Below are 144,179 nucleotides of genomic sequence, written 5' to 3' on the forward strand. Positions count from 1 at the left end.
TGGAGACATGCAGGACACATATAACACAATTCATGAAATGGACCTAATCAACATATATAGAACACTGCAACCAACAATTTCAGTCTATCATTTTTTCAGTTGAACATAGAATAATCCTAAAAATTGACCATAATATTGACAAAACAACCAAAATTCATTTGATATGCAAGGATAAAAATTTTATGGAGGCATATTCTCTTACAAGAGCAGGATTAAACAAGAGTAAAAAGGCACTGATATGATTTGGCTGTGTCCCCACCCAAATCTCTTGAATTGTAACTCCCACAATTCCCATGTGTTATGAGAGGGGCCCAGAAGGAGGTAGCTGAATCACAGGGACAGGTCTTTCCCATGTTATTCTCCCAATAGTGATTAAATCTCACAAGACCTAATGGTTTTTTTTTAAAAAATGGGAGTTTCCCTGCCCAAGCTCTCTCTCTTTTCCTGCTGCCTTCCATGTAAGATGTGACTTGCTTCTCCTTGCCTTCTGCCATGATTGTGATGCCTCCCCAACCAGGTGGAACTGTAAGTTCATTAAACCTCCTTTTCTTCCCAGTCCTGGGTATATCTTTATCAGCAGTGTGAAAACGAACTAATACAGGCACTTAATGAATTCTACACATATTTGTTAACTTTTAAATAGCATGTAGATATAGGAAAGAATCAAAATAAAATTTGTGAGATACTTTTAACTAAATAATATGTGATAATAATAAAATGCAACATATTAAGTTTGTAAGATGCAAATAGAGTCATATCTGCAAGGGAAACGCCTATCCTTCAATATATATGCTTGTAAGAAGAAAGGCTTTGGTCTCATTAATCAAAATATCCACCTTAAGAAATTAGAAAATGAATAACAAATTGAATCCAAAGAAAGTGAAAGGAATATGAGGCAAAAGCACAATTGCAAAAGAAAACTCTAAAGCAATATGCAAAAGAAGATACCTAACAGAGCTGTCATTAGTTCATTAAAATCTAATAAGTTGAGAAAATAAAACTCAGATTATTAAATAAAAAGGAGGGAAGGGAATATAAATTACTAATATCAGGATGCAAAAGAGGCTCTGATTAAAGATCCTGCAGTTACTAAAATGGTAACAGGAAAATATTGTTAAAATCTCTATGCCAGTATGTCTGATAATTTACATAAAATAGGTAGGTTCCTAGAAAAATTACATACCAAAACTGACAAAAGAAGAAATAAAAAATATAAATAGACCACTGAAATTAAATTGGTAATTTAAAATCTCCCCCAAAATAACCAATGTAAGCTCAAATAGCTTTACTGGCGAATTCTTCTCAAGATTTAAGAAAGCGATATCATGAATCTTATACTTTTTAAAGACAATAGCAAAAGGAGAGTCCTTCCAATCTCATTTTATGAGATGCTATTTAACTCTCCAGAACATTAACAAATAAGAAAATTACACTTCGATCTCACTAACATAGTTGAAAAGTTCCTAAACAATTATTAGAAACAAATATCCAAAACTAATCTTAGAAATATTCAAAATTGAATTCAGGAATCTATAAATAAAGAAAAATACATCACCATCAAAATGGGAATATAATTTAATGTAAGTTTATAAACACACATCCATGTAATCTACCACATGAACAACGAGAAGAGACAAATTATAGTATATTTTCAATAGATGCAGTGGCTGGAGTGAGAGGAGAAGAGGTTGGGAGAGGGAGAAAGAGAAAGTAAGAGATGGAGAGAGACTGACAGACCATGGAAAGCAAATGAATAACATTCATTGCACATCTAAAATTTAATTTTAAAAAACAAAAAATATGTTTTAGTAAATTGAGGAAGAAAGGTTTCTTAGAATATCTGTATTAATAATAATACCATTTATTAACTTAATAGATGATATTAAGATATATATATAAAGAATAATGTTTGTTTTCTTAATACCATTTATTAACTTAATAAGTATTAAGTTAATGGTATTAAGTTATATTTTTCTTAATACCATTTATTAATACCATAATTTTCTTAACACCATTTATTAACTTAATAAATTCATACCATTAATTTATTAGGTTAATAAATGAAATTAAGAAAACAAACATTATTCTTTATATTGAAATATTAATGGCTTTTCCCAAATTAAATTGGGGAAAAGACAAAAAGGCTCAGAATCAACATTTTTATTCAACATTATTTTGGAGGTTCTATTCAGTGCAATTGACAACAGAAATGTAAAATGTTGAAAAAGTAAAATAAAATTATGAAGTTTTGCAGATGGTATTACTGTGTATGCAGAACAATTTTTCAAATCTGTAACCTATATGACTTTAGTGAATTCAGCAAAGTCAGTGGATACACAGCAAATCTGCAAAACTCAATTACATTTCTCTATTTTAATAAGAAATCAGTTGAAACATTTTTAAGTACTATTTGGAGTATTAGTAAGAAATATGAAATGTCTATGAATACGCTTACCAAAATATAGGCAAGACTGTGCACATAAGTTGAGTCAATATTATAAAGATGTTAATTCTCTCTGTACTCACTTGTTTAATAGTAATCCTAACAAGTGTATTTACAGTAGTTTAATTTTTTTGAACACTTCTAAAGCTGATCCTAACATTTATATGGAAATGCATATGGTCAAAAGTAGTTAAGGCAATCATGAAGATTTCATGAATTTCATCTCCAGATAAAAATAAACAATAATTAAGATAATACTAGCTTAAGTGTATACAAAGAGACAAATGGAATAGATTACGGAGTCCGGACATATATTCCTAAATGTATATGGTCAATTAATTTAAAACAAAATTGACACTGCAATGTAGTGGGCAAAGCCTTGATACTCTTCTCAATGGGTGTTACTAAGTCAATTTGATATTCTTATAGGAAAAATAAATCTTGACCCTGACTTACACCATACATAAAAATTAACTCTGGTTAAATACAAACTTAATTATGAAAGTAAATAATCATAAAACTTCTTGAAAATATAGTAAACGGATCTTCAAATTCTTGAGGATATACAAAAATTTCTTACATAAGCTACACATCCCATTAATCATAATGAAGAGTTTGGTAAACAAGGCTATATTAGAATTAACAAATTCAAATTATCAAAAGGCACCAATAAGAGAATTTTAAAACTACAGAGTGATTAAAAATATTAGCAACACACACACATATAGATAATAAAAATTATTACATCCAGAACATATAACTCTCATTAACTAACAAGAAATAGATATTTTTTTAAAAGAGAAAATACTTAAATTGGCATTTCAGAAAGATGATGTAAAAGTCACTAATAAAGGAATAGCCCACCTCATTCATTGTAGAAAATTACAAATGCAAACCGTAATGAGATATTATTTTATTCCCATGATAATATCTAATGTTAACAAGATGAGCAATACTTACTGTTGGCAAAAATAGTTTAATTATTTCAAATAATTTGGAAATAAGTGCCTTATCTATGGTAGCAGAATTATATCTACCATTATTGATTTAGTATTCAATAGAAATGCATGTATATGTGCACCACAAAACATTACCAAGAATGTTAACAGCAGCAAGGTATGTAAGTGCCAGAAACTGGAAACAACCCAATAGGTTAAGTCAATGGGAAATCTATAAAAATAGATAAACCACTGCAATACTTAACACTGGTAATAAATTTTACAATCATGTTGAGAAAAAGACCAATTCTGCAGTAAAATACATAATCTATAATCATCATGATATAAAGTTCAAAAAGGCAAAATAACTTCATGATGATAGGACAGTCATTATCTGAGGTAGGTTAGTGACTGAAAGTAGGCATGAAAGGGATTCTAGAGGATGAGCAATATTTTGTTTTCTTCTCTAGGTGTTGTTTACACGTGTCTGCTAACTTCATTAGCATTGAGCTAACTTTGTATTGAACTATCCAGTCATAATGTTAAAAACTTTTTAACCTGCATTTGTACAACAATGAAGAAGCTATTTTAAAAACTGACTTTACTGCTGATTGGGTAAGGTATGGTTGAATTATGCAAACTGTAGGCATTTTTAAAGAAATTGGTGTGTTAATTATTTCAAAGTTACTTCACTTGGACTTGATCTCAGATTTTGCATAGAAAAAAAGAGAATAATGTGGCCCAGAGAAGTCTAGAGTTTCTGGCATAGAAGTCACAGAGTGAAGGATGTGGTAAGGGTCTGAACAGGGAGATGCTGGTTTCAACGTACTATACAAAGTCTTTGGTGTTATCGCAGGATCTTCAAATGAAACATACACATGAGTCAGGATACAAAGAAAAGTTTGTATCATTACAAGGGAGAAGTTAACAGTCATGGAGGAGATTGATAACTCAGTCTTTTCTAGGCTCAGTCTTTTCTAGTGAATGTAATCATTGTCTGTCCGTAGCATTTATTACTTTTGTCACTTATTTGACAATTGATTATGTGTACATTGCCTTGTCACTTATTTCAAAATATATTAGGTTGAAGGGTATGAAATTGCCAACGTTCAATCTTTTTTTTTTTTTTACATACAAAAATGGCAATTTCATACGGTCCAACTTAATGTGTGTGCCCTAGCAAGATTCACTTCCATTAGCATTTGTCTGTGGGCCAGCCTGTCTGTAAACTCTCTGGGTCTCATGCATTTTATCCTCCAATGGGCATTCTCAGATCTGTCACAATGATGACATGAAACTTTCATGTGGAAGCGCCTTGTAAACTGTAACGTATATAATGCTCAAGTTGTTAAAGTGAAGACTAATATAAACTATGTCTAGAGAAATCTTGCAGAGGAAAGCATTCACAGATTGCAGTGGATCAGTGGATTTCATGGAATGCATTCAGTGGATCTACCTGGAATCTCTGTAACTAAAGGGAGCAAAGGGCACTTGATAATGTGTAAGCTAGCAAAAATTATAGAGAAAAGGTAGAAAAAAATGGATATGTGTTTTTTGGATTTGACATTGTGGTCATTTTCAACATGTAAGATCTCATGATGTTACTGTTTTTTAAAAGTTTTTCATGGACTTTCTTTCTTTGATGCTTCCATGGATAAAATCAGTAGCAGGGCATGCGAGTTCTTTTACAACTAAGCTTTAGTTTTCATTTCCAGCCTGTTTATGTCCACTCATCTTCTCAAGTAGCTACTATGTGTTAAACACTATGGTAAATTAATGAAAATAACAGTAGTGCTCAATACATCACAGTGCCTCTATTATCTTAAAACATCTAATGTAACAGACAAGGCAAGCAATTTCAATACAGTGAATAAAGGCTAAGGGAATGAGACTGAGATTTTTGAGTAGCTAGCTCAATTCACGGAAGTGAAGATCGCTTCGCAGGATAATTCATATCCAAGTTTAGAGCTGACAATTGAATGGGTGTAGGCAGGGATAGGCAAAGGTCTGAAGAGGGAGCATGGAACACTCAAGTGTGGGGGGCGTAGGGCAGAGTGTAAAGTTAGAAAGAAGCACAAAGTGGGACGGAAACATGAGGAGGTAGGACAGAAACACAGCTGTCTTTTGGGCCACACTGAGGAGCTTGGACTTCATCCTAAAGGAAATGTCACTGAGCTGACTGAAGAAATGAAGCATCAAAATAACATAAAGTTCACATTTCAGCAAGGAAACTTTGGCTGACTGGGGAGCAAGAACAGAGGAAAAAAGTTCCTGGTAGGACAGGAGGCAGGTAGTACAGGAAAGAGATTGTTGTTGCAATACACAGATACAAAATGTAGGATTGACCCAGCATGGTGAGAATGGGAATGGAGGTGTTCTCCCGTTCTTTCAAAGACATAGAATCAACAAGGGGACATGAGTCATTTTCTATGGAAGGAGAGTGGCTCATCAAACAGTATTCCCAGGTTTCTACTCTGTGCAATGAAGTTTGCTTGTATCCATCTCAAAGACTGACTACCTAAAAGAATAGTGGAATCGGCATGCATTGCAGAAGAGAGAATGGAGATAATGATTTAGTTTGGAATATTAAGTTTGAAGAGCTTATCTGTTAAATCAGGAAAAGAGATTTAAGAAGCTGAGCAAATCCAGAACTTGAGACATATTTGAGGTTGGAGGTTTGAATGGGAATGGAAGCCATGAAAATAGATGAGATTGCCCAGAACAGAGAGCAGAGGGAGTCCAACTGAATGTTTTGAGCAGTCACTACTCTGGCATTTGAGGGATGCTAAAAGAAAAGGCGGGTGGTGGTCACAAATTTGAGGAGAAAGAGCCAGAAAAATGAAGACAGCATTTTCGAGGGAAGAATACAAGGCCGTGTTTCTAGAATGTGGAAACACTTTCAGATGTTGCTAAGAGATTTGCATTGATAAAACTGAGAAGTGCCATTAGATTTGCACTATGGTAGGCACTGGTAACCTTAGAAAAGGCAGTTTGAAAATCTCACAAATCACCGCTAAAGAACTTATGTAACCAAACACCACCTGTTCCCCAATAACCCACGGAAAGAAAAAAAAAAAAAGAAAAGAAAAGGCAATATCGGTGCAGAGGACAGCAGCTGAAGATGCTAGCAGAAGATGTAGTGGGGCCTGGGAAAATTTTATATTTATGTTGAAACACTTGAGCATATTTAAATGTCAATAAAAAGTGTGAATGCAAAAAGGAAGACTGAGCATTAAGGAAAGAGAAGGCATTTGTCAAGAGAATGAAGTTCCTGAAAAAGCGTCGGGATAGAATTGAGAGCACAAATGTAGAGATTGGTTTTAAAAAGGAAGAAAGCTTCCCATCTGTTTTAAGAGGAGGTTCAGAGAACAGGGTGTGTGCAAGTGCAAATAATGATGCATTTTTGACGAGTGAGGCTTGAAGACCCTTCTGTCTTATTGCTTGTATCCTCTTTGAGTTAGGAAGTGAAGAAAACCACCGAAAGCGAGGTCCAAGATGGCGTCTGTGTTGTAAAGAATTTAATCTTAGACCCCAAAGAGGTTTGACATTTGCTCTTGGCCTTGGTTGGTAATCTTTAGGCCTTTGGAATCTCATGCCTGGCAGAAATGTCTTTGTTTGCCTGGGTCCTTGACCCACATTAGAGCGTCTAACAATATGATTTAGAGTAGGGGCTGGCAATGCCAGAGACACTGAAAATGTGAGTTAGGGTGGTGGGTTCTTGTGGTCATATGGTGTTAGTCTATCTTGCAGACTGATAGCAAACACATGAACGGTGGAACAATCAGTCACACTGATGTGATAGAGGCCTGATAAAAATTCTGGATTGGAGGCTAAGGTGAGCTTCCTTGGTTGGCAATATCTGTGTGTATTGTGACATGTCGCTACTGGAAAATTACCACGTCTTAATTCCATGGAGAGAGGACACTGGAAGCTCTGTGTTTGTTTTTTTCCCAATTCATGCCCTACTCAATCCTTCTCTTGGCTGATTGCAATGTGTATCCTTTCCCCATGAGAACCATAACCATGAGTGTTAGGTTCTGTAAGTTCTGTGAGTCCCTGGAGTGAATGACTGAAGCTTGGGATTTCTTGGGAGCTCCTTGAACTCGGACTTGGTGTCAGAATTGAGACTAGCCATGTGTGGACTGTGTTTCTTTGGACTGTAGAGTTGGCTAAAACCCTTGCAGCATCATTGAGCTTAGGAGAATAGAGATGATGTGAAACAACTTCTGCCTAGAATGTGAGCGTGAACTGCACAGAAAAATATAAGAGGATTGATGGGCAGGCAGCACTGAGGGTCTGGCCACAGAGAGAGTGCGAGGAGGTAGCTGGGGGACGTGTCTCTGCAGCACCAGTGCAGACCTCTGCTCCCGTCTCTAGTGGATTCCTCCTGCCTACCCATTAACAGGCCCTTGGTTTCCTGACCTGTTCCTACACTTAGAATCCCGTCTTCCGTGCACCACTTTATCCCACTATTTCCCTTCAACTAATTTATTTGAAGACAGCCATAACCCAAAGTGATTTCTATTCCCTGAAAACAAGAGCTCTAAAATGGTTTCTTTTTACAGCCATATCAAATTTCAAAAGTTTAAATTATAATATTTTTCTTCTTATTTGAGTCTAGGCATGAAAGCCTTTACCACATATTTTACCAGAACCTCTGCTGATGGGACTCCCTGGGACACTGTATGGATATTTATCAGTTTGCAATAGGCTCGCTGACTTTCCTCCTACTTTCAAAGTGTGCACTATTACACAAAAGCATTAGAGCATTTATACACTTTATTTCCCCTTACTATTTGTTACAGAACATCTGTGTCTTTCCTCACACCCTTAAACCAAGTATTTGCATTACAGAAATACTGTCTTTGCTGCAGTAACTAGTGAAGGAGTATAGGAAATTTTAGGGCATTAAAATGATAATTATTTTTTAGCTCTAGGTTATGATTTCCAAGTCATCTTAGGATTGCTGTTTTCCATGTGCAGAAGTAACAATTCCTTAAAGTTAAGAAGTAATGGGACTCAAGTCAGGAACAAAGGAACAGGCTGCACTGTTGGCTTATAAAGAACATTTACTGGAATGCGTACTTCAATGTACAAGTATGCAGAACCACTACAGATAGACAGCTGTGTGTCTAAACATTTGTGACAAACAGAACTCAGATGGGAATGTATTTCTTTAAGGAGAAAAAGGCATCAACATACATTCATCACTTGGGCGTGAGAACAATACAAGCTTACAATATAGGTTGAGCAAAAGAGAGTCAGCTTGCAAAAAATGATGAGTTTTTTTTTCTGTCTATAAAATACTTTCTGCAGTTGTCAGCATAGCTTTCTTGCTGCCTTATAATCTTGCAGCCAGTACAACTTTTTGATCATGAAAAAGACTCAGACGACTTTATAGCCAACTTAGTGTTGGACCCAAGATAGATCCTTACTCTGTGAAATCTCATTGTGAACCCTACAGACTAAGGCAGTAAGGAGTTTTAGGGACTGAATGAAAGTCAAATATAGTAACAATGAAAGACAAATGAAGAGAAATATTGAAATGTACTATCTCAGAATTCTTGGGATAACTTTTTTAAAGCAAAGTGAGTCATTAAAAAAATTATGAGACTAGACAAATCCCCACGGGGTGAGGATTTATTTTATGAATATCTACATGAATACAAACACAGATGGGATATAATGAGGCAGAGACAGCATATCAGAGGGCCATAATTTTAAAAGTAGAAATCTTTCCTCCCAATGTCAATACATTAAATTATGTTAGAAATTGTGGTTTGCCTTAAAATTAACAATAAAAACTCTAAAAGAGAACCTTTCCTCTGCCTAGAATGTCTACTACTACCTTTCTTTTCCTACTGAAACACTGCATGTAATGAAGATCCAGTTCAGTGCTTTGATGAATCCATATTTAAGGTGAAGTTGTTATATTGGTCAATCTATATTCCCCTAAAACTATTAATAAATTGGTTACTTCTTAAAAGTAGGCCATATCTTATTTGTCATTTCTCACAGGAGTTTTAGCTTAGCCATCAGAAAGATAGTCCTAGATATTGAGGAAATGTTGAATATTGAATGGAAAACACAGATTACAATTCAATAATTGAGTCTATCCTACATAATTTGAGTATATAAAATTGTGAACGCTTGTTGATATAAAAATATATTAAGTTATGTAGCCAAAAGTACCTATGTGGAATACTTCCTTTCATATACTAAAAATATGTAAGAAAGATTTAATCCTTGTAATATAAAAAGTTATCTCAGATACATAAGTCCAAGCATCTCAATGTAAAAATTTACAACATACATGTATTAGTCTGTTTTCATGCTGCTGATAAAGAGATACCCAAGACTGGGCAATTTATGGAAGAAAGAGGCTTATTTGATTTACAGTTCCATATGGCTGGGGAGGCCTCATAATCATTGAGGAAGGTGTCAGACAAGAGAAGAAAGCTTCTGCAGGGAAACTCCCCTTTTTAAAACCATCAGATCAGATTTCATAAACTTCTTCACTATCATGAGAATAGCACATGAAGGACCTTCCCCCATGATTCAGTTACTTCCCACTGTGTTCCTCTGACAACATTTGGGAATTCAAGATGAGATTTGGTTAGTGATAGAGCCAAACTATATCATTCCACCTTTGGCCCCTCCCAAATCTCATGTCCTCGTATTTCAAAACTAGTCATGCCTTCCCAAGAGTCCCTCAAAGTCTTAACTCATTTCACCATTAACTCAGAAGTCCACAATCCAAAGGCTCATCTGAGATAAGCCAAGACCCCTCTGCCTATGAGCCTGTAAAATCAAAAGCAAGTTAGTTACTTTTTAGATACAATGGGGGTACAAGCATCGGGTAAATACAGCCATTCTAATTGCAAAAAAAATGGCCAAAACAAGAGGCCTACAGGCCCTGTGCAAGTCTGAAATCTAGCAGGGCAGTCCAATCTTAAAGCTCCAAAATGATCTCCTTTGACTTCAGTTCTCACATCCAGGTCACACGGATGTAAAAGGGGGGCTCCCACAGCCTTGGGCGGTGCTGCCCCAGTGGCTTTGCAGGGCATAACCTGTCTCCTGGCTACTTTTACTGTCTGACATTGTCTACAGCTTTTCCAGGTGCATGGTGCAAGCTGTCAGTGGATCAACCATTCTGGAGTCTGGACAATGGTGGCTCTCTTCTCACAGCTCCACTAGGTGGTCATCCAGGAGGGACTTTGTGTAGACATTTCCTTTCTGTGCTGCCCTAGCAGGGGTTCTCCATGAGGACCCTGTCCCTACAGTAACCTTGTGCCTGGGCATCCAGGTGTTTCCATACCTCCTATGAAATCTAGGTGAAGGTTTCCAAATTTCAATTCTTCTGCAGCCTGTGAAAGCTGTCAAAGCCTGGGGCTTCCACCCACTGAAGCAACAGTCTGAGCTATACCTTGGCCCCCTTTAGCCATGGCTGGAGCCACTGGAGCTCACTGTGCTAAGTCCCTAGGCTGCACAGAACAGGGAGGCCCTGAGTCTGGCCCTGTTCATAAAGGTATAGCCAAGTCTCAGCAATTTACAAAAGAAAGAAGTTAATTGGACTTCCGGTTTCACGTGGCTGGGGAGGTCTCTCAGAAGGTGAAAGGCACTCCTCACATGATGGTAGACAAGAGAAGAGAGCTTGTGGAGAGAAACTCCCCTTTTTAAAATCATCAGATCAGGTATCAAGAGACTTATTCACTATCACAAGAACAGCTCAGGAAAGACCTACCCACATGATTCAATTACCTCCCACAGGGTCCCTCCCACAACATGTGAGAATTCAAGATGAGATTTGGGTGGGGACACAGCCAAACCATAACAATATATAAATTTAAAAAAATATAAAAACATAATAAATAATTAGAAATTTGACCCTAATGATATTCAAATGAAGTGAAATATACACACGTATACACACCCAACTTTTCTGCCTTTCAGATGATTTAAGGTTAAATAAAATGATGACAGTAGGAAAAGTGAGGGAAAAACAGCATGCTGAAACTCTGCTGAGGATAGACTTCAGGGCAGTTTGACAATGTTTATGATAAAACATTTAAAGTACTCGACACTTTTACTTCTAGGATATAATTAGAGAAGGCTACAACAATACTCTTGGGACAGGACTAGAATATTAATTGTAAAATTGTATATATGTACTTTTCCAACAATAGCAGATTGATTAATTAATCGTGATAAATGCATATAATACAATATTAAAATATGTGGTTCTACTTTTATAAAAATATAAAGAATACTTAAGTATAACCTCTACAAGGGTGATGGACACATGGACCTCACCACATTGGTGAGATGGTATCAGTACTGGTGAAAATTTTTCATTTTATCAAATTTTGATATAATGAAATTGGGTTACTTTAGCCATCTAAAAATACAGTCTAGCACATATTTTCTCCAGAATATCATGAGAACAAATGAGAAAATAAGTTTATTCATGAAGATATTATTGTAATTAGGTACTGAATCATAGGGAAATAGTCAAATAAATTATGATACTTTCATATGGTGGGATATAAGGTAGCTATTTATTAACAAAGGAAATTTTTAGATTATTATGTTAAATTAAAAAGTCAAGCAACAAAATGGTGTACATTTCATCATCTCAACTATATAAGTGTTTTTTAAAGAAAGAATAAAAAGAATGCTATAAAATTTTTAGTGATTTTTAAAATTTTTAAAATTTAGATAATTATAGATAAGTGCTCTAGAACTTTAGTTGGCATTTTCTTCAAGTTCATGTATATGTAAATTATATGTATATATAACACATATATCATTTTCTACTGTTTCTATATAAACCTTCCATGAAAATCTAGTCAATTCCCTTCGTTTTCTAGATTAAGAAACAAATTTGCAGTCTTGTATTCAAGGAATCTTCTTTGTATGCCTCCACCAACTTTTCCCATTTATTTAATTATTTTTAATTTAATTGACATACAATATTGAGGTGATGCAATAGTAATTGTGGGTTTTGCCATTACTTCTGATGACAAAACCACAATTACTTTTGCACTAATCTAATAACTAAATTAATTAAATGCATCATAACGTATTATGGGGTACAAGGTGATGTTTTGATATGTGTATACTTTTTTAATGATCAAATCAGGGTAGTTTATCATTTCTTTGTAGTCTGAACATTCGAAATCCAATCTTCCAGCTATTTTGAAATATGCAATACATTATTAATTGTAGTCACCCTACCATGGACTATAAGTCACCAGACCTACTGTGCAATGGGTCACCAGCACTTATTCCTCATATCTAATGGTAACTTTGTACACATTGATCAATCTCTCCCCATTCCCCCTATCCTTTCCCATCTCTGGTAACCACTGTTCTAGTTTCTGTTTCTATGAGATCAAATTTAGATTACATATATGAGTTAGATCATGTAATTTTTGTCCTTTTGTGTCTGACTAATTTCAATTAACATGTCTTCCAGGTTCATTCCTGTTGTCATAAATAATGAAATTTCATCCTTTTTCATAGTTGAATAATACTCCATTGTGCATATATGTACTGCATCTTCTTTATCCATTCATCTGTAGATGGACAAATAGGTTGATTTTGTATCTTGGCTAGTGAATGATGCTGCAATAAACATGGGGATGCGTGTGTCTCTCCTACATAATATTTTTGTTTTCTTTGGGTAAATACCCAGTAGTAGGATTGCTGGATCATATAGCAGTTCTATTTTTAATTTTTTTGAGGAATATCCATATCTTTTTTTTTTTTTTGAGACGGAGTTTCGCTCTTGTTACCCAGGCTGGAGTGCATTGGCACGATCTCAGCTCACCGCAACCTCTGCCTCCTGGGTTTAGGCAATTCTCCTGCCTTAGCCTCCTGAGTAGCTGGGATTACAGGCACGTGCCACCATGCACAGTTAATTTTTTGTATTTTCAGTAGAGACAGGATTTCACCATGTTGACCAGGATGGTCTTGATCTCTTGACCTCGTGATCCACCCGCCTCAGCCTCCCAAAGTGCTGGGATTACAGACTTGAGCCACCGCGCCCGGCCATATCATTCCTTTTTAAGGAATATTCACAATGGCTTTACTAATTTAGATTCCCACAATAGTTTCCTTTTCTTCACATTTTTTATCTTTTGACTTTTTATAATAGTCATTTTAACTGAAGTAGGGTGGTATCACATTGGGGTTTTGATTTTCATTTTCCTAATGATAAGTGATTTTGAGTATTTTTTATATACCTGTTGACCATTTGTGTATCTTCGTTTAAGAAATGTCTGACCATTTTACAACCAGATTATTTGTTTTTTCTTATTGAGTTTCTTGAGTTACTTATATATTCTGAATATTAACACCTTGTTAGATGTACAGTTCACAAATATTCCCTTTCGTTCTATAGGTTGTCTCTTCTCTCTGTTGATTCTTTCCTTTGCTTTGAATAAGTTTTTAGTTTGATATAATCACGTTTGTCTATTTGTGCTTTTTTTGCTAGCCCATGAGGAACATTTTTCTTCTGTTTCTTTCAGTAGTTTTATAATTTTGGGTCTTGCATTTAAGTCTTTAATTCATTTTGAGTTGATTTTTATGTATGGTAAAAGATCAGGATGCAATTTTATGCTACTTCATGTAGATACCCAGTTTTCCCAGAATCCTTTATTGAAGATACAGTTCTTTCTCCAATGTGTGTATCTGGCAGATTTGTCAAATCAGTTGACTGTAGATGTATGGATTTATTTCTGGGCTCTAGTCTGTTCCATTCATCTTTATGTGTGTTTTTGTGCCAATACCATGCTATTTTGGTTACTATAGCTTTTTAATATGTTTCCCAGTTTATTTTTTAATAGTCCTCTGGATTCAAACTTCATTTGTTTAATTCTCTAGTTCTACAGCTAAGTAATTATATGGTTTTAGGTAAATGAATTAACTTCTCTGTTCTTTAGGTTTATTTATAAAATGGTTATAATAATAATTATCATCTTATAGGATTATCTTGAGATTAAATGATATAATATGTGGTACATAACAATGACTGCATAAATATTAACTATTATTATTGTCTAGCAGAACTGTGTTACTCATTATTCTCAAATAAGCTCTCTGATTTCTTTCATTTCATCCTGGCTACTACTTGGATTCTTATGCCCTTTCCTTCTGTTATCACATGTTAAAATATTAGCTGTCTTTAATATCTTCCTCAAATAAAACTTTCTCCAAATTCATAACATTTACTATTACATGTATATTCTTTCTGGTATTACAGTTATATGTAGTTTACTTATTTAACTATTGATTTAAATATTTTAAGTGAAATGATTGTTTTACATGTTTTTAATCCCCTCAGAGTCTAGAGCATGAATTTGAAACATAATAAGTTAATAAAATAACAATTTGAAGGTAGTTTCTGAAAGGATTTTAAAATAATTTGTGCTATATGCTGGGCATGGTGGCTTACCCTTGTAATCCCAGCACTTTGGGAAGCCTATGCAGGAGGACTGCTTGAGCCCACGAGTTCGGGACCAGCCTAGGCAACATAGTGAGATCCTGTTTCTACAAAAAGAATTTTAAAAATTAGCCAGAGATGATGATGCATGCCTGTAGTTTTAGCTACTTGGGAGGGTAAGGTGGGAGGATCACTTGAGCCCATGAGGTTAAGACTGCAGTGAGCTGTGACAGTACCACTGCAATCCAGCCTGGGTGACAGAGTGAGAGTCTGCCTTTCAACACATTTTTAAAATAATAATCTTGCTTTCCATGTTTATAAGAATTTCTTTTCCTTCTTTCTTTTTGTGGCTACGACAGGCTCACACTCTGTTGCCCAGACTGGAAAGCAGTGGCATGGCCAGGGCTCACTGCAGCTCAAGTGATCCTCCAGCCTCAGCCTCCTGAATAGCTAGGGGTCCAGGCCTGTGCCACCACACCTGGCCTTTAAAAGCATTTCTAAGCTAGATTAGCTGGGTCTGAGTGCACTTTATTAGATTATGTACAAATTCATTCAATCAACAAACATTTATTGAATTCCTACCCTCATGTTGTAGACTCTGTGAACAGGAAAGTCAAAGTCTCTGCTTTCAGGAAGCTAATATTATAATGAAGAAAGACAGGCAATAACCAGGTCAACAGATAAACGAGGTAATTTTGGTTTAAGAAGAGAATAACTCAGGTAGTATGTTCAGACATAAATAGCACAGGTCCATTTTGATATATGTGGAGATGGCTTCTCCAAGTTTGCATTTGGAAAAGAAGAAGCCAACCAAGCTAATTTCTACAAGTGTTCTGGATCAGGCACAGAAAAGAGCATATGTAGGAAAGGTCCCTAGACAGAAGATGGCCTGTTCTAGAAACAGCAAGAACTTGAAATGCAGCTGTAGGGTCATGAACAACAGGGGTGGAGTATAAGAGGTATGGTTGGAAAGGTAGACACAAACTCATTCATTCAGAGCCTTGACAGATATTTGGACTTATAGATTGTATTTCAAGGAGAGTGGAGAGGCATTCAAGGAGAAACACAATAGGTAGGCTTCAGCCAACAGGCAGCACTGGCAGAAGTCTGGAAAGTGAAGCAGGGAGCAGCTAGGGCACTTTTTCCTGCCCTTCCTACACTTGTTGAGCCAGGCATGATAATGACAGCAGTCTGACTGGACAGCTGTTGCCCAGATACTCTCTTCATCAGGTTAGCTATCTCTGCATTCTAATCACACCGCTCCCTGCCCTTGCACCTCCAGACCTGTGCATGCTACCAGCTCCTATTCCTATTGGTTCCTGGATAATTCACTGCTCCTTCTCTCAGCCTTGTTCATTCCTTTGCAAGCTGGCATTCATAATAATCTAGTTGATACTCTCTTTAAGCTGCCTATTTCCTGCTGGAGCACTGGCTGATACAGTTTTGCAGTGGTGCAAGGTCTATGAACTGAAAGATATCTCATGGGAACATGTCCCATTTGAAGGCTAAGTTCACAAGACCCTTTCTTTGTCTGATATAAAACAAAAATTAAGTCAACAATAGGCACATAAAATCTTTCTACTATTTAATGCTGTTTTTTTGGAGATCATGTCTTTAAAGAGTATGTTAGGAAAGTCTGTTTTCCTTTAGAAAGCATGTTGCTGGCCAGTGCAGTGGCTCACATCTGTAATTCCAGCACTTTGGGAGGCTGAGGCAAGCAGATCACCCAAGATTAGGAGTTCGAGACCACCCTGGCCAACATAGCAAAACTCTGTCTCTACTAAAAACACAAAAATTAGCCAGGCATGGTAGTGAGTGATTGTAATTCCAGCTACTTGGGAGGCTGAAGCAGGAGAATCGCTTGAACCCAGGAGGTGGAGGTTGCAGTGAGCAGAGATCACGCCATTGCACTCTAGCCTGGATGACCGAGTGGGGGGGGGAGGGGGAAGAGGTTAGCACTTTGCTACCTCTCTCAAACCTTGGGGTGTGACTAGTGTGCATTAGCTGATTAAGCCTGACTACATGGAATCACCACTCTATCAGCCCTAGCACAGACAGATCTAAGAGCCCAGAGACTCTTGAAAATAATTCCTACCATATTTAGCTCATGTTGTAAGACTAAAGAAAAGGCCACAGGTTTTACAAATGGCAAACATCATGTATTCCTTTCTGAATTTTGCTAACAATCTCTTGATGGACAACAGGCAGCCATTATTGTTCATTTATTTTAAAATTCTTATTACTTCTATTTTATTAACACACGTTATTTTCTAGGGATGCTCAAAATTTTTGGTAGTTACTCACAAATAATTATGAATTATTGGTGAGAGAGCATTTACTATGTTTATAAATAAGTATTTGCCAATATGAACTTGACTGCTACATCTTGTCACATGCTATAGGAATGAAAGCATGGATTTTGAGACATTTTCTATTGTAAAGTCTGGTGAATAATGTGGCTTCATTTTCGAAACATTGACACTGCTGAGATCACAAAGGTAACCTACAAAAAGTGTAGTCTAAGCAAAGCGGAGCCAATTAAGGCCACAAACAGACCTAAGCATGAAAAAAGATTTGTCCTTCATTAAGACAGAAAATATCCTCTAAGTTCTTCATGAGGACCATATTTCCTCTATTCAGATGGCTAGTCTAAGTATAAGGGTCAAAATTAGTATGCTTCACTTTTTCAGTTTTTGCTAATAGATTTTTTCTTCTCTAAGTCGTTTTTATCTAAAAATATGCTACCAAATTCCCAGCTACTAACAGTGTCTTTTGCTCACAAAGATGCTGCTTTATTTTTATTTTTATTTTTATTTTTGAGACAGGATCTCATTCTGTTGCTCAGGCTGGAGGGCAGTGACGTGATCTCAGCTCACTGCATCCTCCGCCCAGGGTTCAAGCAATTCTCCTGCTTCAGCCTCCTGAGTAGTTGAGATTACAGGTGCCATCATGCCCAGCCAGCTTTTGTATTTTTATTTATTTATTTATTTATTTTTGAGACGGAGTTTCGCTCTTGTTACCCAGGCTGGAATGCAATGGCGCGATCTCGGCTCACCGCAACCTCCGCCTCCTGGGTTCAGGCAATTCTCCTGCCTCAGCCTCCCGAGTAGCTGGGATTACAGGCACGCACCACCACGCCCAGCTAATTTTTTGTATTTTTAGTAGAGACGGGGTTTCACCATGTTGACCAGGTTGGTCTCGATCTCTCGACCTTGTGATCCACCCACCTCGGCCTCCCAAAGTGCTGGGATTACAGGCTTGAACCACCGCGCCCGGCCTAGCTTTTGTATTTTTTATAGAGATGGGGTTTCACCATGTTGTCAAGGCTGGTCCCGAGCTCCTGGCCTCAAGTAATCCACCTGCCTTGGCCTCACAAAGTGCTGGGATTATAGGCGTGAGCTATCGTGCCGACTACAAATCTGATTCTTGAATTTTAAGAATTAATTGTAAGCACAATGATGCTATTTTATAATTCTTATACTTTCTTCTGGGAAAACTATATATTTTCTCTCTCTCTCTCTCTCTCTCTCTCTCTCTCTCTCTCTCCCCACCTCCCTTACTCTCCCTCCCCCTTGCTGGCTTTCTCTCACTGTCTCTGAATGATGCTAGCACCTCATTAATGTTTGGAAATTTTTTTAAATCTCCACGTACTCAAGGAATACTTCCTTTATGGAGTATATAGGCATGTCATTTACATTAAGGACATTTGATCCTTATCATTTTTCAGCCTTGTGATTTACAGTAGAGACACAGGACACTTTTTCTGTTTTAGAAGTTTGTCATTGTTGCATTCATCCTGGCTCTTCACTGTCAACGCAGCATCAGGAAGGATATTAGATTGCATTTGCCACCCTTCCCACTTTGCTTTTTCTTAAACTCTTCGCTTATTTTGCCTTCCATACATGCTAACATTTTTGTTATGAAAATGGCCCCAAAGAGTTTCAAAAACCCTCAAGAAAACACAACTTCATTTAAAAATACTTGTTTTTAATATTTTTAGTAGCATGGTGGTGTGTGCCTGTAATTCCAGCTACTCCAGAGGCTGATGCAGGAGAATTGTTTGAAGCTGGGAGGCAAAGGTTGCAGTGAGCTGATATCACTCCATTGCACTCCAGCCTGGGTAACAAGAGCAAAACTCCATCACAAAAGCACAGAACAAAACAAAACAAAAAACTTATTTTTTATTTTATATTGCCATTCCTTTAGTTATTTTTTTATATACAATTCAACATGTGCCTTTAAAGTTTTTTTCAGACCTCCAAATTGAAAACATTATGCTATAGTGTAAAACAGATTTGTTTCTTGTTTGGAGTATTGTGCTATTTTTAAGTTATATAATGTACTTACATGTATGCTCTAAGAAAGATAAATGGTACACTTTTTTTCAGGAAGTCAAATCCGGTGGAGATTTAGTATACTCACGAGATACATTCTTCAACAATCTTTGGCAAAGTTGTCTTTTGATTCATTTTTTATGTTCTTGAATTTTAGAATATAGCTCTTTGCTTAAACTGTTTATCTGTTTACATATACATGTATGTATATGAAGAGAAACCTAGCTGTATCTTATTCTCCATTTTGTTTGAAGTATGAGTTGAGGTCTTTATGTAAACCATTTTAATTATGCATTCCACTTATTTATTTAGATAATATGGGGAATACCTACTGGATGATAGAAATAATATAAAATTTTATAAAAGAAAAATAGGTTTGTAAAACTTACAAATTCTGTAAAAGAGGTTCTAAAAGTACAGGAGAAATATTTTCTATTCCCTGTGTTCCAGAGTAGAAATCTCTTAGTGCACATTTCCACTGTTTCATAGTTCCTGAGTTTCATATGCTAATATGTCAGTGTCACAACCTTCTACACCGTTTTATTTAAGTCTGGAGCAGCACTACTGAAACATCTTGCAATCTTGTCCCCAAAACAAGGAGAAATTCATTATTACTCATGAAATCTATTCCATGAAAATTTACAAAACATGGTTAGAAGTATTACTAGCCTGGGGATTCATTCAGTATGTTCCCTGGAATACCTTTTGTTTATTGCATGCTGTTTTTACCACAGAATAAAAGTAACTCTCACATTTTGTAGAATTGATGAATGCCATGAAGAGTTATTTTTTCATGGCTGTGGCCAAATTGTATTAATTTGATGCCAGTGGCATAGAACGTGTGGCAACTTTGCCTGCCTTTGTTGTTATCCACCCATCATAGTGTTTGTAGAAACAAAAATGTGAGATAAATTGATGTTATAAATAGAATCCCAAGGACTTGACTGACTTTTTTGAGAAGAGGCAACTTCTGAGAAAAATGACGTATCTGCACCTAGATGTTATTATTTCATCAAATGAATTCAATTTGTTCATAGTGGTTCAATTCATTCTGTGTTCAGGTTCTACCTCTGTACCTCACCTGCCTTTTCTGTCTTCAGAGTCCTCTTCACATTGAGATTCCATTCCAAAACCCTAAAATCCTGTTTACAGTATTTCAAACTGACCTCCAATCTTAAGTATATATAATACGTATTGTATAACATCACCAACTTTTAGTTACCTCAATCTATGATTATTAATAAGGCCTCAGATATCTAGATAAAGTTCTACATTTAAAAAATATCTGCTGTTAAGTTTTTAGGAAGCCTGATAAGGTTGAACTCATGAGTTGCTGCATTTCATCTCATGAGTTCACTGCTGATTGCCAGTAAAAACATGCTAAAGAAGGAGAAGAGAAAACAGAGGGAAAATCTTTCAACTATATACTGTCTATGAATGAGAGAGATATCTTATGTTCACCAAGATAAAATTTTCCTTGAATAAAATGACATGTTTTCATGTAGAACTGAGATTAAAGCACTGAGCCCAAGATTGAAATGGATGTTCTTGGGAGTCGGAAGCATTTCTATGAGAACATTTCAAGTACATGGACACTGAGAAATTACTATTATCCCTCCCCCCCAAAAAAATACACAGGAAATATTGTAGCTGTGGGAGAACTCAGGCTACTGAAACCAGCATTTCAAATATACACCTTCTATTAAATAGATTCTAACCCCATATATTATATGTTCCTAAGTATTACACAATAAAGTTTAACAGTTAAAAATCCAGGCTTCGTAGCATGTATTTGTAAAGATGCTGATTTATCGTATGCATTTTACAAAGGTTTTTCTTCATTTATTTGAATAATAGGCCTAAAAAGCCACAATTACAGAAGTTGAAGATGTTGCTAAAATATTCATCTTGTTATTTGTTGCAAAAGTTTGCCTTACTTTGAGTTTTGGTAGTGTGATGGTGTTTTAAAACTTTCCAGGAATGGGTCCCTTTTTATTATAAACATCCTCATAGTTTTTCTTTATTCTTTCCTTTTCTTATTTTTATTTATTTATTTTTTTTAGATGAGGTTTTGCTCTGTTGCCCAGGCTGGAATGCAATAGCGAGATCTCAGCTCACCACAACCTCTGCCTCCCAGGTTCAAGCGATTCTCCTGCCTCAGCCTCCCAAGTGTCTAGGATTACAGGCATGCACCACCATGCCCTACTAATTTTGCATTTTTAGCAGAGACGGGGTTTCTCTATGTTGATCAGGCTGGTCACAAACTCCCAACCTCAGGGGATCCACCAGCCTCTGCCTCCCAAAGTGCTGGGATTACAGGTGTGAGCCACAGCACCTGGCCCAGTTTTTCTTATATAACAAGAGAATCTCTCCAGCTACTCTATCACCAATCACCATATAATCTGGACAGATAACCATTTATTTCACCAATAAACCATATTTTCTTACTACTCTTCAGGCATAAATGGCCCAAAGTTGCTGAATATGTGATAATATGTGAACAACTAATGAAAAAACAAGAGACATATTTTAATAATAGAACAAACCAAAGTATTTTTTAAAATACACAATCAATAGTTTATATTGGCCAAAATATTCAATATCTGTTTAACTAAAGCTAACATTGACTGTGCTATCTTTTTTTTTTTTTTTTTTTTTTTAGAAATAATTAACTGCTATTGCTTTCTCTTTGGATAAGACTGCTGTGCTTTTGTTTACAGCAGTGAACTCACGAATGGTAGAATCATTATTTTACTTAATTGAACAAGTACATGGTAATTGTCAATTCTGTGCCAGATGCTGTGCTAGGCATTGGACATAGAGAAATTGAGGTAGCACAGAGCTGGGCATGGAAGTAAACCTAGGAGAAGGCCTTGCTCGTGAGGTGAAGCTTAATGAAAGCTAGGGCTTATTTGGGTGGAAAACCTGTGGTGTGGGAAGCTTCCCATGAAAAGAACAACATGAATGTCTCTCATATGAATTTACAGCCTCTCTGCTCATTTCAGCAGTGCTTTTAGCATAATAGGTGACTGCAATTGTTTGCTGAGCAAAATTCAGTAACTATCTACATAACATACTGTTGCTTGATCCTGGGCCTGCCATTTCAGTGAGTTGCCCTAGAAGTTCCCAAATGGGTAATTTTGAAAAGGATATATGCTAGTTAGAGTAATCTTATACCCTTACAATACAAGTCAATTATAATTACATGCCCAAATTAATGATAAGTACAAGAAAACACATTTCTTTACTCAACAAATGATTGATAGAGGCACAGCATAATTCATTCTTTACAAAGATGGCTGATTTTACAGATAAAAACACATTTTTTTTTTTTTTTTGAGATAGAGTCTCACTCTATTGCCTAGGCTAGAGTGCAGTGACATGATCTCAGCTCACTGAAACCTCTGCCTCCAGGGTTCAAGCGATTCTTCTGCCTCAGGTGTGGTAGAGGGCACCTGTAATCCTTCCTGAGTAGCTGGGATTGCAGGTGCCCCCATCCTATCATGTCTGGCTAATTTTTGTATTTTTAGTAGAGACAAGGTTTCACCACATTGGCCAGGCTGCTCTCGTACTCCTGACCTCAAGTGATCTGCTTGCCTTGTACCATGTATGGTTCTGGTTCTTGGCAGAGCTGGGGTAAAGCAGGCCAAAAAAAGAGACAGATCTGGTGTGCAATGCTCATTAAATCAGAAGTGTCAGGCTTTTTATAGGCAACCAGGGATTGAGAGAGAAAGAGGGACTAGGGCAGAGAAGTTCAAGGAGAAAAAAAGTATGAGGAGCATCAGGAAAGAGAAGAGGTCTAGGAAGTTGGCAAGAAACAGGAACCTAAAGGAAACTTGCCACAAGGAAGTCCTTATGTTGGAGAGGCCCAAGACTGTTATGAGTGTTTTACACTTCTGGCTCTGCTGTACTGTCCTACGTGTCAGACTGATTTCCCCTGTTACTGACAAACTTTTAGGAAAAATCTGATGCACAGTGGCGTCCTAAGGGAGCATTGTCCACCCCAGTGAAACAGAGGCCCATGGGAAGAGAAGAGCTGCAGAAACCAGCAGCTACCTTTTGGAGTTAAGAGACACAAGAAAGCAACTTGTTACACAGTCTAATTCAGACTTAGGGGCAAAACACTCTTTCTTCAAATTATACTAAAATTAACTATTGACGAGGGAGCAGAACAGCACCTGACCTCAATCATATAAAGATTCACAAATATTTGAATAAGAGACTAATCAATCAGTACAATAATTATTATCAGATTTCAGAAACAAAGACATTTTTAGGCTGGAGTCATTAGCTTTGGCTAAAAGAAATGACTCCACTGGAGAAGGAAATTGAAGGACAATAAGAATAAAGTGGGAGGAGGGGGTATCACAGATGGAAGTCAAGAAGTGATGCTGGTGTTTATACTGAGCTAGAAGCAACACATTGGTGTTTATGGGCATGAGCATTGGAATCAACAGACCCAGATTGGATCCCCACTCTGATACTACTTAGTTTGGTAATCTACACCATTTTTGCTAACATGTTTGTGTCATGAGGGGGAATTAAGTGATAAAATGTATGCAAAAGGATTCCCTTGTTGCTTAGCACATAATCAGTTCTTATAAGGATAGTTATATAGACTAGACAACTAACAGATGACTAATTACTGTGCCTGAAGAAACTACAGGTGAACTCTGTAGACTAAAATTTGACTGTATGCAAAATTGAGCAAAGAGCCTCACTTTAAGTGAGAATCCATTGAGCAAGAGCAAAGATGAATATAATGTGGAGATATGGGAGACTTGTCCCAAGTAGGGGGCTCATGTTGCTTGCTTGGATAATGATCCAAATAAAATTTCAGTGTGAACTTTGGGCATCACTCAAAACCAGCATATGTGGCTACATAAGCAAATGGGGCCAATTCATTTAGCATTGAAAGACTTTGGAAACAAACTGCAGTTTATGGCCCAGCTACCTAAATGCATCTCAGAGTTGGGGAAGGAACATCTTTTTCCAGTCCATAAAAGACACCCAAAGCTGAAAGGGTTGAAGTGTTCTGTTGGGGAAGGAGGGCAGATCCAAACTTTGGGGCTTCCTTTGTGTCTTCAGAGATTTAATGGAGAAGAATCTGGAATCAAGGAACAGAGGCTATTAGAATGTTCATTGCAAATACCTGTTCTGTAGATTATTAACTTCTTTCCATCTTACTATCTAAAAGAAGGGTCTGTATCATAATGCAATCATTTGGAATTTACCAGTTCACCTTGTCTAAAGAGTCAGCAATTTTATTAAAGGCATATCTTTATCAGTCTGTGTATAAATTTTGAGTAAATTTAAGCTAATGTAAATTATTATTTTTATAGGAAGTGTTGTACATTTTTACTAGGCTAAATAGACTTAGGAGAGGCAGTAACCTTATTGCAGAGAAGAAATCTATCAACAATCTAAATTATAAACAAAACACCCAAAAGTTATGGAAATAAACTGTCATGTTTTCACTAGAACTCATGGATGAAAGAAGGGAACGTAGCTACTCAAAAAATAATCAGTCAACACTTACAAACCAACTGCCTAGACAAGAAGATAAAAATAAATGTAAACATTCAACATTACCATACATATTTTATTTAAGAAATCACAACTTTCTTGTAAAGTGTTATCCCTTAATTTATTTTTTTCCACACATCTCCTTTGGTGATATCATAATACAGTAGCAACTGGTCAGTATCAAAAAAGACTATACTGCATCTACATTGGTAAGAGAGTTTGGTTCCATCTCTGAAGGTTAGAGTTCTTGAGCACATCTCTCAATATGAACCCCAATTAATTCAATCCACAAGCGAGATGGGTCACATCTTAGGGAAGGAAAGGAAAGGAGAAGGGCTCTGAACATGTTGACCTCATCAGGACTCAGCCCAATGTCTGACACCTGTGCCCATGTACACAGGCTGATTAATGGACTGTCACTTCGGTTGTTGACTGGTGAATTATTTATACTTATACACTGCTAAATAATTTAGAGCTGATGTCTTAAATTACAGCTGAGAGTGACTAGAGGAAGGTGGCCTCAAACTTCAACTGGAGATCAATGCCCTTGTTCTCAGGGCACTTTAGAATACAATTTTTGCTGACTGTTCTCAGAAGAAAAAATGGAAAAGAAAACATATGTCAATGGGGTATAACATGTTAGAGAGGGTGAAATGCTTCAGCAATCAAAGAGAAAGTTGCCTTAACACAAACGTGATACAGCTCTGAAAGATACTAAAATTATGTAGGAAATGAAAATCTTTGGCTTCAACATTTAATCATGAAACCTAGACCCACTGTAGGTTTTAAACTTTGCCTCAAAGAAGTTTACCATGCTCTGTGATCACAGAAGATCAGGATACATAGTGATTTTCACCTGCAGCTATTACATTACATTTTGTTTTCTTTTTTAATGCAGCAAAGATGGCTTAGAAATAAAATATTCATCAATATAACACAGGGTGGGATAGGGCAGTGATGTGATCACATCTAGACGTATTAAATTGAGAAGAAATGGGAGGTTGAGAAGAAAAGTAAGAGTCCGAAGATTTTTAGTACCTTACTGACACCACATAGTGTTTCCAGAGTAGTCAAATAGACTGGGGAAAGTTGTCTTAATAAGTGATTATATACTTAATTTAGTAAGACTGAATATGTGTTAAGCAAATAAGAGGTAAGTGTTTTAAGACAACACTGAAATAATATAACTAGGGATTTTCTATTAACTTAAATGGAGTTTTTGGAGTGTGTGTGTGTATCTCTGTGTGTGTGTGTGTGTGTGTGTGTGTTTACAGACAATATATCAAAGAAAAATGGAACTATTATAAGCTTCACTTCCTCAGATCACTGTCTTTGTATACACATTTCATATAAGTTTCCTCTCACATTGGGATTTACAGGTATATTCTTTCTTTAAACACAGGGCAATATTAAATACTTATTTATGGTGATTACTTAATAATTAACTGCAGTGGCTGCATTGAACTGCTCTGACATTACTAATGGCTTGCCTTTCATTATAAGATTCTTATAAAAAGGCCTTAACAACATTGGCCCCAAATCAAATAGGCCCAGATCTCCAAAGGATGTCTTTTCCCTGAAAAATGACAAAAGAACTCATACAAGTTACCTTTTTGCTTTTATGACATATATGCTGGCAAACCAAGAAAGAATGTGAGTGAATTTCAGGGGTAGACAGGGTCTAATCAGTCCTGCCCTTTTATGACTTTGAATAAGATACTCACTTGCGTCATTCTTTGTTTGAACCACAATGCTCAATATCTCCCTCTTGTTTTCAGAAGATATATTCTGCATTTTCTGTCTTCTGCGATAAAATGGTGATTTTGCAAGGCTATTCATGATTTCTCCTTTACTTTTTATAGCATTTTGAACAGATACAGTCATTTTGACCAAGAATAGGGGCAGAATTCCTGAGTGAAAAAGTCCTAAGCAAGTCAATCTCCTCTCCCTGAATTTCACAGAATTACTTAGTGACACAATCACATCCTGTTTCCAAAATTAGATATAATCATCTTCATCTTTGTAAAGGTTAATAAACACTTAAAAACAATAGCAAGTGATTGGATAGGCTTCTACATGTGAGTTTCCAAGATCAAACAACCTGGCTTAGTGCTACTACAAATACCAAAATATTGAAATATTTACTATTTTAATATAGTACTTGCCATGAACATATTCAATAGGAGGATCAGGCAAGGAAACCCCTTTGTGACCATAGACCTGAGACTTCTGTCCCATCCCTAGAAACAACAGAGAGATGGCAACACAACCCGCAGCACTCTCTGCTCCCAATGGGCAGCAGTGGGTACTGCTATCACATGTGTCTACTCAGGGAAGACTCTCTGTTCCCATGAATTTGAGACTTCACTCCCTGACCAGGAAGCTTCAGGGCTGGCAAACACAGCTAAAATAAGCAGTCTGTCTTGAAAACTTCTTTGTCCAGGCAGGCCTGCTGCCTCCCCTACTGAGAGACACTCAAAAACGTGGCAGGAAGCCCCTTCTGCCCCTTTAGAAGGCACCATCAGTGAGCAGTGGGAATCTGAGCAGTATCAGACAAACCAAGCAGACCAAAATAACCCCGAAAAGGCACGAAAAATTATATTGTAACTGGAACACCATCCCACAAATGTGTGCTAAACATGACAGAATAATTAACTGTTAAAAGATGTAAATAGGATCCAGAGCATCATAACATGATAGACAAAATGTACAAAATACAACTGAAAATCACCCATCATACCAAGAAACAATAAAATCATAACTCGAATGAGAAAACTCAATTATTTGATGTCAATTCCATGATGAACTCAATGTTGGAATCATCTAACATGGATCTTAGAGTAGACATCATAAAAATGCCTCAACTAGCAATTTCAAATTCTCTGGAAACAAATTAAAACTAAAAAAAAAATCTACAAAGAAATAAATATTACATAAAAGAGCCAAATGAAAATTAGGGAACTGAAACATAATAACACTGCTACCTCACCCAAATACACACACACACACACACACACACACACACACACACACACACACAGTCTCTCTGATAGGCCCAGTAGAAGGGTGGGCATAACAGAGAATAGGATCAGTTCACTTGAGAACATACCAGTAGAATTCACCCAACTTGAACAACAGGGAGAAAACAGACCAAAATAAAAAAAATAAGAAGACTATTAATGGGCCATTTGGAATCTCATAATGAGAGGAGAAATAGAATGAAGCTGAAAAAATATTTAAAGAAATATTTCCTGAAAGTGTTCCAAATGGAATGAAAAACATAAGTATACAGATTTATGAAGATGACCAAATATTGAAAAGGCTAAACTAAAACAAAAAGAAAAACTCCACACCAAGACACACCATAATGAAACTGCTGAAAATTAAAGTCAAAGAAAAATGGTAGCTAAAGATAAATAACAAGTTACCTATAAAAACATACATTCTCAGGATAGCAAACTTCTCTTCTAAAACAGTGAAAGACAGAAGGAAATGTAGAATGCTCTATTGCAAAAAATACATTACTTTTTTCAAGTGCTCCCAGAATATTTATTAAGATAAACTATGTCCTGGGTCATAAACAAATCTCAACACATTTAAATAAATTGAAATCATAGAGTCTTTTCTCTGACCATAATGGAATCAAACCAGAAATCAGAAACAGAAAGAAATCTCTTTCTAGACACAAAGAAATTAACTTCTAGGTGAAATAATAAATCCCTGAGGAATTAGATACACACAATTGAATGAAAATAAAAATATGTAATATCAAAATATGTAGAATGCTGCTGATGCAGTGAAGAGAGGAAAAATTACACTGTCGTAATGATTAATTTTATGTGTTAATGTGCAAGGTGTTTGGGATAAAATTAATATTTAAATTAATGAACATCACTGAGTAAGATTGCTCTTCATAATGTGGGTGTGTCTTATTCAACCCGCTAAAAGTCTGAATAGAACGAAAAGTCTAGCCTTGACAAGCAAGAGGAAATTTCCCAGCAGGCTGCCTATAGACTTCATGTGTATGCTCAGCTCTTCTGTTCTCAAGCCTGCCAGTCCACCCTGCAAGTTTGATATTCCCAGACTCAATATTTGCATGACCTATTTTAGTTTCTATCTCAAGACTAGGTAAGAAGGACAAGATAAACATAAAGCAACAGGAAGAAAACAATAAAAATCAAAACCAAATCAATAAAACTGAAAACAGGAAAAACTAAAGAAAAACCAATGAAGCAAACTATTCTGTGAAAAATTTCACAAACTTGATAAACCTCTTAAATAAATAGAGAGAAGATAAAAGTCACCAATATCATGAGTGAAATAAGGGATACAATTATTATATATATTTGCCAGTGTGGGGGCTCACACCTGTAATCCAAGCACTTTGGGAGGCTGAGGAGGGTTGATCACCTGAGGTTGGGAATTCGAGACAGCCTAATCAAAATAGAGAAATCCTGTCTCTTCTAAAATTATGAAATTAGCCAGCATGGTGGTGTGTGCCTATAATCCTTGTTACTAGGGAGGCTGAGGCAGGAGAACCACTTGAACCCAGAAGGCGGAGATTGTAGTGAGCTGAGATCATGCCATTGCACTCCAGCCTGGGCAACAAGAGTGAAACTCTGCCTCAGAAAAAAAATTATTATATATATTTAACTAATATATATAGTTATATGTGTGTGTGTACATATCACACAACATATACACACACATACATATTTATACGTACACACACAGAGAGAGAAAGAGAGACAAATGTCATGCTTATTTAAAAATCCCAGCAAAGTTTTATGTAGACATAGACAAGCTTATTCTAAAATTTATATGGGAAAGAACTGGCCCTAGAAGAGCTAAAAATTACTTTGACAAATGAGCATGAAGTACAAGAAATCCTTTTAGCTTCTATCAAGGCTTATTAGGTAGCTATAATAATCAAGTGTATAGCACAGGGATAGACACACAGATTAATATAATCCAACAGACAACTGGAAAATAATCCACACAAATATGTTACTGGTTTTCTGAGAAAACAGTGAAAAAAGGAATTCAGTGGAGGAGGCAAAACTTGATTTCAACAAGTGGTACTGGATCGATTAGATGTCCATAGCAAAAAATAAACTTTGAGCTGAACCTCATATTTGATCTAAAAGTGAACTTAAAATGGAACATGGATTAAAAGTAAATATAAAACTATAAAACTTTTAAGCAAAAACATAGAAGTAAATCTTTGAGATCTCGCACTTGACAAAGCATTTTTGGACTTGACACCGAAAACACAATCCATAAAAGCAGCAATTGATGAATTGGGTCTCATCAAAATAAATCATTTTGCTGTGCCAGAGGCCCTATGAAGAAGGTGGAAAGGCAACCTATAAACTGGGAGAGAATATGTGCACACCACATAGCTGACATAGGACTTGTATCTAGAAAATGCAAAACATTATCAAAAGTCAACAGAAAACAAAAATACAAACAAACAAAAAAACAAACAAAAAATCAAACAATAAAACTTCAAGCAGTCCTAATAGAAAATGGCCAGAGGGCATGAAGAGACATTTCACTAAGGAGGAGGACAAACAGATGACAAGGAAGCACATGAAAAGATGTCCAGTAATTAGCCATCAACAAATGCAAACTAAAATCACCATAGGATATCTCTACAAAACTAATAGAATGACTAAAATACAACTAACATAAGTAGCTACAACATCAAATCTTAGTGAGGATGCAGTGAAACGGGATCCTTCATACATTGTTCATGGGAAAGTAAATGGTACAGCCACTCTGAAAACCATGTTGGAAATTTCTTATAAAACTGAAGATGCAATTACCATATAACCCAGCATTTGCACTCTAGGTCATTTACCCCAGAAAAAAAAATTAAAAATGTATGTTTACGTAAAATACACAATTTTTTTAGCAGCTTTATTTAGAATAGTCCCAAACTAGAAATAGTCCAGATGTCTTTCAACAGATGAAGGATTAAACAAGCTGTGATATATACATATCACCTAATACTGTTCAGTAACGCAACACAAAGGAACAAATGATTTGCAACAATGTGGAAAAATGTCCAGGGTATTATGGTGCATAAATAAACCAATCCCAGAAGCCAACCCCATGCTGTTACACCATTAATATAACAGTTTAAAAATGACAACAGTTTAGTACCCCAAAGTATGAGAGAGTGAAGACATTAACTAGCCCCACACAGTCCTGTTAGGTTTGGCAGCTGGGCATAAGTAGCTGAGGGAAGAGAATGGAATGTTCTGGAACTATCTAGTTGGTACCAACAGAAAATTAAGAGATTCATTAATCACTTACAAGATTATCTCTCTTTTCCCACAAATAACTGTAGTTTAAAAGAAAAGGTAGTGAAGCAGACATTTATGGATGAATTAATTTTTTTTAAAGGTAAATTTTAAAAATCAGTGGGAAAATTTTTATTGCAGGAGGCGGAGAAGCAGAAGTGGACATAATTAATTATGCATGCATTGACTAAATTAATGAACAAATGAAACTAGGCAAGAATTCTTTAGAACCTGCTACCGTTGTACATTTATCTATTTTCATAGTGCAAACTGTGTGAGAAGGGGTGTTCAACATAGTGAATGGTTGTGTAACCTATTTCTTCAAGACTTTTACTTGAAACTTTTGAATATTTGAACTTAAGAGGATTCATAAATAAACCATATTTACCATTTAAAAATAACTGGCTGATTTTAACTCATCTTTAAACAAAAGTATTTCATGAGCTTAAGTCAAAGAGATGCCTCAAGACCAATGGGGCATACAAACCCATGATTAATCATCTGCACAGGGAAAGTTGGTCATGACAGTCTTCAAAGGTTTACTAATATTTGGAATGGCGAAACCGGGTATTATTTTAAACCTTGACAATTCCTTTTGATCACTTGAATGGAATCACAGAATCATAGACATTTAAAACTAGAGAGATGGAGACGGCATTTGAGGGAACCTAACATTGTTGGGTATTTAGAGTGGAGCACGAAGATCCTGTCCCTCCTGGCTTTGCTGGCTGGGGACAGTGCCAGCACAATAGCAGCAGCCTCTTGTTGGAAAGGTTCTTCCAATTCCTACATCCTCCTCACTGAGCCATTTTGCCGATGAAATAAGCAAATAGAACTTTGACATTAGATGTTTTCCTCTGCTAGATCAACTGAAGTCTTCTCGCTTTTTGGGTCTTTTATGCCTCCTCTGACCATGCAAAGTGAAATACAAAGTGAAAGATGCCTTTCCCCATCTATTCTTATTGACGTGTTTTCTGATACAATCTTTTGTACATTTGATCCTATCCTGAGAGATGGGGATCTTGACTCTATTGCTTTTCTACTCTCCGAGTTGGGAACAGGTACTATATAAAAGCTGGTTGAATGAATGCTGGCAGATTAACTTTATGTAAATTCCTTTCTCCACATGTTTTGTTTTGCAACAATGCAGAAGATTTCAGGTCATTTTCTTTAAGAATGAGAAGTTCTTTTGGATTAATGTGTGTTATTGATTATTTAATGGCCTCTTTATAAAATTAATTCAATAATATCTTTTTTTTTTTTTTTTTTTTTTTGAGACGTAGTTTCGCTCTTGTTACCCAGGCTGGAGTGCAATGGCGCGATCTCGGCTCACCGCAACCTCCGCCTCCTGGGTTCAGGCAATTCTCCAGCCTCAGCCTCCTGAGCAGCTGGGATTACAGGCACGTGCCACCATGCCCAGCTAATTTTTTGCACTTTTAGTAGAGACGGGGTTTCACCATGTTGACCAGGATGGTCTCGATCTCTTGACCTTGTGATCCACCCGCCTCGGCCTCCCAAAGTGCTGGGATTACAGGCTTGAGCCACCGCGCCCGGCTAATTCAATAATATCAAGATATGTATTATCTCTCAACACCATGAAGAATGTTGAAATAATAATACACACATCTTTTGGAAGCTCAGGTGCCAGTGATGAAAATGTCACAAAAATAATCATCTGATAAAGTAAGTAAAATTGTAACTTCTCAAAGAAAATAACAGTATATTTTTAGGGTTATTTTTCTAGAGCCATGGACGGTGTGCAGCACATTGTTTGTACTTTAGGACCAATGTTCTAGGGAGGGAAGAGGGCAATTACGTGACTCCTTAAAGGTGGTTACATGCTTAACAAAAGAGTAAGGACAGATACTCCCTATATGTAAATGGAAGGTTTTAATGGGCCCATCCAATCCCATTTTTCTAAGAGAGCATTCTCCGACTCTTAAAGCCATTCGAATTAGACAAATACAGGTATTCACTGCTCATTATGTGTGAGATTTTTCCCTTACTTGAATTTCTGTGTAAATTCAATGGGGAAGACAAGGGCTTGGCAAAACTTTTCTGTAGAGAAGCACATCATAAATATTTCAGACAGTCACTCAACCCTGCTGTTTTAACACAAAAGCAGGCATAGAAAATGTGAAAAGGAATGCATATTGCTATGTTCCAATAAACCTTTATTTACAAAAACAGGCAGTGGGGCAGAATTGGTCTGATGGCTGTAGTTTGCCATTCAGTGATAGATGATTGATGTGAGGCTGTTTCGTTTAATATATGAAATTTGAATTAACCATTTTTCTAAATATTTTGAAAGTATATGTAATATTGCCGTTGTTTTCATAACTAGGTAATGATACTGATTACACATAAAATAGATCATAAATAAATAAAATTGCATATCTGTGTAGTTTGCATCATTCATATATTGTGTTATTCAATAATGTAGGTAGACCGGTTGAGAAGGCTAAAAGTAGTGAGGAGATTTGGGAGCTATGGCTTTTACTACTAGCTCATTTTTTACTTTATTGTCTTTGGCAAATCACAGAATAGTTACACACTGCAGTCTTAAAAACAGATGCAACACTATCCACATGGCCCCTGATCTCATGTTCATATGCTAGGTGCCTTTGCATTGCTTATGACTTTCAGACCAATTTTCAGTGTATAAGGAAGTGCCCAGTAGAGGCCAGGGACGGTGGCTCATGCCTGTAATGCCAGCACTCTGGGAGACTGAGAGAGTTGGATCACGAGGTCAGGAGTTCAAGACTATCCTGGTCAATATGGTGAAACCCCATGTCTACTAAAAATATAAAAATTAGTTAGGCATGGTGGTAGGTTCCTGTAATCCCATCTACTAGGGAGGCTAAGGCAGGAGAATTGCTTGAACCCATGAGGTGGAGGTTTCAGTGAGCTGAGATTGTGCCACTGTATGCCAGCCTGGGTGACAGAGCAAAACTCTGTTTTGAAAAAAAAGAAAGAAAAAAGAAAAGAAAGAAAGGAAGAAAGTGGTGAGTAGAATGCTATAGATTTAAAGGTTCTGTATTCATTAGGATTCTCCAAAGAAAGAGAAACAGTAAGACATACATAGATACATAAAAGGAGATTTATTGTGGGAATTGGTTCATGGGATCATAGAGACCAAGAAATCCCACAATTTTTTGTTTATAAGCTGAAAACTCTGGAAAACTGGTGATGTAATTCTCCCTGAGTCTGAGGGTGTAAGAACTAGGGGAGCTGATTGTGTTAGTTTCAATCTAAAGTTGCAGGCCTGAGAAACTGAAGGACCTCTGGCATAAGTCCTGAAATGTGAAGGCCTGGGAACCAAGAAATCCACTGTTTGAGGGCGGGAGATGAACGTCCCAGTTCCAGAAGAGAGAATAATAATACTCCCTTCCTCCAGGTTTTTGCTCTACTTAGTCCCTCAACGGGTCAGATGATGGCTGCACACATTGATGAGGGAAGATGTTCTTTACTCAGTCTATTGATTAAAATGCCCATCTATTCTGAAAACACCCTCACCGATCCACCCAGAAATGATACTTTATCAGCTGTCAGGGTATCTCTTAGCTCAGTCAAGTTGATACCTAAAATTAACCATCATGGTCCTCTAAACAGGAGGAGGTGCTGTGGGTGCTGGGGCAGAAGGGAACCTCAGTCAATGTCAAGTGGGATCAATCTTGACCAATACAGAGTGTGGCTAAAACATACATTTCAGACTTTTGAGAGAAGAGGGAAAACCAGCAGGAGAACACTTAGGGAGAAACAGGGAAATTATAAAGAAAAATAAAATACACCCAGCTTAGTTATTCAAGACTACAGTGGCTAATTTTCTAGGAGATGCTGTGAAAAACTGGCCAAAAGTTTCAGATACTGGCAAAAAAGGCAAGAGTCTGGATCAAATAGAGACAACCCCAAATCTCTGAGATACAAAAAGAAAAAGAAACAGGCATTGTTCTGTGCTCCACTGCCTACCTCATCTCCCGTGAATGCAGATTTTTCTGACCTCTTCACTTAGTCTCCGGTGCTATCCTTGATCCATTCCATTCTTCATAAAATGTCCTTCATAAAAGTTGCTAATGTACAGCCTTCAGCCATACAAATTGTTCTGCTGTTTTCCTTCTAGCTTTTAATTCTCTTATTGTGATGCCTGCAGACACCGTAGACCACTGTTTATTTTGTATCCTTATCCATAACATCTTGGCTCCAAATTTAGGTCCTTAAGCTATCTAAATTGTTCTGCTAACCAAGCTAAATCCCAGAGCTTAGAGCGGTTACAGGAAAAGTTTCCTATATCTCATCCTGGTGCTGTAATTGAAATTAAAGTAAATGATTCACACAGTGCACATTAATGTTGGCGCGGCTCCCTCTGCCTTCTTCCCAAATGACATTATGAGTTATGCCAAACTAAACTCATTTCCATTTTTGATATGGTTAATGAGTGGTAGATGAGGAGAATGCCATTGACAGAGTATAACTTGATTTCAGTCAGGCATTTAGGGCAAACAATGACTCTCAGACTTTTCTTTTGGACATGACAGATAAATGTTAACAGCATGATATAAGAGTATTTGAATAAAAATTGCCAAGACTTGATTAATTGCTTGGTGAGAAACAGAAAGAATTCTATTTCTAGTTGTTTTCCTCAACATTTCATCTTTGACAGTCTTGACCAATAGTATTATCAACATGGCAACTGAAATTAACATTTGGATATTGACAGTAGTTTAATTTTTAGAGGATAGAATAACCTAAGATAAAGAACTTATATTGGGTAAGAGAACTACATTTTGAAGGCGTCTTAGTGAAATTATTCTCAACAACCAAAAACAAAGTTTTATGTATGTTACAACATAATAAAAGGAAGGTTATGCCTCCATGAAAGCCTACTTTTAAAGATTAGTGCCAAGGCATTTTTTAAAGAAAGATAAAACCGTATGTATACATATTCTGTGTTTATATAAAAATACATAGTCCAGAGGAAAAAAGATTGGATGGAAACATACCTTTCATTTCAAATGCTATCTCTAAATAATGGGATTAAGTTTACTTTTTTTGTTTTACCTTCCAACATTTTCTAAAATTTAGGCAATAATGGTATTACTTTTCCATAATAATTTTTTAAAAGATACCAGTAATGTATACATTTTAAAACCTGGTCAAAACCAACTAGTAAAATAGAGCAAGGATGAACAGAATGTGATGCATTTCCCTTCCAGAATCCATGTTGGCCCACAGGTTGGCCCCTGTCACACAACCCACTTGGACATAGTGTCCCACAGCTCCCCACTTAGCCCACCTTTGGCTCTCACTTCTGGTTCCCATCTAATTGGAACCCCAATAGTGGTTGATGCTGAGCTCCATAAAGTAAGTGCCAAATGTGGTCATGAGTGCATGCCACTGCTTATTTTCCCAAGAACAGAGTGAGTTTTTCAGTATGTAGAACCTTGTGAAATCAGGACTAGCACCTTGTGTTTGTCATGCTCACCACCATCTTATTAAAGTGTCCAGTCTCTCGTTTGTTGTTAAAGTTGGTTGATAATGCTTTTCAAAGCACAGACTTAACATACTGGTTGCAAGATTTTTATATGTCCATTTCTTTCTGTATATCATCATTTAGTGGTAAAATTTCAACATTTTTCCTTAAAACAAGGAGAATCATTAAAATTATGGTAGCATGTTGAAAATAACATAGGTTAACAATTTTAAAAAGTCCCTTTTGTAAAAAGAGAGGTCATAATATTGAATTTTTACTGTTTAATGAGATATTTAGATCACATATCATCAAGAAGAGGCCTATTATTTCAAATGGCTTCAAGGCTCTGATATGAGGGGTGAAATAGAGAATTCTCTGAAGATATTCCTGCAGCCTGCCTATCCTCCAGACTCAGTATCTTAATGTCAGCATTGCTTTCCCACTCTTAACTGGAAAAGAATCTGCAGGGACCAGATAAAAGGAGAAGTAACATCTCTATGTTTGTTTTTGTTGTTGTTGTTGTTGTTTTTCACATGCAGGTGATTCATTGAAGGTCAGCTCCAATTAGGATTTCATTTTTTATTAAGACCCCTCACTCAAATTCTCTGTAGGTAGATTCTAGTCAACAGCAGGTTCTTGGATCTGGTAGAAATGGAGGACAGGGGTATCTTGGACAGCCAATTTTGAGTTTCTTTTTTTTTTTTTTCCCCCTGTTATATCTGGAGTTCATTGAACTGCCCATATGCTGGATAGTATTTTAACCAAGAGTAGAGTGCCTAGGGCAGAGAATTGAGAACTTTCACCAGTCAGTGACATCATATCAGAAATCAAGTGGGTCCTCCTTCTAATTTTTTTTAAGGGAATGTGGTACAGTAAAGAGTATCTCTCTATGTCCGGAGAGAATAATTTTCCAGAGTACAGAATGGAGAGTTGTTTTTATTTAGAGACCAAGTTTTGATATGTACTCTGCTGTCTCGGGTACACCAATGAAAAGGTACTTTTCCCTAAAATTTTGCTTTGTCTTGTATAAATCCTGAGATTTCTGTGCTCGACTGCACTCTAGTTAAAATACTAAAATATTGTGTGTCAAATTAGCACCTTGACTGGGTAGTAAGTCATTTCTAGCTCTTTTGGAACTAGAAATATGAGGACCAAAAGAATTACTCTGGTATATCTAACGAGAGATTTACCAAAAAAAAAAAAAAAAAAAAAAGGCAAATGTTGATGGGAAGTGCTGTACTAAAGTCATCCCAGGAGGATTAGGGTCAAGTCTTATATGCCAGGACTACTTCTTTTTATTTTTTTAAAACATGATTCTTTTATCCAGCAACAGTGAGTATTTTCTTCTCACTTTACTAAATTATAACCCAACCAACCTGATGGTCCTGGGGAACAAAAGAAAAAAACATGTGGTCTGGTAAATTATTTGTACCTGTTTGCCAGACTGCCTTAGTCTAAGGTGTGTTGTATTATTTATTACAGTGTATAAATATTTATTAAGCGTACAGCATATCTTTTCTCCAAAGAAGAAAAAAAAGTCAACAACAAACACACAATACTCTAAACTCTTTTCTGTACACTACCAAACTGAAAATTCCAGGTAGATTACAGTCTGAAGCAGCAGCACACTGTTTTGAATGCTACATGTCCCAGACAAGCTCCCCTCTTGGTTTCACCCAGGGTGACGCTCATTTTTATTTCTGGTACAGGTGTGCTCAACACAGCATATCTCTATGACCCAAGGGAAACTTCCCGGGGTCTCTGAATGGGGAGATATTTAATAGAACTTAAAAAATCATAAGCTTTTCAGCTATTCAGCTCTGCTTATCCTTTGTTTTAGTAACAGAAATTACAAATAATTATCATAGCTAAACCATTTAGAGTAATAAAAATAAATTCATTTTTTTCTATTAATTAAGCATGTATAACAATATATTTTGGTTAAGAAGTCACTTTAAAATATTTATTTCAAGATACTCTTGAAGTAATCTCGTCCACAAAATCCAGTGAAGGAATTCTAGTATTTTTGGTTGACAGATTAAGTATTAAAATATTTGTAGTCATGTCATTGCTCATATTTCTATTTTTCTTCTCATGGATTCTGGAATAGTATCTAAACATTAGGTTCAGTTAAATTTTTATTATTTTTAAGTTTCAGTGTCTGTGAACTGTTAATATGCAGTTCTTTGTTATAGCTGTGTTGCTTGTCTTTGAGAATGTGTCAGATAAACATAAACAGACACACAAATGCACACAAAGACACACACACACATACACACACTCTTTCCTTAACAACATTTAAGTCTCAAGGGCACTACACTAGACAAATAAGGAAAATATTCTCTCACATTATGCTAGATAAAAATTCAAGAGTGGAATTCATAAATTAAATACAGAGTGATGACTACAGAATTCCATAAAACTAGAAAGTGACACCCTAACCAAAGCTCAACCGAAGCTCCATGAGGGTTTGACCAATGCCTGTTTATTTTCAGTGCTGTTTCCCAGCTGCCTGGCACAACAGTTTACATATGCATATTTGAAGAACAAATAAATGGATGACAAAACAAATGAATATATTAATATAGGAATAAATGAATGCTTTGCTAATTTTACCAATAAAATATTGGTAATTTGAAAAATCCTGATGCTAAACTGTAAAGAAAAGATTCTATAATTAACATATGCTTCAAAATCTCAAAGTAACTTAGTTTTTATTACTGAAGCAATTCTACCCCAATTGTTTTAGGACAACCAGAAAATACAGCATGCAAGAAGTAATAATCATCCAAATCTAAGAAATAAATATAGTTGAAATCTCAGAATGTCTCTTTCCACATTTATTTCTGCAAGTCTGTGAAAATCTAGAAAAGTTTTACTCTAATGTACATGCGGGTTTTTACAACGAGTTTTTCCCAAATAAAATATATTATGGGCACATTTCCATGTTCATAGAATTATTGACATCATTTTTAATGGTGCTATGTCAATTGAATTTTTGCTACTATCTTAATTTTTGAATCAGCTTTAAGTTAGTCATTATTATTGTTATTATTTCAGATAATTCTTCACCCCATGACACACATTCTACTTTGGAGAATCATTCTGTTCCAAATTTATCCAAGATTTAGTGTGGATGAAAAAAAGCGAGTTCTAGACCCTTTTTGCCTTGCTTGTGGTGCAATGTACTGCTTGCATCTGTTGCTCTGACTCGAAAATCTCATTAATGCCTGGAGCTTGAAAGGAGCTGGAGAGGAGACTGTGATCTTTGTTTTTCCTAAAATATCTGTTAAAGAGAAAATGTCATTTGTTTAAGTTTATTAAGATGTAAAACGGCTATAAAATGTAATGTGTAAATATACATCATCGACTAGTGGCTTAATTGTCTTTCCTTAAAACATTTACTCAGTGGTCCCATATTAAAATATATTCTTCAGTAATAGTCAGTCTCCTTGGGAATACATGAAACAGCATAGTAGGAAATAAGATATATTTTACATGTTCATAACTATCTTTGTGAAGCAAATTCTCCTTGTAAGTTGAGATATTAACTGAAATAATTACAATAAAAATAACATTATGGATATGTTATGTTTTGTGTAAAAGCTGTAATTATAACCAAAGGGAAAAAAAATCTTTAAGTTAAGTTAAAATTCAGTAGACCAATTTGATTTTGCGTGGATTAATTCTCTTGCTGTTTTTAAGGTGCTTTTATTTTCCAAATAGAAAGTGTGATTTTAACCATAACAGTTATCTTGCAAATAAATATTTTTCAAAAGTAAAGTAAATTCTCCACTCTGCTTGATTACAAAGCTTATTTAGCTCAGAATAGTGTTGCAAATAGTCACTCACCCTTTGGTCCTGGAAAAGTAATGATTTATGCCAAGCACAAGGCAGGAAATATACTTAATTTATTCATTGCACAACCTATACACCACCTCAGGGTGGGGTGGTAGGGAAGGCTGGAAAAACATTGTGAGCTAATAAATTATTTCTCCTTGTTTGGAAGCCTGTCACTATGGTATACTGCTAGTAAAGCTTACAAATGATTTTTATTCTGGAGGTGTTGATAAAAAAAAGGAAAACATTGAGCCGTATGATTAAGCTCTGCCTATTTTTCTTTATAAAATTTCAATAAGAAGATGGATTATTAATTAGGCTTTCACCAGAAAATTGTGAACAATGAATCTACATAAAAGTAAAACAAAATTTCCATGGTTTTTTCTTTTTCTCAAATGTGAAAATTTGTTTTCCTGATTTCTGGACTGTCTTCATGTTAGTATTCTCCGCAAATGTCAACATTTGAATAAACTTCCCAGATCCTACTCCTAGACAGACGTCTACATGGTTGACATAATCCAGATAATTCATGCAAAAATACGCAAATAAAAAACTCTTCTTATTGCCTTTGTAACATTCTTATTTCTTTTTTCTTGACCTGAATTACCCCCATATTAGATCTCTGTAGAGCACCCATTCAAAAATAAATATTAACCCAACACTTTATTTTGTGTTGTGTAGACTTGGCAATGTACAGCCAATAAAAGCTACGTTACAGCATCTGAACACTCAATTTAACCCTGAAAATTTGCATTTATAATTGATGGTTATGTTTAGCTGATTAACAGTATAGAGAAACACTCTGAAGATTACCAGTGAATTCCACTTATTTTGTAAAATAAACCCTAAGTAAGACACTGGTTGAATTTCAATCTACTCGCAATGAGATGGATTATAAGGAATTTCATGTGTAGACTCCTAAATTAATTTTTCTAAAATAAGATAAACACCAAGAGGCAAAAAGTTAAAGAAATAAACTCAGCAAACATAATGACATAGTGAAAAGATTATTTGGTCATATTTAAATAGCTCGAGTCCTATTGCTGAATGTCTTGAAGCTTTCAAAGACAAGTAATTTAACATTACATACATTTAAGTTAAAAAAATAAAATGGGCCCATCGATGCTGATGATGCTGAATGAATCTCAGAATATTAAAGAATAATGTTGATTATGCTGAATGAATCTCAAAATATCACACAAATTTAGCATTAGACAATTTAAGAAAAAACAGAAGAGCCCTCTGAAGAAATATTTTCCCTCAATGTTTGTGTAGTCTTATAATTTTTAAAATAAACTCCCCATGATAAAAGACTTCCTGCAATAAGAGTTAGTGAAATACAGTAATTAATATTTTCATATTTATTTATTGCATTTGATTTCATTTTAGATAGAAACAAAAATTTAAAATCCACTTTCTTCATTGTTACTGAAAACTTTAAATTTTATCATTGAAGTGAGAATGGGAAGACAAAAAAACCTACTCAAACATTCCCTTTAACTGAATAAGTATTTCATTTGATCAAAAGTGATGAATGAAACTTTCATTGCTGTTATTATTGATAACTTTGTGAATTATCGTAGATTTTGAGGGAAGAAATAAGAAAAGAAAGTTTACCTACAGAAGAAGCAGTAGGGTATAGTGACTGGGGTATTGATTACAATCACTTAATTAAGGCCTTTTCTAGACCTTCAACAAGCCACATACAGTGTTTTTCATTTATTCAGCGTACATGTATTAAGCTTATAACAAGTACAATCCTGTGCAGGATGCTGCGGATGATACAAAGGTGACTATGAATTTTATTTCTTTATAGCTCTCCTTCCTTCCAGAAATAATTTTAGGTGGCACAAAGACGTAAAACACAGCCCTTGTGGAAAATAATATGGAGGTTTCAAAAGAAATTAAAAATAATTTCCCTTTTGGGTATATTCCAAAAGGAAACGGAGTCTCCAGCAGTAAACATCTCTACACTCTTGTATTCATTGCAGTATTATTCACAATGGCCAAGATACAAGATCAACCTAAGTGGTCATCATCAGACAAATGGACAAATAAACTGTGGGGGGTGTGTGTGTGTGTGTGAGTGCGTGTGTGTGTGTGTGTGCGTGCACGTGTGTGTGTGTGTTTATAGTATGTGTATGGAATATTATTCAGCCTTAAAAAAGAAGGAGATCTTGTAATTTGCCACAGCATGAGTAACTTGGAGGACATATGTTAAGTGAAATAAACCAGACACAAAAATAAAACTATTGCATGATTTTCTACATGGACTTTTTAAGTCAAATATACAGAGATAGGTAATAAAACGATTGTTTCAAAAGTTGAGAGTGGCTGGAGAAAATGAGAAGATATAGCCTAAAGGAAAGGTAACAGATATGTAGAATTAATATTCTAAAGATCTAACATACCGCATAAAGACCATCATTATTATATATAGTTACAGTGGACTGTATTCAGGACTTTTGCTAAATGAGTAGATTATAGCTGCTTTTGCCGCAGAGGGGCAAATGGGCAACTATGTGAGATGATGAATGTGTTTATTTGCTTCACTATAGTAATCATCTTACTGTATATATGCATCTCAAAACATCATTTTGTATACCTTAAATATACACAATAAAATTTATTAAAACAAATAAAAAAAAAAACCTCCAAGCAAAACAAAACCGACATAATGCTTGAAATACATATGTATATTTTTTGCATCTTTTTCTCACCTTATTCACATAGGATCCCAATTCTCTTTAAAAATATGAGGGTCGGGATTTTCAGCCCCAAGCAAGCAGGGAGAGGGGTGCTTCCCTGGAGGTTGGCCGATGGGTTCTGATGCTCTTAAAACAGCAGCAGGCGCCAGTGGGGCAGCAAGGGCCAAAGTTGCAACAGCAGTGAGGGATGAATGTGCCTGCCCTAAGAGCCCTCACAGATTGGCTCTCAACTCCAGTGACGCTGCCCGATTCCACACCCCAGAAGACTTTTAATCACTGATGTAATGCTTAACTAACAGCAGTCTGGGTTTAGTCAACACACCACATCCTGAATGATTAGATTTTCAGAGCATTTTTTTCCTGTTGCTCTTCACAGCACCCACAACAATCAAGAACTCTTATTGACTCAAAGCGACCTGATTTAAACTGAATAATGATGGAGTCAGTAGTTTTCTAATGGCTAACAGAAATGAAAGAAATTGTTATTTTATTATTATTACTATTATTTCGGCCAGTGCTTTTGTTTCTCTCTTATTTGAAAATAAAGAAAATATAATGGGCATGAAAGAGAGAGAAATAAGGCATTTGAATGTGCCTCCATGTTATAACTTGTCTTTTTGAAAATATAAATTCTTCTCACAAGAGCATGTCTATGACTCATGTTAAACACATTTTTATTTTGCTTTAGCATAATTGAACATCTGAAAGCAGAGCAAAAACATATCACACGTAATGATTAGGTAGCTGTTCACAATTAACAAAAAGGTATGAGTGCAGGTAAGATGGCCTCAAGATGTCTTGAATATGTTTACTTATTTTAACAGTCTGAGCTAGGGCAAACACAAACATGGTGAACTAAGCTGACCCCTCAGTAAGGTCATAGGTTCTCAGGAACATTCTAAATATCTCCATATATGTGCTTGTGCATATATCTAAAGACATTTAGATATATGCACAAGCACATATATGGAAATCATTTTCTAAAATGACTTTCTTTGATTCCCAGAAATAAATAAGCATATACTTCCGATAATTTTTCAAACAAATCCACAGGTCTTCCTTGCTTATATTTGCCCCACTCTAACTTTCTTTTGCCATATTTTCAATATAATTTGTCACTTGCATTCATTTATCTCACTCCTATATTCATATAATTTTATATATGTGCCTTATTGCTAAGAACATTCAACTAATTACACAATGAGGTATTTCCTCATTCCCTTATTGATGTATTTGTTTCACAAAGGTCCACTAATGATATATTTCTTTTGTCTAAAACTAAAGCTAAATCACAACAAAGAACTGAAGATGACTGAAACAAATTCTGTGGTGTTATGTATTCCTAATCTCTGCCCAATACTAGTCCCCGTCTTTCTCCCCCTTTCCCCAGGCTTAGGATATTTGTCAGTTTCTTGACTTGAGATTGCGAGCCTACAGGGCAGATGTGATGTACTGTTCCGTCATTCTGCATGGCTCAGAGCACGATGTTGGTGCTTACAGAAATGTGGAACATAATACCAATAATAATTGCATGCAGTGCATTCAGAAAATGTTCATTAAATAACAGTTATGTAGTAGCCAGCTTTCTGTCTTCCTGTGAATACAGATGAGTGTGTGTGTGTGTGTGTGTGTGTGTGTATGTGTGTGTCTGTATGTGAACGTGTGTGCAGGTATATAAGTGTGTATCCAAATACACCCACCCCTCACCCTATACACATAGATTTAGGAAAAATGCATAAACCATTTCTCCTTTGTTTCTATATGCTTTTTTTACTGTCATACTGAACACAAAGTCTCTAATCATTTCTTATACATTATCAAAATGCTGTATTTCAACTGTGTGTCCAGCTTTGGGTAGACAGTATAGGAAAATGGTTTGGGGATCAGCCCTGAATAGAGCTGGCTTTTTCAACATTAGTAAAAATTATTTGATCTTAATATTTTACTTTTAGGTAACCAGATTTAATTAAAGTAAAAATAATCATGGTCTTATGTAAATCATTTACCAATTAGTGAACAATAGTGAACTATAAAATGTTTCATGATATTTAATTTTTATTTTTCTTGTTAAATTCCTAATGTGAATCACATGAGGCACAAACACAGGTCTTCACGTGGGCCTTTAAACTATCTATGGGTAGTAAAACAAGATTATTATCAATCAGTGTTGTGCCAGTACATGACTTGATAGAATGAAATACAGCTAGTTTACAAAACCTGGAATGAATTTATTAGGCCTTTATGATTTTGTAAGGAAACCCATGCAGGTGGCATTACCCATATTCTTTACAGAATTTCTGTTTTTAAGATGATCTGGGATAGATATTTTTGAGGTTTCTTGCTATCTCTATAACAGTAAAAAGAAAATTGGGGCATTTTTTGTTGTTTTTTTTTAAATCTCTAAAAGGCAGCCCTGCCCTACTTTCACCTGAACATAACTTCACATTTTATTATCACATTCAGAACAAAGGCTGCGCACATGAAGTTTCAATTGCTCCAACGAAAACCCATCTGATGCTGTATGGTTCTGTAATAAACATATCCTAATTTGGTCTGAAAAGAAAATTCAATCCAAGCAAGAATTCAGGAAGAAAAACAAAGAAACTAGGATTTCTTTTATGTCCTTAAGGGAAAAAAAATGTGGGGCATGTAGAATATTACGAAGCATTATGGCACAAAATGTGACCCCATCTTAAAGAAAAGAAACCTTTAATGAGGACTTACTATGTAGAAGACACATTGTTCTTAGCATCCTACATGAATCATTTCACTTAATTATCCCACAGTCCTACAACGCAGGTGTTATATGTTCCAGAGTTACAATGGATCTAAGTATTTAAGACTCAGAGAGGTTATGTGACAAATTTTTCTCACACAGTGACTAAGTAGTATAACAAACATTCAGATTTAGGCAAGTCAAATTTCTTTTCTTTTCTTTTTCTTTTTCTTTTTCTTTTTTTTTTTTTTTTTCCCGAGGTTGAGTCTCACTCTGTCGTTAGACTGGAGTGCAGTGGAGCGATCTCAGATCTCGGCTCACTGCAAGCTCTGCCTACCGGGTTTAAGTGATTCTCCTGCCTCAGCTTCCTGAGTAGCTGGGACTACAGGTGTGCACCACCATGCCTAGCTAATTTTTGTATTTTTAGTTAGGCCCATGGGGTTTCACCATGTAGGCCAGGATGATCTCCATCTCTTGACCTCATTATCTGTCTGCCTGAGCTTCCCAAAGTGCTGGGATTGCAGGAGTGAGCCACGGTGCCTGGCCAACGCAAGTTGAATTTCATCTGCACTTAACTACTTCAACTAATATTTTTCTAACAACTTAGCCAACAAGAGAATCTTAGTATTTATGAATAGACAAAGCAAGATTTCAAGATCCTAAATGATTATTGGATATTTGGGGTAAGATATATGGTCTATTTCTGTTTTGCAATAAAATGCTGGCCAGTAAATCTAGCATAGAGCAAGGTAAGAAAGTTTAAATCCCTTCATTTGGCTTTTTAGCAGCTTTGGTAGAATAGTTCAAATGGCTGACTAAATTAAATTTTGGGAAGAGTAGTGGTTCGGTTGATTGGCAAACCTGTTTTCCATTGATATAGACAATTAAAATCTTATGCAAAAAGATTAAGCTTATTATACAATATTTCAGTTTCTGTTACACTAACCGCTAGTTGATTTTTCCTGTCTTCTTTCCCTTTCATTTATAGATCATGGCCAGCAAGTATTCTTCTGCTTTGCTGGATGTCAACAGTAACTGCAATTAGAAATATATTGTAAGTCTACTACATGATAATAGCATCCAAGACAAATCATAGCTGGGCTGCAGATGGCAGCTTCTCTTCAGAAAGGCATTCTTTCTTTTCTCAATGTAGTAACTGTTGCACTTCCCTAGTAGAAGAACATGTATTGTGGAAATGATGTAAGTTCCACTATGGTTTGAGCACATAAGAGAAAAAAAAAAAAGGTTAGTAAAATTTGAAATGGTTTGAAAAATAATTGTCCGCCAAAATATAATTTGCTTCTCAGAATTAAGAAAAAAAAAAAAAAAACTCCACCCATATTTACCATTCAAGCTCTACCTTAGGACTTTCTTATATCCTTGCTTCACTTTTTGTATTTTAAATCTGATAGACTATCCCTGAGTGCATCCAAGTCATATAAAGTACAGCCAAAGGCACAAATGATAAAAAGTCATACAAAACCAAGATATAACTCGGAATGAAAACAAATTATATGAATGAGAGGGTTGCAATCTGAGCATAATATTTGTTTCATTTGATGTTTGATAAGCCAGTTCTTGTTGGTAGGGGCTTCATTTCATTTCCTTGGCCTCAGTCTTGAACTTATAGAAAATGTATGTCCCAGGCCGGGCATGGTAGCTCATGCCTGTATCCTAGCATTTTGGGAGGCTGAGGCGGGTGGATCACCTGAGATCAGGAATTTGAGAGTAGTGTGATCAATATGGTGAAACCCCATCTCTACTAAACATACAAAAATTAGCCGGGCGTGGTAGTATGTGCCTGTAATCCCAGCTACTTGGGAGGGTGAGACGGGAAACTCACTTGAACCCAGGAGGTGGAGGTTGCAGTGAGCCAAGATTGTGCCACTGCACTCTAGCTTGGGGACAGAGAGACTCCATCTCAAAAAAAATTATATATATATGCATATGTCTCACAAGTTAGTTTGAGATCATTCTCATTCCATGGAAAGACAATATAATGAAAAGCATTTGGGGTCTACCAGATAAAACATAAGCCTTCATTATGACTGATGGTCATTTGGGTACCAGGGTAAGTCAGTAGTTATCAAATGGAGCAACAGAGAGGTGGGGAGCTTCCATCTTCAGAGACAAATCTGGGCATACTTTAAAAATATTTAATTTGTGCTAGGAACCTTTCCACTACTTATTCTGTACCTCAGGTGGTCACCGTCTTTATATTTTCCACAAGTTTACTGCCCCTGAGGGTAGACCATCATCTAAGCATTAACTACCTATCGAAATCTGCCCAGCCTTAAACTTACTAAATAAAAACAATTACATTTGAAATCACGATGATAGCCATAAGAAATATTGACTGAGCGGTTTCTATGGAATATTCACTCTTCTGGAGGCTTCATAACTATTTGCCCACATATTTCTTACCACAATTTTATGAGATACATAGTTTTATTGAATCATTTTATGGATAAGAGAACTAAAGTTTTCCTAGAAAAATTATAAATGAGAAAGAAAATAATCACTAAAACAATTCACATAAAACTTTAAATGGCTGGTAACCTTCAGAAATATCTGGAATGAGAAATACTCTTGTTATCTCTGATGTTTCCTTTTTAATTCAATAAAAGAAACAAATTAGAAAAACATCATGCAGTAGTTAGAGGAAAGGCATTTGAAAAAGTCAGCATGCATATAGGATAAAAATTTGGAGCAATAATAATAAAAAAAAACACAAGGGAACCTCCTCAACTTAATGAAGAACATCTAACAAAACCAGCAGCTAATATCACAATTAATGGTGAAAAACTGGCCACATTCCTCCAAGATCATAACTAAAGCAATGATGTCCTCTCTTACCACTCTTATTCAACAGTGTACGGGAAGTCCTAGTTGACTAAGACAGAAAATAAAATAAATCACACACAAATTGGGAAGGAAAAAATATTATGTTTACTAACAGATGATATAATCATCTCTATAGAAATCTCTAAAGAATAAATAAATAAAAGGTAAAAGCCCCCAAGAATTAATAAGCAAGTGTGGTTAAGTTTCAGGATACAAGGTTAATATGCAAAAGTAAATTGTTTTCTGTATACCAACAATGAACAGTAGGAGCTTTAATTTTTAAAAAAATATCTTTTATAACAGGACAAGAAAGGAAAGAAGGAAGGAAGGAAAGAAGAAAGGAAGGAAGGAAGGAAGGAGGGAAGGAGGGAAGGAAGGAAGGAAGGAAGGGATGGAGGGAGGGAGGGAGGGAGAGATGAAGGGAAGGAGGGAAAGAAAGACCAACATAGGCTTACATCTAACAAAGCAGAAACAGGATCTATCTACAAAATTCTGATAAAGGAAATCAAAGATCTAAATAAATGGTGAGATACTGCATGTTCATGAATTGAAAAACTCAGTAACATATAAAAAAATCAATAATATGGTAATACATCAGTCCCTCCCAACATGATCTGTAGATTCAATACCATTTCAATCAACATCCCAGCAGGTTATTTTATAGATATCAACAAACCAATTGTATGGTTTATATTAAAAGACCAAAGATTGTAATACTGAAGAACAACAAGGTAAGGGGACTCACAATAACCAATCTGAAGACATAATTAAAAGCTACAATAATTAAGACAGTATGGTATTTGTAGAAAAACAGATACATGAACTAATGTGAAAGAATAGAAAGCCCAAAATGGACTCATGCAAATATAACCTCATCTTTGACAATCAGAATAAAACATTTATTTTTAGTAAATCTTGCTGAAACTTTTGGACATTCATATTTTTAAAAAGGCAGACCTTATACCTTTCACAAAGTTAATTCAAAATGGAACATATACATAAAAGGAAAATGAGAAATTATGAAACTTCTGGAAGAAAATATAGAAGAAAATCTCTGTGATCTTGGCTTTAAGAATGGTATTTTATATTCAACACAGAAAACAAAATTCATGAAAGGAAATTTGGTTTGACTTTATTAAAATTAAAAACTTGTATTCTGTGAAAGATACTGTTAAGAGAATCAAGACAAGAAATAATCTCTAAAATAATATTTTCAAAACATGTATCTTATAAAGAACTTGCATGTTCTTTATGTATATAGAAAGTACAAGGAAATGAAGGCTCAACATACAAAATCACTAACTCAATTTTAAAAATGGGTAAGGGATCTGAACAGAGAGCTTACCAAAGAGATTAGATAGTAAATATAAATATGAGATATACTCAATATCAATGAGTATTAGAGAATTGCAAATAGAACAATGAAATAGCAATACTCATTAAAATTACTAAAATCCAAACACTGAAAATATCAAATGACAGCAAGGATGTGGAGATCTTATTCTTTGCTGGTGGAAACGCAAAATGTATAGACACTTTGGAAGATAGTTTGGCAATTTCTTGCAAATCTAAACATAGTCTTTCCATATGATCCAGCAATTGGGTTCCTAGGTATTTATCCAACTGATTTGAAAACATGTCCACACAAAAGCCTGCACATAAATGTTTATATCATCTTTATTCATAATCACCAAAAGCTGGAAGCAACCAATATTTTCTTCCATAGGTGAATGAGTAAACAAACCATGGCACATACATACAACGGAATATTTGTTGTTTAGAAATTTAAAAGTGAGCTTTCAATTCATAAAAAAGATGTGGATAAATCTTAAGTACATATTGCTAAGTGAAAGCAGCTAGGTTGTAAATGTCATATATTGCTATGTATTGTATATTATATGACATTTGAGAGACAAAACACTAGAGGTGTTAAACAGAGTAGTGGTTTCCAGGATAGTATGAAGAGACTGACCAGGGAGTCTAACTATGTTATGAATGTGGGAAAGAATCCCACTGAAGGCAGTGGGGAAAATGATATTAACCTAAGTAACTTTGGAGATGAGTGAAATTTCTTAGATTAAATGCAAAAGGAGTTATACTCTTGTTGAGAAAGTGTTTGCCCACAGATATATGGCTTAACAATTCTGATGCCATTGTGCATGTATACTGGAATTGAGCCACTGTGTAAGAGAATGAACAATTGTGGGAACCATGGTTTTTAGGATTGGAGTAGGATGATTCAGACAGCAAAGAAGTAATCCAGTTTGCCTATTACCACTTCATCCTTGTCCCTACTCTGCCATAGGGCAAGCCATTCTAAGCTATTTCCGAAATTTATAGTTTTTAAAAATTACTTTTAAAATTATCTATTTCTAAACCTCCAAACATTCTTCTTTCTATTATTAGAATCATTATTATGTAATAAATTAGTAATATATAAGTTTAATCCTAGCAACCATCATTGTCTAAGCACTTGGTAAATATTATCTCACTTTGTTTTTATAACAACCCCATGAGGAAAACAGTACTCTAATTCTCAAGATGACAATATTGAGTTGACCAAGCTCTCACAGTGGACTGTGAGCAATTGGAGTTTGACCATGCTCTCACAGTGGACTTAGTCATTCCTGAAGTTGACAACTATTTTTGAGCAACTGCCAGATGCCCATCTTTGGGGAGTCACCAGGTACACGGTGATGAGCAAAGTTTCAGGGACCATGCTTCAAGAAAACTTATAGTCTCTATTGAAAGACAAATGCTGTACTAGGAGACATACTTGTGTACAACTTAAGTGTCAGTTTATGAAAGAAATGAACCAAGGGAGTGCCTTTACTAGTCAAGTGGAGAAAGCAGGAGCTCTAAAGAACTCACATGTAAATAAGGGTACAAAGGATATAAAAATGTCAGAGTCCATGAGAGTGGAGGGCGATATGAAAATATGTTCCTGGCAGAGGAAACAGACAATGTGATGATGTCAAGACAAAACTCTCTTGTTATTGTAGAAACTAATAAGAATAGTATCTGGAAGAGCAGGTTTACTATCATAGGATTATCAAACTCCATAGTTATTGTTTTCACTCAAACCAGAACACTACAGAATCTCTCTATAAACATTTTCTCCTGAATATAAAAGGTGCTTACTGTGGAAAATCAACAAAAGTCAGAAAACACTAGAAGAAAGCAACAATAATCAGTAATTGCATTATGTACAGAAGCCAAATATTTTAGCCAACTTTCAAGTATGCCATACTTTAAAAAATACCTTCTTGCTAGTAATTTGTATGGTTTTCTTAATTTTATGTTATTACGTAGATTTTAGGTGAATATTTATAAATAATATTTTGTTTATATTTCTAGTAAATTTCTCAGAATAAATTACTAAAAATGGAAATACTCTGCCAAACAGAATAAGTGTTTTTAGGATTGTTGATATGTATTGCTGAGTTGCCCCACCAAAGTCTTTTTATTTATTTCCATTTGCATCAGAACTGTCTGATAGACCTTGGTTCCTTATACTCTGGGCAACCTGAAAAAGTTTTTATGTTCTTCTATTACCTTTTTTTTTTTTGATAGGCAAAATGTAGATATTGTAGATTTATTTTGCGTGCTCTTTGACTTTTGACTTCTTCATCTGTGAATTGTTATTCATATTCTTTGACCCTGTTCCTATGGGAAATAAATTAATCAATTATTTCAGTGGTAGTTATTAACTCTGTCTATGTTAATTTAAAATATGACTAAGTTGAATATATTTATTTATCCTGTTTCTGAACTTTGTCTTACACTTATTTATCTTTGCTCTACTTACAACACTATAGCACTGTTTAATGTATTATAGCTTTATAACATACTTTAGTAGCTGAAACTGCTAAACCCTCATATGATTATTCTATTTTAAACTTTTATTTGCCTTTTTATCTTAATGTATTTTTCCAATATTTTGTTAGTCTTAAAATAATTCGTTATTTTTGTTGTTATTGAATTTTATTGTACTTATATATTTAACTTAGAAATAATTATATTTATAAGTTTAATTTTGCACAGTTCAATTTTATACAAGATATTTTGATTAACACCTCCATGCTTTCAAGAGTTCTTGATGTTCTGACATTTTTAGTGTTCTTCCTATAAAAATTAATTATTGAAATGTGCTTCTGAATAAACGTAATTTTCCCTTCACCAAAACTATATGTTCTATAAATCAGTTTTTTGAGTTTGTGTATTTAGCGTCATCTCCATCTCAGTAAAAATATTAACTGACTGTATAGTTTCTACCTGATTTACTTAGGCACTCTTGGTAATATCTATTAAATATAGATAATCAATAAACTTTACTTTTTTAGTACGTAGAACACTTATTTACTTTTATTGAGTTATTGCATTGTCTGTAGGTTACCCCAAAAGTTTAACAATTGTAGACACCTATGCTTTGCTTCTGTCTTTATCAACAAAAACAATAACAACAACAAGACTTGTCATTTATCACAGTTATTTTGTGCCCGGCATTGCTCTGAGTCACTCCCTTTTTAGTCTTGTTATATTAGAAACTACTATTATTTCCATTTTTTATGAAAGAGTCACTAAGGCACAGAGAAGTGCAGTAAATTGCCCAAGTTCACCTGAAGAGTTAGTGGTAGAGTTAGAGACATGAATACAGAAAATCTGATTCTAGAGTTCAGATCCTTCTCAGTGGATCTTCCCAGCAGTGGTCAAAGATGCGATACTGAGTAATAGGAAAGATAAAAAGGAAGTGTGTAGTAAAAGAAAAGTTTGAAAAAATATGTATTTTTTTGGTCTATAAACCCAGAATTTTCTTTACACAGTTTCAGCAGTCATAAAGTGCTATTCTCCTGAGATACAACTTCATAAGAACAGTTCTGTTTTCAGGTAACATCTTCCCACTTGGTTATTTAAAACACTTAGAAATGTCATTTTAATACTAAAGTGTATGGAAAAAAATAGCATATTTGCCTCTTCCTTCCAATATTCTGATTGGCAGTGGTCACAGATTTCGATCCCATGAAAAGCATTTTAGCTTGGGACTTGCCAAGTGAAGCCGTAGGTGGAAACTGAGAAATGGAGAAGACAAAGGTGAACGTTCAAAGGGGCCACACCAGTCTTTGGCCAAAGCCTGCAGCCCCTTTCAATCACTTTTGAACAAACTCCCCACACTCTTGGATTTATGACTTACTGGACTTCTTGCAAAGGGCCAATGGAAAGAACTGGGTAAATAACTATGATGATTAATTGTGCGCAGTGACTCATTTTACTCTGTACCTAGGATCATGAAACTTGGGTCCACTTTAATAGGAACTTCATGTCAGGAATCATAGAGTCTGCATGAAGTCTACGAATGATCCTTTCTATCTGATTAAGAAGTTAGCATAAGCAATATTATTAGGGATACAGACCTAAGGGAAGAAACAAAAGGTCTGAATATGTAACCAAAAGGTATTGGTATAATCTTAATGTTTTAATGTGTTTAGCTTGCACACTATCAATATATTCTACATAATGGAAGTGGAAAGAGAGGGAGCATCTAGAGATAATTATATTGAGAGAGATGTGGAGAGAAAGAGAGAAACCCCTTTGCTCCTTCTGGTTATTGAAAAAAAAAAAAAAAAAGAAAAAAGAAAAAAAAAAAAAGCTTCCAAGCTAATCACCATCACTCTGTCAATCAAAAGTGTAATGTTAATCATTAACTTTGGTTGCAGTTTCTCTGAGACTCCAAGTTAGCCTTCCGAACCACGCCCCAAAAGTCCTAACTGTAGGATCTTTATACATTTCCCTTCCCTGCCTTTTTTTTTTTTTTTTCTGCATTTATTCCAATAAGCATGCTGAAAAGCATGGTCGCTAAATACTGATTTGCCCATTCAGTAATTCTCAGAGCTGTCCAGGCCTTTGAGACAGCTGTCCCCTCCCAGCTTGAGAATGAGGCCCTCTGGAAGAGGCAGGGAGAGAGACTGGCTTATTAGACAGAAACTGACAGACATAGAATGAAGGGCATGAGGGACCCCTCAGAAACTCATGTGGACCATTGTGGAAGGATTAGCGAAGGAGAACACACTTCAGGAGGCCTGTGGGCATATCTCCACAAAGAGGAGAGAACAGGAGAGCTGTGGGAGGTGCTGTGGAGAGAAGTCCATAATTTTTGTTATATATTTTATTAGACCTGATTTGGAATTCAGAGTCTTTTTCAATATTCTGTGTCTATTTCCTCTCAACTCTTTAATATTTATCCCATTCAGGGCATTATGTACTCTATGATGAGTTGGCATGGGCAATGTTCAATCTGCAGTAATCTGTATGCATTTATATTTCGAGCTGCTCCCTAATTGGTTTTCATCCAAGTAATCCCACAGAGAATAAAGTTACGTGCTGAAAAGGGCTGAGGTGAGAGAGTGGGTAAAAGGGGACTGGGAACTCTTTTCCTGGCCTTATTAGAATGCTGTGAGCATCTGCATTAAGGAGAAAAAAAGATGTCCAAATTTCTTAGGTTCTCCTAAGTCATGAATAAGCATATAGTACACCCAGAGCACACCCAACAAGCCAGAGAGACAAAATAATTTGGGGGCGGCTCCACCCATTTCTAGATAATGTAATGGCTGATAGAACATACATAGAATCTTGGTTCAAAAGGAGACACATAAACATGAGTAATTTGAAAATTAATTAAAATTCAGAAAAAATTAGCGTTTTGTCACAGTTCCATATGCCTGCAATTTTGGAAGGGTTTTAAACTCGAAGCAAGCATTTTCATACCTGTTTAGAAACAAGGATAACTAAAACTAACCATACTTCTGATTGCGTCTTTTTTTTTATTGTTATTATGTCCCATGAGTCCTGCAGATATTTTTATCCACCTTCAGCAACACGTCTAGTGTGGGAGGGCATGTAGCGCACGTGTGTGTATTTCTCTAAGTATGGTCTGTGCCATCGTAAATGGGAGTGAAGCATTGTAGGACTGTGACTATGTTTCGCTAATATGATTTCAAGGTGAAAATATTGAGACATTACCTTAAAGTTTTAAAATATGTGATGAAAGTCTACCTCTCTGCAAGAAATATTACATTTTGATTTGTATAAATATTACAATTGTCTTTACCTGCTGAAAACAATGTCCATTTTTCACTTGCTATCCTTAGCTGGGCTGGTGCCTTGATTAGGATAATTTGTTTCAAGTGCACTATGGTATAGATAACAGATTGCACAAGGAGACTGGTGCTTCTATATTTTCTACTATAAAATGAGAATACCATGCTTGGTCATCATGCTTGTTTTAAAAGTAATTATCGTTTTCCAAGTCCAATTCATTCTCAGAAAAGGAATCCGGAATTAGTCTTTCTAAAACAGAAAAAGAGACAGTGGTGTAATTGTTCTTCCTCCTGGGAAATATGCTTTTCCTTAACTACATAAAGCAACACAAAAACTTCTATAAATAATTACAGTAACAACATGCTATGCCAAGTAAATAAAAAAACACGCCGTATATTTAGAATTAAAGAATGTTAAAACAACACTTTTAAAAACTCTGCATCAGATCACAAAATGAAACCACCCAAAGAAGTAGTAGGAATGTAAGTAGGTGTAACTCTTCGTGAAATCTCACTTCGAATTATCTTATTCTCTTGCTTACATGTCAAGTGACTTATTTTATGATGGCTTAAATAGAAAAGTCATATTAAAAAAAGAAAGAATATTTTCTACCAAGAATCTCACAGGCTCAAAGGCCGTTTAACTGAGCTCAGTCATCTAGTTTATTTTGCATGGGAGGAACTTCTCATTTAATTTACCAGTTCATAATAGGTAACTTTTTCAATATGGAGCTAAAGGTCACTATTATATGTAAGGAAAATTAAGCCGATGTTCTTGGTTGCCTTACAGTTCTCCTAGTTCAACTACTCCAATAAATGAACATGTACAACAAGCCGAAGGGCTTTTTATTACAAATTTAATTCATTTCTCTAGACAACTGTGAAATTTGCCATTGACATTAGTCATTACCCCAAGGCGAACTAAAAGATGATCTCAGTTAATAAATGATCCTTAACAAGGAACGCTCCTATCTCCTGTGATATTGGCACAGGCACATTTTATTAATGCAGGGCTTGCTTCCTGCCAGAACACCAGCATTCACGACTATTTGGTGTGCTTGTTTCCTCTTCCTGCTCCTGATATTAATAATTATGCAACGGGATAATTAGCAACACAAAGAGACAGTACTATGAGCTTGAAGCTAGATTTTCAGCACGTTAACCTTCTGGGAAATAAGAACAGAAGCAAAGAGTCTAGCCAAATAACCAGTGCAGGTTGATTTCACAGTGTGTAAAAGGCTAATTATCTGTGAAAAGTCTGACCTCAAGTAACAAAATTACAGAAATGTGCAGGCATTTTATTTTAAATAAAACTCAGAGACACTGCTTCCGATTCTAAAGAAATCTGATTGGCAAATGTATGAAAGAAGAGATTTGAAACTTAAACAAAAATAAGCTCTGAAGGAAATTGATTGTATCTGGAAATAAATGTTAACGATCAACCCAGACACCTGAGAATGTAGGGTGAAAAATAAACTTCTACTTCCTTTCCCTATCCCCAACACACATTACAGTGAAGAAAAAAAAAAGAAAGAAAGAAAAGAAAAGAAAAAAGAAAAAACAACACGCACACACTCAGTATGTGACAGAAGTAGGTTAAGTGTATTTTGTTTACTGGAGACAGGCTACAATAAAAAGCAGAAAATATTACTACTTCTTTACAGATACCATATGTAATTCATTCTGATATAGGAATATTTATCCACTAGCAGTAATAACAAACCACAATTTTTGTCATGAAAAAAATAAATTGTATTTGCAAAAAGCAAACACATTACAGAGTGTGTAAAAATGCAATATTCCCATTTTCTAGTCAGAGTTCCAATTTATTGAAGTAACAGAGCAGAAAATGCACTGACAGCTGTTACATTTTATTGCGAATTAGTATATACGTTTTATATCCAGTGAGCAAATGCATGATACATTGTATTCCAGTAATTGCCACTGGCTTTCCAAATGGAAACGGAATGATCTTAGTGCAATTACACTCAGGAGAGTACATAGAACAACCTCTAGTTGTTCTACATTGTAGCACTTTAACAGTACTAATATTAAGTATATTTTGTTTTTTAAATAAAAGATTAAAAAGGTCAAGCTGGATTTTAAAAATCAACAAAAATAGTGCTCACATGGTAGATGTGCTACCTCATAAATCCTGGATGACTGTTTTTTATTTAAGTTACCCATATTAGGATATTGTGGTTTGGAATGATCAGGAAGGTTAAATCAAGTTTCTCTCCTCTGCCCCCTTTCTCTTTGTTTATTATATCAATATTTTGCTATCTGTGATCTCTCTTTCTCTAGTCCCCCTTTTGGCAGTAGAATGAAGGGATTTAAAGTGATGGGAATGCGGGCAGGTGTTAGAATACTTCAGAAAATGAGCTATACGCTGAGTTTCCACTTTACCCTAAACAGCCAAATCATCTTTGATTCCCTTCCTCATCCTTCCCCGATAGCTACCTCTCCTAACATGTATGTGCATTAACTATAGGCCTAAAGAGAGAGCCATTTGTTTTCATAAGGATTAACTCTGATTTCATAGATCATCTTGCTAATGCTTAAGACTACCGGTTAACAGGTAAGCACATTCCAGCATTCTAACTACCTTCCCAGTCAGTTCAAATTTATTAGAAGCAAATTTCCCACACATTTTAAGATTCCTATTTTTTTTTCTATTTTGGGGGACCTTAATAATGTACTTAAACCCCTTTGCTTGGCATCCCGTCCTCTGACAGCTTCCCCACCATCGGTTTCTGTGGTGAAGCCTTCAATAAATCCGGCTGTCTCCTCCCCTCTAGTGGTTAGCAGCCCGCCTTGCAGCACAGGGAATGCTGAGATCTACAGAGGACCCACAGAAGGATATTTGTGTGATTCTTTTGGCTTACAGAGAAAAGGGGGAAAAATACACCAACCCAGTCATCACTGCAGAAAATAAAATTTATCAAGAATTTAAAACAATATGCTGGTGATGGTTACATCTTAATCAACACCAACCTGCTGACATAGATTTGCAATTTGAGCTGGTTATTAGTGATTGAATTAACAGCATGTCACAACTTGTATCTGGTTTAATAAAAGAAACCAACTAATGCAACAAAATCATAAACAACATGTAATAGAACATTCCCCCTGCCTCCCCTGGATGCCCCCACCAGGACAAGATTGAAAGTCCATGTAGCTAGAACAAGGAAGATCAGGGGTCACTCCATTTGCACCTTGAAGGGCCGTACTAGAAGAATCCTGGACTCCCTTCCACAGGACTCACTGCGTGGTCAGCATGGTGCCCCCTCTATAGGAATATGGAAAAAAACAGCAGCAGCCACAGCAACAACAATGACAAAACTAATGACATTTCTCACCAGTTGTCAGAAACAATGGTGGCACAAACCTGCTGGTGATGCCCTTTGCCACAGCATTGCTACCTTAAAAATGTATCAGCTTACCCCCATCCCCTTACAACAGTTTCTAACCCCAAATAACCCCAAAGATGTTCAGAAAGTTATTTGAAAGAAGATGTATTGAGCGTAATACTGAAATAAAAGCATATACCTACTTATTTTTCTATAAAAATATTAATACTATAGGTTTGAGTTTTAAATTATTAAAATGTAAGTTAACGAATTTTCCTATGTCCATGTAACATACACATAAACTTTGCTGTTGAGAAGTGCTTTGCTCTAGTTTATAATAAAAGAAATATTAAGATTCAATTCTGGATACCCCTCATGGCTAAATGTACTGAAGTTTCTTAATGGATACTATGAAGAATGACTAATGTGGACCATGTCCTACCTGTAATTGTTTGGATTGACCATTCCACACTATTCATTGAATTCTTTGGTAAGGGAAACATCTAAATGCACGAATGACTTACCTATTCTCAGCAGCTTGGTTTTTCTCTTTCTTAAGGATAGATTTTTTGAAAATTAGTTTAATGTTTAAAAAATGAAGAGAAACTCACTTTTGGTATCATTTTTATCATTATTGGTTAAAATAGAGTGATTTTTCTTAAAGAATATTTAAAAGTTTTTTAAATTAAAGAATTTGATATTGATATTGATTACCAATAAGTTGATAAAATCAAGAGTTTTTTCAATAATATGCAAACATACAAATAAGGAAAAAATTTTTCTCTCCAAGTCAATCAGAACCCTAATACGAAATCTTCAAATGTTTATATGCAGCTAACGAGGGGAAAATCAAGTACACTTATCTTCTGTTTCACGGAAAGGGATCCTGCAGGGGCTGATCTGATCTCAGCAGAGACTGAAATAAGGTAGTTCCTTGGGGAACTGAGTGAATGTGTGGAGTTGAAGCTTGGGGGAAATAAAATAAATCAGATATGGAAAGATGTACATGATCTGTCACAATAGACTTTTTCTTCTTTTTTATGTAAAATCAATGAGAAATCTGAGTGATGATAATTTCCTCTCTAACGCATGCAGTAGAATAGTCATTTTGCCTTATTTCATTCTGGTTTTGGTGGGTTTTTATTACCTCAACCCAACGGCTCATACAATCCCAGAATAAAGATGAGGAAACAGTGGCTCAGGGAGCTGGGTGATCTGCCTAAAGCTCAGAATCCAGACCATACTCCAGGTTTCTATTGTTCTTTTCTGATAAAAGAAAAATTTTATATCTCTGCAAGGCATTGTATGACAGTTATTTAAGTGGATTTTTCATTGTAGGATTTCTTTAACACCCAATATGCCTTTAATAGTAGTTGACTAATAGTAGCTGATGTACAAACAGGAAATAAACTGATTTTGATATTTTCTTTAGCAAAACAAAATAGGAAAGCATTTCTGAAATTTCTGAAACAGTTATCCTAAATTTCAAAGAAGAAAAAGGAACTAAATTAATTTGTATTATCTATAGATTTGGATAAACCACGTTATTTCCTTCCATTATCGTTTATCAACTGAATTTGATTGTAAATGCCACTATATTGGATTAATTTTTAAGAGTAAAATATTTTAATTAACTCATTCTTTCTCACTTTCTCCATCTGTGCAATCAAATTATACTGTGAAATTTTTTCTATCACTTTGTAAAATAATATCAGAGAGGAAATGTTCCAGGTATCAGAAAAGCATATATTTGGGAAAATTAATGAATTAACCGGATCATCTTTTGTCACATTTTAATTCAAAGTTGTCTAACCCAAAGCAATAGAGTGGTCACTTCTTTACCCCTTTCAGTAGCAAATTGAGCCTTTTCAGAAGTAAAGAGTAGATCCTCAACTTTAGCTTGGGAGTTTATCGGGGAACATGTGTTATGCACTTTGGTGTCTCACTTTTGTCTTGAATTTATTTGTTCAACTAATACTTATTTAGTGTCAGGTAATGGCACTTGTAACTGGAGACATACTGATGAACAACAAAGTCGTTGTTCACCTTGAGGTTACAATTTAGAGGGAAAAATATATGTGAGTGAAACAATCATGCAACCACAAATAGACTTATGCTTTTAAAAGTGTTACATTGGGCCACATAAAATCGGGCTACGAGGTCTTATAAAGGAGAATAGGTTTATACCTGGTGTCAGAGTGAGTGAAGGATAATCTGATAAAGTAGTAGAATCCTAAAGGTGAGTAAGAATGTAGGGGAAGATGTGTTTATTACATTTGTGTGACAAGGGAGTTACAGGAAGAGCACTTTAGTCAGGGGAGAAACGCAGCATCACACAGGTAAAGGTAATGCCGTGGGAAAGCCTACGAGGACGGGAGCGAGACGAATGGGATGGGATTGGGACACAGTGAGGGCAAGCAGAGTGGAAGGCAACCCCAGCAACACACAGGGCAGGCCAGCTGGGCCCTTGGAGTCCTTACTTCCTCAAGAGAGACCGAAAGCCCTTAAAGGACTTTTCACGTGGGGCCATCAAGCTGTTCCACTATGGTGGGAAGAATAATTTTAAAAAGCAAAGTTGGATACAAGGAGGCCTTCGGATTGCCAAAACGTAATTACAGATCCTTTGAATTCCTCCTGAGCATGGATTGGCAGCTTACACAGAATACTTCTCTATTTTTCTGAAGTGATTTCTGTTAATTTTCTAAAGTAGGAATTTACAGAGAATGTATGTTTGATCTTCATAACAAACCTATAAGGAGGTCAGGTTGGATATGATTATTCCCTACAAAACAGACAAATTATGAAAGAATTGAGATTTGGACCCACTATTTCAAACTCATAACTCTCACCATTTAAAAACACTCATAAAGTTGGCATTTAATTAGTATAAATTTCAAATAAAAGATGCATTGGAAGGAGATAACTTTCTTATAAAATAGATTTTCTCTTTATTTTGATAGATTTATTAGTTTACATTCTCCACAGTCTGAAGCTTGATCTTGTAAAGGGGTTAATAAGAGAATGTTTATTAAAGAATTTTCAAAGAGTTATTGGAAAAGTCAACATGTATATAAAGCTTCTATTTGCAACATCACCGTGTGGTTTTGAGAGACACCTAAGCTTGACTTGAACAGTCTCACTTCAAAAGGTTAGTAACACATCATTTTTCTGATGCAAATAATAATAATAGTAATAATAGTAATTCACTAGTTTCTAGAATCTGGTTCAGATAGACAGAAAGGGAAATCTAAAATCATTGTCTTCAAATACACATTTTGAAAGTTTATATAAATGATATATCCTGTGTATGCATCAACATAGGTTTACCTTTTTTAGTATTTTAATGTCTATAGAATAAAAACACTGGAATAATAGAATGCTGCAAAACTCAAATAAATAGTTCAAGTCACATAAATATTGTTGGCTAAGTGGTGTGCTGTTGTCAAAAAGAAGGGGTTTTACTTTCATTTAAGCACTCTGGAAGGAAAACTTAGAAATTACAAAGTTCAATGTTTGAATTAGAAAGAGATATACAAAGATGAGAAAGACTCAATCCTTTAAAAAAAGACTTAGAAAGTATTTTATATTTAAAAGTAAGAGTTTTATACTTTGTTTATACTTTAAATGAAAGCATTACCCAAACTTTTCTCATTTTTAAATTTTTTTACTTGACAAATACTAGTTGTGTATTTTATGGGGTACAATGTGATATTTTGGCCTGCTTATATGTCAGTCAAGCTGACTGACATCTTCTGAACTTCACAAACTTACTGTTTTGTGGTGAGAACATTCATAATCTATTATTTTGGCAATTCTGAAATATACCACACATTATTATTAACCGTGGCCAGCATACAGTGCAATTGTCCACTAAAAATTATTCCTCCAGTCTATCTGAAACTTTGATCAACATCTTCCCTTTCCCCACCCCACCTCTTCTTTCCCAGCCTCCGGTAGCCACCTTTCTACTCCCCTTGTTTCTGTGAGATCAGCTTTTTCAGACTCCAGATATAAGTGAGATCATACGACATTTGTCTTTTTATGACTTGTTTCACTTAGAATATCTAAAATGTTTGACTTAAGCTGAGAACAAATAAAATTCTGTCTTTATGTAGTTCTTGAGACAATTATGAAATTTTCCTAAGCACTGAGCATATTTTTATAATGACTGTGCAATTGTCTATGCAAATAAGTTTTTACTAAGCAAATCCTTTGTAATTTTTTTGAGGTATCATGAGTAGCATTAACTCATTAATCTTTAGTAATTTTCCTACCCCCTACCCCAAATTATCGAAAGGCCAACACTATGCAGGTTTTGCTTCACAGTGCTGTAAAGGTTATTGAATGTTAACTACTACCATAAATAGAGATGGTTGAACATGGGGGTGATGGGAACATGACAAGTTTCTCTTGGTTTGATTTCATAGTTTCTCAAATTTTCTGAGCATTTTATATTTCAGCTTCCTCTTTCTTATTCTTTCCAACTTCCCACTACATATTATTTTTGTTCAAATACTAACAAAATAAGTGACATTTTGCACAAAAAACAAATCACTCTTACTATTGTAAAAACACACAAAAATCCAACACTAATACTCTTTCATAAACCACAGGAATATCTCATGGTCCTACATTTACCAAAAGGAAAAAAAAGAGAGAAATTAGTTAATAATTTTTCAATATAATTGAAGCTCTGCTCAGTCACTTATTTTTTTCTTCATTCATTAATTATCTTGGGATTTACTTCATTCATTCAGTCAGGGACTGTCAGTAAATGTTTACGGTGTGATAGACATTGTAGTATCACTGGGGATTATCAGGTTGTTTAGGAGTTTGTCTCCCAGGACATATATTCCAGTGCAGGAAGACAAATTGATAAACACGTAATCTGGTACTTTACAGGCTTATAGTAACGTTATATACAAAGCAAGTTGGGAGTATTCAAAGGAAACTTTCTATGGCCTGGAGAGATTGATGATCTTGAAAGATGGGCAGACATTCTCTATTAGGAGATTAAAATGTGGAAGAGTCAAGTAAAGGGTATCAAGTACGTGGAAAAGCAGGAATCAAAACATAAAGTCCTAGAGGACATTGCATGTTAGGGAAAGAGTAGATGTTTCATCAGGCTGGTGCACTGGGCATGTAGGACTGTCTGATGATTTCAAAAAACTGTAGACAACTACAAGATATGTCTGTCACACGGCAAGATTTTTCAAGTCTTTTTTTTTTTTCCATCTACCCTTTCTTTTAAGCCAAGCATATTAAGATTTAATCAAGTTACTTTGCATCTAAGACTCTGGAAAAGTTGAGACCTCACACAAAGATATTCATCTTAGAAGTTCACAAACAGCCAACGTGAACAAAGATGAATAAAATATTTCATAAAGAAAGTGGTAGACATGGATAGAATGAAAATGGCATATTAATATAGTGAAATTATGTCCACGGGCATGAAAAGGCCATCAAACATTTTTAAAAGATTTTACTTTGAAACAATGTCAAATATACAGTAAAATTTCAAGTACAGTACAAAGAACATTCTTTTACCCTGAATCTTTTAAGGATAAGATGCTGACTTGATGCCTCATTACCACTGAATATTTTAATGTGTATTCACTATAAATAAGGACATTCTTCTGCCTAACTATGATACAGTCATCTACATCAGAAAGGTAACATCGATATGATGTTAGGATCTATTTGGTAGGCCCCCAATCAAATTTTGCCAATGGTCCCCAGAATGTTTCCTCTAACAAAGGGCTCAAGTCCAAAAACATGTGCTGTATTCAGTTGTCATGCTTTTCAGTTTTGTTTAGTCTGAAATATTTTCTCACCCTTTCCTTGATTGTCATGAAATTGACACAATCGCACATGATAGGCTAGTTATTTTGTAGAATGCCCTCAATTTGCCTTTGTCTAATGTTTCTTCAGGTTTAGATCCAGGTTGTACAACTTTGGCAGAAGAGATCAAGGGTCCTTTTTGTTGAATCCAATCAGGTGGCACCTAATTTCAATCTGTTCCCATACCACGATGTTATCTTTTATCACCTGATTTAGGTGGTGTCTCCCAGATGTCTCCAATGCAGAGTAACTTTTTTTCCCGGTCTAATTTAATAAGTAATTTGTGGAGAGATATTTTGATACCATATAAACATCTCCTTATTAAAATGTCTATGTTTATATCCAGATGGCCTCATCAATTCATAATTTAATCAAAGTGTTATAACCTATTATAATCATTATTTATTTTGATAATCAAATTGCACCCTATTTGACCAGCAACAGACTTTTCAAAAGGGATTTCATCTTGTGATTTCGACAAGTCACAATCATCTTTTAAGCACTTTTTTTGCTTAGGGACACAGTAAGATGTTCCAAGTTCATGTTTCACTTTTTCTGCCTCAGCACTCCATTTGGTAATTTCTCCAAGGAGCCCTGGCCAGTAGCATGGTATTTAGAAATCAAGACCTAGGTTCTAGGAGTGTTACCCTTATATATTGGGACCTATGTTCTAGGACTGTTATCCCTATATATTGGGGTAACATTCCTCGTGTTTTATAAATATTTTAATTTAATCTTTTATACGTATTTTAATTTAATATTTTATAAAATATTAATATATAATTGACACCCCATTAACATTAGGGTGACACTTCTTTCAGGTCTTGTCACTGGACAGAAATATACATATAGACATAAACACATATATATCTATGTCTATCTAAACCTACTTGTCTATATGAAAAATAATGAATTAATATTGATATATCTATTAATTCGACATTCTAGGATACATTCTAGAGTCTGGTTTTCACTCTTACATGAACCTCTCTTTTCAAACAGTGAAAAAGCTGCTTGTCTTGTCCAAAAGGCACGTATATAATCTCTCCCCATATCCAACTCATTCATTGACACCATCCCTGTTCCTTAACTTTCCCTGCTCTGTCATGCCCACCCAGTTTACTGCCAGCACCTGCTCTTTATCACATGGTTGTTCTTATGCTGCTCAAGTTTAAACAACCTTTTCATCATTTACATCTTTAAACAAGGTCAAAGTTGTGTTTTCGAAGGATAAGTGTGACAACAGTGTCATTAAAGTGAGAGAAGCAGAGATTGCCATCTGCCAGTCCCAGGGAAATATTTAATGCAAATATTAAAGCAAGAAGAGATGAAGAAAATGGGGGAGAATAGACTTAAGATAATATCTCTGATTAAATACCCCAAAGAGAGGTTGAAGAGAGAAAGTGGTTGATGAAAACATTAAGGCTTATAATTTGAGGATAACTGAATTTCTCAAAATTTTGAATGTAGAATAGAGACAAGGTTATTTATTTCTTGTTTGTCTGGTACAATTTTGCCTGATATCATTTTAGAGGTGAGAAAGAAGATAGCTTTAGATTTGGAAGTGACATTTATTAGTTGTTGGCAAGAACATTTTTTCAGTTAAAGTGGTCTGTGTAGGACCCTGGTTATATTAAGCTGAGGAATGAATAAAGTTTAGGTATCTTGTGATGGCAAAATGAAACAAAAGATATCTTGTTTGTTCTTATAAAAATATTATTTTTGATTCATTTGTTGATTTCAAGGCTTTAATTTCTTCTCTCTTCTCTTAGATGAAGAAAACTGTAGAATCTATTCTCTACCTAAATGAAATATGGTTTTTGTTCTCCCTCAGTCTATTCCACCTTGGCTCACTATTTCTCTGTTAGGTGAGTAGCTAAGGAGATAAATAACCAGGCTTGGATGGAGAACAACAGACAGGAAAAAGAGAGAATGATGGGAGCCATTCTACTTATATTCTTCCTTCCAGAATCTCGAGTGTTTGAATTGTATTAGTGCCCTGTTGCTGCCATAACAAATTAGCACAGACTTAGTAGCTTAAGACCCTTTAAATATATTATTATACAGTTCTGGAAAACAGGAGTCTGAAATGGGTCTTATAGGCTAAAATTATAGCTTTGGTGAGCTTTATTCATTGTGGACTTTTTAGGGACCTTTCTATTTTCTTGCCTTTCCCGGTTTCTACAAGTCATCCATATTTCTTGACTAGTGGCCCCTTACTCCATTACAAAGCATATCCCTCCAGCCTCTGCTCCCTTTGCCACTTCTCCTCTCTTTATGGCTTTGGCTCTTACATTGTACTTTTATTAGGATTCTTGTGATTACATTGGGTCCACTTGAATAATCTGGGATAACCTCTTCATCTCAACACCTTTAACTGAATCACATGAGAAAAGTCTTTTTTGCTATGTGAGGTAAGGTATTCACTGGTTCTGGGGATTAGGACATGGACATCTTTGAAGAAAATGTTCTATTATTCTGTCCAACAACTACACTCAACGAACTGTATGACACTTAGCATCATGAAAATAAGCCTATGGGCTACATACCAGTGTTACATGTCATTGGTTAGTTTAATTAACTCTATAAGCTATTTACAGAATTTAAGTAATTTAGCGAAGTCCATACAGCTAGTAAATAGGAAAATGCAGAAATTCATCCAGGTCTGGGACTCAAAAACCTATAGCTGTAAACAATGACTATACAAACTAGGTGAATGTGTATTATATCCTATAAGGTTTTTTATACTATAGATGATAATATCAAGTATTTAAAAGAAAATTCAGGAATCAAAGAACAACAAGCAAAAAGAAGATAGACAGTAGCAGGAGAGTGTCTGGGGGCCTTCTGTACATACCTTGTAAATCTGGTCCTTGCACAGACATCCTAGTTATGCACTCTGGGCATGTTTCAGCTTCTCTGGCATTTGGGGGCAGATGAATGGCTACTATAATCTGTACAATGATAAAGCCAGAGAAAGAGAAAAACTCACATATATTGTAAAGAACAGAAAGATAAGACAATGGAAAAGAAAATAAAGAGGGGGAAGAAGGAAGGATAGCTGAGGAATATGAAAGAAAAGAGAGAGACAAAAAGAATGCTCTTCTTGGCTCTGCAAATTATACACAATTTGATCTTTGTATAACTGGGTAATGATTTGGGAACAGATTGGGGTGACCACTGTGGATGGATTCCCAAGGGAGTCAATATTGTTAAACATAACTATCAAGACTCTATGTCTTTCCACATATGGGACAAATTTAATGGAATGCTTCATGAAATTTTGCTTTTGGTCTTAAAAATCTATGTATCCCTTAGTAGTTACAATAATAGGGTAAGGTGTTCTAAAACTACATTGACTAAATATTTTCTCTCATCAAGGACATACAAACACACAAAAGAGATACATGTAAAATTAAACCAAAATATAGCTGGAAAGTAAAGGTCAGTTTCAGTCTCCTTACCCTATTATTACCTGACATCTGATTTTCTGGGAGAGGACAAAACATACTCTCCTAGAAATAGATTACTTCTAGGAGAAGCTTAATTAAAACCATACCCATAACGATCATTACCATCATCACCACCAACTCTTGTGCTAAAAGTCTCATGTATTTAATCCCCACCAATAGGCAGGTACCATGCTAAAGTTAATGCATATTTTCTTCAAATGCTATAAATTCTTTAGTGATTTCAACATTATAATACATCATGCTATCATTTGTTCATATGATTTTCCTATGACCTCAACTAGATATCTTTTGAGCAAAGTAGGTACTTAGGCGAATAGAAAATGACTGGAAGACTAATGTTACCCAAAGCTTTAGCAAACATGTTTGCTATTCTCAGACTTCAACTCATAAGTTTTAGGTAACGTACGATAATGTAAAAGAATGTAAGCATTAGTATCTCTCGGCTTCAGACTATTCATAATACTGATTCTATAACAGTGTTGGTAAATCATATAAAAATACTTTTGTTCATTCTCAATTCTCCTATATTAAAAAGCTGTGTACAAATAATTTTGTGAAGAACTGTTTGGAAAAGTATAGCATATTTGAGTTCACCACCATTTCTCTCCACTACCTGGCTGGGTATATCTGCAGAAGTCATTTGACCTCTTTTAGTGTTATTTCATTTCATGTGTGTGTGTGTGGATGCATGCATTCATGTATGTGTAAAAGAGATACGCTTTATACATAATATTTTATACACACATTTTATGGTGATTTAAAGTTATAGGGAAATCATATCTGCTCAATAGATTAGTATTCTTTTATCTTCTTTCCATTTGGTCTCCCTTCAGGAGAGAAGAATTTTGTTGAAGAAGTAAGTAAAACGTTTACTCATTTGCAATATGGTGGACTTTTGTCATGGTAGGAATATGGCAATAGACGTAGGGCTGAAGGCATGTAGTCTGAATTTCTCCACCACACAGATGCATGAGGAAGGAAATAAGCTAGCAGTTAGCAACTTTCCCTGGAATGAAGTAGACAAGATCTTTACTTTTCTGAGCATAAATTTTACAAACTGTAAAAAGATATGCAATGCTTGCTTCCTGTACTGCAGAGTGCTGCTGATTGCATCAAATGCAGAAATGTAAAAGAAACATCTTGAAAACCCTAAACCTTACAGAAAATTCAAAACCTATTATCAATGTATATTTAGCAACTATCACATTGTTCTGAATTCATGGTGATCATCAAACAATTTGAAAATATAACTTCAATATGCATATTCATTTTTGCTGACACATTTTGAATCATTTTACAGTGTTTTATAACCTTATATTCTTTTCTGTCTCAACCGGCAGACTCTGCTGTGACTGAAGCCATTTCCACCTTACACCCAGTATAGGTAGGGATGATGGCTTGAATTTGATCCAGTCACTCTCCTGCCAGGAGTGGTCTCCTCTTTCCCTGATCAGGAGACACTCTTAATCTGGTCTTTTCTGACTACACAAGACCTAGTTGAACTTTGTTTTCACCTGGATTGCTTCAGCACTTTGAGTTCACATCAGTCATTTAACACCTAATTATACTTTTAAAGTGAGTAAGGAAAGGCATCCAGACAAAAATTCCATTTATTTTAGTGATAGAGAAAGCTAGAAAAAGAGAGAAAAAAAGTGATTTCTTCTAAGTGTGGCCTACCTCACCAGAAACAGGCCAATCAACCATGCGATTTTTTATTTATGTTTCCTTTTTATTTCCTGAGGGCAAATATATATTCTACCACCTTGTTGAAGCCAAGTAGTGAGTAGCCATAAATCACTAGTGACATGCTGGAACCAAGTATTTTCGGGGGTCAGAAGAATGACTGGAGGATTATTTCCAGTAATATTCACAAAATAAGGTCACTATTGAGAAAAATCTAGAAAAAAGAGAGACATCCATGTCAGATAATATTTCAAGGGATGTTGCTCATGAATAAATAGGGAAAGCACCAATACATTTTTAGTAGATGAGATCATTAGATTGGATTAAATGACACCAGACACAGTTTTAGTTTTCTAAATATTTCTTCTGTGTGTATACTCAAGGCAAAAAAAAATTATATCCATTTTTAAAGGTAAACATATCATAATTTAAACATCCTGCCCCACATTAGAGAGGCAGTTTAATATACTGAAAGAGTGTGGATTTTGGAATACTAGCTTTTGCATTTTAGCACTTTCCCTAAAATAAAAAATTCAGTTTCACTGAAACTCAATTTCCTACTGTGAAATGGGAATAGTAATGTCCACCTCATTATTACTGAGGACTGGTGTGGAGTATACTGAAGACAGGTGTGTTGAGCCTATAATCCATTTTGCTTCAGTACATATCAAATGCCTGTTAGTTACATCTTTTTTTCTTTGTTGAGAGTCTTCATATTTATTTTGATATAGCTCTCATACAGAAATAAAAACAAATCTTAAATATAAAAAGAATAAGTATTGGAATTCATTATTTGGGATTGCCTTTAGAGTCTGAAACACATTATTATCCACCATTGATGTTGGCTTTTTTAAGCAAATGATTTCAATAATTTAAACCTGGCCCACAAAGGAACAGACATCAAATAATAACAAAAATAATAATAGTGATAGTAATACTAATAAAGATATTCTACAAATGAACATAGACTCAAAAATGCCAAGACATTTTAAGTCCTTTGTGAAAGTATGTGATAAATGGCCACATAGCATTCTGACATCCACCAGATTTAAAATTATACACACACATGCACACACACGCACACACACACACACACACACACACATACACACACACTTGCATCTCTCCTAGCTATGATATATATGCAGGCACAAAGTGGATTAGGAAGTAAATATAAGTACATTTGAAAAATGATTATCAGTGGACAGTTATTAGTGATCCCAGGAGAAATTTTAACTGACTGGCATGTGAACAACTATTGAACTGCAAGTCATTGTGCACGTGTCTATTACTAAACACTAAAGCATATTTTCTAATTAACCATTTTATTGAGAAAATTATAGATTCACACACATGTGTAAGAAACTATTTTCCAGAGTGATTGTATCATTTTACATTTCCACTAGCAATGTATGAATAATCATTCATATCATTCTGATACCCATCAAATTTAAAATTATACACACACATATGCATCTGTCCTGGCTATGAGATTCTTAATACTTATGCAACATTAATAGCAACATTAATCGCTATGTTAGTTGTTAATATTTCAGAGTTCATAAGTGAGTTGCATTTCAACAGTAACTCAACAGCAGTTTCTCCACATATTTGCCAGCATTAGATGTCATCAGAATATTTCAGTTGTTCTGATAAGTGTATTATAATATCTCATTGTGGATTCAATTTGCATTTCCTGATTACTAATGATGGTAACATCTTTTTGTGTACTTAACTGTCTTCTACCTTTTTATGTGAATTCTATCTTTGTGACTTTGTTCTTTTTGTGATTTTTTTTTTAACTCTAGATTAAGTTTTTGGAGTTCTTAATATAGTGTAGATAGGAGTCCTCTGTTAGATACATGGCTCACAAATATGTTTTTCCAATCTATAGCTTTTCTTATTTCTTTTAACAAAGTTATTTTTTTCTTTTTTTTTTTTTTTTCCAGAGAAAATGGTTTGGTTGAGATCCAGTTTATCAATTTTTCCTTTTGCAGATTGTGCTTTTGGTATAAAATACAAGAATATTTTTTTCCAATGCTATGCCAAAAATTTTCCTTTTTTTTTTTTTTTTTACATTTAAGCCTTTAAAATATCCTGAATTAATTTTTTATAAAATGTAAGACTAAAATATGAGTTCATCTTATTTTTTTTACCCTTTTGGATATTCAATTATTCCAGGACCATTTTGTTTAAAAATGCTATCATTTCCTCATTTAATTATTTTGAAATCTCTGTTATACTTGTCAAAATTATGACTGCGTAAGCATATTTGTATGAGCCAATTTCTGGATTCTCCGTTCCTTTCTTTTTATCTGTCTGACTATCACTCTGCTAATACCACATAGTTCCAATAATTGTAGCCACATAATATGTCCTGCAGACAAGTAGGATAATTACCTCACTTTGATCTGTTTTGAAATTGTATTGACTATTCTAGTTTCTTTGCTTTTCCATAATAAATTTTATAATCTGCTTGGCTTAAAGGAATTGTATCAAAATTATGTATCATTTTGGGAAGAACTGACATCTTTACTATGTTCAGTCTTCAAATCCATGAATATGGTATGCCTCTCCCTTTATTTAGATCTTTGATTTCTTTCATTAATATTGTATAGTTTTCAGGATGTAAGAGCTGTGCATATTTTGTTAAATTTACACAAAATATTCAACATTTCACCAATAAGTTTTATGTTAGCTATAGGTTTTTTGTAAGTGTTCTTTATCAAGTTGCTGATAAAGTTCTCTCTCTTCCTATATTTCTAAGAGTATTTATTATGCATGAGTGATTTTTTTAACAAATTCTTTTTCTGTATTGATTGATACAATATAATACATTTCTGTTTTTTAGGCTGTTAGTCAGTGGCTTATAATTATTGATTTTCAAATATTAAAATCAGACTTGCCATCCTGAAATAAATCCCAGATGATTATGGTATATAATTATTTATCTATACTGCTGCAGTAGTTTGTTAAATATTTTTGTGTTAATATTCATGAGGATATTGACCTATAGCTTTCTTTTTATTATTGAATATCTATAGTAAGATTTTATTTCATTCTGATATTGGTAATTTATATATTTTCTGTTATTTTCTTTGGGGAAACATAGATTAATGAGTTAAAGGTATTCTTCTTTCCTAATGTATATATTTCATGCTATATGTCTTTCTCTCATCAATGTTTTAGTTGCATACAACAAATTTTAATATTTATTTTAATATAAATTTTAACATTTATACTAAATTAAGATATAATAAAATTAAATATAAATTTTAACCTTTATATATTTTTAGTTATGTTTTTACTTTCTTTCTTTTTAATTTGAAACATTTTTAATTGAGACTCTTTTTTTTCTTAAATTGTACTTTAGGTTCTGGGGTACATGTGCAGATCATGCAGAATTGTTGCATATGTACACACATGGCAATGTGATTTACTGCTTCCATCCCCCTGTCACCTACATCTGGCATTTCTCCCCATGTTATCCCTCCCCGAACTCTCCACCCCCCTGTGCTGTCCCTCCCTTGGGACAGACCTGTGTGTGATGCTCCCCTCCCTGTGTCCGTGTGTTTTCATTGTTCAACACCCATCTATGAGTGAGAACATGTGGTGTTTGATTTTCTGTTCTTGTGTCAGTTTGCTGAGAATGATGGTTTCCAGATTCATCTATGTCTCTACAAAGGATACAAACTCATCATTTTTTATGGCTGCATAGTATTCCATGCTGTGTATGTGCCACATTTTCCTTGTCCAGTCTATCATCAGTGGGCATTTGGATTGGTTTCAGGTCTTTGCTATTGTAAACAGTGCCACTATGAACATACCTGTGTATGTGTCTTTATAGCAGAATGATTATAATCCTTTGGGTTTATAATGGGATTGTTGGGTCAAATGGAATTTCTATTTCTAGGTCCTTGAGGAAGCACCACACTGTCTTCCACAATGGTTGAACTAGTTTGCACTCCCACCAACAGTTTAAAGGTGTTCCTATTTCTCCACATCCTCTCCAGCATCTGTTGTCTCCAGATTTTTTAATGATTGCCATTCTAACTGGCATGAGGTAGTATTTAATTGAGACTCTTTATTGGCCAATCAATTATTTACAAATATGGTATTCAGTTTCCAAGTATTTGGAAATATCCTTTATTTGATTGATTTCTAGTTTGATTCCACTGTAGTCAGAGAATGCACTCTGTCTGGTGTCATTTTTTAAAAAAATATTTTTGAGGTTTTTGGTTCTGGTCCAACTTGTGGTCTGTATTTCTATATGTTCTTGAGCACTTGTAAAGAATGCATGTGTTTCTGTTGCTAAGTAAAATGCTCTACAAATTTCTATTAGATCACATTGGTTGGTGGTGTTGGAGAGTTCTTACATATTCTTGCTTATTTCTCTCTAGTTGTTCTATAAATTGATAAAAGAACATATTGAATTCTATAAATTTAATTTCATATTTGCTGCATATTTATTTGAATTCTATCAGCTGTGTTGTGAATATTTTGCATTTTGTTGTTTGATGCATATCCATCTAGAATTGTTATGTGGATTGACTCTTTATTATTACATATCTATCTCCTCTTCCCTTCAATTTTCTTTGCTCTAAAATCTTATCTGATGTTATTAAGCTAGTGTTGATTTCTTTTTATTAACATTTATGTAATATTGTTTCTATTATTTTAATTTAATCTGACTATAATTACATTTTAAGCAAATTTCTTATAGACAGCATACCATTGGATCATATTTTTAAATATACTCTTCTAGTATCTGTATTTTAATTGGTATATTTAGGCCATTTATATTTAATGTAGTTACTGATATTTTAAAGCTTATGTTGCCATTTTAAAAGTCTTTACTTTCTGTTTATTCTTACTGGTATATGTTTCTCTATTTTATTTTTCTTAATTCAGGGCAGGTAACTCAAACAATTTTCAGAATTTTGTTTTGATTCATCTTTTTTGTTTTTGAATGTATCTTTTTGTAGAGCTTTTAAAACTTATTTCTCTTGTTTTTACACTATTTATTTATATGTCATAATCATCACAGTCTACTAACATTCTTATTTTATCAGTTCATATAATGTCTAAAACATTATTTAAGATAATTATGTCATAAACATCAGAGATGCACATCAATTATCATGATATATCACATCAACAATGATGTGAAATGAAGGAAAAATCTATGTAATCACATCAATAGATGCCAAAAAATGATTCAATAGAATTTAACACCACTCCATGATTAAAAACCCTCAACAAACTGAGCGTAGAAGGAATGTAACTAAACATGACTAAAGTTATATATGAAAATCTAATAGCTAGTATATTACCAAATGGGGTAAAACTAAGAGCCTTTCCTTTAAGATCTGAAACATGAAAATAATGTTCACTTTCATCACTTTAAATTTATAAAATACTGGAAGTCCTAGCCAGAGCAATTAGACAAGAGAAAGAAATAAAGGACATTCAGCCTGTTATGGTGGCTTACATCTGCAATCCCAGCATTTTGGGAGGCCAAGATGGGCTGATCACAAGGTCAGGAGCTCAAGACCAGCTTTAGCCAACATGGTGAAACCCCATCTCTACTAAAAATAAAAAAATTAACTGGGGGTGGTGGCACATGCTCTAATCCCAGCTACTCATGGAAGATGAGGAAAAAAAAAAAATCACTTGAACCTGGGAGGCAGAGGTTGCAGTGAGCTGAGATTGCACCACTGCACTTTAACATGGGTGACAGAGAGACTCTGTCTCAAAAACCAAAAAAAAAGGGGACATTCATAGTGAAAGGAAGTAGTTATTATTCCTCTATCCAGATGGTGTAATCTTATATTTAGATCTATCTAAATATTCCACAAAATAACTATTAGAACTAATACAGTCAGTAAGTTTGCAGAATAAAAAAAATCAACATATAAGGCCGGGCACGGTGGCTCAAGCCTGTAATCCCAGCACTTTGGGAGGCCGACGTGGGTGGATCACGAGGTCAAGAGATCGAGACCATCCTGGTCAACATGGTGAAACCCCGTCTCTACTAAAAATACAAAAAATTAGCTGGACATGGTGGCATGTGCCTGTAATCCCAGCTACTCAGGAGGCTGAGGCAGGAGAATTGCCTGAACCCAGGAGGCAGAGGTTGCAGTGAGCCGAGATCACGCCATTGCACTCCAGCCTGGGTAACAAGAGCGAAACTCCATCTCAAAAAAAAAAAAAAAAAAAAGAATCAACATATAAAAATCAGTAGTATTTATTTCTGTATGCCAATTGTGAATAATCTGAAAAAGAAACCAAGAAAGCAATCTAATTTACAAAAGCTACAGACAAAAAATCTAGGTATAAACAAAAAAGTGAAAGATTGCTACACTGAAAACTAAAAAACACTGATGACAGAAATTGAGGAGGGCATGCACAAAATCAATGAAAATATGTCCCATGTTTATGAATTAGAAGAATCAGTATTGTTTAAATGCCCAAACCACTCAAAATGATCGACAGATTCAATGTAGTTTTTCTCAAAGTACTAATGACATTTCTTCACAGGAAAAAAAAAAAAAAAGACTCCCAAAACTTATGTGGAACCACCAAAGACCTGGAATAGCCAAAGCAATCATAAGCAAAGAGAACAAAGCTAAAAGAATCCCATTTTCCAACTTCAAAATACATTGCAAGCCTACAGCAACCAAAACAGTATGGGGTGGTACTAGCATAAAAAACAGACACATATTCCAATAGAATAGAGTACCGAGAAATAAATCCACACATTTATAGTCAACTGATTTTTGATAAAGGTGCAAGAAACATACATTAAGAAAAGAACAGTCTGTTAAACAAATGTTGCTAGAAAACTGGATATACACATGCAAAAGAATGAAGCTAGACTTCCCTTACCATATCACAAATCAAGTAAAAATGTATTAAAGACTTCACTTAAATGTAAGACCTGAAACTCTGAAAGTACTAGAAGAAATAATTGGGGAAATGCTTGAGGACATTGGTCTGGGTAAATATTTGTTGAGTAAGACTTCAAAAGCATAGGCAATCCAAACAAAAATGGACAAATTGAATGACATTAACCTGCCTGACTTCTTTCTAGGAAGTTCTCCTTTTCCTTTGCATTTGGTTGTTAAAAGAAAAGAAAAGAAAAGAATTGCTCTTTCACTCAGCATTCACTAAGGCCAGCCAATGAAGGAACTCCATTCCAAGAAATATCATTAAAAGTACTTAATAACCAGTGTAGTACCTGTAATGACCTTTCTGAATAGGCTGCCAACCACTGAGAACAGATGCCAGACATAAAGTATTATAGGGTCTGACTCATGTAGATTTGCTAAGTATCTGTCTTACTCTCCCATGGTCCTTTGGGGGTTTTGCCCAAACTTTGTCCAATGTCAGACCACTTAGTGCCATTTTGGGTGACTGGTCATGCTTTATCTCTTTTATATGAGGTGCAGAGGATATATAAAGGGAAAGGTACTTCAGACTACCTTTCTCATCATGTAGAGCGGGCCGGCCAGAATAAAATAATGAAGAAACTGAGATGAAAGAGGAAGAAAGAAAGGACATGGGGGTAAAGATCAACGGAGAGAATGAGCATAAGAGAAAGAAAATCACTACTGATGATATTATTTGAAAACCTGGATCTATCTGTGCTTCCTGTCTATATATTTTAAAACCATGAGTCAGTAAATTTTCCATTAGCTTTAGCTGACTTGAGTTCTATTTGTATGAGTTGAAATTCAAATCTTGCCTAATTTAACTTAATTTCAACAAATATCTCAAATACATAGGATTACAGAAAAATAATTAAGTGCACATACACTCATCATCCACATAGTACAAGTGCACCTATTTTGCCATATTTGATGCATTGTTGTGGACACAGTTTTCTTTAAGTGTCTTCTATTTATTCCCCTCCTTTCTTGGAGATGCCTGCTCTAAAGATGGCATGCATCAATCCAACCATATTTTATTCTTTATTTATTTACCCATATAATATAAATAACATGTTATTTACTTTTAAAGTTTACATAATTAGTATTATAAAGAACTCTCATCCTGCAACTTTTCCTGTCAATATTTTGCCTACCAGATTTAACATGTTGTTACATTTAGACGTAGTCTATTCTAATCTTGAGTGCTTTGAACTATTTCTTTTTTCTTTTCCTTTGTTTGGTTTTCTCTCTCTCTCTCTCTCTCTCTCTCTCTCTCTCTCTCTCTCTTTCTCTCTCTCTCTCTCTCTCTCTCTCCTTCTCCCTCTCTTTTCTTTCTTTTTTTTTTTGAGATGGGGTCTCTAACACCTAGGCTGGAGTGCAGTGGTGCATTACAGTCTCAAACTCTTGGGCTCAAAAGATCCTTCCACCTGAGCCTCCCAAGAAGCTGGTACCACAAGCATTTGCCACCACAACCCCTAATTATTATTTTGCATTTTTTTTTGGTAGAGATTACATCTTGCTTTATTGCCCAGGCCAGTCTTAAACTCCTGATTTCAGGCAATCCTACTGCCTCAGCTTCCCAAAATGTTGCAATTGCAGGCATGAGCCAACATGCCCGACAGTATTTTTTCTCAAGAATAAATCATAATACATCATCTGTATTATATTTTGGATGTTTTTTCTCTTTTTCTATTATGTGCAATGTTGCAATAGCAATTCTTATACATTTTTGACAGTTTAGTTATGGAAGGATTAAAAGGGAATTGTTGAGTTGTAGGCTACCTTCATTTACAATTTAATCATGTTGCCAGTAGTTTTTATTCCTGCCAATAGTATATGAAAGTTCCACTTTTTCATATTTTTCTCAAAAAGTTTTATTGCCAGATTTTATGCTTTTTGCCAATGTGATGATTATGAAGTGGAAACTCTTGGCTGCTCTAATTTGCATTGTTTGATTTCTGCTTACTAAAGAAGTTGTGTTTTATCTATGTGTTTAGTAACCATTCAGATGAGCACTTAACATTGTTTGTTCACTTCTTTCTTTTTTTTTTTTTTTTCTCTTTTTTTGAGATAGAGTCTCACTCGGTCACCAGGTGCCAGGGTGGAGTGCAGTGGCACGACCTTGGCTCACTGCAACCTCCGCCTCCCGGGTTCAAGCAATTCTCCTGCCTCAGCCTCCCGAGTAGATGGGACTAAAGGTGCGCGCCACCACACCCAGCTAATTTTTTTGTATTTTTAGTAGAGACGGGGTTTCATCATGTTGGCCATGATGGGCTCGATCTCTTGACCTCGTGATCCACCCACCTTGGCCTCCCAAAGTGCTGGGATTACAGGTGTGAGACACCGAACCCGGCCTGTTTGTTCATTTCTTTTGCCTTTTTTATATTTAGGGTGATGAACATTTTTATTTCTATGAAATGTAAAAGGTATTTAAATAGCGAGTCAATTTGAAAGTTGTGTTATCAATATTTTTTCTAAGTCTGTGGTTTTTTTTCCAAAATCTGATTTATGTTGTTTTACATCCTAGATGATTGTATTTACTATTATTATTGCCGTTAAGAGTTGTGCTTTTTATGAGTTATTGAATTACTTTTGTTCTATAGTCAAAGAAAATTTTCTGAAATGTTCTTAGAAGGTATTGAACTTACCTTTATTCATCTAGCTCTTAAACAATGTGAAATCAATTTTGCTGATAGTGTGAAGGATCTAATAGACTTATTAAACAGGGTACATAATTGGGGGTCTAGAAATAGTGCAGGAACAGTTGAACCTGGACAGTTTTTAGCTTCATCAATAAATAACAAGAATGGCCATCTTGAATCAAACTAGTACAGAGTTTACTCTTAAAATTTTTTTTAAATCTCTATATTAGTTTTGTCTTCTTTACAATTCATAAGCTGAAGTTTGGCTATTTTCTTCCCTTTTTTAAAATCAATATTGTGAGATATTATTATATGAGTATTTTTAAAGAACCCATTTCATCTTTATAAGTCTTGTTTTTTTATTTTCTCCATTTTAAAATATTAAAATTTTTTTTCAAGTCCCCATCCTCCATTTCATTATATTTCCCTTATATTTTGTCCATATTATTTCTTTGCTCTTACATTTAGATTTATTTTATTTTCTAACTAGCTTTCTAATTGGAATGCTGAGCTACTTCATTTTGGTCTTTTTTTTCTGATATATGCATTCAATACTGAATTTTGCCTATAATTAAAAATATACTTGCATGATACATATTTTAATAGACAATGCTTTCCTTGTTATTTAGTTTTAAATAGAACATAGTTTATATTAAAATTTTTATTGTATTAATAAGTGCTTTTCACATTTCTGAACATACATTTTTTCCTTTCTTTTTTTAAATTTTATTGCTGTGTGGTAAGAGAATCTGATATAATCTCTATAAAACATAGATTCTCATTGTCCCATATAAAGATTTTTTGGCAAATATTTCATGTACGCTTGAAGCGAATATATATTATTGTCTAATTGTTGGTTGCAAGAATCTATGAATATTAAGTAGCACAATCTTCTTAATGTTTAAATACTTAAACTTTAAGTTTAAATACTTAAATCAGTGTTTTTATTATTATTTGGTCTATATATTTTATCACTCCCTTATAGGTGTTTAAAAATTTGCATTAGGTTTTGTTTATTTAAAGTACTACAGTGTAATTTCTTTAATTAAATCTTTATATACTTAGAACCTATTTTATCAAATATTATTGGATACATTATTGCAATATTTTCCTGAAAAAAAGTTTCTAAACAATTATGCAATATCCCTCAATAATTTTAAAAGTTATTTTTTCTTAATATATAATCGATCTGATATTAGTAATTCTTTGCTGTCTAGCATTTGTTATTTTTTATTAAGCATAGTATTTTATCATTTGTTTTAAGACTTTTTGTGCTGTTATGTTTTATGCTGAAAATTTTATATGAATATTTGAACATTCATGAATGGCAAATTAAATGCATTTTACATGTATTATAATTTTACAGATATATCTGGGATTACTTTTTTAGTCATTTCTGTTAATTCCTTGTCATAGTATGTATTTCTTCATGTGATTTCTGGTTTTTAAAAAATGTTAAGCTTTTCTGTCCCCTTCTTCTTGCTCCCTCCACAATTGGAATCTTGTGCATTCGGTCACTATGAAGAAAGTTTTGTTTTACTTTTAACTGTATTCTTCTACTATATAATTATAATACTTTCAGCGTCTACACTAATATAGTGCCTTTGATTTTACAGTTTTGATGCTGTATTATGTAGTACATACAGATTTATGATTATAATATTTTTATAATAGTTGTATCTTTATCAGTATAAAATGAACATCTGTCCATGTGGAAAATACTAGTGGTATTGAAAATTATGTGAGTGTTTTTCTTCTCTTCTTGTTTGATGGTTCTTGCTGCTTTTTCCAAACTTGCGAGCCAATTTTTATTTCTGTTTTTCATTTGCTGCATCTGCATTTTGGTGGGTTTGCTAACCTTATTTACTTTATTAAGTGTATAGGTTTTGCTGTCTTTATTTTGACTTACAAACTTACCTATGTTTTAAATTCACCCCAAACCATGTATTTTAAATGCCTTATCTGGAAGAAATAATTCTTTCTTAAATATTCCAAAGTCATTCATCACTTCCTTACATTTTAGGCACTTTCTAAATTATTAGCTAGTCTTCTAGATGTTAAACTTTGAGAGAGTAATAACTGTGCGTGTCTAAAATAGTTTTTATTCTAATAAATACCTAATGAAAATAATGCTTAACACTTCACAACATATGTGTTAGATAAAAAAAAAAATATAAGATCTTTAAACAAAATGAATGGTAGGTTTAGAAACCATCTCTTTAAAAAGAGCAAAAGTATTTTAAATATTAAAATTCATGGCTGGAATAGTAAGACTATTGTATTTTAACAAATTTTTCCACAGCTGCATATAAATGCTCAATAGTTTCTAAATGAGTGTAATTTTGCTCTGTAAAACACACATTGTTAAGTTCATTTCTTCCTTAATTAATTCTATTTTGAGACTGATTCTTCTCTATGTTTCACCTTTGTTTGGTATCCCCACAAAAGTGATTCATGAAATAAATAAAACAAAATATTTGTTATCTTATTGAAATGATACATGTCATAACCAAACAATCCTTACCTTCACATTATTTAATAATCACCATGGAAATAGTTTTTCTTGTGAATTTACCATTGTCCTTCAAAGTCTTTCTAAGGCTAGCAACTTTTCTCACTAAGCCAATAGTCTCAGCCAGAGAAGATACAAACCAAAGGCTGATGTTGGTCAAACCTGGGCGCCATTAAACTTCCACTCTCAGTTTTGACCAGCGTGGAGAGCATTCTATTAAGTTGCCCGTTTCTCTTTAAAAAGAACACCCAATTCTTCACTTGACAAAAACTATACTTCTTCTATGGAGCTAAAGTACTAAGAGTAAATTTTTAATTTTCAAGAAAGGATTTTGTAGAAAAAATGTAACATTTATCAGAAGCCAGGATATCTAGATTTCTAACTTACACATTTTATTTTTCCAGTGGATAATTGCACTGTGCATGAATTACATCAGGTTTTGAAGACAAATATTTATATATACAATATCATTTTAGTAATATGGTATCAGGTATTTTATTTTTTAGATGTTTCATATCTTACAGAAAACAGAATTATGTAACTTAATAGGAAATAATAAAAAAATGTTGGTTCCACATATAAGATTCATTAATCCTTCTTCTTCTTCTTCTTCTTCTTCTTCTTCTTCTTCTTCTTCTTCTTCTTCTTCTTCTTCTTCTTCTTCTTCTTCTTTTTTTTAGATAGAGTTTTGCTCTGTCACCCAAGCTGGGGTGCAGTGGCACAATTTTGGCTCACTGCAACCTCTGCTTCTTGGGTTCAAGGGATTCTCCTGCCTTGGCTTCTCAACTAGCTGGGATTACAGGCACTTGCCACACCCCTCCCCCCACTCTGCTGGCTAACTTTTGTATATTTAGTAGAGAAGGTGTTTCACCATGTTGGCCAGGCTGGTTTCGAACTCCTGACCTCAGATATCTGCTCCCTGGGCCTCCCAAAGTGCTAGGATTACAGTACCCAACCCATTTATCCCTCTTAATCATCAAACTTTATACGCATACCACCTGTTTAAAAAGTACATGTATTTATTACCTTGGGTTTGTTTTATCTTCATTAACTCCCTTTTCCTGTCTTCCCTCAAGTGAAAATGGCAATGAATTGGAATGTTAAAAGGAATGTCAGTAATAGTGCAAAAGTCAGTAATGCTTTGATTAAGGTAAAAGGGTATTTTACACTTTGGTCATGCCTTTTGGGAAGCAACACAATATTCTAGCAGTTTTCCTGTCATAGTACAAGTTGAGCATTTTGAAGGGGACAACAAAAATTGGATAGGGTTTGCTTGTGTCTAACTCAGTGTAGAACAATGGTGGAGGCAAATCTCCAGAATTTCCTCTTGTACTCTCTGTACCAGCAAAAGCCTCATGATTGATTATTTTTAATGAAGGAAAAAACTGTAATATTAAACTCATTAAAGTTTATTGCATGTAGGTGCTATTGTGTTCACAGAGTTAAAACTTTATGCAATAACTATGGTGTTGAGTCCCTGAAGATCTTCTGAGATAAGAAAGTGCCTCTCTGATTCCTCAGTCAGCCTCCTAAGCCTCCTTCTGCATCCAGGGAAATGTTTTCCATTCTGCTGCTCATAAGAGTGGACATTTCAAATACAGACACTTGGGCCCCACCTTAAGAGTTTCTTATCTAGTGGGTATGAGATGATGCTTCCCATTCACCTTTTTGTCACAATTGGACATCCACAAACTTGAATTTCCAAACTTAAATGCATCTTTCCAGGACATTTGACCCTTGCAATTATATGAACATTAAATTCTTATCATGCCTTCTAAAACCATTCCTCAGAGGGTTTCCCTCTATGTTTCTGTGGTTGTGGTTCTGTTCTTCTTTATTTCAGGATGCTTCTTGGTGCCCAATCCTCTTTGTGGATCTCACAGATGGTTGTTTGCCCAAATAATATAGTGATCAGGAAGGTTAGTGACCCTGGGATGCCCAGTCAAGGTGCCTCCATACTGTCCATGAATCCCCCAGTTCAAAAATCTCTATAGAATATAACTTCATAGTTATGAAATATTTGACATTCATACATTCCCAAGAGATAAATAACAGAGTTTGGATATTTGTCCCTACCCAAATCTCACGTTGAATTGTAATGCCGAAGGTGGTGCCAGGTGAGAGGTGTTTGGATCATGAGAGAAGATCCCTCATGGCATGGTGCTGTCTTCACGATAGTGAGTTTTTATAAGAGCTGCTTGTTTAAAAGCATATGACATCTCCCTCCCTAGCCCACTCTCTCTTTCTTGTTTTTCTCGTGTGATGTATCTATTTCTACTTTACCTTCTGCTATGATTGTAAGTCTCCTGAGGCTTCCCCAGCAGCAGATGCCACCATGCTTCTTGTACAGCCTGCAGAATCATGAGCCAATTAAACCTCTTTTCTTATAAATTACCCAGCCTCAGGAATTTACTTATTGCAATGCAAGAGCAGCCTAACACAATAACCATAAGTACCCAGTGTGAAAGCTTTTGTAAGAAGCAACTCAAACTAAAAACCTGTCATATCATTAATGTTAATTATCTATAATTGTGAGGGAATTATTATATTTTATATATAATTAGCATTATTAATGTTAATTATCTATAACGGTGAGGGAATTATTATATTATAAATAGTGCTATTATACAGTTTTGTCTTTTGGTCATTTTGTATTATTTCAATAATATCTATTGTAAATGCATTTTAGAGTCTGTACATTTTAAAAGCATATAAATTCAGGGCCAGGAACAGTAGCTCACACCTGTATCCTCAGCACTTTGGGAGGCAGAGGTGGGTGGATCATCTGAGGTTAAGAGTTTGAGACCAGCCTGGCTAACACAGCCCAAAACCCTGTCTCTACCAAAAATACAAAAATTAGCTGGATGTGGTGGCATGTGCCTGAACTCGGGAGGCAGAGGTTGCAGTGAGTTTTGATCTCGCCATTGCACTCCAGCCTGGAAAACAGAGGGAAACTCCCACTTTGAAGATAAAAAAAAAAATTAGGTATAAAGATTAACAGGTAAAAATAGAAATTAAAATCACAAGTTGTTAACAAAATGATAGCCTCAAAAGCACATTATTTTAGTTTTGAGTTTTCAGAAGAAAAATCACATTCATCAGTCAGATTAAAATTCATTTCATTTTTATAACTGTGTCTAATACGAATACTTTACAACTTGCAATTATACCAAACTATCCAAACATTAGTTAATCTACACATTTTGGTTGGCTAAGGAAGGCATATTTATACTATTATTTGAAGGAGAAACTTCTAATTTAAGGGAATTGTAAAGATGGCAAACAATACACCGAACTATGTTGTTAACATTCACATTACCAGAATGTGGGAATTGTGAGGTTCTGTGAGAGGAACGAGATGCAATAATTACTAAGATGGATACAAAGTCCAGGTGACCTCTTTTAACGTTTGCTGGGCTCTCTCCTCTGTATGAAAAATATTTAACTCGTTTGCTCTTAAATGTTTTCCTTGAGCTAGGAAGACAATTGATTTGGCTAGAAATGCTTTTCTCCTAGAACCATTTAGGTTAGAATGATAAACATTTCATTACGTTCATAAAGTAACTAAGTAAAACGAACGATGAGGACCAAATCTGAAAGCTAAGGGTTACTGTTTATAATGGCAAGGCAGACCATCACTAGTTGTTCATACTGCTGTTAGCAGACATTCTCTCTTTATTTTCAGGATGGGTCCACACACTTCAAACAATATAATTATTGAAACGAAGTATCATGTGAAAAGAGAGAGATGATAACTAAATGTTTGAATGCATTGCCTATTTATCCAGCAATCTGCCCACCAAGCCATACTTCCCCACATACTGTCATGTAGATTCTGTGTCTATTTCAACACAATTGCTTTCAGGGAAAGGCAGATTATGTCAGGCATATAACGCAAGGTGGAGAGCAAAAAGCTAGCTAACCATTTTCAAACTTGAAAAATATCTAATTTAGCTTGAGTTCTGAGAAAAATCTCATCCAAATCATTATTCAATAAGCTATTCTGCTCTCACTTATACAGTTCAAAGTTATTTTAAAATGTTAGTTTTTTGAATAGTTTTAGTTATTTGTAGAGAGCTCTGGCTTCTTTGAAATAAAGAATCTATGAAAAAGTGAATAAAACAAAATTTAAATGTTCACAAGTATTTAAGAAGACAATCTTTTCAAAGACTATATCAAATTATTTTATTTAAATTGTTATTTTTAACTAAAAAATAATGTGGGTTTTATCATTAATGAATGCTACTGCTTTCGACCAATATAATAGTCAAAGAAAAAATATTTGAGAATACTTAAAAGGTCTACTAAATTAATATTAGTAGAAAAATGAAGTGCTTTTGTTTATATTACTAGTACAAATATGAAGCACTAATCAAATTCCTTACAAGAAAAATTAAGCATGACAATTTTCAGCTGCAGTTACATTTATTTTTTATTTTTTCCTGTAATAGTTTTTCTTTTACATCACACCCTTAAGATTTCTAAAACCCTGCCTATGTATGAGTATGAAGAGTACACAACCCATTAAATTAAGGGCTCTAGACCTACTAATCTACAAATCAAACAAATCGAGTGTCTTTGGTTGATCGTCTTTCATTAGTGCACTGTTCCCTGTGAAATTGTGAACACTGTGAGGACAAGGACCACGAAGGTTGGTGAACTTGACTACCTTAGACAGAAGTAGGAAAGTATAGCAGAAGAGGTGGTAAAAGTTGAACAAATATAACAGAAACTTCACTGACTGTCATGTTAATTAATTAGTCCTGGGCACATTTTCTTTAGAATGAAGCAAATATTTATTACTCCTTCTCAATTTCAGCCAGTGATACCTAAAACTATGAGCTTATGTGCAAATGGATGGATTACTCTTACATGAGCCTAGCAGAGGATATCCTCTTAGGGGCACTTACAGAACTGCAAGCTTGCTTCTCTTCAATAATTTTCTAAGCCCCATGATAAAATTTGATCATCTTAGTGAAGTCAAGAAAAGAAATCTCCATGGGGAGAAATGACAGATACAGGTGAGGGGACGGAAGGCAGCAAACCACACTGCCATGTGTGTACCTATGCAACAATCTTGCATGTTCTTCACATGTACCCCAAAACCTAAAATGCAATAAAAAAAAAAAGAAAAACAAGCTCCAAGTAATTGTCCCAAGCAGCTACTTGTCAATGGAATACATTTTCCAATAGCTCTGTGTTTAATTTGTACTGACATTTTGATCAAACACAGGATTCTAGAGGCAGTCATGTGTTGGGAGGAGGTCCCTCTGAGGTTCTGATCATCTACATGTGGGGACCTTTGTTGTAAGTCTTTTACCAAATGGTTTCTAAGAAGGTAAACTCCTTGAAGTGCCCCTTTTCTAAAAGCAATGAAATGTAGATAGAATTTCTGTGACCTATTGCATTTAAAACACAAAATATAATGAAAATAAGCTTTTTCCCTACATTTAATCGAAAAGTTCTTCTCCAGAGTGAATTCACATGAGAAAAACATTTTTTCAAACAAAACTTCTTCTTTTTTCATTTTATGAAAGAGAATTTTAAAGAATGTTAGCAAAATCCAAACTGATCCATTAAATAGAAGGAAAGTATCAGTTTCTGGGTAAAAGTCTTCTCAAAATTCAATTTTCAGAGCTATTTGTTTCCCCATAACAGTAAACATTTTAAAAAAAGAAAAAATAATTTTAAAATTTCTTCACATAGATATTCCCTTGTGGAGACAAACGCTCCGGAGTTTATAGCAAATTATGAAACTGGCAACTCGAAGAACATATTTGCTGACTTTCTTTTAAAAAATTAATACTTTAGATGTTTCAGCTACTTAGCGTGTACTTTACGAATGAATAAGCACATTTCTCCATAAACTCTTTTACTTGAATATTTTGAATCAAAATCACTTTTGATTTTTACTCCTCAGTGTCTATCTATAGTAGTAGAGCAGTGATTCTCTTTTCTACAAATGTTATTTATTTATGATAAACTCTCTTCTTTGTTATTTCTTGGCAATTAATAATAGAGAAAGATCACATTTCTCAGGGTGCATTGAAACATTGCAGTTTCATAATGTAAACAAAGACAGTAGTTATTTCATAGTTAATTTTGATGCCTTGTTGATTGTTTCCCCGAGATACTAATGGATCGCTTAATAGCCATAGGGTCCCTTTAAAAAACAAAATACATGTTGGTTTATTAAATCTTCAAAGAATGTCTAAATCCAGTGTTTTTCTAAATTGCCACCATCCCTAAAATATGATCATTGAAAGCTGATAGATTTCCCAGGTCTTCCTTCTTGGATACTAATTTTCTCAATATTGGATTGAAACTACAATCAATCAGATGTTGGTTTCTAGTTTTTTATTCTGGATGTGTGGTTATATTTTCATGTACTATTCAGTTTTCCCAACATTTCTTTGTACTTTTTGAATTTTGGTTCACATTTGGGAAGGTCTGGATTTGTGGCTCAACTTTGCTGCTGCTGCTAGGAGTCACAAAAATCAGTGTAGTTTAAATTCCTGCTAGTCAAATAGAATTAGAGAGTGGTTCAGAAATTAAGTCAAAGAATAAGAAAATAATTTGTAATTCAAGATTTATACTTGATGCACAAACACACATGCATGCATGTGCACACGCACACACAATATTTTTTAAAAGAAAGCTCATTTTTAAATACAAATTTATCACATAAAAACAATGTTGTCTTATGGAAAATTCAAGTTTCTGGCTTGAAATTTTTACATGCTTATTTAACATAGAGATCAGACAGAGAAGGGTACAGCTATAAAATAAGAGATAAATGCTAATTTACAGTAAATCAAAAATTTTTATAGTAGGATCTCCAGAACTGTTACCGAGAACAATGATGCTCAGTTTACAAAATACATTCCCAGAGTATTGCAAATACTGACAAAATCAGGGGATCACAGAATCTCAGTTGGACCCTTATAGACCATTGACAGCTAAAACCAATGATGTCATAGGAAAACAATAACAATAACAACAACATTAACCAAGTCACTCCACAATCTTTTCTGAGGTGCAAGATTTCTGAATTTTCTATTTAAAACATACATTAGTACCTTTACTTCAAAAATAGTTCAAAGACCTGTGTTGCCACATTTCTGATAAAGTAACTTTTGATATTTTAAAATTTGAATTATCAAATTGGTATTTGATTGATACAGATATATATTTTACTTTATGACATAGAATTATAGATTTCACATATGTATGTATACATAATATTGTATCATTAAAGGAAATTTATGACAATTGTTCAATTTTAATTTTTAATTTTCACTAAATGGAGCCACTTACTGATAAATCTCATTGATCTTGTATTGGATTCTCTAGGTGTTTGTTCTAGATCTATTACTCACTAGCTGTATAACACTGGCCAAGTTATTACACCTTTCTGCTCCCAGGTGCTGTTAAGAATACCCACCTGAGAGTGGTGTTATAAGGATGAAATGGGACAGTCTACGTACAGAGATCTATGTAAACTTTCAGAAGTCTCCAAATACTACAGAATGTATTCTCTCTTCTTTCCTAAACTTTTTTTTTGGTGCTATGAATTTCTAGTCCTAGAAAATATTAGGCAACACTGCATAATTTTAGAAGGTAGCTATTTTGAGTTTTCAAAACCATTTTCAAGTCTTAAAACATGCCATTTCTGTACGTTTCTGCGTTAATGTCAGTATTTTGTTACTTTATAAGCAATATGCTATTTTAGAACACGTCTGGAAATCCTAAAATGAATACGAATAAATTGTCAATGAACTCCATCAGAGCTGAACCCCATTCAAATGACTTTTGTCAGACAGTTCTTCCAGAGAACGCAAGAAACCCAGTATGAGAGCATGGACCACATGAAGCTGGGTGGGCATATCACTAAAGGGGCCAGAGAGCATCAACTTACATTGCAGTATGTAGACTAAGTACATATCCCACTCCCATCATGATCCCAAAATAAAATGGAAGTGAAGCTCCCTAACAAGGAAGACAGCAGAGTGAGGGAGTCTAGGATTTAGCAAGGGACTAGTAACCAGATGACTTTGCACTACTTTGAGGTGTGAGCAACTTCTGTTTTTTGAAAGATAAGCTAACTAAACACATCTAATAGGTTTGTACACTTTCCATCCTACCTCTGGAATCTATATACTGCCCACTGTTAGACAAAAAGCAAGAAACCTACTAAGAAAATAAAACCTGGTGAAGGCAGCAAGGAAGGAAACAAGAAGACATAAGAAAAAGTACTAAAGCACTAAGTGCAATTTTATATCCCTAAAATTTAAAATATACATAAAATAAGTTATTTTCATTAAAAGAAGATTAAAAACAAAAATTAACCCAAAAGAAAATGGACCAACTGAATATAGCAAAAGCCAGAGAATAAGTACAAACATAGTCAGATCTATCACCAAATAGACACATAATTTTTATCACATAAAGTTTTTTGAGCATAGAAAAGTCTCCCCAGCTCAGCTCATTCTAGAAGGCAAAATAAAGCCTGATTCTATCCCAAATAAGGAAAACAAACAAACAAACAAACAAACAAAAAACAAACAAACAAACAAACAAAAAACAGAAAAAGAGAGAACTATATGTCAGTCTCGCTTTAGGATACAGACACAAAAATCCTAAAAGATCGTTATCAAGTAGAATTAATCAAGTCACTAAAAGAGTAATCATAATTGGGGATGACTTATCCTACTACCATATGATTGACTGAATGTAAAAGCATTTTCTAATGTGTTTTGGTGCAGAAAATTTTTAACATAAAAAGCATGCAACTTCAATAAAATGAAAAAATCCTTTTCATGAAAAGTGAAAAATAATTTTGATTTTAAAAATCTGAGCATAATTGTGATTCTTATATATGTAAACATTCTCTTGGTATCTTTTTAAGTGAATATAGGTTACAAAACTTAATTTTAAAAATGAGATGACTGTATATATTATATCAAAGTATTTATTATTTATAATATGGGATATTTATGTATATAGGTCTATATCTGAATGTGTACATATATAGATAGATACATATATTGGTATTTATTTATATGCATAGATTTTGTAAAATTACACCTAAATTATCACAATCATTGCTTGCAGATTAGGGTTTGCCATAAGCTTTAAATACTTTGTTTTTTATTTTTTTTTTGCTTCTCAAAAGTTTTTGTGTGCATATGTATAGAGTATAATTTTTAAAGAGTTAATAACATTATTTAAAAATGTAAAATCAAACACATGAATCATCAATTATATAAGATTTTTGATAAATGGTGGAATATATGTATGTGTAAAGGCCTGTGTGCTACAAGCAGGCTGGTTTCCTTTATTTTGTTCCTGAGCTGGGATGAGCACCCTATGGCCTCAGGACCTTTGCACATGTTGTTTGGGGCCGCCTCAAGCATTCTTCCCCACACTTTTACTGATGCTACCCCATTTCTTCTCTTCCCTTGGTCTAAAAAGATTCTTCCTCAAAAGCTTTATTTTCCTAACGAAACTAACTGAAATTAGCCTCCTTCATTATCAATTGCTCTCCTTTATTTATTTCCTTCTAACATCCTCTCAAGTCTTCACTTATTAATATTTCTTTTTCTCTTAATCTTTATTTTGTCTGTCTTTTCAATGAAAATTCAAAGTCCTAGAAGGAAGGAGTAGGTCTCTTTAATATATTGTTGTGTTTCAGTCAATGACTGACAAAAAAATATGACTGGATTATAGAGTAATTAGTTCCTTTCCAACCAATCTGCTGATAGATTAAAAATGATATCTAAAGCCAATTCAAATCTTTTTGTATAAATTGCTTGTCTGTTTTATGTTTCAGGATGTTTTCTTACAAATGTGTGTCTGTGTGTGTGTGTGTGTGTGTGTGTGTGTGTGTGTGTGTAAATATATCTTAATGAAAAAGTATCTGTGTTTTAAAACTCAATTGTGTTAGGCCAATTTTGAGGATATTTACAGAAGAAGATCACACCATCAGTTAAAGTGCTGAGTCTGACCTAAAGTAACACTGAGAGTTCCTCAAATGACACATATTGGGTAAAAAAAAAAACAAGTTGTGAAAATGTGGCAAGTTCTTCATTTAATTGGGAAGATAATGGTAAGTTTCTTAATGTCTCCTAGCCTTCACTCCTGTGTAATGTGGCCATAATCATGCCTCTCTTTTTTCAGACCTACTATTTATGCTTTATTAGCCCCTAAACTTCTACTAAGTTTGAACTCAATTGCTGACTCTAGTATATTTTTTTTTTGTATTAGAAATAAAGATTACATGCTATAGAACACTATATCAGAAGAGGAAAAATCTTATAAATGATTCATTTGGGCTTTTTCATGTTCCAGATAAAGAAATGGGTCCATAAAACTTGTCAATGTAGGTGATTTCATCTGCTACTGTTCCTCAATTTTTTTTTACAGTGTGATATATAATTACATAGCTAGATGAAATATCATAGTCTAATATCACTCTGTTAAGTATTTCAGGTGGTTTGCTTGAGTTTTTTCTGTGTTGACTGCAATCTCCACTGCACTTTGGAAAAGTACACAGAACAAAGTGGGATCCCAATAAATATTTGCTGATTGGTGATGAATCCATGTGCACTTCAAAAAGTAACAAGTAAAATGCAAATATAAATGGTGTTAATGTATGTTTTCATCATGATAATGATCATGATGGCAATCACTTGGTTTTATCAACTAGAAGGAAAAACAATAATATTGAAATCTTGCTGGCATATAAGATAATCAGTATTGGTATAAATAAAATACTGGTATATAAGAGTGTTCCAGTGTTTTATTTTATCTTAAAATTGGACATGATTAAAATAATGAGTGGTTTAATAGAAATTCTAATTCTAAAAAAATCTAACATAAAAACATTAAATTCTTCTGTAACCGTGTTGGATCTCAGCTAGAGCAGTATTCTTACATGTTTGGACAGAAAACAGCACTTCATTTATAAATAATGTTTTTATTTAAACAATCTTGAATTAAAATGAAACCTTTGGCCCTGCTAGTAATTAAACAGCAGTGCTTTACACTACTCTTATTCTAAACATGCAGACAGAGAAAAACACTTTACAAATAAAAGTATACACAAGCTGCAGTGTTTTGGTCCATTAGGGAGGAGAACACCTGCAAAGCTTTTACTTCCCCCACTTAGGATTTTTTTTTTAGTGGGCTGAAGTGTGATAATACTCTTGTCCCCATATGGGAACCAGAGATTAGTCCCAACTAAAACATCCAACACACTCAGCTACCTGCAAGCAATTGAGTAACCTAAACTTAACTGATATGTAGAGCTGGAATAAGAGGCACTTGAAATCACTGGCCACATGGGGCACACAGAGAGAGGGCCACTCACAAGTCCAAATAAGCCATGTGCTTATTTGTCTCCTACAGGGGTGGAAGAAAAGTCACTACTCAGGGTGGCTCTATTCAATTCAACACAGCTGGTGGAACTGGCTGAGTCTCTCCATGGGAAACCCCATGAAATACTGGGCCCAGTGGTCCCCTGAGCCTGATAGCAGCAATCGGAATAGAGCAGAACGCTCACCACCCATATTGAAGAGCTACTGAGGGGTAGGGAGGGAGTGCAGGCAGGATAAGCCTTCTTAGCCTTAAGGAAAAGTGACATATGGGAATGCACACTTCTGTTTTTTCTCCTTGTAAGGGGGTTTATCCTTTACTTTTTCACCCTCACGAACTTGCACAATTGTTCTACAGGGCCAGAGGAATCTAAAAGAATAGCTGCTTTGAATCTCCCTACCATCAATATTATGGCTGACCATTCAGTTTGTAAATGAATTGCGCAAAGTGAAACACAGTTTAAAATCCAATCTAAGTGTACAAGTCCTTTGAGCTGTAAGTGTACACTCAAATACCCTAGGCAAGGGCAATGAGGATGTCTCACCTTACATGCAATCTGTACAGTACAGGAGACATCGTGTAGAAATTTGCTCTTCCAAAGCTATGAAGAATATATGAGATAAGGATGCTTTCAGTTATAAAATAAGTTGCATTGTTTTATAATGCAACTTATATTATACAACTCTTTTAATAATACAACTTTTTCAGTATACAACTCTTTTGATAATGTATATTATATAACACTTTTATAATACAACATGCTTAATTTTACATGTGTATTTTGAATTAAACACCTTTAATCACAAAGAGGTTAGAATTGATATTTTGAGCAGCACAGGTAAATGCAGAAGCAGCTCCTTGCAAATACACTCAGAACAGCTCTCAGGCATTTTGTCTTGATGCCCCAGCACAGGCATTTCTCCAAAACACATCTGTTTGGGACCACGAACAGCTTTCAGCCTAACCTATTAACTTCTTCTCCATTAGACTTAGCAGTGATCTCTCTCAAACTCTTACCTAATCAGATCCCTCTTTTCCTGATTAAAATTTTCCGATGGCTTCCCATTTCTGTCCTAAAAGATAAACTCTAAGAAGTAGCTTACCACTAGGTCCCTGCCTACTTCCATCAACTCATTTCTTGATTTTTGTTTGTTTGTTTTACCTTATTCTCCTCCCCACCACCAACTAATCTTTGCAAGGGTCCAGATATAAGTGTGCTGTGTGAAATTCACTTACTTGCCTTTCTTTAATATGTTCACGTAGTTGCATGTACTAAATACTTGAACAAATCAGTTCCTTTCAATCAATCCTGGCTGCAGAATAGAATGACAAAAGCAGAAAAATCAGGCACCCACACCAGAAATTGTTAATCTACTTGTTCAGAACAGAGGCGGCATTTGCATTGGTTTTTAAAAAGCTGGATCCTCACGTGTATTAACAGAGATTCCCTGCTTTAAATATCAATATCTGAAAATTAACCTGTGTTGTTTTTGTCCTGCCGCCTAACCCAACCTCTCCATGTCCATGCTAGAATCTATGATGCACCTATGTGTTCATATCACCCATGGTGGGATATGAACACATAGGTGCATCATAGATTCTAACACATCTTATTTCAATCATTCATCTCCTATTTCTCATATCTACCGGAATGTAAATTCTTTGCCTCCATAGTACCTACCATTCAATATTTATTTTTAACTAGACAAATGGGGATTTTGAAGTAAGTTCAACAAATACTTATTGACAGCTACCTTTGTGACAGCCACTCTGCTAGTCTCTTGTCCAGTCCACATTTCCTCTGTTTTGAGGCTCATAGTTTAATAGGGGAGATGGTAACTTAAGTCACAACATAATCAAATATTTTATAGCAATCTAAGGTACCACAGGAAAATCAATGATTTTTGGAAGTCAGTGAAGGTTTTCATTAAAAAGTTCATTCATGTTTAGAACAAAAGGATAAGTCGTATGTTCCTAGATTCAGTAGAAGCAAGGATGCTCCTGGCAGCAATGGTAGGATATAATTACAGTAAATTTCCAGTGAGAAAAGAGGAAAGTAGTCAGCGATGACTACCAGTGTAAGGAAAAAGAGGTCACAGAGGATCCCAAAGCTACAAGGCCACTGAACTTTACCCCAAGTAAAATGGGTAGAGCCATGTATCAATCAGGGCTCAATCAGGAAAAACAGAAACCACTGCACATGCTTCAAACAGAATGGATTTTATACTCGGATTTAATTACACAGGTGATGGAAGAGTTAGAAAGCCAAGAAGGGGATAATGAAGCAATTTTTAAATTTAGTACAGATGGAAGACACTATTTACCATTAACCTGAATGGATGTAGGGAGGAGATGGTATGACAGAGAGAAACACAGATGGCATTCCCGTTGACAAACAGGGCCACGGAGGAAGTGACTTCAAATGAAAAAAGTTGGAAACTACAGCCGAAGATACTGCCTCCCACTTCAGTGAACTACTGTGAAACTGAACAGGAGCAAGTGTGTTTAAGATATAGCTCCCTGGGATAAAGAGTGGCACAGAAGAGTTTGGAAATATATCTAAGAGCAAATTGACACTACACCAAAGAGTGCAAAGCAACAGTTTTGTGAGAATCTGATCAGGTTTAATTAAAAATATCAACGTGCTGTCCATATGATGTTGCAGGTAGAGAAAGGCAAGAGTCATGCAGGACTATGGAGGCTTCTCATGCAATGATTCAGGTACTAGCAGAGATAGGCTGAACTAAGATGTTAGCAGTGATGATGGAGAGGAAGTTTTGTGTTTGAAATATATTTAAGAGGCAGGTAGAAGCAGCAGGGGTCATTTCTTGAAGAGAGAGGAATCTGGATTTTGTTCTTTATGTAATGGGGAGTCCCTGCAGGTTTTTGATCAGAGGAGACAGGAACAGTGCTATTCATTTGTGATAAATTGAACGGATGAGATGCTCAAGACAGGGAAACCTGTTAAAAGGTTATTGCAATAGATCAAGCAGTAAGAATATCAATGTATCAAGGTGAACCATAAAACAAACAGAAAAACAAAACAACAAAGCCTGATGTTAATTTTATTTAGTTAAAAAATGAGTATTAAAATAAAATTGATATTTTAAAATCCTGGATATATTTTATTAACTTAATAATATCTGAACTCAATAACGATAATGTTATTAGCTTTATTGTTTGTAAGCCTGGAATCAACTGACATTTTGCACAGAGGCTAGTTCGCTTGATTGATTTCAGTCTCAACATAGATGAGCAAACATCAAGCCCTAATGACCGCATGTGATTAATTTCCAATTTATGCACTCTGAGAGTATTTGTCAAATGCCAGAAGTGTATCTGTATTTTTAGGTACCAAGAAAATAAATGCACAAAATCATCTGTAAAAAATTTTCCTCTTCAAACTATGTTTGATGTAATGGATTCTGTATCCAAACAAGAAATAATTTTTCAGAGGTCCATAAAGATCCTGTAATACTTTAGACCAAAACTTAACACAATGAAATTTTTAGAGTTATGAGGGTCCCATAATAATTTTAACTTTTATTTTGTTAATTTCCTCATTTAATATTTAAATCTTATTACTTCACTCATTTTTCATTCAATACATATTAATTAAGCAATATATGTCAAGCTTTGGACTAGGCTTTGGGGATACAGATATAACAGATTATAAAATAATACCTACTTAGGTTGAGTTTACATATAGCTTTAAATTTATGTTAGGTAGGTGTGTGAAATAATAAAGTCTCTTCCAAAACCTCTTAGATGGAGATGGCTAATGCTTAACATATACGATTTTAACACAAATAGATATTTTGAAATTATCTATTTAAAATCAATTTCTAAGAAATATAGAAAATAGAGCCTAAGAGGAAGACAGTATCAGAAGCCAAGACATATTGTCTTCATCCTCGGTATTACACATTCTCTACAATGTTTTCAGTTTGACAAATGCTTAGATAACATCACTAAGGACAAGAGACAGTAGAAAGTCCTTTAACATTGATTCTAAATATGTTTTGTATAACTCTAAAGTGTGCACACACAAAATTATGTCTAGCAGTCACTGGGTCATCTCTTTATTATATGACTACATTAAATATTTTAATCTCTTGCCTATTGTATCTTTATTTTTAATAAAAACTAAAATACAAGTATAACTGATTTCTGGTACCACATGGAAGGAGCATGGAAATCACCCCTTCATGCTGACAACAAGGAAAAAGCTAAATAAACTGAAAAAATGAACTTTTGGTAGATTCATAAGGGAAGGGAGGACACAGAGCAACCCACTGCCCTAAGATTGAGGAGACAGACAAGTGAATACAGAAAGTCCCAGCTAAGCAGAGCAGAGACCTGAGAATGGAACCACTATGAGAACCAATGTTGGGGTAGAGAAAACAACTGAAACTGACAAATTGCTAGGGGGCCAGTGTAGACAAGTTTGAGAGTTAAAACTCCAGAGTAACCCGATGTATGGGAGTCCGCACAAGGAGCTCAACCAGGTTTCACAATAAATAGAGAAATTTCCTCATGCTTCCACCAGGGGGAGGGGAAAAGGAACCATTTTGAAATATGCTAGAACACTGTTGTTTTAAATAAGGCCTACCCTCACGAGAAACTATTCAACCAAAACCTAATCTGCTGGTACATTATCAGAGCCCAGTTGATCCAGATAAAGGAAAATATCCAACTTCAACTCTCTCTAGCCTTCCACGTAGCGGAAGGGAAATAAACAACTCCAGTTCACTCTAGCCATTCTATTCTACCTAACAGGGAAGAAAACAGCTGACGAACACTTGTGAAGTTCAAAAGTCTAGAGGCATAAGCTTACAAAAACACTGAGACTCAATCATAGGACTATAGAATATTCCTTGTGTCCCCAAAACTTTACCACTACTTTACTATAAAGACCAATTCACAGTAGTTTCTGTTACCATCATATCTTGCCATCAAGAAAATTTACCAGGTACATCAAAAGACAAAACACACACAATTCTAAAAGAAAAGAGAAAGCATGAAAACCAGACATGACAGGACTGTTGGCATTATCAGACTGGAAGTTTAAAACAACTATATTTAGATAGTAAGGAGTCTAGTGAAAAAATAAACAGCAAGCAAGAATGGGTGAGCAATGTAAGCAGAGAGACAAAATGCAAAGAAAGGACAGGAAAGAAATGCAAATGATCAAAAACAGTGACAGAAATAAAGATGGCCTTTAATGGACATATTAGTAAACTGAACATGACTCAGGAAAGAATCTCTAAATGTGAAGATACATAAATAGAAACTTCAAGCACTGAAGAGGAAATATAATAAAGTCTGAAAAAGACAGAACAGAATATGCAAGAACTGTGGACAACTGTAAAAGATGTAGCATGTAGGTTATGGGAATACCAGAAGAAGAAGAAAGAGAAGGCAAAATAAATGTGTGAAACAATAATGTCTTTCCCCAAATTAATGTCAGATACCAAACCACAAATCCTCTGTCTTATAATTGGTGAATTTTGACCACTAAAAGTTTTTAAGAATAAAGGAAAATAGGATGGGAGTGGTGGTTCACACCTGTAATCCTAACACTTTGCAATGTTGAGGCAGGTGGATCACCTGAGGTTAGGAGCTCGAGACCAGCCTGAGCAACATGGTGGTACTCTGTCTCTAATAAAAATACAAAATCATCTGAATGTGGTGACACATGCCTGTAATCCCAGCTACTTCGTAAGCTGAGGCAGGAGAACTGCTTGAACCCGAGAGGCAGAGGTTGCAGTGAGCCGAGATCATGCCATTGCACTCCAGCCTGGGCGACAAGAGTGAAACTCTGCCTCAAACAAACAAACAAACAAACAAAAAAGAATAAAGGAAAAAAAATAGAGCTGAGTAAAAAACTCAGATCTATATAAAAAAGGAAAAGTATCAGAGCAGGAATAAAGGAATGTAAAATAAAATATTTCATTTTTATTATTCTTAGTTGGCCTAAGAGATAATGGTTTGGACAAAATAATAGTAGCAACATTGTATTCTATTATGTTTATGTATATATCATCTATAGTCATGTATGCTTATATATAAGTAAGTGAAATCATTGATATAAGGAAAGAGAAATAATATTGTTTTCTAACATTTCTTACAAGGCAGAACTATTCCTTCAATTTTTATTTGTCTGATAAAGTATTTCTTTTTGTTATTATAGGATATCCAAACACTCTTTAAATGGTGTAGTTTTATTTGAAAGTAGCTTGAGTTAGCTGTAAATGCATATTGCAAATTATAGATCAATGACAAACAAAAATTAAAAAGCATAATTGATATGCTAAGAAAGGAAATAGAAATATTTAAAATTCTCAGTTAAAACCACAATAGCCAGAAAGAAAGTGAAAGACAAAAAAAGGAACAAAAAGCAAAAGCAATAAATATAAAGCATTAACCAATACAGCAGAGATTAATCCAACCATATATCCAACATGAAAGAGGGGACACCACTACAAATCTATGGACATTAATAGGATAATAAAGAAATACCATGAGTAACTCTGTATCCAAAACTATAATGACCTAGATGAAACAGATCAATTTCTTTTTTTAAAAAATTATTTTGAGGAGGGAGAACAGGATGAGGGAGCCACAGATTAATTTCTTGAAAGACAAACTCTGTCAAACTCACACAAGGAGAAATAGACAATTTGAACTGCTCTATAGCTATTTAAAAAATTGGTAGCTATTCCTTATATCTATATTTAATATAGATATTTACAATAATATCAATGTGGTCAATAATTAATAACCATCCAAAACAGAAGCATCTGGCCTAGAAGGGTAATTCCAACAAATATTTAAGAAGAAAATTACAGCAATTATGTACAATCTCTTTGAGAGGATAGAAAGAGAGGGAGTGCTTTCTAACTTATTCTATGAGGCCATCATTACCCTGATACCAATACCAGATCAAGGCATTATAATGAAAAAAACTACAGACAAATGTGTCTCATAAGTGTAGATGCAAATGTCTTCAACAAAATATTAACTGATTAAATCCAACAATGTATAAAGTGTGCATTATAATGCATATTATAAACCATGACTAAATGGGATTTATCCCAGGTATCAACAAGATCAACATTCAAAAATCTATTAATGGTTGATTTTAGAATAAGTGCCATGTGGCACTGAGAAGAATGTATATTCTGTTTATTTGGGGTGGAGAGTACTGTAGACATCCATTTGGCCCACTTGATCCAGAGCTGAGTTCAAATGCTTAATACTCCTGTTAAATTTCTGTCTCATTGATCCGTCTAATACCAATAGAGGGGTTTTAAAGTCTCCCACTATTATTGTATGGGGGTCTAAGTTTCTTTGTAGGTCTCTAAGAACTTGTTTTATGAATCTGGGTGCTCCTGTATTGGGTGCATATATATTTAGAATACTTAGCTCTTCTTGTTGAATTGTTCTCTTTACCATTGGTTAATGCCCTTCTTTGTCTTTTTTTTTTTTTTTTTTTTAATCTTTGTTAGTTTAAAGTCCATTTTGTCAGAGACTAGGATTGTAACCCTTCCTCTTTTTTTTTTTTTTTTTTTTTTTTTTTTTTTTTTTTTTTTTTTGCTTTCCTTTTGCTTGGTAAATTTTCCTCCATCCCTTTATTTTGAGCCTATGTGTGTCTCTGCACATTAGATGAGTCTCCTGAATACAGCACACCAGCTGATTTTGACTCCTTACTGAATTTTCCAGTCTGTGTCTTTTAATTGGGGCATTTAACCCATTTATATTTAAGGTTAATATTGTTATGTGTGAATTTGATCTGGTCATCATGATGTTATTTGGTTATTTTGCACACTGGTTGATCCAGTTTCTTCACAGTGTCATTGGTCTTTATATTTTGGTCCTTCTTTCAGGAGCTCTTGAAGGTCAGGCCTGGTGGTAATGAAATCCCTCAGCATTTGCTTATCTGGAAAGGATTTTGCTTTTTCTTTGCTTATGAAGCTTAGTTTGGCAGAATATGAAATTCTGGGTTTAAAATTCTTTTCTTTAAGAATGTTTAATATTGGCCTCAATCTCCTCTGGCTTATAGAGTTCTGCTGAGAGGTCGGCTGTTAGTCTGAAGGGCTTCCCTTTGTTAGTGCTCTGGCCTTTCCCTCTGGCTGCCCTTAACAGTTTTTCCTTCATTTCGACCTTGGATAATCTGATGATTATGTCTTGGGGTTGATCTTCTCATGGAGTATCTTAATGGTCTTCTCTGTATTTCCTAAATTTGCATGTTGACCTGTTGTGCTAGGTTGGAGAAGTTCTCCTGGATAACATCTTGAAGTGTGTTTTCCAGCTTGTTTCCATTCTCCATTTCCTTCTGGTACTCCAATCAGTCACAGGTTTGATTTTTTGGTGAAGTCCCATATTTCTTGAAGTCTTTGTTCATTTTTTTCATTTTTTTTCTCTATTCTTGTCTCCACGTCTTATTTCAGCAAGGTAGTCTTCAAACCTTGATATCCTTTCCTCCACTTGGTCAATTCAGCTGTTGATTCTTGTGTGTACTTCAAGAAGTTCTTGTTGTATTTTTTAGCTCCATCAGGTTGTTTATGTTCCTCTTGAAACTGATTATTTTAGTTATAAATTCCTATAAACTTTTATTGAGGTTCTTCCCTTCTTTGCATTGGGCTAGAACATTCTCCTTTAGGTCAGCATAGATTTTTACTACCCATCATCCAAAACCTACATCTGTAAATTCATCTATCTGATCCTCTGTCCAGTTCTGTGTTGTTAATGGAAGCCTAGGCAATACCATTAATGGCATAGGCATGGGTAAAGACATCATGACAAAAGCACCAAAAGCAATTGCAACAAAAGCCACAGTTGACAAATGGGACCTAATTAAACTAAAGAGCTTATGCACGGAAAAATAAACTATATCAGATTGAATAGGCAGCCTACAGAATAGAAAACAATTTTTGCAATATCGATCTGACAAAGGTCTAATATCTAGAATTTATAAGGAACTTAAACTTATTTACAAAACAACAACAATGAACTCATCAAAAAAATGGGCAAAGGATATGAACAGACATTTCTCAAAAGGGGACATTTACATGACCAAAAACATATGATAAAAAGCTCAACATTACTGATTATCAAAGAAATACAAATCAAAACCACAGTGAGATACTATCTAACATCAGTCAGAATAGGGATTATTAAAAAGTCAGGAAACAATAGATGCTAGAGAGGCTGTGGAGAAATAGGAACATTTTTACACTGTTGGTGAGAATGTAAATTAGTCCAACCATTGTGGAAGACAGTGTGATGATTCCTTAAGGATCTATAACCAGAAACATCAATTGAGTCAGCAATCCCATTACTGACTATATACCCAAAGGAATATAAATCATTCTACTATAAAGACACATGCACACATATGTTTATTGCAGCACTATTTACAATAGCAAAGGCATGGAACCAACCCAAATGCCCATCAGTGATAGACTGGATAAAGAAAATGTGGTACATATACACCATGGAATTCTATGCAACCATAAAAAGGAATGAGATCATGTCCTCTGCAGAAACATGGATGAAGCTAGAAGTCATCATCATCAGCAAGCTAACACAGGAACAGAAAATTACACACTACATGTTCTCACTCATAAGTGGGAGTTGAACATTGAGAACATGTGGACACAGAGAAGAGAACTGTTCTCACTTGTAAGTGGGAGTTGAACATTAAGAACACGTGGACACAGAGAGGGGAACAAGACACAACAGGGCCTGTTGGGGTTTGTGGGGGAGGGGAGTGAACTTAGAGGATGGGTAAATAGGTGCAGCAAACCACCATGGCACATGTATACCTATGTAACAAACCTGCACATTCTGCACATGTATCTTGTTTTATTTTTCTTTTGGGAGAAATAGAGAAAAACAAAACAAAAAACCCAAAATTTTTTAACATAATCTATCACATTAATAGGCTAAATTTTTTTAAATCACATATTCATATAAATGGATGCAGATAAAGAATTTGACACAATCTAACACTTATTCACTATAAAAACTCTTAGTAAACTAGGGATAAAGGAAGAATTCTTAAATTTGATAAAGAATATCTACAAAAGACTTGGAGTTAACATCATAATTATTACAAATTTGAAAATTTTTCACTAAGATTCAGCAAGAATGTAAGTTTGTCCCCTCTCACCAATCATTTTCAACACTGTACTAGAAGAACAAACAAATGCAATAAGAAAAGGAAGGCAAAGAAACAAATAACAAATTGGAAAGGAAAAAATAAAACTGGGTTTATTTGTAGATGACATAATCATCTCTGTGAAAAATATAAAATAATTGACAAAAATATCCCAGAACTAATTTGTAATCATTGCAAGATTTTAGTATACAAGATTTAAAATGTAATGGGTCAATCAATTTTCTACATACCAGTAATGAATAAGTAGACTTTGAAATTAGAAACACAATACTATTTACATTAGCAAACCCCAAAATGAAATCCTGAGGTATAATACTCAGATAAAATGAAACAAATTATTTATTAAAAGTAGAAAAATACAAAATGGGGATGAACAAAATCAGGGAAAACTGCAAAAATGCTGATGAATGACATCAAAGAAAGTATTCCATATTCATAGATAGGAAGACTCGATATTGTCAAGATTTTTGTTTTCTCAGATAAATGTATAGATTGAATGCAATCCCAATCAATGTTACTGCAAATTACTTTGCAAGTATCAATGCACTGATCTGAAGCCTTACAAGGAGAGGCCAACGACCAAGAATAGCCAAGACAGTACTGAAGAAAATGGAAAAAGTTGGAGAATTAATACTACCCAACTTCAAAACTCATTATAAAGTGACAGTGATAAAAACAGTGAGTTATTGGCAAAATAGCAGACAAATGTATCAATGAAACAAAATAGAGAGCCCAGAAATAGACCCACATAAGCAAAGCTGTCTGATCTTGAAGAAAGAAGCAAAGACAATACAATGAAGCCAAGATGCTTTTTTTCAACAAATGCTGGTAGATCATCTGGATATTCACATGCAAAAATATAGATACAGACCTTACACTCTTCAGAAAAATTAACTCAAAATGAGTCATAAACCTTAATGTAAACACAGAAGCATAAAACTTGTAGAAGATACCATAAGAGAAAACCTATAGGACCTTCATATAGTGATGACTTTTAAATACAACTCCAAAGGCACAATACATGGAAGAAATAATTGACAAACTTGACTGTGCTGAAATTAAAAGCTTCTGCTCTGTGAAAGACAATGTCAAGAGAATGAGAAGACCAGTCGCAGAGTAGGAGAAAATATTTGCACAAAACACATCTGATAAAAAGCTGTTATCTAAAATACATAAAGAACTCTTAAAAATCAACAATAAGAAAACAATCCACTTTACAAATGGGCCAACGATCTTAACAGATACCTCATCAAAGAGGATACATAGATTGAAAATAAGCATACGAAAAGATGTTCCACATTCTATGTCAGCAAGGAAATGCAAATTAATAAAAAATGAAATACCATTACCTTTAAATTGGACTGGTCCAAATCTAAAACACTAGCATCACCAAACACTGATGAGAATGTGGAGCAGCAGGAATTCTCCTTCATTACTGATAAGTATGCACGATGGCACAGCCACTTTGGAAGACAATTTGGTCATTTCTTACAAAGCTGTAAGTATTTTTACCACACGATTCATCAAACAAACTTCTTGGCATTTATCCAGAGAAATTGAAAACTTATATTCACACAAATACCTGTTATATGAATGTTTATAGTAGCTTTATTTGTAACTACCAAAACTTGGAACTATTCAGGAATGTCCTTCAGTAGGTGAATGGATAAACTGTGGTGCATCCAGCCAATGGATAAACTCTACTGCTTCCAGGCAGTTCAGTGCTAAAAAGAAATGACCTACCAAGCCTTAGAAAGACATGGAGAAAAGTTAAATTCATATTACCAAGTGAAAGAAGTCAATCTGAGAAGGCTATATATATACTGTATGGTTCCAATTCTATGCCATTCAGGGAAAGACAAAACAATAGAGACAGTAAAAAACAGTGGTTGGCAAGGGGTTGGGGGTAGAGAGGGTTGAAGAGGAGAAACAGAGAATTCTAGGGGCAGCAAAAGTACTCTGTGTGATACAATAATGATGGACACATGTCATACATTTGTTCAACAAACTCATTGAATGTAAAACAGAGTTAGCTCCTGCTATAAACTATGGACTTTGGATGTTTATGATGCGTCAGTGTCGGTTCATTAATTGTAACAAATGGGTCACTCTGGTGCAAGATGCTGACAGTAGAGGAGGTCATGTATATGTGAGGTCAGGGTGTTTATGGAAATCCTCTGTACCTTCCTCTTAATTTTTCTGTGAACCTAAAACTGTGCTAAAAAAATAAGACTTAAAAAAAAAAAAAGGAAAAAAGTGTTAGTAATTTGTGTTGTTTTGATTTTTTTTTAAGTGGTAGATATTGTGAGGTAGCCTGTACATAGCAAAAATGTAAGATAATCCTGCCATACTTTTGTGGCTGCTAAAAATATTTCTAAATTTGACAAATAAATTTTATATTACAAAATGTTCTGAGAGAAACAGTGCCTTACAGATTTTGCATCTCGTGTAAGTAGACATAATTAATGAAATGGAAAGGAAATTGAAATGCTATTAACGCTTTATAATGTTCATATGTTAGGAGTCAGAAAAAGTAATGAGCTTAAATTTAATTATTTTAAAATAAATTTTTATTTATTTTAAAGTAAATAATATTTCTGAGGATATATCCTATAGTTATCAACATATTCCCTCAAAATGAGTACCAAATATTCTGTTATGTGCTTTTATTTAATTTCCTGTATATTATTGATGTGTATACACTTAAGTATATGATACTTAATGGAATGTCCTGAAAAAAACTGTATCAGACATTACAGTATGTGGTGAATATGTGTGTGTATGTGTATGTGTGTGCATGGGTGTAGGTGTACATAAAAAAAACCATTAAGTTAGGTCCAATACAACAGGGCTGTGGATTAGGTATACCAACTTGTACCACATTATCTTTAACAGGTGGACTCTGCAGACCACATTTTAGAGCATGAAGAGAAGGGATCTCCTTACACAGAATAAAAAGCTAAAGAAAGTTTCACTCCTGTAAAACTCAAAATTGCATGTGTATAATAATCAGAAATAATATGAATAAGAGAAACCAAACCCTTTTTCTTCCCTCTCCTTGGTGACCAAAACAAACAAACAAACACAAACAAATCAGCCTTTAAGAGAAAATTTAGAATAACTTTCCCTGGAAAGCCTCATTCTCCAGAAATTTTTATCATGGAGAGGTCATAGAGACATATGGGTAAAGACAGAAAAAGAGAACCAACATCAAGGGGAAAAGAAAAGAAAAAAGATCTTACACAAAATATATATAATAAAGAATTTTTCTTGTGAGCAGGTAAATTGTAATGTAGCTGGAGTGAGAATCTTATTTCATTCTTTGTAAACATTCATTCAATGCCAAAGGTAAGCCATGACCTTTTCTAAGCAGTGGTGATGAGGCAGTGAATAAGAGGTACTAGCTCTTTCCTCATGAAGATTGCTCTTCCTGAGTGAGATGGGCAGTAAAAAATAAAATTGACATAGGATATAATGCCAGGTAATAATAAACATTATGAAGAAAAATAAAACAGAATAATTATATGGTAAATATGATGCTATTTTAGTGTAAGTTTTCAGGAAAGGACTTTTAAATAGGGTCTCATTAAAAAATACACAAGTCTACAGTTAAAATTATAAAACATTGCAAAGATAAATTAAAGAAGACCTAAATAATGGAGACATGTAAAAGTAAAACAATACTAACAGATTAGAAGGATCAATATTGTTAAATAACCATTCTCTCAAAAAAAATGCCTATATAGTTAACACAATTGCAATCAAATTACAGACATCATTTTTTGTTTGTTTTGAAACAGGGTCTTGCTCTCTTGCCCAGGCTGGAGTGGCACAATGGCATGAACATAGCTCACTGCAACCTCAAACTCTGGTATTCAAGCGAATCAGCTTTCCATGTAGCTAGGACTACAGGTGAGGTTTTTTTTTTTCCCCAAATCATAGAGACAGGGTCTCCCCATGTTGCCCAAACAGGTCTCCAACTCCTGGCCTCAAGCTATCCTCCTGTCTCAGCCTCCTAAAGTACTAGAATTACAGACATGAGCTACCATGACCAGCAATCTTTTGTTTAATGGTAGAAATTTACATACGAATTTTACAACTTTTAAAAGAATGCAAAAGATATAAAACAGCCAAAGTAATTTTGAAAAGAAAAACAAAATTAGAGGACTAACAACTCCTAAACAACACTTACTACAGAGCTGAAATAATTAACAATGTGTGGTATTTGGTATAATAACAGATATATTCGTCAATGATTGGAATAGAGTCAAATCTCTCTTGTAAAAATATATATATGTAAATATATCATATACACATATAAATATATATATTTCATATATACATGAAATCATAAAAGGGCTCTCTCTATATATAAATCTCATATCAAAATGTCATCATATCAATCCAAAGGGACTATATACATGAGAAAGAGATGATAATAGAGTCTGGAAATAAACCCACATACTTACAGGGTCCAGAAATAAACTTATCTCTTTGTCTATATATGTAGTCCCTTTTGATATAATGCCAAAAATTCCAACGCTGTTTTATAAAAGTGAAAACAATGTCTTTTTAACAAATGGTACTAGACAATTGAATAATTATATGAAAAAGTCGAATTTCAAACATTGCCTCACACTTCTACACAAAGATTAACTGGAAATGGATTATAACCCTAAACAGAAAAGGTAAAGCAACAAAACCTCTGGAACTACACCTGAAAGAACATCTTTTCAAACATTAAATAGACAATAAATTTTTTGATAGGAGACAAAAAGACAAAGAAAAAATGGGAATCTTCATTTTATCAAAATTTTAAAAATTATTCTTCAGAATATATCTTTAAGAAAACAAAAAGGCAAGGATGCTCATTGGGAAAAAATATTCACCATACCTGTATCTGAAAAAGAATACATATCCAGAATCTATAAGAACCTTTACAACTAAAGAATCGGAAAACAAAACAATTTAAGATGTTAATAGTTTGCACATATATTTTATAAAGAACATATACAAATGACAAATAAACATGGGTAGAGGTACTTTATTCATAAATAAGAGATCTTTATTCATAAATAAGAAGTAAAACTACAAAAAGATATCACTGTAAGATCCCTAGAATAGGTGCAATATAAAATGTAGACAGTGCCAAGTTTTGACAAGAATGTAGAACAACTGAAAATCTCATATGCTGTTGGTGAAAATATAAATGACAGATCCCTTGAAAATCAGTTTAACAACTTTCTTTAAGGTCACATACACATGTACCTTATGGCCCAATAATTTAACTCATACATACCCAATGTAAGTAAAAACATATGGAAACACAAACTTTTACAAAAAATTTAAAGCAGTTTAATTCAAAATATTAAAAAATTGGAACACCCCAAATGCCCATAAACAAGATAAACTCATCTATATAGTGAGTTATACATAGTAATAAAAAGAAAAAAATCGATATATGAAACAACATGAATGCACCCCTCCTAAAGCATTGTTTTGCACAAAGAAGCCAGAAAAGTGACAACATAATATATTAGGATTCCATTTGTGGGAAATTCTGGAAATACAAATCTACAGTGATAGAAAGCTGATCAATGGTAACCTGTGGTAAGATGTAAGAATTAGGGAAGGACTAGGAAATGTATAAGGGAATCTTTTGAGTGATAGAAGTGCTTTCTATTTTCATCATAAAGGTGGTAATTTCATTGTGTACATTCGACTGTCAAAACTCATTGAGTTTTATAATCAATATGTGTACATTTCATCTTTTATAAATTATATCTCAGTAAAGTTGATTAAGCTAAAATCAACTAAGTAATGTGAATCTTTTAAAGCTCACTGTTTAAGATGTTAAATAGCTGCCAAAACAATGAAGAATAGAGGCCTTCATGATGAAGAGAAAATTAACTAAGACAGCTGAGTCCAATATTTTGTACCACCTTGACCTTAGATGCACTTATTAATTCTAAAATTATGCATGAAACATGGTAAAGCAGAACATAAGATAGCTTAAGAGCAACTGGGAGAGCAGACTAGGGCTTTGAGCAGCCTCTGGAAAAGGGGACAAGTTTCGAAACTCAGGTCTAACCAAGTAGGAGGTAGTTACATAGGCTTTCAACTGGGATCCTAACATAGAATTTATCATGTATCATAACACAGTGGCTCTTTTAGAGATTGAAAGTCTTTGTCATATCAGTTTGAACCCAGATGAGGTTTTTCAAGGTGGAATGTCTTCCAAAAGTAAATATATGTCTGTGTGTGTGTGTGTGTGTGTGTGTGTGTCTGTGTCTGTGTGTGTGTGTGTGTGGCAGAAGGTAAAATCATGTAGTATTTCAGGCAAAACTCTATAACTTTGTGTATTCTATGTCAGACAATAAATAAAAAATAGCCAGGTAAAAAAACAATTGACCAAAAATCAAAAGAAAAGAAAAAGACAGAGAAACAATATATGTACAAGAAAATCCAGATTTTGGAATTATCAGTCTTATTTTTTAAATAACTATGATTAATTTGTTTAAGAAATGAAACAAAATGTTGGATAATTTCAGCAAAAACTGAAAAAAAAAATCAGTAGAGATTTTATCATTGAGATTTACTGTGGTAGGCAGAATTCCAGAGGGCCCATGACCTTTGCCCACTTGTGTTATTCCTGTGATTATGTTAAGTTTCAGCATGACAGGGATTTTTCAGATGTAATTAAGATGACTAATTAGTTGATCTTAAGATAGTAAGATTATCCAGGTGGCATTAATCTAATCACATTGACAGTTGAAAAGCAGAGCACTTTCTCTGGTCAGTAGCAGAAGAGCAAGCTAAACGTTCAAATCATGATGGGGTTTGATGTGCTGTTCGTGGCTCTGGAGTTGGAAAGCGTTTTATGTCAAATAGTGCAGGTGGTTTAGGAGCTGAAAGGCTCCACCTGACAGCCAAAAGGAAATGGCAACCTCTGTTTTCCAACTGCAAAGAACTGTGTTCAGCCAACACTGAAAAAGTTCTTCTCCAGATCCTCCAGATAAGAGCCTGTATGGGTATCATCTTGATTTTGACCCTATGAAATTCAAAGCAGAAACTCACCTGGCGTTTTGACCTGCAGAACTGTGAGCTAATAGTTGCGTTTTAAGGCACTAAGATTGGGCATCGATAGAAAACTAATAGCTACACAATAATTGAAAATAAGAACTCAACTGATGCATTTAATGGCTGATTAATAATAGTAAAGGGTAAATAATAAACTAGAAGATAGGCAAGCTGAAAATTCAGACAAAATCACAGGAAAAAAATGGCAGAAAATGCAGAAAAGATCTTAACAAGTGGGAAATACAGTTGCAGTTCAGGAACTAAAGGAGGCAGGAATGAGAGAGAGAGGGAGTTTACGAAGACATAATGGTTAGGAACTTCCCCAAACTAATAAGAGATGAAATATACATCCAGCAAAAATATCCTTCAGAAGTGAAGGTAAATAGAAGCATTGTTGCATTTAATAAATGACCATTCATCCATACTTGTGCTAAAAGAAATAGAAAGGAAATTGTCAAGAGGAAATATTACTAGATGGATGCTCTGAATTTCAGGAAAGAAAGTAACAAAAAAAGTGAATATTTCAGCAAATCTAACTAAATATGTAGTACATGCAATGATACTAATAATGGCAATGATATCATGAGGGAAATAGCAGGATGGTAAGTTAAGGTAAAATATTTTTAGTTATTGCATTGTCCAGATATAATAAATTCATTACTGTATATTAGAGTTGACACAAGGAATCACATTTTAATATGAAGGCTATCTGAAAGAAAAATAAAAGACCATAAAATTAACATGAGAATATAGCAAGAAAAGGGAAATATCAGCAAAATACTTATTTCACTCAAAACACGATAAAAAATAGAAAAAACAGAAACACAATCTAATATAAAACAAATAGAAAGATAGGTAGTACATTAAAACATTGATACATACTGCAGAAAAGAGGCAGAAAACCCCACCTCAGTACAATGTTAGTTACATTAAATATTATTATACATAATGAAATTTAAAATAAAACTTGTCAGACTTGGGTGAAAAATAAAAGTTCATTCTGCTAAAAGAGATGTATCCTAAATACAAGAATTAAAATGTTTGAAAATAAAGTAACAAAAAAGAATCACAAAATATGACAAGAGAAAGTAGTTGCATATACATTCTAATTTAAAACATAGAATTAAGGCACATCATTATAAAGGATGTGTCTAATAATAATTATAGATTTAATATTCAAGATGTGCTTATTCCAACGTTACACGTAATTAAACATGTCATCAAAATATATAAAGCAATAATTGCCCAAATAAAAGTGAAATAGACACAGATCAAAACCACAAGGGATGATTTTAACTGATTTTTCCAAGGAATAGATTGAAAAAGCAGTCAAAAGTAAGAATACAGATTTGCACAGTGTTGTATATAAATTTGACCTAATTGACATATTTAAAACATGTGTCGGCTGGGCGGGGTGATTCACACCGGTAATCCCAGCACTTTAAGAGGCTGAGGCAGGTGGATTCCTTGAAGTTAGGAGTTCAAGACCACCCTGGCCAACATGATGAAATCCTGTTTCTACTAAAAATACAAAAATTAGTTTGGTGTGGTGGTGTGTGCCTGTCATCTAAGCTACTCAGAAGGCTGAGGCAGGAGAACCTCTTGAACCTGGAATGCGGAGGTTGCAGTGAGCTGAGATCGAGCCATTGTACTCCAGCCTAGGAGACAGAGCAGGACTCTGTCTCAAAACACAAACAACCTAACAAACAAACAACAACAACAACAACAAATGTGTCACAAGAAATACATAGTATGGGTAAGTGTACATGTAACATTGGCCAAAACTGACCATGTGGTGCCAGAGAACGGAAAGGATATAAGCTATGTTACCTAGTCATACTATAATTAAACAAGTTATCAATAAGGAAAAGCTATTTAAAAACTCAATTTTTTAGAAATTATGTAATATTCATTGGTCAACGAAGTAATAAAGAGAAAAGTTATGATCTGAACTATAATGAAAACATTTCATATCATCCTGTGCGATTGCAGCTATCATTGTATAAATACAGTCATTTTAAATAAGCATATTAGAAAAGGACAAAGATGAAAATCAATAATCCTATTTATTTCAAGGGCTTAGAATGTAAACTATAATTTAAGTCAAAGAAAGCAGAGAGAAGAAATAGTAAGTAATACATTTAGGGTGAACATTAATAAAATAGAAATCACTTTTCAATAGATTGGTTTTGAAAAATTCTTTGAAAAGGCTAATAAAGTTAATAAACAGGTGGCAAGGCAAATCTAGATACAGCAAAGGCACCAAGACCATCCATCAGCAATGAAAAAGAGGTCAGCATCAGAGCTTCTATAAACATTCCAAAAGATATTTAAAGAATTCAACATTTTGACATTAAATTAGAAAATTTAAGAGTTAGTTCTTACCTTAGAAAAGCACGTTTTACCAGAGCTAAGGTTTTTGTAAAATTTAAAATTATAACTCTTACTTCTTTGAACTCTAGGACAGAAATTGCTAAAAATAAAAATAAATAAATAATAAAAAAAATAAAATCCCTGGATCTTAATTGTTCTTGTAGCAGAATCTCAAGAAAAGTTGAATGCAAAGCCTCATCACATCTTCTATGTAAAGTTGAGGATACTGATTTGGGAAGAATAGGAAAGAACTTGGATGGGACAATCTGGATGGACTCAGATAATTCTGAGAATTTTGAACCTGTCAGTTTCTTTAAGCCTCTCTTACCATTAGAAACAGCTATTTTTTTTTTTTCAGGTAAGGTTTTCCTTCTTTTCTTTTTTTCTTCTTTTGGGAATAACATGGCCCTCATCATAAGCAGTTGCTTGCAAGAGAAAGCTATTCTCCTCAAGGCTCATGTGCACTGTTTCTCTTTGATTTCAGACACGTAACCAAAATCAGAGACCAGCATTCCCAGGAAGACAAAGGCAAAATAATTGCCACATGTTGGTGATTTATGTGGGCTATCTAAGAAAAATATGTAGAATGGGCCGATTGCAGTGGCTCATGCTTGTAATTCCAACACTTTGGGAGGCCGATGTGGGACCTCACCTGAAGTCAGGGGTTAAAGAACGGCCTTGCCAATATGGTAAAACCCCATCTCTACTAAAAATACAAAATTTATCCAGGCATGGTGGTGGGTGCCTGTAATCCCAGCTTCTTGGGAGGCTGAGGCATGAAGATTACTTGAACCTGGGAGGTGCAGGTTGCAGTGAGTGGGGCTCACACCGCTGCAGCCCAGCCTGGGAGACAGAATCAGACTCTGCTCCAATAACAAGAAGAAACAACAAACAAAAAAATTGTGGAATGAGTTCTAAACATGTGAGTCTAAAAGCTGGATTCCAAGAAATTTGTAGATTAAGGGAGCACTTGTTTGAAATTCTAGGTCTAGTGCACCTTGGCTGAAGGAATGGAAACACATTTGTAAAAAACAAGAAATTCATAAATACCGGCTAAAGGTTAATTCATAGTACTAGGATTAAAAAACAAAAATGCACATTCTTATGCATATATTGGTTAACATTAATAACTCCTTCCCTTTTCTATACATCCTCTACTATTTTATATGAAGAATGTTGAAAGTATTTAATTTTGTAATCAGTTTTTTATTATAGCATGCCCCAGTGAGATCTTGGCTGAAGAATTAAAATGCTCAGTAATGGATAGAGTGAGTTCCCCCAGCCCCTGATTTTTTTTTTTTGCAAGATTTTGAGAGCATCTTTGTATTATTTACAGTTACATCATATTAAAAGGAAACGTAAACTTATGTTGTACAAGTTAAATATAGCTAAAAGTATAAAAATAGCAAAGAGTGAGTAACAGAACTGTAGCATCAGACTAGCCAAGAAAGAGATACACAATGAATGTACCTGTACATACTTGTTTGCTCTTAGATCTATTCTCCTCCTTTCCACTTGAAGGGACCAATCCTTCAGGTATGTTACCTGCCAACTCTGGTTATATTGGCAAATGGAAGGTACTGATAAGAGATTGGTTGACACACTGGGGTCTGTTGGGGGGACATAGGGGAGGGACAGTGGGGGGTGGGGAGTTGGGGAGAGATAGCATGGGGAGAAATGGCAGATATAGGTGAAGGGGAGGAAGGCAGCAAATCACACCGCCATGTGTGTACCTATGCAACAATCTTGCATGTTCTTCACATGTACCCCAAAACCTAAAATGCAATGAAAAAGAGAGAGAGAGAGATTGCTTGAAACTGGAGAGCTAGGGTGTTCCTATCTCAGTGTATGTGAAGTAGCATGCAGACGCATTAGTCTGGACAAATTGATAACTGTGATTGTGCCTTAAGTATTCTTATGAATAATTTTAAGTCACCATTTAGACATTTTATATCTCTCAGAAAAAAATATTTGAAAGTTTTTTCATATATATAATTTCTATGTTTTCTTTTTATTCCAAAGGCTTTTTAGAAAAATTTTCTTTGAGAGGCCCAGTAGTGCAATCATAACTCACTGCATCCTCAGACTCCTGGGTCCAAGTGATCTCTCACCTCAGCCTCTGAGTAGCTGGGACTAAAGGTGCACAGGAGAACACCCAACTCCAAAGATTTTTATGTCTAGTCACAGAAGTGAATGGAATTTTCCTCCATTATGTCATTCTCTATTCATTTTAGGGAATCTATTGACTTTTCATTTATTTTGTTGTAGTTAGTCTTCTTTTTGGACTCCAATTTAATTTGATATCATAATTAAACATTATAATTTAATTATATATTTTTTCTGATGATTCTTCAGAGTATTTAAATGGAGAAAGAAAATGTCTATAAATAAGAAAAATTTTCCTTTCATTTTAAATGGTATTTTCTTCATTAGTTTATATGAAATATTGCAATTGTAACACTTGATAATAGACAGGCATCTTTTGTTCCTGAATTTAATGATTCTCTCTCACACCCCAGACTCCTCTTTCTTTCTCTTTCTACTTTACCTATTTACAATGCGATAGTTTAAAATAAGCTTTCCTTCCTCATGTCAAGAAAGCATCCTTCTAATGCTGGTGTATGTGTAAGTAATATTTCCATATTTCTTTTTTAATTTTTAAAATTTAAATTTAATTGCCATGCTTTTGAAGTATCTATGAATATAGCTTTTTTGACTTGTTTATGTAATGAATTATTTTAATAGTATTCTAAGATTAATCTTTCTATTTCCTAAATAAATTATACTTCCCATTGAGGTATGAATGCTTTCTCATACCATACTTTATCACTAATACTTATTTATAGTGTGTTTTATTAATATACTTGGTTTAATGTTTTCTTCTCTTTTCATATGCTTTTTTTCTGGTCAAGCTTTGGCATTGTGGTTCTGTAGCAGCATCGCAAATGACATTGTTAAAATATTTATAATTTACATTGGAGTAATTTACATATGATGGGGACTTTAGGGTTTGAAATTATACTTGGGAACAAGACAGAATGAGAAGTACAATAGAATTTTGGCAAAAAGGGATGCTGTTACAAATTAGTGGGGGGAATAGATTCAAAAGGTAGGTGAGTCCAACTCTGGGTTTAAATAGAAGGCTGAAGTTGAGGTGAATGAAGACAGACCAGATTGGCAGGGACAGATTCAAGAGATGCCTAGGAGAATTTTCAACAAGATTCTAGGATAGTCACACATGGAGGATACAGAAGCCAACGTTCCAATAATTCACCTAATAATTGTTCCCCCTAGAAATACAGAAGAGTTATCAATTTCAAAAATGTGTTTAAGAAAAAAACTACCAGAAATTAGAAAATTTAAATAAAATTGATGACATGTTTGTTGAGCTCTTACCACCTGCCAGATATTATGCTGTTAAATGCATGTGCATTATCTTATTGATCTTACAAGAACAGTCTATTAGTATAAGGGCACTTCCATGATTATGTATATTGTGCAAACTGAGCTTTATGAATTTTAGCAATTTGCCCAAGGACTCATGGCCTATTAAAGTGACCTGCAGTTTATGTCCAAAAAACATCTACACAAAAAAAAAATTCAGAAATATTTGTTAAAAGGCAACATTAAGTATATGAATACTACACACTCTTCTTAAGGATTATCAATTTTATCTATAATAAAACTGAATTGCAAGGACCCATTCAAGGCACTTATATTATCCTCTAATATTATTTATTTCAAACCTTCTGTTCATCATAAAAGAGAATATAGTTTAATTTAGGAAAAATAGAATCAGTGGAACAAATTTACCTTCATCTGGAAATCATGCAATACCACATCTGTAAAATTGTTGTACAATATGTAATTCTAAACTAGAATTAAATTAAGATAATTTTCTCATAGAATAAGAAAAAACTGTTAATCATATGCACACTGAAGTATACATGTGACTTTACCTACATATTAATATACATGAAATTATATTGTTAAATACTAATTTATTAACAAATTAAAAATTCACATCTCAATTAAACATGTGCTTATTATAAATAGTGAGTATTTACTGAATGTCCCAGTTTTATATCCTATAAGAAGTTTGCCTTATATAAAACACAATAGCAACCACATAGCTCTCATGTGACATTGTCTTGACAATTTGAGACAATATGCAACACATTTAAATTATACTAAATTATTCTACTAGGATTATATTTCATGCTTAGTGATTTTAGTCTTTGTTTAATCTTGCTATTTCTTTTTTTTAGTAGCAGAGCTTGAAAAGTAGGAGCTGAGAAATATAACTGACTGAAAAACATATTTTTGGTAACTTTTGCTTTGTTGCTTTGTTAAAGAACAGTGAAAGTCCTGTTTATGTTGCAAATCTGAACCAGAGCACTCCATCAGACTGGAACTTCCTGACACAGTAAGCATCAGGTAGTTCTCTGCCATATTTTCAGCACATCAGTACTCCATATGCTGTAAGAATGTCGCTGAAGTCTGGCAGCAATTTTGAAAGGCTCTTGACATGTTGTTTGGTGTCATTCTTTAGTAGGAATTGCCTGGGGTTGTGGCTGAAAGAAGGGAGAAATTGTGGCAACTAAGAAACACAAAAGCCTAACAAAAGTGACCGAGATATGTAAAAGGTTTCTAGAAAGTAACAGATGCAGATTCCTTATTGAGGGTAGGGAAAGGAATGGTGAGAAAGGGAGAAAGAGACAGAGAACAAGAGAGCCCATAGAATACATGGATCCTCAAAAGAACTGGTTGATTATATACTCTTTCAAAAGGAGAATGTCACAATTCAGGTTGACGTATTAAAATATGAGGTTCTATCTTGTAGAAATGGTTTATAAATTAAGTTGGGAAACGGTGAACAAGGATAATACAGAAAATGTACAGGTCAATATTGATCACCATAGGTGAGTGACTTCACAATGCCAAACTAGTCAGTCAACATTTCACGTTCCGTCCATCTCAAAAACGTGTTTATTTGCAAGAGCCTTCCTATTTTATCCCATTCAACTATATTCAGAAGAACACATGCCATGTTCTTAGTTTGTGTGAATAGTTCAGCTTTTGAAAACATTTCATCATTATTAAGTCTGTCGAGTCACTAAGCCAAATCAGTTGCAATCTTGTCATCACTAAACACATAGGGAAATTCGTTCTTTTTATTCAAGATTGGACAACCACAGACAGTTATTGTTCAGGTGATGAGATGTTTGCTTGTAGATTATGGTTACTGGCACTAAAACTAGGAAAGGAAACAAGAATAATTTGCTTTTTATAAAACCTGACAACACAGGCAGTGGGACTCCACTGAGATGTTTTGTGATGGTCATCAGCAATTGTGTAATATTAGTTGATTAACTACCTTAACAATATTTTACAGTAGGCTGGTATTTCAAGAGTTAGATATTTGCATAGTACATTCTCTTAATTATATTCTGTCCATGTCTAATTTTTTAGACTAAACTTTCATAAATATTTATGTAACTGATATCCGGCCATTGCACATGCATTTATTGGTGCTCATACTTGTTGCTATTATTTTGTTTTGATCACAAGTGTAGAGTGGAGCTTCTAGTAGAAAGTCAAAGCAGTTGGATGTGGTAGCTCATGCCTGTAATCCCAACACTTTGTGAGACCAAGGTGGGTGGATCACAAGTTCAGGAGATCAACATCATCCTGGCCAACATGGTGAAACCCCATCTGCCCCATCTGTACTAATATATATATATATATATTTATATATATTATATATTTATATGTATTTATATATATTTATATATATTTATATTTATATATATATTAGTACAGATGGGGCAGATGGGGTTTTATGTTTATATATATATATATAAATTAGGTAGGTATGGTGGCATGTGCCTGTAATCCCAGCTACTCCGGAGGATGAGGCACCAGAATCACTTGAACCCAGGAGGCAGACGTGGTAGTGAGCTAAGATTGTGCCACTGCACTTCCACCTGGAGACAGAGTGAGATTCTGTCTCAAAAACAAACAAACACCAAAAAGAAAGTCAAAGCAATTGAAATTTTGTAAAAATGATTATATATTACATGTTTGAAAAAATGCAATTTTGATTATATATAAAGCGCTCTATACTAGAATTGAAAGTTGAGTGGTGTTACTAATACTGTCATGAATAAAAAATAAAAACTCAATGGAACAAAATAAATTTAAGAATATAACTAAAATAATAAACTTTTATATTTAAATTTTAAAAATGCATAAAGGATAAGGTAGTAAAGTATAAGTAATCAGGAGAATTGATTGAGAATTATGGTAAATATTAGACAGAAATAATTTTTGTTATACAGTGAATTGCCTCAATATGCTAGATTTATACTCTTGGTATATACACTCAGCTTTTAATGTAAAGGCATTTATAATTCATTAAATTTTATTGTTTGGGGGTATAATTGACTTCAACATTTTAATTAATGACTCAACAATGCTCAAGAATATCAAGAGAAAAAAATCAATTAGATATAAAAGAGCATCTAGCATGTGAGTAAAGAAAAGTTTGCTTTAAAAAGAGACATTAACAAGTTAAAATTGACTAAAATAATGAATAAAAAAACAAACAAAAAGAAGGAAAAGTATTGTTTAACATGATACTAGTGGTATTGAAAAAAAATAAGTCTTCCAGAAACTATTTAAGGAAATTATTTAAATTATCTAGAGAAACTCTTATTTGAATTATTTGAAAAAGTTGAAAATGTGAGAAATAGCTGGTTAATAGAGGATCCAGCTGAGTAATTAATCAGGGCCAAGCTCTAGGAACTGTTGAAGTGTGAAATTGATTTGGGATGATGTAGATATCTAAATTTCATCACATATAATAATATCCATTCATGTAGAATCTACTACAGCTTATATTTTAAATAATATATTCATTGTTTCAGGAGGTATAATCTCAAACCTAGAAATACCATTCAAGGGTCATTATCAGATTCTCTGGATTATGTATTATGCATAATTATATCTCAATGATTATCACATCAGATCTTTGCTTCATGTTTGTGGAATAAAGGAATAAATGAATGAATTAATGAATGACTTTATCAACATAGACATGGATGACTATTTTGGGCTTCCATTTTGGTAAAGAAGTATTTAAAACTTACTATATATAAGACACTGTGTCTTGTGCTACAGAGGATAAAAAGACAAGTTTTCTGCTACCAAAGGACATAACATTTAGTTAAGTAGATGGCATGGATAGAATTATGCATGGTTAATATAGTAGTAGAATGTATCCTTATTGCAATGACAGTACAAGTTTGGGCTATTATTGTAGGGCAGATGGAATTATTTTTGTTATCTAGATATCAGGTAAAAATCATGTAAAATAAAAAGTAGAAGTTACAGCAAAGTAAAGGGGAAAGCATGAATTCAATTTTCCATTTAAAAATTCTCAGTAGAGGGGATTGTCTAGGTGAAGTCGATGAAATACTGATATATTGACTTGTGCACTGTTACTTGCTCATTTATTATCAGAATGTAGAGAGCTGGGCCAAAAGTTCTTCAGGTCAGTCAATAGTTTAATGACATTGAGGCAAAGGAAATGGTATTTGGTAAAGCCCGGAAGGAAAATTTAAAATCCAGCTCTTCTTGTTCATGTGTGTGGTTCTTCCAAGTTCCTGCAATGGCAGCTCCTATCACCTCAACCGCAGCCAATTTCATTTATTTTAATGTATTTCACATTTCCTCTAGGAATTAAGACAAATTTCCCCAATGTGTGTGTCTAAGCAATATTTATCCTATTCTGAGGCCAATAAGTATGAGAAGTTCTATACTAAAGATATAGATTACTGAAAGTTTTCCTTATTAATTTGAAATGTATCTATATGTCTCCCCATCTGAGATTTTTATATTGAAAATGAAAGCATTTCAGTGTCACGTTATAAAACACTGTTTCTCAAAAAATAATAATAAAACATAATTATGAATGAAGCTTATGATGAGTGTTTGTGAAATATTTGTATTCCTCTTTATTTTTCTGAGGATAAACTTATTCATAAAACCTTGATGACAGAAGAGTAAAAATATTGTATATTCAATTTTTGACTTCAGAGATCTAGTATAATATTTGATGGTATACAATGTCAAGACAGAATTCTATTATTTTATTCACTTGAATGTAATACCCACTTTTCAAATTAAAAAGTTGAAAATAATGCCACATGTGGCACAGTATGCCTATAAACTTTCCCAAATGTGTTGTATTTATGTTAATATTGTTATATTTGACTAATGTTGTAATACATTGCAATAATTGTAAATAAAGATTTAGATTCCCATACTTTATGTCAAAAAGTATACTTTAAACAAACCTTTTTCTCTTTTATAGTAACAGGCCAAATTGCTTGGTGATGTATTAACAATATAGAAGGAGTCTCTTTTCTTTGCATTTTTATTTGTGGAATATTCCTTTATTTTACTTTGTAAAAAAACAGTTTCAACATCAAGTTTTGTGTAGGAGCTTAATCATTAAGATTACTAAGCACTTACCAATACCAGATGTGTGTATGTGTGCATGTGTATATACATGCATACATATATATGTATGCATATAAAAAAAAAGCAAGTGTGTGCATGTCAACAAGTTGCTTAACAATCAAGATCAATAAACAAAACCATAAGGCTGTAGAAGAACACTCCCCCTCCTCCAATTCATAGATGAATAGAATCAATGCTTGAGAAAATTTCCCTGGAGGGTACAGGGTGGAATTTGGAAACTGTAAAAGGAGCAATGAAAATGGGAAGAGCAGATGGAAGCTATTAAATCAGAATAACATTGCCTCTCACAAAGACTCAAATCAAATGTCATGAACTTCTATTATTGACAACACAGGCAGGCAGCACAGTTATCTTTGGACTTTAAAAATACATTATATGCAGTATTACACTATAAATAGTTATAAATTCTGCTTCAGCAAAGTGTCATGCACCTGGTAGGTATACAATAAAGATGTTTTGATGATGTTATCCTAATTTTAATACAGTCACATGTCTAGAAATATTAAAGAAAGAAAGAGTAAAGATTGCCAAAGGACTTAGTATACAGTCCACATTGTAAAAATGAAGAAATCCTAAGACAGGAAAAGTATTTTAAATTGAAAAAAATATTTATTTTAACTCTCTAGATGATCTACTTATAGAAAACAGCATTTTTTTTGCTTTGATATAATATTTTTCAGTAGAATAACCACTGATTCTTACTTCCTTATCAGACATGATCAGGAGCTCCTGACACATGCTTTCCACCTGGATTCCCTTCTTGACCTCTGCATCCTGGATGGAGCACTTTAACGCCTTATGAAGGCATGAAGCTATTGAGGGATTTGCAAATGAGTTTTTTCAAATGGGACTCATGAGTCTGCAGGTCATGTTGATGTACTGGCTTGAGCTCTTTCTGCAATCATGTGGTCGCTTGATCTCTCATTAGCCCAGCTGTTGGTGCACATGTGAGCAGAGATGATAGTCAATCCCTCCTTACCTCCCTCCCCCACCTGCTTGACTTCTCCCAGTGGACCCGTTTAGGTGAATTAGATATATTCTACAAAATCTTTTATGTTTACGAATATACCTTCATTCTCCTCTTCATCTCTCTCTTTTTTTTTTTTTTTTCCATTGTTTGCTATACCATCACACTGCGAAGTTTGGACATGACACAACAGAACTAAGCAATTGCATTTCCTGACAAAGAAGAGGAGGAAGACGAGGAGGAGATAAGAATTGGGGGGTGGGGGGGCGGTGGGAGAAAAAGCCATTCCATCACTTTATTGGCATCAAATAATAAGTAAAAGAGTCAAGAGATTGATTTTTCTTCTTTTTTTGTTTCTTTATGTTTTAATGATTTTGCAAAGAGCACCTGACAACCTCAAACATTTGCCTGAAGGAAGTATCTATAGGGTACCCCTTAATCCCAGAATAACCAAAAGACTACTGTAGGGACGAGCCTGATTTTCATGATTTTTGTACCCCCTATACAAGAAGACTTGACTGCATTACACAGCTGAAAGGCAATCTATTGTGTGCTCCAGGTTTAGTGGAATTGTCCTGGATCTTGAAAGAATTAATAATTCTTTTTGGTTCAGGAAATGTTGAAATCTCTAAATTCTACAGTTGAAATGATATTTCTGCTTAAAATTGTATGTAGAAAGTAATTGTAAATGAATCATGTCTAAAGCTATGTGACTTTCACTACAGGTTTGTATCTCTTTGTTCATGACTGTTGTTACCCATAGTTTCTGTTGGAGTTGACTGATTCCTAAATTTTCTCAGCTCAATTCCTGGTGGTACCTGGTATGGACCAGAATCAGCCAAGCTCCTTGATCACAGACAGCAGCCAAGCTGCCCAATCAGAGATCTGAAATTGACTAACTAATGAAATTATTTATCCACTGGTGGTGTAATCTTAAACCCTTACAGCTGGAGATGATCAGTTAATTCTCTAGAAGGGTTCAATTTGCCATAGTTAATGAATTAAATTATTTAAAACCATACTTACCTGCAGAACACAGATTCTCCAACATTTATTCAAGATAACCTTTACAAGCTCATTTTTGTTTTTATTTCAAGTTTATTTGTTGTGATTGTATTAAATCTTAATTTAATAAAATTTAGTAAATCACAAACACATTTGAATGTTACTTGTTTGCATGGCTTCTAAATGCTTTACTCCTATTTTAATAGGAATAATAATATTAAGAATCAATTAGCAAGGAGAAATACAGAAAATATTGTTTGTAAAGGGATAAAATAAATATTCCGTAAAATTTGGATTTGGTTACTATTTACCTAAATGCATTTATTCTTTGATGAATTTAATCAATATGCATTGAATACTACTGTGTGCCAGCAACTGACAACGTTCTAATAATGGTGGCAGTGAAATAACAGGGGGCAATTGCAAACTTGTTGTGGTGATGCACGAGGTGATGCAGGAGCACTAAGAAATCAGCTCTCGTCACAGGGATGGGGTGTGGTGGTGGATGGGGGATTCACAAAGGAGAGTGTGACTGATGTGGGATTGAATGAACAAGCAGGAATCAAGCAGGTAAAAAGCATCAGGGATGAAGGGCCAGCCATCCCATTTCCTGCTGTTTAACTAGCTGTTACAGCTTGGACAAGCTACTTTTCTGGACTTGGTTTCTCAATGTAAAATGAATATAATAATAAGTAATTGTCTTAGTCCATTTTTTATTGCTTATAACAGAATACCTGATTACAACTGAATAATATTAATATCACAATTAACTAATTAACATTATTTAAAACATAAGATTAATTATATTTTTTCATAATTATGGTGGCATATGCCTGTAATCCCAACATTTTAGGAAGCCCAGGTGAGTGGATTGCTTGAGGTCAGGAGTTTGAGACTGGTGTGAGCAACATGGTAAAACCTCATGTCTACTAAAAATACAAATATTAACTGGGCTTAGCTGGACATGGTGGCAGCTGCCTGTAATCCCAGCTACTCAGGAGACTGAGGCGGGAGAATCACTGGTAACGGGAGATGAAGGTTGCAGTGAGCCAAGATAGCACCACTGCCCTCCAGCCTGGGTGAACAGCAAGACTTTGTCTCAAAAAAAAAAAAAAAAAAAAAAAAGGAATAAAAGAAAATAATTTCTCAATATTTATGGAGGCTAGAAAGTCCAAGGTCAAGTGGCTACATCTAGTGACAGCCTTCTTGCTGGTAGGGATTCTGCAGATTTCCAAAGCTGTACAAAGCATCACAGGGCCACTGAGAGGGGCTGAACATGCTAGCTCAGGTCTCTTCTTCTTACAGAGCTACAGGTTCTGCTCCCATAGTAACCCATCAATTCCTTACCCCATTAATCCGTGAATTTATTTTTGAGGGCACAGCACTTGTGACCCAATAACCTCTTAAAGATTCCACCTCTCAATATTGTGACATGGGGGATTAAGTTTTAGCATGAGTTTTGGAGGGGACAAATATTCAAAACATAGCGGTATGTACCTCTTAATATTTCTGTGGCTATTAAATGAGTTAACATATATAAAGTGCCGGTGTGGGGGCATTTGTGACATAGGGGGCATTTGTGACATAGGATGGGTTGTGTAAGTGTTTCCTAATGTTATCACTGTACCTGGAGCCTAGATAGCAGTGAACAGTAACAAGGAAAACGAAGATGAGGAGCCAGAAGGGCCACAAGGAATGGATTATGGAAGAAAATAAAGTGTATAGTATTTTACAGAGCATGGACTTTTTTTGAGAGCCATGGGGTTATTGAAGGGTTTTAAGGAGGGAATAATGATCAGTTTCACAACAGAGAGATGAACTTGTCTCTGATGTGATCCAGGTGTTGGAACTGCAAGAAAGGAGTAGAAGAGGAGGAAGTTGTGGCAGGGTCCTCAGCCAAAGGATGACACCGGAAACCAACACAGTGGTGGGAAGAAGATGATGTGATAAATCCTAGAGAATTTGTTCTTTATTTGAAACATAACCTAATGCATGTGTTTCCATATCTCAGATCACATTGTGACAATATTTGTATATTGCTTAATTTGTTTATTTGATGTTAACATTGAACATCATGCATTCATTCACTTTTTTCTACAATGTAATTTTTTTTTTTTTTTTTTTTTTTTGCTAAAAATGAAGCTTGCTTAAATTTTCCTTTTATGGTTTTATTTTTATTTTTTATGTGTAAAAATTTGTGGGGTACATGAGAAATTTTGTTACATGTATAGATTTATGATGATCAAGTCAGGGTAGTTAGGGTGTCTGTCACCTAAGAACAATACATTTCTGTTAAGTGTAGTCACCTTCCTCTGCTAGCAAACATTGAATTTATTCCTTCTGTGTAAGTGTATGTTTGTACCCTTTAATCCGTTTATCTTCATCCTTCTCTTCTACTTACTTTCTCTGTTTCTATCTTTCCACTCTCTACCTCCATGTGATCAAATGATTTAGCTCCCACATATGAATGAGAACATGACATATCTGAGATCTATTTCTTTGTGTCTGGCTTATTTCACTTACCATAATGACCTCTGGTTCCATCCATGTTGGTACAAATAACATGATTTCATTCTTTTTCATAGCTAAATAGTATTTCACTATACACCACATTTTCTTTATCTGTTCATCACTTGATGGACACTTAGGCTGATTCCATATCTTTGCTATTGTGAATTTTGCTGCAATAAACATGTGAGTACAGTTATCCCTTTGATATATTGATTTCTTTTCCTCTGGGTAGATTCCCTGTAGTAGGTTTCCTAGATCAGCTGGAAATTCTATTTTTAGTTTTTTGAGAAATCGCCATTGTTTTCTATAATATTTGTATTAATTTACATTCCCACCAACAGTGTGTAAGAGAGTGTTTTCTTCACATCCTCAGCAACGTTTTTTAAAATAATACACATTACTAAAAATAATAGTCTTGTGTTTTTAATAATAGCCACTGTGACTGGGGTAAGATGATATCTTGCTGTGGTTTTGATTTACATTTTTCTGGTGACAAGTAATGTTGAACACTTTTCCTGTGCCTTTCTGTATGTCTTCTTTTGAGAAATGCCTATACATGTCCTTTATTTTAACAGAATTATTTGTTAGTTATTTATTCTCATATGTTTTACTGTGAAGTATTCGATATATGCATAAGAACATAGATGTCATATGTATACTTTATAAAACATAATAAAGCAAACAGCTCTGAAATAAATACACAACTTCAGAAACTGAATCCAGCAAAGATTCTTTTCTAGCAAAAATTCTAATCGGGCTTTCCTGAACTGTTTTTAAGTAGCTTTTGACTTTTGGACTTTTGTGTTCATTTCTGCACTGTCCAATTTTTGTAAGAATCCTAAGACAGTTTTTAAATCAGAATCTCCTGTCCTCCATATCTGATCACCCTCAATATCTAATCAGTTTCCTCATCCTCCACCATCTCCCATGTGATGTCTGATCACCCTGGCCTGCCTTCAGAGAAAATTCTATTAGTTTGGTTTTGCCAGAATCCTCTCTTACTTCTGCTGTTTCCTCTTTGTAGTATTCTATCCACTGAACCCCATCCTGTTCTTTGGCTATAAACTCCTACATGTATATGTTATATTCAGAGCCAAATCCAATCTCTCTCCCATTGAAATGGTCCTTATATCTATCATAATGGCCACCTATTGAATAAATTCTGTTTTACTATCTTTAAGAAGTGTCATCAAAATATTTTTCTTTAATAGATCTTAGCATTACCATCTATATCTCTTATAGCTCTCCCCTGTGAAATTCCAAACTCTTGTCTCTCCCTTAGAGGTAAACATTATGCTGAATTAAAAGACAAAAACAAAAACAAAAACAAAAACAAAAAACATAAAACAAAACTATTGCTTTTATTTATGTTTTTATCACACTTGGACATACTCCTATGTAATGTATTATTTATTTTGTTTCTTAACTTTAGTTTTTAAGACCTAATTATCAACTTTTGTAATAAACTATAAATTTTAACTTGAAAATTTATTCAACATTATGTAACTAAGATTCATATTTGTTGCAGGTAGCTCTAGTTTATTCATTTTCACTGCTATATTGCAATCCATTACATAATTGCAGAAATTATATTTGCATTTACTTGTTTATTAAGTGCGTTAGTTACTTTGGTTCTGACAAACAGTGCTGCTATAAACATTTTCTTACATGTTGAGTGATGCATGTGTGACAGAGGTTTTCCAGAAGTGAAACTGCTAGATCATAGGATACATGAAGGTCAAGTAAACTAGATAATGCCAAGTTGTTCACACAGAGGTTATGACAATTTTCAGTGCCATTCTCAATGCTGGCAGCACTGGGAGTCCCTGGTTTTCCTATATTCTTGCCAATATTTGGCATCATTGGACTTTCATCTTTTCTTCTTGACAATCTAGAATTTGCAAGTGGTATATGATTATGATTTAATTTACTTAATGATTAGGAGATCAAATGACTTTATATATATTTATTGATTCTTCATGCTTCTTCCATCAGGAAAGATCTATTATATTGTTTGCCCTTTTCTACATTAATTTTTTAATGTGGATTCATGGCAGTTCATAGAATCTGAATATTCGTTGGTTATGTATGTGGCTAATATCCACTGTCAATTTGTACTTTTTCTTTTCACTTTTTTATGGCAGTCTTTGGATGAATAGAGGTTCTTGATTTTAATGTAATTTGTTGTCAGTCTTTTCCTTTAATTTAGTGTTTCTTGTTTCTTATATGTAAACTCCATCATCCTGAGGACCTAAAGACATTGTATACTTTCTTCTAAAGGTTGTAACGTTTTCCCCTTTGCATTTAGGCTTGAAGCATATTTAACTAATTTTTATGAGGTAGGAACTTCATTCTTTGTTTTTTTCACTTAATATATGCCATACACTGTAACTCATACTAGTAATATAAAAATAAAATGCAATAAATAAAATAACACAAAGAACAGTGTGCCTAATTTCAAGAGTGTTAGACTAATAAGAAAAAAATAACAGTAGTCATACCTAGAGTTTGTATGGTACTTTGCAAATTAAACAGCCCTTCGTATAACCCAAGATCCACTGACTGAACTTTCTAAAAGCCAATCACAGAATATCAATTCATTGCTTAAAATCTTTCATGTTTTCTTATAGTGTCCCAAATAGGATGTAAACTCCTTGACTTAATCAACTTGGTACTAGATAATTTAGACCCCTTTTACCTCTCCAGATACTGCTGTACCCACTAGACACTCTTGTTTACCTATTTCCAATTGTTGGACTCACAAAATGTACTCCAAAGTGTGGCACTTTGGTGGGCTAAGTGCTATTAACTACAGGTGATAGAGAGGCTTCAGAGCCAGCCTCCTGTTCATCCTGGAAGCATTCATAGAAACCAGAATTCCTCTTCTGTAAGTTGGGTCATAGAAACTGGAACACTAAAGCAAGCTGTAAAGCCTAAATGGTTACTCTCTCTCTTCTGTTTCCTTTGAAGATCCATTTCAGAGGGGTACTGCCTCAAACCTGGGAAGAAGAAATGCTACTCAGAGGCGAATAAGAATCTGAGAAGATAGGCCTCTCTGGGTTTCTCTCCTCATTCGATTACTATTAGATCATACCCTTTGTTTCTGCACAACTGCCCATTTCATTGAACCTAGGCATAAAATTAGTTTTCCCTAAGTCTTGGGGGTTCTTCATTTTTAAGAGTTCTGTGACATGTAAAACTTTGATGAAATAAATTTGTTATGCCTTTCTTTGTTAACTTGTTTTTGTTGTTGTTATAGTAGTGTCAACCGTGACTCTTAGGATGAACTAGGAAAGTATTACACCATTTCCACACTTACACAGACGTACGAATTACACGCTGTTCAAATGTGCCGTGCCATCTTGTAATCCTGTTCCTTTTTTCTGTTATGAAAGCAGTAATTTAGTTAAGGGATTGCTGCAATTCTAAACAAGAATTGATGGCTTCCTAATGCAGTGGACATGGAAATATATAATGAGAACATCATTTGAGAATTATGAAGAAAAAAGATTTTATAAGGATTTGAAGGCTAAGTAGACATACAAGAATGAGTGAAAAAGATAGTATAGATGACCATCGATCTCTTCAATATCATATAGCAAACTTCCTGATATACTGGAAGATATCTGTCAAATGAATGAATTAATTAATTAAGAAGTAGGCATAAAAACAGCTCTTTTATTTTCGCAATTCAGTTCTTTGGCTATTTATTTTATGTCTGATTATCTGTATAGGTTTTGCTTTTTTTTTTTTTTTTTTCCGCTGTATCCTTAGGTAAATCTACATGTTGTCACCTTAAAAAATGCTGTGTTTAACTAGTATAACAAGGTAATATCTCTGTTAGAACAGAATTCTTGGTAAGCTCATAAACCATGACTTTGCAGTTTTATGGACAAATCTAATCATTTTTAAGAAAAATCTTGATAGAAGGCTTAGCATTAGAAGTAGTTATTGGATCTTAACATGTACTTAAAATATATTTACAAGTACCTTTTACTTAGTCACAGACGACTAATGGCTTTAATGAAAGACGAATATCAAGGTGTACATATAATTTTAGTTCATAATTTCACTAATGATCCTAATTATTGGAGCTCTCAGCCACTACTCATGCTTTTACTAATTTTGTAGCTGGATCGAGTACATGTAAATTTAAGCTAATAAAATTTATTCTTGTATTTCTTTAAAATTTTACATGTATATATTATTTTGTCCTTCATGCAATTTTCCTGTGTGCGAGAGGGGTGCTACTCCTTTTTAAATTATTATTTTCACAGAAATTAACTAAAACCCAACAAATCTGCAATGATACATGCACCCTGTACTCAGTGGCACTCTATCTCCTTTCAGGCTCATTTCTGCACTTAGGAGATGACTGAGCTCAAAGGACAGCCTATTCTTGAGGCTGCAGACCTTTCTCTGATCAATACAGGCTTCAGGATCTGCGAGGTCAAGTCTGTGCCCTTTCTTGCTACAGAGCTACTTCTAGGCAAGGCTGCTTCTTTGTGCTCCTGGCCTCTTGCTCACTTCCTTTCTTTTGGAATCACTGGGTCTCTGCTTTCAAGCTCCCTGCACTCAGGAGTCACAGCTGCTTTCCAGTGAAGGCCTTGGCCTGGCTCACCTTCTCAACCAGCACCACAGCCCCTTCTCATACCCCCACCAAGGGTTGATCTGGGCAAGGCCTCTGCAGAATCAAATCTGTTGCTGCTTTTCTACCTCCTAACCCTTGATGTATAGCCTAGCGATTTCTCTTGTTTTCTAACAAGTCTCCTAAGTAAAAATGGTGAATAGCAGAAAATGCATGGACACTGGGGATGGACAAAGTCCTTTTTTTTTCCTTGTGATCTCTTACATTCAATATTTTCAAAATATCATGTGAAAATTAAATATCAAGTATAGACATAACATCCTGATACAAAATCAGTGGTACATAAATGCCAGACAATACTGCTGCCCAGGATCAACCTCACTCTAGGGAAATACCTAAACCTTTCACACGTGGCATTTCCGCCTTTTCCAGGTTTTAAACTAACTTACTACCTAAATAATGCATTAATTAATTTTACCCTTCCCTCTCCTTTGATTCTCCCTCCTCTGGAATGTACTTAGCATTAAGTGCATAACAAAAGCTCATCTGGAAAAAATAAAAGTTATAGCTCCTTAAATTAGTTAATACAAGTCTAATTAGTTACTATTTTTGACTGATTATATCGGTTTAACCTCCAAAGTTTTCTGGATTTTCTGTTGACTGTCACCTTATGCATCAGATATTATCAAAGATTTGGAAGACCAGAGCATGAAGTAGGCCTCAATTCTGTGGAGACGCCCCTCAGTTTCTCAGGTAAGCATCAGTGCTGGGTGCTTGCTTTTCCATTACTAGATGGGGGACCCTCAATGAAGTGTTCTCTTCAGTAGAAAGTGCATTTTGTGGGATGGGGAGATTAAGTTTTTTTGAGCCACTACTCCTACAATACTGATGGAAGATTCCTTTGTAGGCTTGCCATCTTCAAGTTAGATGGTTGTCATTATTCTGAATCAGAGAAGGTAGACACAGGTAAGAGAGCACATGGCATTTAAATAACTGGCAGCCGGTACCTTTAAATACAGTTTGGGACTCTTCCCCAGAGAGTTTGCTGTAACTATGATAAGATATCCAGGTGGGCATGCCTGGTACAGCCCTCATCAATTTATACACTCATCTACCCATGCTTATTAGGAAGCTACTCTTGCCAGGTACCATGCTTGGCTCATAATAAGCCTTCAAAAATATTGGTAAAAGAAAGCAAAGAAAAGAAAGAAAACAAAGATGAAACTGAGGAGTTACAGAGGTCATGTCACAGTGTGGTGTTTGCTTCTGCTCACCATGGCCTGTATTCCTTATAGCTCTGTCCCAGACTCACAGGCTTACTTATTTTCTTTCTCTCTACTCCCTGAGACATACATAATTGTCTTGAATATTTTTTTTTACAAAGTTATCCACATTCACTTTAAGACAAGGAAAAAAATATATGCACAAGGACTGAAGCACTTAGGTCGATGCTAGGATTTGCAAATGGATTAGTGGAATAATTCACCTTTAGCAATAGTCGTTTTACAGGGCCACATGTCAGAACATGTGGAATGTCATCAGTTTCTCACTATGGTGATACTGAACAGAAATTATTCTTAAGGTCTTCATTCATTTTGTGTGAGGTATGAATCTGAGAGTTACTCTCCAACTAGAAGACTGAAAAGTTGTAGCGAAGCCCACAATCTTGCCAAAAGTAGGTCATGAGTGTCTGAAGATTTCTTACGCTTATCAACCGTGAGGATGAGTTCCACCTAGCTTCTGAAAGATCTGATGCCCTTCCGGGGCTTTTTAAGGCAATAAGCCATAAAAGTTGTGCTAATTTTCTCTATGCGTACCCACTCTCACACTTTCACTCTATCTCCTATTAGCAATCTTACAGAATTGAGACTTGTTAATACTAGGGAAAATGGGTCATTCTAGAAAGATCTGGAAGATGAGTTTTCTCAAATCGACATCTATGCACATCTGAAATATTGACTGAGTTTCTTCTACACATGCCAGTCACTTTTCTAAGACCCTTAATATTGGGTCTTTTCAGTAGCATTTATGAAAAATGTAGAATTATTAGACTGATTTTTCAAATGGGGTGATAAACTTTAGGAACACTTTTTGACTTGTCTGAGTTTACGTCACCTGTTAGTGACAGAACTGCAATTTCACTGTGAACAGCACAATTCCAACATTGAGGTCACTGTCGATCGGTTACAGCCCCGCCAAGTAAGGAGACAGGATCCTGTCTGTATGTAGTTCATCGTGTCTAGCTGGGAAGACAGGTATGTGAACAACTATTGAACTGTGACATGAAGAATGGAGGGAGCTTTGAGAGCACATAGCCAGGGCATTCAGGAAGGGACACTTAGGGTGAAACCTGGAAAATGATAGGAGGTCAGTTAGCAGGGAAGACACAAATCTAAAAAAAGCATTAAAATGATGGGAGCAAAGAGTGAATGTGCATTATTCTCCAGCCACTTTCTTCATCCAAAGATACTGCTTTTTAAAATTTCTTGATAGATTTTAAATGTCAAGAGTAATGGGTACAAATTAAGAGGAAAAATAAAAATAGAACAGTTTTTCTTCTTTCTTCCTAAAGTAAATTCTGCTTATTTCCTCATTTTTTTCTTTTTCTAAAATGGGGACTCCTAAACTTTCTAAACTATTAATGATGCATTTGGAAACATAATGCATTTCATCTTTTTCCTCACCGCAGGCTGCAAGCAAAGGGTAATGTCTGCAGAAAGATATAACATCGCAAAAATGAGGAATCAGCATCAAATTACCATATTGCCCTTAAATATCATGCTGCTTCTGTTATTCTAAAGCAGGTGAATGTTGGATACAGATGCAGCTCGAAGCCATTATTCTAACCCACACTGTTAGTACATAGATTTCATTTGCAGAAAGTCACTGTGTTCCATCATGCTTGGAAACCTAGAACATGCTCTGCATTCACTTGGTGGAAATTGCATTTACATTTTATCGGCATGCAGTGCACTGAGGAGTTGGGTCCTGGGCACATCCTTACACATATGAATAAATAATGTTAAAGCTAATAAGATCTCTGAGAGAAAATGATGATTGTCTTTAATCACTAACCTTAAGCAGCAGCTAACCATATTATCAAACACCTTCATTTCTTATAAAACTATCTATCACACACAATATAGACCTGATGAAAAAGAAGGTGGAAGTAATCAGGACAGAATGCCAATTACCTCATTACTTGTCATAGCACATTGTAACTGGAAATTGCTTCTTTCAGGTTCTGTTTGCTCAGGCAATTACAATAAACTCTCTGCTTGACATGTTGTTTGCACAGATGTAGTGCATTAATAAACATGAGGGCTAATCTGAATTATTGAACCAGCCACAATAATTCCAACAAAGGATTTATAATAAGTCCAAGGAAGCTGAGGTATCACTGGAATTCCCTGTAAGCAACACTGACATACTTTATCACATGTAAAATCCTCAAATTTAATGTACAGTACTGGAATATGTCCCCTAGGTATTTTATATTTTCTGTGGCTCTAAGTCCTAAGCAACTGCCATCATGAAGGAGAATCAAGACTGCTAAGGTAAGTGGCAATATCACAGACTTAGAGGAAATTACTTTATTTGCTGCATAGCTTGCACATGTTGAGCTCTTTTTACCCTATTTTTTACAAATCTAATTTTATTTGAAAAAGAAACAAACCCTTCTGTGGTAGTTGTAAAACATTAAATGTTGGAAAGTATCATGGAAATGTACTGTTATCCAAAGAATGGAATGAAAGATGTGTGAAATTCCTTTCCTGCTCATATTCCTAGAAAGGGCATCATGCAAATTTAGAAAGCCTTGCTGAGAACAGTCTCCCATCATGGTCAAACATGAATAATCTTTCAGAGCAAAGCTCACAAAGTTTTCTTTGCCTAAATTGACTTCACTTAACTGAGTTCATTTCTCCTATAAATGTTTCTTATTTAAAGAAATCATTTTAATGTCAAAAATATATCCACTTGGAAAAATTGTGTGTCTCATCAATTTCTACCATACAGAGGCTGGATTTTAAAATAACTTTGCTTTTTCCCATGTGAGTAATGAATAGAATTAGAAATAGAAATGTCTTCAGAAGAGAATTGGGTTCATTTAGCATAATAATTTTATGGGGGGCGGTGTTATTAATGCTATTGACAGTGATTGGGAGTATGTTTCTAGCCTTTGAAGTTCCGGGCAAGATACATTTGGCAAAGTCTCTCAAGACAGACTCTGTTGTAAAAGGGACAAGATCCTGTCAGCGAATAACCATAGCAATTTCTACATTCTTGGGCAAAGCCATACTCACAGAAGAGAGTACCATAAGGTTTCATCATTTCTGCCCACATTAACAAAGTCTCACAACTTACTTTTTCTCAGTTTTCTCCTATGTTCACTCTTCTTTTGATACCATGTAATTAATTGCACTCTAATATTGGTGCAGTGATTTGATTATAAATCTAAATTACAGTAGCAGCAAGAAGCCACTTAGTTGTAATATATCTATATAAAAAAGGAGACAAGTAACCATCCTGGAACCCCTTTTGAATGAAGAACGCATATCGTTCCAACTCTAAGCATTGCTCAGATGTGCAGTGCGCTAGGCAAGAACACTGAAATTGTCAATTAATCTCAGAAAAATCTGAGGATTAGTTTGTGTATGTTTTCCTTGAATTTTAACTTCTCAAAGCATAGAAATTAAGAAGTAAAACAAGCTCTTTTTTTGTCTTAAAATGGACTCTCTAAGTTTTGAGCTATAGTTAAATTTAAAATTAAAGTTTGCACGCAAGATTTCTCCTAATTCAAACTCAAGGATTCATATAAAAATGTGGACATTGTCACTGTCCTTTTCCTCCCCGTATTCCACCTCAGCTTGCGGTTTCTCTGCCCCGACACCCTCTCTCTCAGCATCTGGAGTCACTCCACTCCACCCCCAACTTCACGAAATGCTGCTCTGCTTCGACAGAAACTGCACTTTCTATGGCTTAAAAGAAAATGTGAATCAAGATATCTCAAACACTAATGGGATATATTAAAGCAATTTAATTATTTTAATCTCTTTCATATATCATGAAATTATGTAGAACAATTTCATTTAAGTGTTACTATCACTGTTGAGACTTCAATTGTGAATTGTTATACCAGCAAATATTGAAGAACATGAGTGCTAGTGAAGTTCTATTGCAGTGTATGCGAGTGAGGACCAGAATGACACCAGGAGGAAAATTTCCATCATAATCAACTTATTCATTCTATAATAACCTCCTTAGGAATCATACTTCAAGATTATAATGTTCTGTGATTAGTTTCAGTCTGAAGTTAATGTTGTTCTTTGAGTTAGTGTTTGCTTTACTCAAGTTATAACACTCTCCCATAGAGCAAGAATAATTTTAATTATAAAATAATTATAAAAATAAATTGAATAAAATAAATGAACAATAGGTTAAAGGAAGCTGAATTACAACATTTAAATACTACATAGAGTAGGCCTTCTTTGAAAGACAAAATACATATGAAAGTTAAAAGTAAGGAAAGTCAGGTTCCATGAAACAAAAATTACTTTTCAGTTAATTTTAACCGCATAATTCCCTGTTTCATAATAAATTTTTTTCTGTATTACATTTAACTTGTTAAAAGGCATGGGTGCATAGTTATCTATACCTATGTATATGTTGGGGATAGTTGGTTTCTCCGATTATTTTTCAATGATTATGTTTTACACAAGTGAGTATTCAAAAGCAAAAATATAAACTGTATGTATTTTCAGTGTTATCATATCAATTGTAGACAAATCAAAACTTAGAAAAGTCTGAATCTTCACCATTAACTAATGCAATTTAAGCACATGTATAATTGGAGTGTATTAATAAGATTATAAATAACAACATTTTTAGACAAAATATACAGTTTTAAAGGTGAGAGTCTTTCAAACTTTGAAAGGCTCTCACCTTTATATTACATACGAACCTGGATATTTAATTATATCAGATACGAACCTGGATATTTCATGCATATCTAGATTAATATTATATTAATGTCAATATTTCATATATTTTTCCTGAGATATAAAAATCATATTAGCATAAACTGACAGCAATAAAATTATAGCCATGTAATTCATAAAAGTAGGGTAGTGAATGAAATACATGAGAAATTACATATTAGTTACAAAGTAAAAAGAAGATGTACTCTTGTTCATTCTAGGTTAATTTAATCCCAATCATAATTATTGAATACAAGTGAAACCATTCATTTCCTACCAAATAAAGTAAACAGTAATCTGCTCTGGATCATTTGCTTTGTGTTCAGTCATTATTGGAAACTTCTGTGAGAAACTTTAAGAGATAACAGTGTCATCAAATTTATATAATCATGTACATGTAGGCATATCATATGTAATGGTTTCACATAAAGGTCTCCACAAAATATGTATACCCACATACAAATGTATATGTACCCATAGGATGTCAGTTTAACTCAGTAGTATTTATTATACAAATTTTCTTTGTAATCTAGATTATTTAATAAAAAAATGATTTTCAACTAGGGATTATTCAGAGTTAGGAGAATACTTTCGATATAAAATGTTATTGTTTTTGGACACTTATTAAGCAGTCAAAATCTGGAAATTTAGTGTAAAACAGTAAAGTGATCACTTTTAACTAGTAAAATATTGCAATTGCAGAGGGTGTACAGTGAGCTGGGAGCAGGAATGGACCACATTTGAGGTCCTAAGAGCAATAGATGAAGCTGCTACAGCCCCAGTGCAATACCACGGTCTTCACAATATTTTCATTTCCACTAATTTTTAAACTGCTTTTTCTCACTAGAAGCTAATGATTTATCCAACTGAAATGTAAAGTTGACATATTTTAGCCATTTCCATTTTCAACTCCTTTTTTTGTTCCAGATTTGATTAACCCCATGTATAAACTTAACAGCACTAACACATGGGGCACTGAGTATACAGATATGGAAAGGGAAATATAAATTATATTCCAAAAATTTTAAAAATGTATTAAGTTTTGAAGTAACAGAAGTTTATAGAAATTAAACACTTTAGAGAGTTATAAATCATTTCTAAGATTTTTTTCATAGTATGTTTCCAGACTTTTTTTATATTACTATCAGATATTGGTGGAAGCAATGAAAAAAATAAAAGCTACAAATAATAATTTGTCACATATTTGTAGCAAGGATAGTATTTCAATTGCGTTTTAATAATTATCAGCAAACAGAATTTCCGACTTCAAAGTAAATAATTATCAGAAAATCCACCAAGGTTACAAGAATAGTCCTCAAATTTCTAATTCCACAGTGATAAATTACAAATCATTTTTGTAAACTTTCCCTCATAGTTGCTTATTCAAATTCAAAAATTAAAGAACTCTCCAATCTTTATAAAAATGACAAATATCCACAGTAAGTTCATTAAAAATACATATTGGTTACATGTTAGTAAATGTCTGTAGTCTTATCAGTTCTTCCCAAACAATTATATTGTGTATATTCTTTACTGTTATGGTCTGTATTTGAAAAGGTTTTGAAGTGCCATTCTGTGGCAAAATCCTCTGAGTTTAAATATGACATCAGCAAGCCATGATGAAGCCCTTTATACTTCACTATAAATCTACTTCTTTCCTAGGAGAAATTAGCAAGTGAAATTGGTAGACATAATTTTAACCACATAATTCCCTGTTCCATAATAAGTTTTCTCTGTATTATATTTAACTTATTGAAAGTTGCTTTACTGAGCATATCAACATGATAACACTGAATGTTATGTTTGGATCCTTCATCCTCAAAAATGGATGACGTTGGTCACATGGGTGCCACACTTTTTTGGGAAGCTCTACTCAGAACTCTTTTCCAGTTCTGTATCAATTTTCACAATCCCTATACTCCCAGGAAAGCAAAGTAACTTGCTACAAAATCAGAATCTGGCAGCTTTTACATATCTTTAAGTTTTTTTTTTTTTTTTTAAGGCATTCTTTTCCTATTACAGAAACATTCCAAGCAGCCTTTGAAATACTTATAGACTCTTCCTATTTTTGTTCATCCAAAGGGGTGTGTGTATGGTACTCCTAGAGAGGTGAAAGGGTCTGAACATGAGAGTTTCTTCAACTAAGAACTCCATTTACTCCTATGTGAGAAGGTAGGAAACACAAAGAGAGCAGGAGAAATCAATGAGCTTTTGCATTTCCTGGAGATGGTTAAAGACTACTAAATCAGATTGTGGGTTGCTAGACCCCTGCTGAGAAAACAGGCTGAAAAACAGTAAGGAACCCTGTGAGGAGCTGTCAAGACTATGGAGGGAGTAGCATGGAATTATTGACTGGGAGCTTTTAGGAAGTGACTTAGAAAAAGTTGGTTGCCTTTACTCTAGCAAGAAAAACTCAATACTGTAGAACTTGGAACACTGAAACCAGAGAACTTGCTGTGGGAAGAGACAAGTTAAAAGATTCACTCCATTAGACCCTCTCTCAAGGACACCACTCTGGGACTGCTTAAATGTCAGCCATCCATCTGAGTTGAGTTAGCAAATTTTACCAACAAAATATTCGAGATAGCTGATGTTTGGCTGGTTTTGGAGGCCATTTTAAGCTAAAACTCTTTAAAATATCCATTTATAAAGGTTATTTTAATCACAAGAAAGCGCAGCAGAGAAGAATGGGAAAATGTTTGCATAAGTGGCAGCTCTTTCGATGTTAGCCCATGCTTATTTTTTTCTCTCTATCAAATTTCCTAAGTTGCATTCTGAAAAACAAGTTCACTAAAAAAAAAAAAATCCAAAAATTAACTTTTGAAGCTATGAAAAATCATGAACCTTTTTCCCCATCTGTTTTCCCATTTGAGAATACAACTCACCTCTGACAATTGTGTCCGCGTGAATCTACATTTAAGTGTAAACTCCATGGATTTTTATTGTTTTATAAGTGAGTTGACATCACATTTTCTTTCTCTTTCTTCCCTTCTATACCTCAGCCATTAAAAACAGTAACAAGAGTAGTTTATTTGAATCAGGATGGGTATAAAACAAAGCCTCTCTCAATCAAGAGCACGTAAACTTTTGCAAGCAGAGAAACAGACACTCAAAATACTGCAAGGAAGTAAGCTTACCTTTTGCTTGTTCTGTTCATCTTAATATTTCAAGTGCTACAGTAGCAGTGTCCTGCAAAGCTTCCCCACTTGGCAGAACTGCATGAACTGATACAGATTCAGAGAAAGCAAATAGGAGCTTTACCAACGAAAATGTGGAAAATCCAAGAATTAAAGTGCCGTTATTTCGATTTGAGTAGAGTACAGTCTATTTCTTAGAATATGTGACTCAGTGCATATTTCTTTGTCATTGTTTTGAGGTTCACTTAACCATAAAGAGGGAAGAGAGCTCAGTGAAGCATGGCTGGCTTGACAATAGGCTTTCTGCAGGTTAGCCAAATTTAACTGGCAAAAGCTCGCCCAAACCCTTTTGTCTGCTGCATTTGCACCATAATGTCGGTCCTTCTTCGCATATTTCACAGATCAAGTCTGACCATTTATCCCCAAAGATGGAAAAAGTCATTTCTGGGTCTGTCTATAAAAGTTACTTTATAAAGTATTGTGCAATTCTATCACAAAAGCTACAAAAGGGAAAAGTGCACTTCACATGGCCACAATTAGGGCTTCTGTTTCCGCTCTCCTGCCCTTGTCAAAGCTTTGATTTAGTTTTCCTCGGTTTTGTCCAAGGGTCATTACAGATGTCTGCAGATGATTAGCATCTCCCCCCACAGCCCCTCTCCAACTGGGTGATTAGCAAATTAAAACTTTGCATTCTTTTCTGTCTACTGCGACATATTGGGAAAGATTAGCAAATGTGGTTAATTGTGGAGACCTAAGGGGGCATCAAGGTGTTTGTCTCAGAATTTTGGAAGCTAAATATTAAGTTAGCAATTGGGAAGCCCATTATGCCACATACTCCAGTATTTAATGAAGCATTCAACTCTGAAACTTAGAAACAATTGTATCCTTGATGTGGGGGGCTCCAGAAACATTTTGCATCCATGCCATACCTAAATGGTGCCAACCTGATCTGTTGAAAACTGGATTTGGTGTATACCATGAACAGTGTCAGGCACATTTGCAACTCCGTTTCAGAAACTGAAATCCCTGCTCTCCATAAGGACTCAGTATAACTTTTAAAGCATTTGCAACCTGTGAATTGGGGTAAATGCCAACCATAAATGAGGTATCCAGAAGAAATGATCCAGGAGAAATTGAGTCTTCAGTTTCAAGTGGCAATTGAAATATCAGAAAAACATTCCTGGCTCCATCTTTGTTTTAGGAGAGCAAATGTTTGATTAGGTTAGCAGACGAAAGAGGGAAAAGCTTTGGCAGGCTTACCCCAACCATATAGGAGATATAGAATCTACAGAGAGATTGGGCAAATGAGGCCCGAATGTCAGGCTTTCATTCAAAATAGACATCGTGCAAAACATATTTCTAAATGGTAACCACAGGAGAGCATAACCAATTTTTTTTTAAAATGTGTTCCATCTCTTCTTCATTTTTCTTATCATTATATGGTAGTGAATCGATCATGTAGACACAAATATCTCACAGGGATATTCGTTGGAAAACAAAAATAGAGAACGTCCTATGAAGCCACACATCGAGTCAACTGTGAAATTAAAACTCCTTTGCAGGCTATCCTAATTTCAGCCTTCCTTGTCAATACAGCTAATGAGTCTCAAATCATTGACAGTCAGATACTTCATGGACTGAAACCTTCTGTTTTGTGACATTGCCTCCTGGAGTAGCACGTAGAACAAAATGGGTTTCCATTAACCTACGCCTCACTTCATCTTTCTACCAGGAAAGCATTTTCCCACTTCTAAAACAAAGAATCCTACTGATAATTTCTGAAAAGCCAAGTTTGATCTCTGAGAACATCTGTGGTTTACAGTTGTTGAGGAAAAGAAAAATAGTTTATAATGGTACATCTCAGGCCTGTTGTGATTGGCTAGAATATATGATACAAAAATATCAACATAAATCAGTAGCCTCCAGATACCTTAAAAACAAACAATTCCTATATCAATATATTGATTAAAAATAACTACTGCAGCCTGCTGAGGTGAGCTAAACACAGTTCTTCATTTTCAGGATATTCTGGGATCACAAAATACTGTGTAAATCAAATTTGTTAAATCAACCAGCAAGATATGAGTTATAAACAGGGATAGTATCCTGATAAACAGAGTGTTATTTTTGTGATGTTATTTCTTTTAACAAAAAGTTCAAGTTCTACAGCATTTCACAGAGGAATTCCAGTTTAGTGATAAGGATACATCATTAGTGGTATAATGTGAAAATGTAAACAATAATTACTAATTGAATGAAGGTAAACATTGCCATACTTTGCCAATGCTGACATTAGAAATAAATGCAATTTTCAGTAGTCTTACCATCCTCATTTGGCAAAAGTGAAAGGGTGTTCTTGCAAATAACTCTTGTATTATTTTACCCAATATTATTGGCATGCATTCCCATTTTCCATTTCATGCTTTATTCCTTATCAAGAAAGTGAGTATTCTCACTAAATGAGAAGAAGTACATGATCATCTCTTCTTGGGGTGCAAATTATTATTTAATCAATTAATGGATATTTTCAAAATTTTCCCTCAAAAGGAGTAGATGGGATCATTGCTAATTTCCCTTCACTTTTTCTTCCACGTCTCGCCAGTCCTAACTATAACGAAGCTTTTCCGTTCTTCACCAGCCAGAAAAGTTCTCTTTCTTTTCAGAATCCTCAGCACTTACTGCTTGAATCTCATTAGCTCATCCCTTCTATACTATTTTGCTTTATTTCATATGCATCACATATTCCTGCTAGAATTTCAGGGGATGTTTAGGCATTCTATATGTTTTCTGCTCCAATACTAGGCACATGGGGCAACTGAAAATGTACTTGCTCAGTTAGGGCTTTTTTTTTTTTTTTTTTTTTTGAGGTCTGATCTAAAGCTTGCTATCTATAGATACTAAGGTAGAAAAGAAAGATATGAGTGTTATAGCTAGAGTCTAGAGTGCCATATAATGACAAATATAATTTATGTTACAAACATTTCATTTTATAGAAAGTCTTTAAAAATGCTCTTCAATAAACTGGAATACAGAGAGAATCCTGGGCTGACTCTGGCAACCTGGACATATAGTTGCCATAGATTATTTAAGCTCTTACTGTAAGCTGTCTTACCTCCATTAACATATTTAGTATTTGTTTTAGTTCTATTAGGAAAATACTATTATTATTCCCGCTTTACAGATGAGTGAATCCAGGCACAGAAGGGTGAAACAACTGGACCATAGTCACATAGCTCATAAGTAGGGAGGCGATATTTAATGCTGACCCAGTTGACCCTATGGCTTATATTTAAAGTTGTCACAGAGACTTAGTCTTTTTCTAGTCTTTCTCTGATAATGCACATGCATTTTCTAAAGAAGGAACTTCAGAAGTTTATGAACCAGAGAAAATATTTCCAAGAAATAACTGAAAAAAGTATTGCATAATATTGTTGCCTTAGAGCACTAAATGGGACTTTTATATATTTTTGCCTATCATAACGAATTGATTTTGACAAATTTTTATTGGACCTTTTTCAGAAAAAATGAATCAGTTTATGATCAATAAAAATACTGGAAAATATAAGATGATAGTGAGGTAGTTTTTTATTTTTATTTTTTTGAGATGGAGCCTCGCTCTGTCACCCAGGCTGGAGTGCAGTGGTGCAATCTCAGCTTACTGCAACCTCTGCCTCCGGGGTTCAAGCAATTCTCCTGCCTCAACCTCCCAAGTAGCTGAGATTATGGGCACCCAACACCATGCCCAGCTAATTATTGTACTTTTAATAGAGACGGGGTTTCACCATGCTGGCCAGGAGGTCTCAAATTCCTGACCTCAGGTGATCCACCCACCTCGGCCTCCCAAAGTGCTGGGATTACAGGCGCGAGCCACAGTGCCTGGCCCAGTAGTTTTTAAAAAATGATTTTACTTGTAGTTTCCCTAGTTTACTCCATAAATAATCCCATAGTTACCCCAGAGTTTATGTATTGTTTCTACACCCTTGCATACACATATACACACATACACAAAGGCAAAAATCATGAATCATTAGTAAATCCAATATGATGTCTTAAAGATAATTCTAAAAGATCCTGTTATGAATTGAATGTTTGCATTCCTCAAAATTTCCATGTAGGAATATTTGCCATAATCCTCAATGTGATGGGATTTGGAGGTGGGGCCTTTGGGGGGTGATTAGGTTTGGATGAGGTTGTGAGGGTGAGTCCCCTGTGATGGGATTAGTATCCATATCAGGAGAGGAAGAGAAATCGGAACTTGCTCTCTCTGCCATGTGAGGACCAGTAAGCATGTAGCTGTCTGCAATCCAGGAAGAGTGGCCTTACCAGGAATC

The sequence above is a fragment of the Saimiri boliviensis genome, chromosome 1 (genome assembly GCF_048565385.1).
Source record: "Saimiri boliviensis isolate mSaiBol1 chromosome 1, mSaiBol1.pri, whole genome shotgun sequence".
Taxonomy (NCBI): Eukaryota; Metazoa; Chordata; class Mammalia; order Primates; family Cebidae; genus Saimiri; species Saimiri boliviensis.